Genomic DNA, 134,496 nt, shown 5'->3' on the forward strand with positions numbered 1-134,496 from the left:
TCTCGCCTGTCAACGACTATGGGCAGTCGTCGGTTCAGAAGGGTACTTGTTGTAGACCCGGGGTGCGAGAGAGGCAGAGCGACCAAGCTCTGTTCGGCATCGGACTACGGCCCCAGCCCAGCCACACGACGCCGGTTGACGAAGCAAGTGACGAGAGAAAGCGCTGCGGGCAGCGGCAACGCAGGCGTCCCCGGCGTCCCCACCGCGGGGCGAGGCGGCGGACACATCGGCCCCTATCACGTCGATGACGATGTCGATGACGGTGTCGTTGCAGAAACCATCCGATGAGAAAACTGCGGCCAGAATACCGCACTGCTGCAGCACTGCAGCCACGGCAGCCAACCACCGAACGGCACCACCAACGTTATGACACACCGCGCAAGTGTGGGCTAACTGTTCGAACCGGACGGCGTTCTATGGATGGGGTGTTTGGACGTGGGCAAGGGTGGGCGGGGCCGTTGGCCCGCAATGCCCTTTTCATTGGTGTTCGAAAAAACAAACAGACGCTGAAGCAGCCAGCAACCCCACGCGAGACACCGCCCCCGCAGCGCTTCTCCGTTTCGCAAACGCAGTGGCGGTTGATCTGTGCGCGTCGCGGCGCGTCGCGCGGGCAGAACACGCCACCCGCCAGGCCGCCGGGCCGCCAGGTAGGTGGTCTTCGTGCCGCGGAGTGATCGCTCGTCGACGAGGCTGATCGACGCAAGCAGCCCCCCGCCCCGCCCCGCGGCGACCCTTCGGCGCCCTGCGCGGCCGAGAGGACGAGACGACACGCTGCGAGTTGCAGACGGAAGAGCAAAGAGCAGCCCTGGCGGTAATGGTGTCGCAAAGGCGATCCGAGTGGATAGGATCACGACGCGCCAAACGCCCAGTGCTCTTAAGACCCTACTCTTTCATGCTCCACCTCGGAAACGACGTCTCTGCACCACAAGTAGTTTGGGAGCAACGGCCTCGCAATGCTGGTCTGTACGCCGACAGGGCTCTGAAAGTTTTGAACAGGAGACCATGCGTTGCGGTCCATTGCCAGCCTCCATTGTGTCCAAGCCTTCACTCCGCACCGCCTTTGTCGGCGACACTGCCATCCGATTCTCTTTTTCGTCCGCGAAGCGACGCGCGGGAAAGAGAGAGAAACTTTCGGAAAATGCACGGCGCCACGGCGCGCCACGGCGTCTTTGGCACGGCGGCATGCACCCTCCGCCTGGCCGACCCAGTAGACTGATTCCGAGGTTCCTCTGGTCGCTCTGTCTCTCTCGAACCTACACGGTACGCGCCCTTAAGTGCGAGAGAGACAGAGCGACGAAAGCGATTCTCTCGAATCAGTCTCAGCGACCCAGCCAAGCCAGCGTCACGACTCGATCATGTTGGGGATCCTACTCGCTGTTTTCAGGGGTTAGCGCTCGCTTCCCAGAAAGCCTGGCGGCCTGGCGGGCAGCCCGAGCAGCGGCCCGTGTTCCGGAAGTCAGATCGTGCAGGGCAGGCAGGGCAGCAGCCCTCCGCCGTGTTTTCGGATCGGTATCGGTATCGCCGTGCCCGTCGTGCCGCTTCCGCCGATCTTCGGTAAATCATTTGGTCACGCTCGTCCGTGCGGGGCCATATGGCCTGGCCATGGCGGTGCGCGGCCCACATCGCGGCGCCGCGGAGCACCCCGAGCAGGCCGTGCGGGCCGTGCGGGCCGTGCCTCGCTGGCCAGCCAGCCCCTCGGCCTCGATGAAGGGCGGCCGGCGGTACAGTGCGCGCGCCAAGGCGAGGGCATTCAAGCCTTTCAACGACTTACTTTCGTCGGCCGCATGAGAGGGAAAGGGAGCGAGCCGAGCGGCCGCCCGCCCATCCGTGGAGACGCGGCGCGACGCGGAGACTTGAATGCATGAGGCGGCCGAGAGTCCTTCTTTCTGGGTCATCGGTGACCGCCGTCGGCGACCCTAACCCCGCCACTTACGGCAGAGACTGCAGTCTGATTCCAAACTGAGCTCTGTCTCTCTCGCACCCTTAAGGAACGCCCAGTGAGAGCGAGAGAGGCAAAGCGACATGGCCCAGCCCTGCCTGGTGACCATCACGGCGTACTCGGCGTACTGCTGGACCCCGCCGCTGGAGACGGGGCCCCGGTGACGCGACGCACGCCGTCGTCCCCGCAGCAGGCCCTCTCCGTGGCCGTGGTGGCCGTGGCGGCCGTGGCGCCGATCAGAGCCTCCTCGGCCTCCTCGCCGCCAGTAGCCGGATCAGCTGTTTAATGCTACTACCGGTTGCCGCTGCCCCCGCCGCGCCCCGGGCCCCGGCCGCGCCCCCACCCAGGCCGCTAGCCTCCTTTCCACAGTTTCCCTTTCTCTCTCGTGCTCCCTCCCGCCCCCTCTCCTGTCCACGGCGCTACACCGCGCTACACGGCGCTACGGCTGTCGGAGGCCTTCCCCGCGTCTAGCAGCCAAGCAGCCCAGCAGGGCGGCGAGGGAGCGGTAAAGCGTCTTGGAAAACAGCGGCGACGCTTCTTGCACATAACCCTATAGGCGCCTGGCGAGGGGTGGATACGCACCCCTTTTTATTTGTTCGATTCGGCGCAGTGTTAGAGCGCGTGCCTGTGTGTGCGTTAGAAGGGCCCGCCGTGGCGCCGCAAGGACTTGGTCGACTTCGACAGCGCGGGCTGGCGGGGCTGGCGGGGCTGGCGCGGGCGCTACCCCCTCCCTCTCCCTTTCGCTGGCTCTCGCCGGCGACCTCCCCCGCCCCGCCGGCCGCGCCCCCCGCGCGTCTCTCCTCTCTCCTCTCTCTCCCAGCGGCCGGGGCCCCGCGGCCGCGCTCTGCCTCCCGCTCCCCCGGGCCCCTCCCACCACGGGCTGCATCCCCACTCTCCCAACAACAACAAGACGGCTCTCCGCGAGTGAGGGTTTCGGTTTTTGTGTCAATCTTCAGTTGTTGCCGGCTGCCAGTACGACTCGGTGCTCGAACGGGACAGAGAGACACGCGATAGCGCGATAGCCCAGCCAGGCCCTCAAGGCCCTATCCTTGAAGTCCACCGCGTCGAGTCGCGCAGCGTAGCGCCGTGTTCGCGCCGTGTAGCGCCGCGTGGCCTAGGTCTGTGCGTTTGTGGGTGCCTGCCTGCTTGCTTTGGATTTGTGCGGCGAGCAGCCGAGTCCCCGGGCGAAGGGTGTCGAGCGGCAGTTGACATGGTGAGTACCAGCCCGGCCTAGGGCCCCTGGGGCGCCGTGTTTTTCCAGTGTCGCAGCACGCCGCCGGGAAACTCTGCCACACCCCGCGTGCCTGCCTGGCCGTGTCTACGACGGTCTACGACAATCTCGCCTCGCCGTGCGGCCTTCGGGTGCCTCCGGCCGCGCTGCTCGACGCGCAGCTAATTGCAGAGGGAAGCCCAGCCCACTGCGTCCAGAGGATGAGAAATTAAGCGCGCTGCGGGGCTGCGGGGCTGCGGGGCTGCGGGGCTGCACGACGTCGGGCCACGGCGCGGTCAAGCCGCCAGGCGGTGGGCAGGCCGTCAAGTAGTTGAGGCAGTTACCCCGTCCAGGGCCTGGAAAAGGGGTCAGCGTATCAGCCCGGCCCTGCCCTGCCCTGCCCTGCCCTGCCCTGCCCGGCCCTGCCGCGCCACCGCGGGTCCATCCAGACGGCCACCAGACGCCCCGAACGGTTGGGAAACCGGTACTTGCACCGCCACCTCCGCGGAGGCACCGCGTGGTACCTGCTACTGCCAGGGCAAACGAGGCTGTAATAATGATTGGGCTATAATAAGGGGAGTGTGTGAGTGTGCGTGTCAGTGTGGTGGGGGGGGGAGGGGGGCACGCAGGCCGCGGCACCTTGTTGCGCCCGACGGAGAGTGCGCGTTTGACTTTTACATGTGTTGTGGTTTGTGTTCGAGTCGTTTCAAAGGTTTCGCCCCCCCTTGCAAGCAATGCGTGCGGGGTGGGGTGGGGTGGGGTGGGTGCGCTCTACATCGTGGTCCCGGCCGTGGCGTACTGCCCGCTTCCTGCATTTTACAACTTCCCTGCCCGCGCCGCCGCGCCGCCGCACTGCAGTGTGATGCGATGCCGTCCGTGGTGCGGTGCGGCCAAGCCAGGCCAAGCATCATCCATGCGGCCGTGCGTCGCGCCGGTCCGTCAGTCCGGGGAGTGGCCGCCCACAGTGTTAGCGGTCCTATAGTGTGTCGGCATGAAATATGTGATTCGATTCGCGCACTTTGACCCGCCCCGCCGTGCTAGGGTTTCAACAGGGGCTACACTGCACTGCAGCTGGAGCGCGCCCAGCCCCGCGCTCGAGTCTCCAGCCCGCTCCAGCCCGCTCCAGCCCGCTCCAGCCACACGATATGCACTCAAGGCCGGCCGGTCCACGCCGCTCCAGCCCGAGTCCCGGGCGGCTCCAGGCGACTCCAGGCGGCTCCAGGGGACCAGTACGGCCCCGGCCTGGCCGTAGGCTGCCGTAGGCTGGGCCCAGCCAATGGACACTTGGTCAGGGCAGGCCGGCGCGGCCAGCGGCCAATCAGATCACAATGGACTCGGTGGACGCCGTCAGCCCGCTGGAGGCGGGCAGGGGCGGCTGGAGGCTAGAAGCGTGCTGGAGAAACGTTCCAAATGGATAGATGGCTAGGCCGCCTCGCCTAGCCTCGCCGCGGGGCTGCTTGGCTGGGTGGATCAACGCGCGCGACTCACAACCCGTAAATCTGAGACCGTGCCAAGTGTCCGAGGTGCGTGCGGTCGCGCGTGGGCGAGCTCGTAAAACAGACGACGGAAGCTTTTCGATTCGCCCGCGGCAGTGGAGTGGAGTCAGAAGTTGGCTTCACCACGGTGACGGCATGACGGCCAGGTCCGATTGTTGCGAGCGTTGGAGCCAGGGCCAGACTACCTGCAGTACCTGCCGCATTCTTTATGATGTGGTCGCAATGTGCATGGGTACCAGCGTGGTGCCGCGTGGTACCAATACAGACCAATACAGACTGATTGGCTGAAACGGCGTGTTTGGCAACACTGCGGGCATGGAGAACGAGTGCAGTGTGTAGGCGGGACAGGGCGTGGCACAGACAACACACACACGCACGCTGGTGCGCACACTGGTGCGGCCGCGCGGCCGAGTTGCAAGGTCCGGTTATACTTTCAGCCGCCGACTACACGTCCAAAATTGAGGCATATCTCTCGTCTCTTTCGTTTTGAAATCCTCTTTCGCATCGCCATCTTGCCACCAAAATTTCCATACGGTATCAACCCTCATCTAAATGCGATTCCGGAGTCAATCCACGCCGTGTGTGCATGTCTGGTGGTCCGGTGGTCCGTCGCTGTTCATCTGTCTGCCTGCCTGTCTGTCTGTCTGTCTGTCTGTCTGTCTGTCTGTCTGTCTGTCTGTCTGTGTGCGTGTCTGCGCGTTGAACTTTGGCCGGGTTGCTGGGCGGGCGCGGCCCCACGCCTTTAAGATAAAGGGAACCACGCGAGCTTCATCTGGATTCAGGTTGAGCTGAGCTAGAGCCCCCCCCCCTTTCCCCCGCGCCAGGACGTGGACGTGACTGGCGAGCAGGGGGTGGCCGCGACGCGACGCCACTCCACTCCACGCCACTCCCGCTGGCAATACATTGGCTATTTTACCGAGTCAGAAAGTGTGACTGTGACAGGTGGTGGCATTTGAAATAAACGGCCGAGCTGACCGCGCCTGGAATCCGAATCGGTGCCGAGCGCGTGGGAGCGCGGTGCGCGGCTAGCAGCCACCACAACGGCCAGGACGGCGGGGTGCTCACCACTGGCCCCGAACTGTCCACTGTCCGCAGCCTCCACCCGATTCTGCGATCCTGCCACGTTTTCCGCCCCCGTTTTCCCATCCCCGGCCCTGTGCCCTGCCCCTGCATGCCCTGCATGCCCTGCACGTGAGCCGGGCGGCTAATCTCCGGCAGCCGGTCGACCGGCCTCTGGAGTGTGGTGTCCCGGCCGGCCCATGCTATAAGGTCCGGTCCGGTTCCAGAATCCAGGCTAGCACGTGCGTCCGCGATCGTCGGCTGTGAGTTCAGCAGCTTTCATGATTCAGGTAGCCCAGTTTTTTTTTTCGTTTTCGGTCTTCTAGGTTTGACTACTTTTGCCTCCGGTTTCTCTCACGAAACAATACCGTCACTGAGCCGCGTCTCTGCAGCGACCGCGGTTTGCCTGAAAACCACCGGTCCGGTCACCGAACAAGTCAAGCCGCAAAGGAGGGGGGGGGGCAGGTGTGTTAAGGTGTGGGCCATTTCTCTAGCTACCGTAGAATTAGATAATCCGTTACGCCACCGGATTGTTCAAACTTTTTCTGGTCACACCGCATGGCCCACATCAACCCGCAACGAGTCAGTTCGCCCTCTGTTCCAGGTAACTTTGCAAACAATTCCTCGCATAAAACGACATTGACGATTGCAGTCAATAGGCGCGATTTGCGGTGGGTCGGGTCGGGTCGGAGGTTGAGCAATTTATACCCAGAAGCGCATTGTGGTTCGCGAGGCGGGGCGGGGCGGGGCGGGGCGGGGCGGCCGCGAGGTCGCGCACGCCTCGGCCGCGGGTCGCGGCGGCACGGCCCGCGGCACGGCCCATGGCGTGGCGGCAGCGCGGTGGCGGTCATCGAGCCTGCCAGGAATACCAAACGAGGAGGTGAAACCATTTCGGAAACCGCGCAGGAGCGGCGCTGAGGGAGGGGGCTTGGATCGCCTCACAATATTATTACAGCCAACCTGTACCTATAGAAAATAGGATATTGTCTCTTGTTTCAGAAAGTTTGGACCGAAGTATTTTCCTGCATCCCGCCTGTTTATGTCGATATCGAGTCCTGACCAGCATAAAGGAGTGCCTGCTTCTAGTCTCCTGCCGATTTTTTGATTTGATTTGTTTTGTCACGGCTGCCGGATCCGCGTGGAGCCAGCCGCACCGCCATTTCCCGCAGTCACAATCGATATTCATACATTGTAATGTTTCGAAAGTGGCCGCCTTGCCGCGCGCGGCCGCGCGCCACTCGGCGGGGCTCGGCTCGCGGCATGCCACACTGCAAGCGCCGTGTTGTAATGCACGCCGATTGCCTGGAGGCGCGGCACGCGGCAGCACGCCAGTCTGTGCTGCGCGGTGCTGCGCCGCTCAAACACCCTCATTATCGCCGTGTTTTCGGCTGCTTGCCCACCGAGAGGGAAACGGACTCTGCAAACATTACCATCATTTCTTTTGGAAAGGAATAAAAATGAATCTTCGGCGCGAGAGTTGAACTTGGAGCCCTGAGCCCCGCGTGTGCGCCTCCGTTTAGTGCTGGGTCCTTGCCCCCGGTACACCGCCATGGCGGCGTGGGGCGTGGCACGAAAGAAAGCCAGCGTGTCGCATTGCCGTGTCACGTGACAAAAAGGTGGTCAGTGTTTCACCGGACACGCCGGCCTGGCCGAGGGCCCGACTGCAACGCGCACTGCAGCTCTCAAATGTCGCGAGTGAGAGGGATGCCTTTCTTCGGCCTGAACAGCGGCGACTCTGTGACTGAGCAGGGCCTGCGCCGCCTGCTTGGGGAGTGCTGAGCCATGGCGCCTGCGCGGTAGGCAGCCCGTCCGCAGCCCTGCTCGACGGGACAGTCAGAAGGACGGCGCTCGTCCTGGCGGTAACTTCCGACCCCATTTGGTCTTCTTCATCTACCAAACTTGTTTTTGTTGAAGTTTTTTTTTCATCTTTCTGGAGCTTACTACATGCCACGGCATGGGAGGTGTCCGTCGAGAACACGTTACGCAACGACGCAGCACGCCAGGACCCTTCGCCACCGTGGAAACTGTCCAGCGGACAGTAGTAAGGGCCTCCATTCGAACACGCCGCCATTTTATCCCCCACTACTGTAAACACTGTCTTGCGAGCACTGTCCAGTGCTTGGTCCAGCAGACAGTAGTAAGGGACCCCCATTCGAACGCGCAGCCATTTTAGCCCCTCACAACTGTAAACACCGCCTTCTCCTTGTGAACACTGTCCAATGCGTGGTCCGGTGGGCAGTAGTAAGGGTCGTTTATTCGAACACGCTGCCATATTGGCTGCTTACTACTGAAAACACCGCATCTCGGGCACAGTCCAGAAGACAGTAGTAGTAAGGAACCCCCATTCTTACAAGCCGCCATTTTGACCCCTCACCACTGTGGACAGCGCGTCCCAAGTCGCAGTGTCTCGGAGGATGGCGCTGCCGTGCTCGCGGAGAGGCCCTAGGCCAGTGGTTCTCAACCTTAGGGTCGCGACCCCCAGTGGGGTCGCGAAATTTTTTTAAGGGGTCGCGGCGATGCTGGGGTCGTGTTTTAGGCCGATTTTAAGCAGCCACTGCGTCTGATCCGAGGCGGGCATTTTGCTCCCTCAACGGGCAATCGGTCTTTGGACCTTCCTTTAGCATGCCTTTGTTACGGAGTGCGATTGTCAGTCTTAGTTTGGGAGCAGTATTGTCTCAAAGTTGGCCGAAACGCTCAGAAATGTCTTTGAAAAATCGTGTTTTGGGCCGATTTTAAGCAGCCACTGCGTCTGATCCGAGGCGGGCATTTTGCTCCCTCGACGGGCAGTTGGTCTTTGGACCTTCCTTTAGCATGCCTTTGTTACGGAGTGCAATTATCAGTCTTAGTTTGGGAGCAGTATTGTCTCAAAGTTGGCCGAAACGCTCAGAAATGTCTTTGAAAAATCGTGTTTTGGGCCGATTTTAAGCAGCCACTGCGTCTGATCCGAGGCGGGCATTTTGCTCCCTCGACGGGCAATTGGTCTTTGGACCTTCCTTTAGCATGCCTTTGTTACGGAGTGCGATTGTCAGTCTTAGTTTGGGAGCAGTATTGTCTCAAAGTCGATCAAAACGGTCGCAAGTGTCTTTGAAAAATCGTTGTGACTATTTTGGTCAACTTTGAGACAATACTGCTCCCAAACTAAGACTGATAATCGCACTCCGTAACAAATGCATGCTAAAGGAAGGTCCAAAGACCAATTGCCCGTTGAGGGAGCAAAATGCCCGCTTCGGATCAGACGCAGTGGCTGCTTAAAATCGGCCCAAAACACGATTTTTCAAAGACACTGCTGACCGTTTCGGCCAACTTTGAGACAATACTGCTCCCAAACTAAGACTGATAATTGCACTCCGTAACAAAGGCATGCTAAAGGAAGGTCCAAAGACCAACTGCCCGTTGAGGGAGCAAAATGCCCGCCTCGGATCAGACGCAGTGGCTGCTTAAAATCGGCCCAAAACACGATTTTTCAAAGACACTGCTGACCGTTTCGGCCAACTTTGAGACAATACTGCTCCCAAACTAAGACTGATAATTGCACTCCGTAACAAAGGCATGCTAAAGGAAGGTCCAAAGACCAGTTGCCCGTTGAGGGAGCAAACTGCCCGCCTCGGATCAGACGCCGTGGCATGTTAAAGGAGGGGTCCCGTGGGGTCGCGAAATTTTTCCTGGGGGTCGCGGAAATTTTTGGCTTCAAATTTGGGGTCGCGAGCCGAGAGAGGTTGAGAACCGCTGCCCTAGGCCGTCGCCTTGCCGTCGCCGCGGGCCGCACGCGGTTTTATTATGGAAATAACCAGATCCACCAGATCGGAAGGTCGCGTATCGGCTTCGGCCGCGGTGGCACTGGCCCAGGGCCCAGGTCGTCGCGCGGCCCGGCGGCCAGGCGGCGGCGCTTCGAGACACTTCGCCTCTCGCGGTCACCATCCAAAATAAAACACTAGGCGAAACTGGGCGCTGCTGGGCGCGCGGCGGGGACGCCGACACCGACGGCCCGGTTTCGAAGAGGACGCTCCTCTCGTCTGCGCTGGAACGGAGCCGATCGTTTTAATTGAGTGTGCCGTTGTCGTTTTCTGTTCAAAAGCGGACCGTCCTGTTTCACCCGCCCCACGTGGCAACGCGCACGGCCTGTGGGACCGTGGCATTCAGACACGCCACTCCCGAATAACTTTTAGTTTCTTTCTGTTTTAGAAATAGAAATTATGTCACCGCCGGTGTCGCGAGTGCGTATGGCGGTGGATCGGGAGCACGGTCGTGCGGCAGGCTGGTTCCGAGTTGTCCTGTCGCCGCTCAGTCTCTCTCGCACCCTTGCGGAACGCCCCGTGGCAGAGACAGCGCGACGGGAGCAGTGTCCGGAATGAGCCTGCAGGGCCTCGGCAAGGCCGGCCGCAGCCGCGCCCCGCCACCCCGCCATTACTCGACCACCGCCACCACCACTGTAACCTCCAGCGGGCTCAGCGGGCTCAGCAGGCTCAGCAGGCAGGCCTGACCTGTGACACTGAGTCCCACGGAAGTGCGGCACGCTCTGCAAGTCGCTCTGCAAGCAGCGCGGCAGGCGGGCCGACGCGGGCCGACGCGCATAACGTCGTGTCACACCTCACTCGCCCTGCCTGATGCCATGCGGCGATACGACCCAGCTGTCCCTCTCGCACCCACGGGGCGTCCCGTAGGGTAACGAGAGAGACGGGCCGACAAAGCACTGTCCGGAATCAGACCACAGTTGCTGCTGCTCCCGCGGACAAACACACTCCTCGCGCACCCGCCGTTGCCCGGCGTTGCCCGCTCATGGCGGTTCCCACGCGGCCGGCGGGCCGAGGCGGGCCGAAGCGGGCCGAAGCGGGCCCGGCCATGGGAAAGGGGAAACTAGGGGGAGCGAAACCGCAGAGATGTGTGCCCGGTGCAGCGCTGTGCAGCGCTGCTGCCGTCGTTTGCCTCTTTCAGCCCCTCTTCGACCTCCCCCTCCCCCGCCTTGCCCCCCTCCACCTCACCGCAATATCTGATGGCATCGCGACATGCAGCGGAGAAAGGGTGATAGGTTATCGGCGTGCCGCGCGGTGGGGCTGGCGGTGACTAAGCGACGTTGCCGGTAAATTGTTTTCGAAACAGCTACCTCCAGTAGTACTCTTCGGCTCCGCAACATACTTCATTCCAAATCGATCGTAGTAACGAAACGTTTGCACGTCTAGTCCGTTCCGCAACGACTTTCCTTCCTTTCTGTGCTTGTCGCAGGCCGGACGCGTTGTTGGTTGTTGTGTGGCCCTGGGAGGCCCAGTATGGCTGGCCTGCGGGCTGGCCGCCCCCCGCCGGCCGCGGTGCCGCCGTGCCGCAGCGCCAGGCGGGCAGGCCGGCAGCCAGGCGGCAGCAGGAAGTGAACCACGCAAACCAAGCAGGCGAAGAAAGCCGAGCGCTGCGCCGATCCGACCGCGCACCGCTCACCACCACAGCGCCGCGGCGGCCGCGCCAGCCGGCGCTAGCCCACCGGCGTGCCTCGGGGCGTGGTGGCGTGAGGCCTGCCCGTGGCGTGGCGTGCGCGGAGGACGGATTACAGCGCACAGGCACACGACAGTGTCGCGTCATGCGAGAGCGTCGCGAGGGCACCGACCAAGCTTGCTCCAACGAACAACCGCGTCGCGACGCTCGTCGTCGCTACTCCGGGCTGCTGACCGTGCTCCCAGCCCCAACGCGGCGGCGTGGAGTATTGACTGTCTCATTTTGCAACGCCGTTATGCGCACGACGCGAGGGAGGCCCTCGAGGCTGACGGCCGTTTCCCTCTCTCAGAACAAAAGCGCAATTCGGACTGGACTGCCGGCAATGCAGCCCGTCTGGGGCGGGCAGTGGCGGGCAGGGGCCTGCAGCAGTGGCAGCACTGCAGCCCGGACGTGCACTCCAAGTCTAGCCGGGCCGGGTCTGGCCGGGGGCCAGGCCGTGCGAATAGAGACGTGAGCGCGTGCGTGCTGTATTCCGGGCCTTACTTTGTGTGTGTATGTGTGTGTGTGTGTTACGTCTCGGCCGCATTCGTGTGTGTCATAATATAATCGCCGCGGTGCATTTCAGCGCCTTCCTATACAGCAGTACGACTGCGTGCGCGTTGCTGTGTTAGGTTGGTGAGCGTCCTACATAAAGACTGGGTTCAGCGGCGATGAATGAATGAATGAATGGCTTCAAAATACATCGAATTTCCTCTCACGCCGTCGGGCTTGCTTTCTCTGCATTTACGGGCCGCCTCATAACGAGGCCTGCAGAGACCCACAAAGACAAACGCAGCGTGACGTACCGATTTACAAAAGTGCTTTCTTTGCCCGTTAAGAACGTTGCGGAAAAAGCCGCGCGCAGGAAATTACTTCCCAGAAACCACCCAAGCAGAGTGTCTGTTCATCCGGGAAGGACGCCGCTCCAAATAGGTGCAAGGGCCACGGACCGCAGTCCAGAGAAACTCGCCGACACAGCGCACCTCCCGAAAAATGGGGAGGCGGGATTCTTTAAGTGTAGCTGTCACTTGATGAGGATTTTTAAAAAGTTGGCAACAGTTTCTTAAAAAGTTCGTTACCAGAAATTAAGCACTTTTTTACCTCCAAATCTTGCAAATCTTGAAATTTTTTTTCTCCCTGAGTTGTCAACCCTTGCCCCTACCACCGGCTTGACGGTCGTTCTGATTTGCATATCACTCGAGACAGACATGCATGCCTTATTGGTTGACGGCGTTGCGACGCTCCGCGACGCCATGCGGGGCATCAGCACGTCGTCCAATGGCACGTCTCGTCTCGCTGCGATGCCAGCCGTGCCAGCCGTGCCAGCCGGCTACTATATGGTTCCACGGATGACATGCCACGGCGCGTCTTACGCAAGTTACGCAAGGCCCGGCCGGCATCGCCCGGGGCTGTGCCTGGACTGCGCCGCCCCCTCCTTAATAAAATGTGTCCCATGCGTTACATAAATTACATTTCCAACGAGAGGCACGATATCCTGCCCCGAATCTTCGTGGCAGTCCGCTTGTCCCCTCTCTGAATCACTGAGACCGTTAGACCGAAGTCTTCGCCGCGGCCGTTCGGGAGCAGCCCTCTGCTGCCCCATCCTGCGCGGAGTGAAACTGGAGGCGCGAGTCAATGTTTGACGTGTTCCTGCTTCACCTTGTACTGCCTGCATGCCTTCTCGAGCACGGCGAGCTCGGCGAGGCTGAGGGCAGGGGAGGGGGCGCTGCGTTGCGTAAGGGAATCAGTCAGTCCAAAGTCAGGCAGCACCGCCATATACCCCGGGCACGGCATAGCGCTATGGCCGTCGTCCCTGTTTGCGCAGCAGCAAGCGCAGCAGGGCATTCAGAAAGGCGAAAGCACTAAAGTGCGGCGGCCCGTCGGCCCGTCCACGCACAGTGATTTCAAAGAGCCGCTAAAAGGCTGTGGTGTGCTGGACGCGCCATCATGCCAAGTTCTAAAGTGGGACTTGAAAGCCGCAGCTGGCCGAGAAAGACGGCGCATAGAGACGCACCCCAGCGCGCACGACGGCAGGACGGCGACGACGGCACGAAGCCCCTGGACACGCGTCTCGCCGCCAGCGCCGCGTCGCGCCCATGAAAGTGTCGTGGCGTGGAGTGTCGTGCACTTGTTGCTTTCACCGAAACGGCGCCGCGGCGCTCGTGTGCAGTGTGAGACACGGCGCGGCGATCAGGGCCATTGTGGGACGGGACCGACGGGACGCCTGGTGCACCGCTGGCTAGGCCTGCGCGTCGCCTGCGCGTCGCCTGCGCGGTTCCAAGGCCGTCGGCCCCTCGCAAGCCCGCTGCCCCGCGCCGCCCTGGCCGGCCGGTCGCTGGTCAGTACAGCAGGAGACCCAAGCCAAACCGGCGTCTTGCCTTTTCTGTCGCGTTCAACCTGGCAAGAAATCCTGCTGCGCTGTCTCTCTCACGCCCAACGGGACGACCCATGAGTGCGCGAGAGACAGAGCGACTACGGCGGCGTTCGGGACGACTGCTGACGCCGTCCCTAGAGCTGATGTCTTAAGTGGAGCGACATAACCTATCGGTGGTACGCACCAGAGCGCCGCGCGGGCTCGCTGTCCGTCGAGACTTGGAAGCCGATTCGGCCGGCCGGACCACATTGCCTCATCGCCCTTGACCTCCGCAGGTTTTTACTTTATTTCATTTACGTCCTGTACGGACGGCCTCGCCGCCGAACCGGAATCCTCGTTGCAACGCCGCCCTCTCTCTCGCACTGACCCGCAGGGCAGTGCTGTTAAAGTTAATTTTTTTTGTTAACGAGTTAAAGTTAAGCCGTTAACCTAACCGAATTAACGTACTCGTTAAAGTTAAGGCTCTTCAGCATTAGTTAACGAGTTAACGTTAAATTAACGCATTAACGAAGTTAAAGTTAGTTTTACTTCTTGATGAACCGAAGACGTTGTGTGATTTCTGATTTTGACAGATTTTCAGTCCTCAAGATGCCAAAAATGACTAACTTTCGAAACCTTTCACAAAATTGAGGTTTTGTTCATTTTCTTTCACCAGACATATTCTACATATTGTATGACCCAAAAGTCGGCAAAATATGCATACACAGATGAACAAAGTAAACGTTAACGGCGTTAAGAAGTTAACATTCCTACTTAACTTAACTCGTTAACGTTAAGACTTTCTGACTACTTTAACGAGTTAACGTTAATTCGTTAATTAACGTTAACGGCGTTAAATAACTTCGTTAATCGTTAAATTAACTTTAACAGCACTGCCGCAGGGGTGCGAGGGAGACAGAGCGTCGCCGTGCGAATCAGATCGGCTCGCCCTGCGCATAGCGGAGCGCTGCGATGCCGAAGGGTGGCGCTTGACCATTATTCGCAGTCAAAAGGCGGTGGAAGGACGGCGGGAGACGGTGCGCGGGTAAGGGCTCATTACCTTGCCGACGGTTTTGGAGGGAAAACGTCCACAGCGTCCGTAGTGCAGTGGCTGGCAATGGTCCTGGTGGTCCGCGTCGTGACGGAGGGGGCAATCAGAAAGGTGAGCAGGGTGGTCTGCTTCAACAGCCCCTCTCACCGGAAAGGAAAAGGAAAGTGGGGTTATGTTGACTGACTACGGTTTCAAAACAACGCGCCCACAAATCTAACCAACCTTCAACAATGTGCGATAGCCTGACAAACTTGAGATCACTGTCCAGATCCAGCTGAGCTAATCAATGAACGACCGTTCTCGCTGGGCCAGCTAATCTTTTGTTCGGCATCGCAGCGATCGCAGCCGCACCTCGCCGGCCTAGCTACGCCACTGTGTGGGCGTTATGGCACGGCTAGACACGGCGCGGTGAATTGCGGATATTGGTACAGCAGTGGCGGAGTAGGTCAGCGCGGTGCCCGCCTCAGTGCCACGCCGCGCCACGCCGCGCCACGCCGCGCCACGCCGCGCCACGCGCACGCGGGATGCACGGAGCGTGACAGCCACGCTCCCGAGCCATCATCGGCGATGTAATTGCCTCTAGAACCGCGTACAGAACGAAGTGTGTCAAATGGGGCTAACGCGTTTGTTTGTTTTCTGTTTGCAGGTAAGCACGCGTCAGGTGAAGCGCGTTCGCGAGCACGTCGGAGCCGCTTTGTTGCCACCAGTGAGTGACACGCCCCCACGGTAGGGCGTGGACTTTGGAAAGGCGAGGAAATTGATGGGAAAGAGCGTGGACGGATTCGATGCCGGGCGCGAGTGGGGCGGGATGATACCGGCCCCATTATACGCCCCGGCGTAATGGTTCCTCTGAGTCGGAACGACATCGGAACGACGCGACGTCGGCCTTGTTCCTGCTCCACTCATTTCCTCGTCCAGATTATGGTCCCCTGTCGCACACATTGTTCCAGAAGGCCGCCCGCGCGCGTGTGTGTGCGTGCGTATGAAAGCGTACGGTGCATGTGTGAGTGTGAATGTATTCCGAGTTGCATTACGAACGAAAGTGCTCTCTGACTCACCCAGGCAGACGTCATGCCGTCTGTCACGCCGTGTTCGAGTGAGCGTGTGTGAGTGTGTTGTGAGGACAGTGCACTCTTGGCGTGTCCTTGCGGCCTCGCCAGGCGTCGCTCTTTGACGCGGCCGGGCCGCGCTGCGCCGCCGGAACATGAGAAGGAGAGGTGACAGCGGAGAAGAGCCGTACTGGGCACGGCCGCCGTCGTGGAGCACGAAGTCGATTTGGTGTCCATTTCGCTCCATTTGCGCCGCGGCCGCGGAGCCTGGGCCAGCCGGTGCTGGTCTCCAACCAGTCCCTGGGGCCGAGCGACGAAAGTCTGCTGCCGCCGCAGCCAGCTGAGTGGAAAGGAGGAAGATGACGGCGTCGAGGAGGGCGATGCCAGGCGATGCGCTGCCGCGTCGGGGCCCATCCCATCCCGGAGCGGACGGGACGGGGCGGGTCGGCTGCCTATCGTTTCCGGATCGCTTCCGGGTTCCTCGAATCCTCGTGTGTCGAAGTCGATCGGCTGGCTGGCATGGCGTCTAGCAGGCAACCCGCTGCACCGCGGGGCCGTCGGCGCGGCTGCTCGGCGGCCGCGGTAGGGGGAGGGGGAGGGGTGGGGGAGGGGTCTCGCGCGCTCGCGGCGCGGCGGCTTGCCGCGGCCAGGTGAGGGGGGCGCGCGGGCGCGGCTCGCTGGCGGTGCTGGCGGAGAGCGGCGGGGCGTGGCGGGTGCAGCGCGGTGAGAGGGGCTAGTCGCGTCGCGGTCTTCGCTAGTCGCTCGGCCTGGCTTGGCGGCCTGGCTGGTCGCGCAGTGCTGCGCGTTGCTGCCTGCTGCTGCCGTTGGAAGGCTGGCGCGGCCGTCGGTCGGCCACCTCCTCGCTGGTGCTGGTCTCCCGACACCGGGCGGTGAACGCGCAGCTAGCTAGATTCGCGGCTAGACGGCGGACGGCCGCGCTAGACAGCTAGCGAACCAGCGGCGACAAGCCCGCCCCGCGTCCAGCACCGCCAGCACCGCGCGGCTTGCTGGTCCGGCCTCGACCTGTTGCAGGCCGCGGCTGCCGTGGGGCTCCACACTCGCTGCGCTGCGCCTGCTGAGCCTGCAGCGCCTCGCATGGCGTGCGAATACCAAGGACGACCACACCCTGACGGATATTGCGCTCATATTTCGAAATGGTCATGCGCGGCCAAATTAGCCCCAAGGCAGGAACGATCCTCCTTTTTTTGGCGTTTGCCTCGGTTTTGGCGTCGGATGGCGTCCTCGTCTCACTGGCGACGTGCATGGGAAATCGTTATTATGAGCAGAGTGGAGGGTTTGAACCGGGCACCATTGACTATTTAGAAGGGGGCGCTATTTTCGGCGGCCCTATTTTTGAGCGCGCGCCGTAGTCACTGTCCCGAGACTTCCCTCACGAGTGCTGCTCTGTAGCGCTGTAGCGGGGGAGGCCTTGCCAACCGTGGTGACTCGCGTCTCCCCCTTTCCCCTCTCTCCGAATCACTTGATAACAAGCAGGCGCTCTATAGCTGCGCTGGCGGTGCCCCTCCACCACGCGGCCCTAGTCCCCCCCCCCCTTTTCAATCTAGCGCGCTATCTCCGTCTCTGTCACTCTCACGCAGCGGAAGGCCCCCCCCCTCCCCTTCTCCATCCTGTCCGCTTCCACTCTCTGCCGCTCCCTGTCCAGCAGACGACCTTGTGGGCCTAGCCGCCAGGTGAGGTAGTTATCATGCATGAGTGCGAGCGAGACGGCGAGACTGTCGCCTTGTGCTCGCGGTCCACGGTGCCTGGGATTGGACGTGGGCGTGGCGGGGCGTGGCGAGGCGAGGCGAAGCGGGGTGATTTCAGAGCGCCGGCCGCCGAGTAAGAGAAACTTGGGACAACCCTCATTTTTATTCGCCATACCCGCGGGGCGTTCGGACTCTCCCTTCACTCTCTCGGCTCGCCTTCTACTTCTTCTTCTTCTTCTCCTCCTCCCCTCGAAGAAATAGTGCGAGCCTTTTCATCCGCGACGACGTGTCCAACCAAATTACTCCCGTTGTTGCTGCGCACAAAAGGCGGCATGATTGCGCTGTTGGCCACACTGTATGAAAAAGAGGCGAGTGCGTTGGTCCACCTGTGTGCCAATGCCCGCCAATGCCCCTGCTACTTCCTCCATCATTTCATCTCGTTTCCCTCTTGTTTTCGCCGTGCCACGCCCACCGCGCAGTCCCATTCCAGTTTGGTTTCTCTCTTCCGATCGGAAGTCGGAACGGTTTCCCATTACCATCTGCTAAACAAAGCTAGTCCGGACGGACGGAAGCGAACGGCCGCCTAAACGGGCATTGTGAGGCTCGAGTATTATCGAAGGCCGCGCGCTAACGAGAAGTGAGGTTAAAAAGCGCGCGGTCCTCGTCGTTGGGTTAAATAACCGTCGTGAGGGACTTCATAGAGCATAGACCAATCAACTGAGAAACTGGTGTGCAAACAATATTTGAAACACACTTCCAGTTGATCCCATTCATATTATCTATCTCGGGTTTTGCGAGTGACGACTGTTGCCGCCATTGGCAGCAAGATTTTAACTTCAAAGTATTTCGAACCGCGACAGTGTATGCAGAAATTGCGCTCCGAGGCGGGGCAGCTGCTCGCGGACAGGCTGCCGCCGTTATGCTAATACTTCTTTATTCCTGCTCACAGGGGAGGATGAATGGAACCGTCCTCGCGTCCTCGCGACCAGCGGCTGCAAGAGCTGCAGCGTTCTGCAGCACTGCAAAAGGGACGCTCGCGACGGGTCAAGCAGGGGAGGTCAATATAGTGGCTTCTGCAATCGCAACCTCAATATCCTATCTCAAAGGCCTAAACTGCTGCAATTGCGTCTCAAAGCTCCAGCCCCAAGAGCCTTAACAAGATCCACTGACCCATCATTATGAAACAACTGTGCCTTACCGTAAAGTAAAGTAGGCGGGCGGTAAGCATGACACGCGACCAACAATGCCCAGCCTCGCTCGACGCGGCCGTTGGTGGTTGGTCCGTAGGGCGTTGTGTTGAGAGGCCTGGCGCCGTGCTGCCCTTGCCGGCTGCCTGCCGGGCTGCCTGTCGGGCTGCCTGCCGGGCTGCCCGCCGGGCTCACGTTGCGCCGAGTGGCTGCGAGTGGCCGAGTGGGGCGACCTTCGCCCCGTTTTGGGCCGCTGTAGCGCGCGGGCCGTCCAAAAGTGGACACCGCTGGCGTGCGGTGCGCGCCGCCCGGAGGACACTATCGTGGGCACCCTGCCCGAAACAGCGGCGTCAACGCCAACACCACACAAGCAGTGGCGCGGCGGGGGTTGCCAAGACTCTCTGGAACGCAGGATCCACAGCGAGAAACTCAAATCTAGCTATTCAATCGTGGCTGCACTGGAAGTTGACACTCCACAGAAAAATAATTACAGGACACGCAACACCTTGGCGGCGCTTTTAATCCGGACGGCAGTCTAATGAGTTTGCGGCCGCACTGCGTTCTGTCTCTGTCGCACTCTTTAGCGCTCCGTGAGTGCGACAGAGACAGAGCGGGGTGCGCTGTGGGCGGTGAAGGGTGGAGGCGCCGCGCTCGCTACCGGTGGCGCCACGTAACACCGACACCTGCACTTGATGCGCTGCTCGCACTGCCCTGCACCGCCCCGCACCGCCCCGCACCGCCCCGCCTCCCTCGTCGAACACAATGAATGCCGCCACGCGACTCAAGAGCGCCGCCGTCCGCGCGTCCAGCACTTGCAGCGCGCGCCCCGCCGCCCCGCCCCTCCTCGCGGCTTTCATCGTGTAATTGCCAGGGTTCGCGGTTCGAGTCCCGCCGCCGGAAGATCCTCCACACGATTAGTTTTGCGGTGGAGGCTCCCACCGCACGCGCGCCGCCGCGCTGCGTTTCCGGTGGGATGCATTTTTCATGAACGGATCGCCGGCTTGCCGTTTGCGAAACGACAACAATTTCGATAAAGCGCTGTTTTCTGCCCCAGACTGCGAAGCACTCAATAAACGGCTGACGTACTTTCTTTAGATAGAAATGTTTCTATTCTTGAGTGGGTGGCGGTGGCGCGCGAGGTCCTGGTGGAGGTGCGCTTGACGGCGAGCCGATGGGAACTGGGTGGTGCCCCTGTGTGAGTGCGTGAGGGTTCGGAGGCACCGCGAGGCACCCGGGGCCTGCCCAGCGCGCCCCGTGCGAGCGGCGGAAAGTTCTTTGGCCGCTCGCGCCGCTCGCACCTCCACAAACAACAACATTCAGCATGCGGGGCGCGTCGCGGCGCTTTGGGCGCTTTTGGCGCGGCGAGGCGGCGGTGTCTCCGATGCCTCTTACTTTCTCGCTGGGTCGGCCGGGTCGGCCGGGTCGGCTCGAACCCTTCACAATGCGCCGGCCAGGCCAGGCCCGGCTCGTCACGGCCCGACGGAAGACGAAGACGCTCGCCCATACGCGCACTGAATCGCAATGCAGCGTGGCCGGCGCGGCCCTAGCCCAGCGCACCTCGGCCGTCGGCCTGGCGGCCGTCTGCGCCGGATGTTGACGGCCGGGGACGCACTGGCGGCAAGGTCGACCAAGTTCAACCCGAGGGGGCAACCACTAGAAGTCTTGTGTCCCCTTAGCGCTAGGAATCTCTGGGAAATCTGGAATCTTGCTCCCAAAAAGGCCAAAAACAAGCTAATTTTAGGTGGAATATCGGTAAAAGTCTTGTGAAATCCGACGAAATCTTCAGCCTTAAGAAATCTCGTGTCCCCCAAACATCCAATGTGGTTGCCCCCTCGGTTCAACCACCACTTCGGGGGAACAGCCCTCAAACTCAAAATACTCTTGAAAAATTAACTTCACCTAGGTTTTCCTTATTTTACATGAGATTCTCTTTTTCACTGAACGGACCGCATTGCCACTGTTAGTGTCTCACACACACACACACTCACAATTTGACTTTCTCCGCGCAGTGGCGGGGCAAGGGGTGGGGGCGCGGGACAGGGTGATGGACAGGGCGGCGGCCATTACATTCACGTACGCACACGCGTACGCGCGCGTACACAACACACCCACACACGACGGACACACCGACACACACGTGTCGTGCAAAAAGGAAAGCACCGACACAATGGCAACGGCGACCGGCGAGCAAGATCGGGGCAGCGCCGGGCAGCGCCGGGAACAGAACGGAACAGACCGATAGAAAACTGGCCGGAGATAAAGTCACTGGGAATAAGTGAAACTTGCGTTCCCGCTCCCGCCCCTTTTGGCGGAGCCACAACGTCCGAACGCAGTGCAGACGGCCGCCAAAGGAACCATAACAAAGGGTTGCCGAAACGGGATATTAAATTCTCGGAAGCTCAAATAAATTCCTCCATCTTCCATAATGTTTCAATTTTTCAAACCAGCGTAAAAACGACCCATTTTTTTCGCGTTGGAAGCTCTTTGCCCCAATCAGGCACAGAGACACTTATTTAGATTTCCATAAGGCGTCGTGTTAGTAATAATAAATAAACAACGAAGCGTCTCCCCTGACAACATAAAAAAAATCTGTCGCCGGCTGGCTGTCCCCGTTCCCACTGCTGGCCGCGGAGGGGGAGGAGGACACCTCGCTGTGGATTCTGCGATGCGCATCTTTTTTGTTGTTGTTGTCGGCTGTTGTTTTTGGGCGCCGGTTTTTGTCTTGGCCATGAATGAAATTGGTTTCCCTGTTATCTGCGCGGCTCGTGCAGGCTCGCGTGCGGCAGTGTGGCTCGCAGTGTGGGCGCCTCGCTGCCTCGGAATATTTAGGCGCGTCCGCCCCACCCGGCCCCACCTTTCTCCGCCGGGATGCATAGGCCGGCTCAAGGGCTGCTGCAGTACTGGAGCTGGAGGCGGCAAAATTTATTCGAGAAAGCCGCGGGCGCAGGTTCAAACCCCGGCGGGGGAATTTTTTTTCTTTCGAGATGTTTTGGCGGTAGCGCTAGTGAGTAGCAGCACGTAAAAGGCCAAACGGGAGGACGGGCCCCACAGTGTGGGCCCCTGTGGGGGTCGGCCGCGGGGTCGGCCGAGGTCGGGGGTCACAGCGCGGGGCCGGGGGGGTCGCCCTGGTCGCTGGGTGACGGTCTGGCTGTTGCGTCAACCAGCAGCTGCTGGTCGAACCGCCTGCAGGGCCTGCAGGTGCGCGGCAGAGTCGTTTATCGAAGAGTCGTCCCGTCGCTCTGTCTCTCTCGCGCCGCTCCGAGCGCCCCTTGTGTGCGACGGAGACCAGAGCGACTCTTTGAAATCGTCCGGCAGCCACGGGCACCTGTTTCTCAGTCCACCTTCCTCCGCGGCATTTTGTCCATCGGCTGAGCAGCGCGTTCGTCGCTGTGTCTCTCTCGCACCCCACGGGATGCTCCACGCCGAGAGACAGAGTGGGAGTCAGCAGCCCGCTGGTTTCCGCGCGGGCCTGGGTGGCTTGGACGGGCGGGCCGCTCCGTTTCCGCGTATTGGCAGAGCCAGCAGAGCGAGCCACTATCGGCAGGGCGGGCAGGGCGTTGCTGTTGGCAGTTACGTGCTAATGGCACCCCTTATTCGCAGATTGGGGAACGGAGAGGCCGCGCCGCAGTGGCTGCAGGGAAGGTGGAAGCGAAGCAGAGCGAGGCGGTGGGCGGGGCGAGGCGGCGCCAGCGCGCTCATCGCAAGCGGGAAAATGGAATCGGAGGAAAAAAATGGTGGCGTAACCCGAATTATATGCGACGTAACTTTTATTGAACGTGCGGCAGGCTTTCGATTGGGAAACATCACATCAGGGCGATGATGCACTGTGAGTCTTCTCGCAGTGCCCGTTGAGTAATACGGTGCACCCATGGCACCCATCTTGGCACCGCGCTGCTTTGCCCGCCTTTGCCGAGGGTCACGAAAGCAGGCGCCCCGGCAAAACAATGCTGCACCCTGATTGGTCAGCTTCCCCGTTTCCGGTGATGCAACACTGTCCTGTCTCTCTCTGTCGTCCCGGCCCGTCCCGGCCCGTCCCGGCGCGCTGCACGCCGTTGCATCGATGCACCCATTTGGCGCGCCCTGCCCGGCCCTGCCCCTTTGGGGCGCCTTCCTTCCGGCCTGGGTCCCTCCGCCGCTCCGCCGCCCGTCCAAACAACAACTATAGATTGATTTGTTTTTGCTTTGTTTGCCACTAAGCTTGGTCTCACGCCAAAGAAATTATAACTGCGCTCACAAATATTCTTTTCTAAGATGCGTTTTTCCTTTTTTTTCAAAAATTATTAATTTCCCTGTAGTTTAGGGTGTTGTTGAAATGCGCTTGGAACGCCACGGCCTGTCGGTCCTCGGCAGTCCTCGACTCGCCCGGAGAGATGATGCAGCGTCGCAAGCGGCTGCAGCGGGGGACCCATAATTCAAGATTAGCCGCCGAAAACGCGGGAAAGGGGAAGGGGGTGGGGGGGCGCCCGTGCGCACGCCACCGCGCCGCTCCAGGGCCATAGCCAGCCAGTAGTCCGCTGCCCGCACTTTGCGCTGAGTCTTTCTCGCACTCCAGTGAGTCGTTGGGGAGAGAGAGGCAGAGCGACGGGCCGGCCAGGCGCCGCGCGATTTGCTTGGCGATCCGAGTCCAAAGCGGCGCGTCTATCTTCCAATTAGACCCCGCCCACGCAGTGGCTCGCAGTGGCGAGGCAGCGTCGGGCGGCGGCGGGCAGCCGGATGGATTACCGGCCATGGCCGAGGCCGCCGAGGCCGACGCCGAGGCCAACGCCACGCCGCCAAGGCCCGCCAAGGCCTCGCTGTCTCCCGGGCGGCGCGTCGGGACCGTAGGGGTGATGCGAGAGAGCCAGTCGTCGGTGTGGGGATGACGGCATGACGCGTCGGAAATGCATCAGATTGGAGATGGAATATTGCCGGGCCGCCTCGCCGAGCTGCGCGCGCACACACAAGACTCTCTCACACACTGTGTTTCTCTTTTCAATTATTGACTCGCCCGGCGGCCCGGCCCGGCCTGAGGGTTACGCCCCGGAACCCGTCGCTGTTTGTCTACCTCCCGGTAATAGACCGGCGTTTGGGTCTCCGGCGCTCCGGCAACACACTCTAAAAATAATCAGTTTACTTTTAATTATTTTTTAGAGGAGTTTTGTTCCATTTCACTTCATAGAGCCCCCTGAACTGAAGGTCGATGGCGAAGATAGCGATTTCTTGGAGAGTGTCCACAGCGGGGTGGGGTGGGTGCCCTACGGCGGAGCGAATGACCCAGATCGGCTGCACCGCACCGCTGCAGCCCAGCCTGACGCTGGCGCGCGGGCTCTCCGTCTTCCTCGCACTCGCGGCCGCCTCGTAGGCACCAGAGCGAGACAGAGCGACCGCTCGGAATGGCTGGCGGCGTCCCCGCCGCGGCCCGTGGCGGCCCGTGGCTTCGATCTTAAACCCCATTCACGAGCGGCGGCATTAACAGTGCGTGTGCTTTTTGCTTGTTTCAGGTGAGTCCGACACCAGGCCGCTGCGCCCGCAGGGCCCGCAGCCAGCGGCGCGATCGTAAGCTGTGCAAAGAAGTCCCAAAAGCAGAGCGCCCTCCTCGAAATAACGCCGACTCCAGTCCTTCTTATGTAGACTTCCACATTCCGAACGCTTTCCGGTACACCTTGACACCGCAACGCCACCGGCTTGCTTTTCATGTGGCGTACACGACGCGCTGCTGGTGGTAGCCGTTTGGTCACTTTACGCGGAAGTGCGCCTAACGAGTGTGTGAGTGTGTGTGTGTGTGCGTGTGTGTGCGCGGAGCAGGGGGTGGGGGTGTCCTTGCGGCAGTTTGTCGAACGGGGCGTGGTCCGCGCGGTGCGGGGGTCCTGGCCGGTGTAAGCGGCGAAGTGTACCCCCCGGCCCAGGGAACCCTCGGGTACATCTCGCCTAGGACCAAGGTACCCGGGGGTACACAACGCCTAGGCTCAATGTACCCCGGGTACCTCAGGTCTGGGGGGTACACTGAGCCTAGGCGAGTTGTACCCCGGGTACAAAAAGCCTAGGCGAGTTGTACCCGGGGTACAAAAAGCCTAGGTGAATTGTATCCTCCCTCATCCGAGGGGAGGATACAACTAGCCTAGGCGAATTGTACCCCGGGGTACAAAAAGCCTAGGCGAATTGTATCCTCTCTCGCCGAGGGAGGATGCAACAAGACGAGGGGATTTATATTCTTCCCCGGCAGGATTGCGATGCGTCAATGGTTGGTTTTTAATTGAACCGACGGAAGGCTTCTAAAACTGAATTGTCCAACCAATCCTAACCAAACCTAACGGGCTCGTGACAGATCTTACTCTACTCGCGACAGATCTAATTCTCAAAAGAAATCGTACAACCTTTCCTAACCAAACCTAACGGGCTCCCCTCGGATGAAGGAGGATACAATTCGCCTAGGCTTTTTGTACCCCGGGGTACAATTCGCCTAGGCTAGTTGTATCCTCCCCTCGGATGAGGGAGGATACAATTCACCTAGGCTTTTTGTACCCCGGGTACAACTCGCCTAGGCTTTTTGTACCCGGGGTACAACTCGCCTAGGCTCAGTGTACCCCCCAGACCTGAGGTACCCGGGGTACATTGAGCCTAGGCCGAGGGGGTACTCACTCGGTTTTTTCGGGTACACAGAATATGAATATGCGTGAATACTTGTGAATACTTGTGAATACTGAGAATCATGAATCTCCGAATACAATAAATCTACACGAATATCAAAGAATATGAATGAATAGTTGGGAATATGTTCGAATACTTGAGAATATATGTGAATATGTCAGTTAAAGAATAGAGCTTTCCGGCAAGCCGAGAACCAGGATTCTTCCCGGATCGTCCAAATATGGACCCGAGAGTGATACCAGAAGCTCTCGCGCCGAATTTCGGGCAAAAGACCGACGAAATAATGTCAACAAGGACTAAAATACCTCTGATTACATGGGAATACCCGTGAATACTAAGAGAATACCCGTGAATACTTACGAATACTTCCAAATATTCTGAACATGTGTGAATATTGAGAATACTTGTGAATACATGAATATTTATGAATATTTAAGAATATGAATATGAATATCCTAGTGGGTACACAGAATACCTCGAGTGAATACCCCCTCGGCCTAGGCGTTGTGTACCCCCGGGTACCTTGGTCCTAGGCGAGATGTACCCGAGGGTTCCCTGGGCCGGGGGGTACACTTGTCCGCCGACACCGGCCTGGCGGAGGCGGAGCAGCCCCAGAGGACCGGGCCGGACTGACTCCGGACAGTGCCGCGCCGCGTCGCTCTGTATCGGAGTGCGAGAGAGACAGGGCGTGTGCGGAATGGGCCGGCTGCTTGTTTCGGCGTGCAGTGCCGGGCAGGGCAGTGCCGGGCAGGGCAGTGCCGGGCAGGGCAGTGCCGGGCCGGGCAGTGCCGCATCGCGTGCGGGCGCGGTGTGGCGCGGTGGCGGTGGCCCCACCCAGCGAGCGTGCAAATACAGCCACGTTTCCAAAAGTTTTATGCAACGGGCGAATCTTGGCATCGCGTGAAAGTCCCTTCTCCTCCTTTGCTGTCTCTCCAGGGACGCTTGTGTTAGGTTAGGTTAGGTCGAGTTTGGCGTGGAAATGACGCGAAATCGACGTGACTGCCCGCCCCGCCCGGGCCGCGGACAATGCTTGGCGCCTGTCTCTCTCACTCGTCCCCAGGGCCGTCGCGCTAGGGGTGCGAGAGGGACAGCAAGTCGGGGACGCAGATCGAGCGGCGAGTCACGAGCGGGCCCGGAGTTTGGAGTGCGGAGTCCGGAGTCGGGGCGCAGACCAAGAAGGGAAGCAAGCAAACTGCATGCATTGTCATCGCCCTCCTCTCGGTGTAGAAAGTCCCCCGCGTCGTGTCGCGCCGCCGGGCGGACGACGACGGTGCGATTAAAAACCCCGACGGAAAGAAAGAGTTTTCGCTATGGGAAGTTGCCAAAATTGTGGGTCCTTTTGTGTCTTTGGGCCACAGTTTCCTTATTTTTCAACGCATCGACCTGCGGTTTGATTCCCATGACTGGGCTTCATCTCCCCTGCTATCCCACACACTAACCGAGCATGCAGTTCAAGCATTTCCCTGTCAAAACAGGCTAAAACTGGGCCAAATGTAACTTCCGTGCTGTCCATTGTCCAAAAAGTCCGTGTTCCAAGGCGAAAATCTCTTGAACTATTTGTCGGAGAGCAAATCCGCGAACAGCCTTTTGTTCCGTTGGCAACCCTTTATGACACCCTTGGATAGCAATTTATTCCAGTGACTCTTACCTCCTGCTTTATTGGATGAAAAAATGTCCACCGTGTATTGGTTTTCAAACATCGTAGGCTTTAGTTTCGCGCCTCAGCGCCGAACCTGTAGCGGGAAAAGTTCGGCTCAACGCCCAGAATCAGCAGCGTGGTTTCCTCTTTCCAGCGCGCTAGGCGGATTTTCGCTGGAGGGCACCATTCTGGCTAGCTGGACCATCGAAGGTAAAAATCCGGCATGTGTCAGGTTTGTGTGTAACATTCCGTGTCATTAATAGCAAGCTTGCTACTCGGCCTATCGATTTCGGTCCACCAGGCCATTTTGCGCTTTCACGTCTTTTAAACTTTAGGCGAGACACCTGTTCGATTTGGTGAACGGGTTGGTCCGTTTTCACGGTTTGTTTGATGATGTAACTTCCGTGCCATGCACATTTTCGGTAACTTCCGTGCCATTCCCCCATGTAAAGTATAGGGGAAAAATCGAAGAGCGAGAAAATACTGGCCTCCTTCGGAAATGCGTTTAGAATGACCCCTAGAATACAGGAAAAATACTAAAAAAAATTTAGAACGAGATATTTTTTTCATTTTTTTCGGAGCCAAAAGGACCCACAATTTTGGCAACTGCCCAGAGAGACGGAGGGACACTGTTCGGAGTCGAACTGCGGAGAGGCCTCGGCCGCGATCGGTGTGCCCGATAGAGAGGAGGGGGCCTCCCCAAAGAGTGCGAGTGTGTGAGTGAGTGTGTGGTAGCCCGCTGTCCGGGTGCCGCGGTGCCGCGGGTGCAGAGCGGTGCAGAGAGCCCAGCAGCCCAGCCCCATGTCAAGGCCGCTGGCCGCCGCACCGCGCCACCATTGTCGGCAGCGAGGCAGCGAGAGGCTGTTTTGTACCATTGTTGGCCATCATTCTTGGCTTGGGGAATTGTTAGGCCCTATTGTCTCCTAACTTGTGAGAACCTCACTTACCCACGGAGGCCTCCACGCCAGCAGCCCCCCCCCCCCACACACACACACACGCACACGCACACACACAGGCGCGGCGGCGCGCGTTCTCCCGAAATAGTCGCTTTTCCCTTTTCCACCGGTTCGTCTTCACTCCACGCGATGCGCCATGGCGATGCGCGAGGTCGCCGAGGTGACCACCACGATGACGGCGAGGTGCAGTGCATGGCGCCCATGGCGGCGGGCTTGGCGGCGGGGCGGCCGAGTCCGGCAAAGGGCCAAGGACGGGCCCAGCAATTTGCACCAACGTGGAAATGCCCTTCTCGCCCTGGTCCGCGTGACCAGCGACCTCCCGCTCGGATTTCTTGTTGTTGTTTGTTTTTTTTTTAAGTCGTGCGCCTGCCCCCTGGCCCTGCCCGTCCGGCATGGCGCCTGTGGGGTAGGCATCCCGGTGGCGCCAAAGTTCGACGGGACTGCCTACGCTGCAGGCGCTCGGCCCGCCCGCCGTTCTTTTTCCTAGCCCAATTTTTTTCTGCGATTGTCTGAGCGATTTCTCTGTCGCCGCCACGCCCGCTCCTCCTGGATTCCTTGGCACGCGCCGCCGGCTGGGCGTCGCCTCTTCGTCACTGCGCGCTGCTTCGTTACGCCGGCATTGTAGTGCGCGGCGCTTGGCGTCCCCAGGAGGGCCGCGATGTTGGCACGGCGCGCGGGAAGCTGGTGCCGGACCCTTGTGAGGGCAGGCCGAGCGAAGGGAAGTCGGCGTCTCCCTGCTCGCGGCCTACTCCACCTGCACGGCGAGGCGGAGCGACGCGGGGCGAGCATGCGCGCGGGCCGCCGCAGGCATCGGCAACCATCACTGCGGACTGGATACGACCTTGCCGCCCCAAGGCCGCCTGCCGTCTCTCTCTCTCCTTTTATTTCTCCCTCTCTCCCTTTCCCTCCTTGTCCCCCTCGCTCTTTCCGGCACTCCCAATTACTCCGGTAGACTTGCTTTTATCCCCCGGACCACAGCAAAAAAAATATAGTAGAAAGGTACCCGCTGCATTTTATTTTTAATTTAAGGTGTGCCATTTAATGTAACTAACTGTGGATCGCCTTTCAGTTTGGATTAATGAATTGTATCACGGGCAGGTGGAGACCTTTCACAAAAACCGCGGCTGAAGTATCGCAGCGTTCGGCCGCGTTCGGCTGCTCGACTCGACACTTTTATGTCGGCCTTTACGAGCGGAGTTGCGTCGTTCTGCACCCATTAAACTGTCCGCATCGATGTCGCGCTTTTGGAGTGGAGTGTCGCCTCGTCTCCAGGCCGCCTCCCTAATTCGGGTCGGCCGCAAGGCACCCGAATGGCACCCGAATGGCACCCGAACGGCACCCGAACAGCACCCGAACGCTCCACCCTAGCCGAGACACAGCCACCGCCAAAAGTTGTGCCTCTCGTCAAGCCGACACTCCCTCTCCCTGGCCCTGAACGCCCTGAACGGCCTGAGCCGCGCGGCCCGGCCGGCGAGCGAAGCCAGCGAAGCAAGCGAAGCCAAGGGTGTTGTAATGAGCATTGTTCCTATTCCGATCCGAATCCGAGTGAGGTTGCGTTCGCGTGTATTGATTGTCGGATTGCGGATGGCTATCGCGGGATCAAGCCGATGGGGAAGTGAGGCGAGCCGGCCTCCAGGTCGCGACCCGGAGGACTAAAAAAAGGACCCGTTTAGGAGTCGAGGCGATGCCGCGAAGGGCACGCTTCCCCGAAGTGTCCACCGCCAAACCACGAATCGTGATTTTCGTCGCTGCCTCTCACTTTTTGGTCCGGTGCGGCATCGAAGTTCGCGGAGGAGTGAGCGTGCTGGAAGGCCAGCAGGAACCACAGCACGAAACACAGCGTCTCCTAGCGCCAGCGCGCCCGCCAGAGACAAGACCCGGGGAGACACACCGTTCGTTGTTTTCGGTCGTTTTGTTTGTTGTTTGTTTCTCAGTGGCGTTGACGCGCGTGTGTGGGTCCGTCCGTTTGGTTTGGTCCTCTTTCGGCCAGCTGCTGGCCTGGCCTGGCCTGGCCGTGCGCCCCACCCGGATTCGTCTATCTTCACCATCTCCGCGCTGCCCCGCGTCAGGCCGGCGTCAGGCCGGCGGCGCGCCGTTACAGAAGCCCAGTCCGAATCACGCTGGCCGGGCGGCGATTAATTGGCGTGTCGGTGGAATAAAGTGTGCAGTGGGCGAGCGGCCGGCCGGCCGGCCAGCGCGGCTGCAGGCCGGTGTCAAAAGGCAAGGCCACCGAGGACGACGACGACGGCGACGACCCGTCCGGGTGTCATCGTGTTGGTGTCTTCTTCTCGCTGCCGGCCCGGCCGAGGGCCCGGCCGCCGCGCCGCGCCGTTTCTGATCCAGCCGGCCTGGTTAGCCTTTGGCCGGCTGGACGATTCGGCTGCGCTTTCGTCGCTCCGTCTCCCTCGCACTCGTGGGCCGTTCATCCCGTTGCAGCGGTGCGAGAGAGACGGGGCGCCGCCGGGCTGAAACGCGGCCCCGCTGCGCGGAGGATGGCGACGACCCTGACAGCGGAAAGTGCCGCACCCGAAAATCCAACGGCCAAAGTGTTTGTGTGTGAGAGTATGAATGTGAGTGTGAGCTCACTAGTGTGAGTGCATGTGTGTGTGGTGTTGGCGCTTGCAGTGCGCGAGGCAGTGCGTCACTAGGCAACGCTTAGTTGACGGTAACGGGGCGCGTGGGCGTGAGTCACAGAACGCGTCGATGTGCCGCCACTGCCGGCAGCACCCCGAAGCACCACAACGAGGCGAGACTGCATCCGGGTGGCGCTTCCACTCCCCAGCACCGGAGCTCAAAAATGCCGTCGTTGTCGTCGTCAGTACGAAAGTGCGTGCGTCGATTCAAAAAAGAAACGGCTTGTTCGGAGGAATGTTGGCTATTTTCGCACGAGTCCCACCAGTGCCGCGGACATGCAGTGGCTCCACGAATAACCAATGCATCACGGGCAACGCCTCGCCGGAAAGGGGAGGGGGGCTCTGCCCTTAGCATGCCGTGCCGCATCCCGCGAGCAGGTCCCATTTCAAAGAGTTTCCGGACAGCAAGAAGAGAAAACAGACAGACGTGCATCGGCCTGGCCGCGGTCCATTAGACCAGCCGGCCGGGCGACAGCGAGTGTGGCTGCGACCATCGGACCGGCGCCTCGTTAAGGCAGCCGCCAATCCACCATCGATCATCGCCATCGTCATCATCGGAGTTCCGCCAAGTTCGGGGGCCGGAGAGCGGGCGGACAGCAGCGGGCACTGGACTCGCAAGGCCAGCGGCGCCGGGACGCCCCGCCCCGCCCCGCCCCGCCACACCACGCCCCGCCACACCACGCCACACCACGCCCCGCCACGCCCACCGCGGCGTCGCCGATAACGAAAAGTTTTTTTGGGACACCAACTGCGGAAGAGCGGCATCAGGCAGACGGGCAGTTTTCTCCAAAGAATGACGAATCGGATCGGTGCTTGAGTGAGTGTGTGCGTGTCTGATGACGCGGCGCACGCACACAAACACAGATACGACATGAACCGGCGTAAGCGATAGCCTACGGATACACACGTGGAGACTTCCCCAGATCCCCATGACGAGTGGGGACGTTGTGTCATCAGCGGCATGACGTTTTGTGGACACCGTGTGTGCCTGTGGTGGTGCCGGGGTGGTGGCCCGTCCGGGCGACAGGGCCGATGCTGCAGTCTCCGCTGCAGTCGGCGTGCCGCCACCCCAGCAGCCCCCAAGGCAGCCCCAGCCGCGAGCGGCGGTGCGACAGAGACAGGGTGCTGCCCACCGCGGAGCTAAAGACCCCCGTGCGCGTGACCGGGCGCCACACCGCGGCGTGGCGACGCCGAGCTTGGCAGTGTACAAGCGCGCGGCTCGGCTTTGCGTTCCGGTGCAGCAGCGTGCGGCAGGCAGTCTCGTCTAACCAGCGCGAGCCAGGCCCGGCGCGCCGGTCTCCGTCACAAGGTCGGTGTCCCCGCGCACCGTGCAACGCGTACTGCACAGTGCACCGCGCAGTGCACCGCGCAGTGCACCGCGCCGGGAAGAGGGCGAATTCTCTTCGTCGTTTTCTATGTTGTTGTTTTTCTTGTCACGCGGCGTGCAGCGCCGCGGTGCACTCCTCCGCGTCACGCCGCCGACCGCCGCGGCTGCGGGGGGCCGTGGCGGGGCCGTGGTGGGGCCTTTGGGGGTCCTTGACGCTCTCCGCGGCCCGGCCACTGCCCTCACAAAGGGTTGGCACCGCAACGCCGCGACTCCACTTTGAAACGGCGCGCTTTCAGCCGCTTTCAGTGCAGTGAGTCGGCAGCAAACCCGCTTGTGGTGCGTTACGGTCCCACTGTAGGACTCTAGTTACGGTGTCCCTGCAAGCAGTGCAAGCAGCGCGAGGGACTCCAGTGAGGCGGTTGTCTACTTGCAAGGCGCGTGTCCGCACTTCGCTAGTCAATAATTTACAACACTAAAAAGAAAAAATGTTTTAAAAATGTGATTTTGAATGTGTAGTTTTGTGAGTGTTTGCGGCGAGCGCTTTGCTTCCGTTTTGCCGCTCTGCCTGGCAGACTCCACTGCCGGCGAGAAGAGAAGCTCACCGCAGTCGTCGCGACACGTCCTGTCCCTGCCAGCGGCGCGTTGCGCATCCTTTGTCTCTCTCTCTCTCTCTCTCTCTCTCTCGCTCTGCCGGCGGATGGGTGCTCCAGAAACCTTCATCCTGGCGGCCACGCTCGTATAAGGGAACAAAAAAAGACAGACAGGCGACGTTGCGGGGAATCGAACCCTTGACCCCGGCCTCGCGTGCCGCCGCCCGGCCCGTGCCGCCGGAGACCTCAACGCGCGGCGCAGCTGGAGATCGGTGAGGGTCGTCGCAGACGCACCGCCAGCTCAAGTATTTTTCGAAACGTTTGAACCGTTTTAACCGTTTGAAAAAAGAACTCTTAGACACTGCTACGGCGTCGGGCGCTGCAATCCACTGCTCGTTGGCCTGCAGAGGCATTGGCCGCGGCCCGCAAAGGCCCGCACCCACAGGTGCACCCGCAAAGGGGCAGCCGCAAGGGGCAGCCGCGGTCAGCCAGACGTGTGCCCGTCGTGTGTGAAGCAATCCCTGTGTTTGCCTGCGCTGTGTGTGTGTGTGTGCGTGTGCCCTGTGCCCAACCAGACTGCCTGGCGCTCAGGAGCTTAAAGTTGGGGCAGCAGCTTAAGGAAGTCGGCGGCCTCGGACCTGCTTCTCAAACTGGGCGAGAGAGAAGTGGTTTAGCCTGGTCGGCCGGCCGCCGCGCGTCGCCGTGCTGGGGTCGCTTGGCGGCTTGGCGGCTTGGCGGCGGGGCGCCGTAAGATGGGTGTGAAACGAACTAACTCTCACCGCCTCTGTCATGCCGGCACGCCGTTCGCGTTTGTCAGTTTGTCGTCGCGCTGTCTGCTTGGCTGTCTGCTTGGCTGTCTGCCCCGGTCGCCCCCCGCGAGTCGCCCCGCAGTTCGAAACGAGTCTCGCGGGGCCCCGGCCCGACCGCTGAGGCTGACAAAGTCGACCGGACTGCAGTCGGGTCACCCTGGTGGCTCGTCGCCGCTCGTCGCCGCCGGTCGCTTACGACAGTGGAGGCTCTGGAGTCCCGAAAGGCAAACTACGGCGCATCGTTGCGACCGGGACGACCGTCCCGGATGCCTGTGCATCGTGCATCCTCGCTCCGAGTCTAGGGGACATTGTCATGTAACTGCCGCCGCTTCGCTGCTTCGCCGCTTGCCTGCCTGCCTGCCTAGCCAGCCATTGATCCCGAAAGCGTGTTGAGCCACCGCGATCCCGGTCATGCCCGGTTACGAGGCGTTACGTCCTAGAGGCACCCGAGTACAGGGCCGCCGGAAGTACTTTCTGGTGGGGGGGGCGAAATTTTTATGAAAAATTGATGGGTTGCCTACTTTTAAGGGGCAACACCCAATACGTTTGAGACTTCTTTAATAATGTTAAAAATCCAGCGAGCGAAGCGAGCTTAAAGCGAAAATTCACACAATTCTAGACTTAAACACAACTTTTGCCTTTTTCAGAGCATAATTTCACGCTTTATTGGCGAGCGAAGCGAGCCAAACGGTAAAATCACAGAGGAAAATGAAAGAAACTTGCGAGCGAAGCGAGCTAGAAGCCAAAAATCAAAGAACTTGCGACTTTGCTATAATTTTCTCTCTATTCCGAGCTCAAAATGGAACTTTTGTGTCTGAAAATGGGGGGGGCGATGCCCCCCCCACCAGATTTTGGGGGGGGCAAGTCGCCCCCCCCGCACCCCACTTCCGGCGCCCTTGCCCGAGTAGAGGGCGCCGAGCGTCCTCAGGGCGCCGCGAAGGGTCCCGGGGGATCGCACAATGACGCATTGTTTACACGGCGGCCTCCTCGTGGCCTCTGCCGACCCCGGCCGACCCAGGAAAGCCAGCGCGCTGCACCCGCGACACCCCGCGCGGTGACATGCAAATGCCACAGCGAGAGACATGCAAAACTTCTTCTTCCCCTCCTTTTTGCAGTGGCGTTGGGGTCATAATGGCAGCGCGCCCTTTCAAACGGCCCAAATTAACGCGCCCGTTATTTTAGCGGTGTAGCAACACACGGTGGGCCGAAAGGGTACCGGCCGACGGGGCACTGTAACGCGGCGGCGACGCGGCAACAGGCGAAATATCGTTGCGCCAGTGTACTTGCATGACGCCGGCGAAATTTCTCATCATGATCCAGTTTCGAGATTGCACGCACGCATGACTTACTCGTATTAGCTGTCACAGTTTTTTTCTTCTTCTTCTTCTTCTTCTTCTTCTTCTTCTTCTTCTTCTTCTTCGTGTCGGCGTATATGTCTCTTCGGGGACCCATTTGCTGCTCTGCAGACCGATTCCGAGAGTCGTTTGCGTCGCTGTCTCTCTTGCACTCGCGGGGTGGGAGAGGGACAGAGCGACGAAAACGCCTCTCGAATCAGAGTGCTGCTCGTGGTGGCGGCGGCGGGTAGTGCAGCGCGTCGAGGCGGTCGAGGCCCTGACCCGGGTCAACGCCGTGTCACGTGCCGCGAAACTCGTGCAGACTGAAAACGACCCGATATTTCGAAATTATGACGGATTGCCGCTCTTCGGCGCGAAGGAGAGAGAAAAGAAGACGAGCCCGCGCCTTCGCAGTGCTTCGCAACGGCGCCTACACTTTGGAATTTGAGACTCGTCGCCATTTTTTAGCAGATGATACCTTCACACTTGAAACACACTTAAAACTACTATACACATGAAGGTGTCAGCGTGCTTTTACTCTCGAGTGCAGAAACCAAGCGCGTATCCTAACAATATAATAGGGGCTGGCTGCCGGGGCGGGCTGGTGTGTCTGGCCGGCTGGCGGTGAGGCGCAGCCTGCGCGGAATTCGACAATCCCTCCGCGGTACAGCGCCAGCGGCACCGGGCGTCAACAATGGTACATTGACAATCCCTCCCCGCCTGACACGGCGCGGAATATCGCGCAACAATGCCACATGCCATAGCTCGGCATGGCTACCAACACCGGCTAGCTTGCTCGGGCCTGTGTATTCAATTGGTCTTGTTTCATACACAATTTTAAATACTATCTTTGGATTGAGCTTGCATACTACCCCCTATAAGAAAACCAGACGAGTATCATCTGCTTTCATTAACGTTCGTTGAATGAGATTTTTTCCCCCGTTCGGCACTAAATCAGCGATTCCGGGCGTCGCGACGCGTCGTCTGCATGGCTGATGGCTGCGTGCCGCAACCAGCCAGCAAGGCTGACCTCGCTCTGTCTCTCTCGCACTCATGGGGCGTCCTGCACGGGTGCGAGAGGGACAGAGCGACGAGGCACTGTTCAGTCGAACGGCGATCGTGTGACTGTGACAGACGGCCGCGCGCCGCAGGTTGGGGCGTTAGTTTTTAAGGTGTTTGAATTTGGCGCCGTTTCGCCGTGTTCCTCCCGGGCGGCGGCCTGCAGTCTGCAGCCCAGCCCGGCCGGCGAAGTGCATGCGCATGCGGGTTGGGAAACGCGCGGGGCGCGCCGCGCGGTGATGTAAGCGTTCGTTCGATTTCGGAGCGAACAGCGATCGAGAGTAGAAGAAAGGGGACAGGATGGCGACGGCGTGCGCGGGTCCGCGGAGATGGCCTGCACGGCCTGGCGGCGGGCCAGGGCGACGGCAGGGCGACACGTCGGCCGCCGTGCTCAATGAGCCGATGGCGGCGGATGGCGGCCGATGGCCGACCGGTGGTTTAGAAGTGTCGCATGTCAGCGCCGCGCTCACGCGTCGTGTGGAAGCGAGAAGGGCGCTGACTCTGCAGGCCGATCCAGAACCACGCTCTCGTCGCGCTGCCTCTCTCGCACTCGTGGCGCGTTGCGAACGCCCGGACGAGGTGCGGGAGAGACAGCGTACTGTTCGGAACCGCGCCGCGGCACGGCGGCGACAGACAATGGCGCTCTAGTTCGAGCCGTGGGCGTCGCGGCGCTGGCGGCGGACTGAGCCAGCCCGCAGCCAGCCTGCACACGACGGGGCGTAAAACAAAACTGCAATTATTGCAGCTAGTTGTCGTTAAAAAACGTGTTTCCCGGTGAGGAGCCGGGACCAGCTGATCCAGTTAGCAGGCTGCTGAACGCGGTCGCCGTGGGGTGCATGGGCGGCCTGTGGGCGGGGCGGGCGGGGCGGGGCGGGCTGCATTGCCCAAGCAGCACTGACCCGCTCCACGACAAGGGGGAGAGGAGAGGGAATGTGCGATCCGGGCTTTTCATTCATAAGGCAGCGGACGGTGGACGTCGTGGACGGCGTGGACGGCGTGGACGCGCGTCGTGCATTCCGTACCGTCGGCTGCAACTGCAGCAACTGGCCGGCCGGCCGCCGGACTGAATGCGCGATTGGTCCTCTCGGCGGGTCGGCCAGCCAGGAGGTTCTTTTTCTCAGAGTGCGCGGTGCGCGGTGCGGTGCCAGCGCGTTGGGCAACAGTGTCACAGTGGAGTATCGGGTCCCTGCCACGCCAGTCCCTGCAGCCTGCACGTCCCCGGCCGGGCCCTGGCTGCTACTCCTGCCGCTGGAGGCAGTGCTGGCGGTGCTAGTGTCGGTTACTTCGGCACAGAGTCACACCCCCAGGCCCGCCACCGTTGAGCAAGAGGGCCTTCTCCTCCTTCCTTTGTGCCTTTTCCCACACAGCGTGCCGGACGGCTGCATCTAGTCACGATCTGCCGTACGCCGTACGTACTGCACGAACGTGTTGTGTGTGTTTCCGAAACGCAGGACCGCCGCGCCGGTGTAAGCGGCGAAATGTACCCCCCGGCTCAGGGAACCCTCGGGTACATCTCGCCTAGGACCAAGGTACCCGGGGGTACACAACGCCTAGGCTCAATGTACCCGGTACCTCAGGCCTGGGGGTACACTGAGCCTAGGCGAGTTGTACCCAGGGTACAAAAAGCCTAGGCGAGTTGTACCCGGGGTACAAAAAGCCTAGGTGAATTGTATCCTCCCTCATCCGAGGGGAGGATACAACTAGCCTGGGCGAATTGTACCCCGGGGTACAAAAAGCCTGGGCGAATTGTATCCTCTCTCGCCGAGGGAGGATGCAACAAGACGAGGGGATTTATATTCTCCGGGCAGGATTGCGATGCGTCAATGGTTGGTTTTATTGAACCGACGGAGGGCTTCTAAAACTGAATTGTCCAACCAATCCTAACCAACCTAACGGGCTCGTGACAGATCTTACTCTACTCGCGACAGATCTAATTCTCAAAAGAAATCGTACAACCTTTCCTAACCAAACCCAACGGGCTCCCCTCGGATGAAGGAGGATACATTCGCCTGGCTTTTTTTACCCGGGTACAATTCGCCTAGGCTAGTTGTATCCTCCCCTCGGATGAGGGAGGATACAATTCACCTAGGCTTTTTGCACCCCGGGTACAACTCGCCTAGGCTTTTTGTCCCCGTGGTACAACTCGCCTAGGCTTTTTGTACCCGGGGTACAACTCGCCTAGGCTCAGTGTATCCCCTAGGCCTGAGGTACCCGGGTACATTGAGCCTAGGCGTGGTGTACCCCGGTACCTTGGTCCTAGGCGAGATGTACCCGAGGGTCCCTGGGCCGAGGGGGTACACTTATCCGCCGACACCGGCACGATGTCGCCGCCGGTGGCGGTGGCGGTGGCGGTGTGGTGGCGGTGGCGGTACAGTCTGCGCCACAAGTCGTGACCGGCGGCCTTCTTTCTTTGGTGCGGTACCCGCCGCGCTGCTTGCCGTGCGCTTTCTCCAAGAACACCCACTCCGCGGTGGGCGGCGTGGCGGTGCGCGGGTGCCCGTCGGAGGTGGCCGACGACGCCCCTCGCCGAAGGCCTCGAGGCCCCCGACGGCCGCCCTCGCGCGCCCTTTCGTCTGCATCGTGTCCATCACGACCAGCGGCCCGCCGCTCCGCCGTAAAACGGGGAAGAAATACTGTGATTGGACGTGCGGGCCTTTCGGATCGAATCAGGTAACTTACCGAGCGACGTGGCTCTCCCGGCCGAGAGACCCGAGAGACGTTCCCCGCGGCGCTCTTTCGGGTCGCTCGCACGGAGCGACAGCGCGACAGCGCGACAGCGCCCCGTTTTAATTACCCCACCCGACTAATGCCCAAGTTCACCTTCCTCGCCTCACACCCCACCGGGGCCCCGTGGCGTTATCGGCCCGAATAGGTGAAGGTCGCGGCCCGCTCGGATTCGGGTGTAGTGGCGACGCGTGACGAAACCGACACGCGCAGCGCGCAGCGCGCCCGAAAGGTTAGTGGCCACCGCCATGATTAATACGAGCGCCATGCAGATCTCACTGCAAGACAATCATTCTTTTCTTAGCGAGGACCTGGCGCGAGCGTTGCTGCAATCGTTATCAAGACTGCGTCGATGGGTTGGCCCTAAGGACACCATGAGCACGGCGTGTGTCGCCTCAGGAAGCACTGCAGCCGCGGCAGCGCGGCCACGAAGCCTCCGGGGATTCTGATCACGCGGCGCGGCGGCCCCGGGGCTCAGCCTGGGGCGCCACGTAACGCCAAGGGCCTAAGGACCCAACAAGGGACCCAAGGGTCGTGATTGTGAAAGGCAGCATGCGGCTGGACACACCGCGGCTGCGACCTTTAAGACGCGCTAATTCGTTACCAGCGGAGGGGGCCGGGCGGAGTTTGGTCAAACAAGACTCGAATTGAACCTACGAGGGTACCATTGGATTGCCCTCGGAACAAGGATTCCTTTGGTGCCCTCACACGACCGATTCGATGGTATTTAAGATCAACAGTCTCCCGCCCGCTGCACTGCCAGCCGGTTCAAACAGCAGCAAGCTTCGATTCCAACGAGGCGCCTCTCTGATTGGCGTGAGAGAGCCCCGCCGCCCTTGCCTGCCTGCCTGCCTGCCTTGCCTCACGCGCTGAATGGGCTCGTTTGCTTTATTATTTTCTTTGGGGCCGGGCCTGCTGCCTGCTGCCGGGCCGGTGGGCCTCGGCCGGACGCTGTTACGTCACCGCCGAACTGAGAGGAGCCGAGCGGCAGCAAGCCGAAGCCGGCCGAGTAAGTGCCCTAGAAAGCACACGCACACTCGGAGGGCGCGCACACACACAGACACACACACAGAGTCACACAGACACGCGCACACGGAGGGGGCGCGAGCACACATGTGTGTGTTGCGGCTCGGCACACGCGTGTCGCACTGTCATTAGATTAACTCGTCGCAGAGAAATCGTTGCTCTCCGCGCGCGGGTCGGCAACCTGGAGGCAGCCTGGAGGCAACTTGGAGGCAACCTGGAGGCAACCAGGAGGCAACTTGGAGGCAACCTGGAGGCAACCAGGAGGCAACCTGGAGGTAGGCTGGAGGCAACCAGGAGGCAACCTGGAGGTAGGCTGGAGGCAACCTGGAGGCGATCTGGCGCGATAGACGCTGCAGGACCTGCAGTGCAGGTGTCGTGGCGGTGCGCCGCTTTTGCAAGTTCCAAGTCACCTACCATATTTTTCACCGAAATCGTTTCATGCGATGAAGAAGGCGACGTTCTTTCTCTATTATTTTCCTTCGCGAACAGTGTCAAGTGCTTTTCTTGCTCAGCCCCGTCCACGCGGAACGCGGGGGCAACGCGGGGGCGTGAGGCCGCGTGCTAGACCGTTCCTTGACTCGTATTGGATTGGCACGCCTTGGCACGCCTTGCCAGGATGACATAACGGCGGCATCTGTCAACACATCATCGGGGGAGGGGGAGGGGGACGCGTGGCCGCGCCGTGCCAACGTCGAGGAGGGGGGGGTGCTTTGGCGAGGAGGAGGAGGAGGTAGAAGTCGCAGCCTGTCATAAGTGAAAGTGTCTAACGCCGCCTGCAGCCCGCCTGGCGTAGCCGTAGCCATGATAGAGCCCCGGTGGAGTGGCAACCTAACCTGACCTGCGCAGGCAGGCACCGCACCAGCAGGTGGAGTATGATTCCGAACAGTGCTCCTTCGTCGCTCTCTCTCACTCCCCCCAACGGACCGCCGCACGAGTAAGAGGGAGTCAGCGCTGTTCGGAACGAACCTGCCGGCCGGTCGAAGGTGAGTGAGTGCACTCAGTGCACTGGACGGTGCATTCGGCGTGCATTGACAAGTCGTTCACTTACTGACCTTCGGCGGGCAGGCTGAGCTGGCAGCGGCAGGCCGGGCTGGCAGGGCTGGCAGGCTGCGGTAGGTCAGTCACGGGTCGCGGGCCGGCCGGCGAGCCAGCTAGCCGAGCCGCGGCGGGGCGGCGGTCATCAGAGACTCGGGTACGGAAAATTGCGGTGCAGCGGCGCAGCGTTCGGTTATGGAGCGACTTTCTTTCTGCGACCAGTTTAAGTGCAGCGCGGGGAGACGCAGTTTAAGCGTTGCTTAAAAGCGAAAAAAGCGCCGCGGGGAGTCCCGAGTACTTAACGACGACGCCGAGCCCTGCGGCGCGGACTAGGCCTCGGACTAGGCGGGGATTGGGGCACTGGGGCTTGGCGGCCGGGCCAGGGCGGCATGTGAATGTGGCGGGGCGCAGGCAGCCAGGCGGCCAGCCAGCCGGCCAGCCAGGCCGGCAGACAATGGCGGGGACTAATTGCCGGTATCGACGACAACAAAGCGGCCGAGCGGCCGAGCGGCCGTGTCGCAAAAGTTACATCAGGATAAAATACAGGGCGGTGCAACAGCCACAGTGCGGCGACGCGGGCCTTTTTTCCGCCGGCGCCGTCGTCCTTTTTTTCGCGTTCTAGAGCGTGTGCAGCGGGAGGTGCTAACGGCGGCGGGGCGTGGCCGACGCCGTGGCCGACGCCGTGGCGTACCGTGGCGCCGCCGTGTAGGGGCGGTTGCGGTCTGCCACCGCGGGCCGTGCCAAATGGCAGGCGGTCGTTTGTCTCTGTCTGTATCATCCCGGGGCCCTGCCGGGGCGTGCGGCCCTGACGGTGGCCACCTCGCCCCGCCTCGCTGCACCGCGTCGTGTAAAAGCGTCGTGATTTCATTACGTGCCGACGGCTAATTTTATTGCATAATTATTGACGCGAGAGAACTGATGCGCTGCACCTCTCCCTCCCTGCCGAAGTGCGCCTTTCGGCTCTTTCGTCGCGCCTCGCGGCCATGATGGGGGAATCTCGCCGCGTGTATTGCGCGAGGTTCGATCGGGCCTACTTTACTGGTCTGGAAGCCGTACCGCGCGAAAAAGAAGGAAAGCAAGCGGATTATCGGGCGAGCTTCTCTCTGGCCGGCCGGCCGGCGAGGCAGCGCCGTGTCGTGTGCGGTGGCGGGGCGTAGCGCGGTGAGTGGTTGACATTTGCACCTGTTAGGTGGGCTGGCGGTGGTGGCACGCTTGCTGGGAACTTGTTGGCAGAATCGGAAAGGGGCGGGGGAGGGAGTTCGGCCGGCAGCGGCCGGCAGGGACGTGTTACACACTGCCACACTGCACCGACGACAGGTGTTCCCGTGTTCGACGGGTCGTTGGGATGAGACCGATGAGACACTCCTCCGGGACGGTGGAGGTGTAACGTTAGCGAAGCGAGGCCGCTGCTTCATTCCGCCCGACCGCCAACGCAGTATGAGAAATGCCAAGAAACTTACTCTCTCCGCGCTCCGCCGCGTTGCGTCCGATTTCCCATACCGGCCGCTCCATCCGGCGGCGTCCTGTGGCAGCCGATTCAGATTCGGCGCGGTGGACCGGGCAGCCTGGGCAGGCAGGCGCCCGACAGACGGCCGAACGGTTTTCGTTTTCGGAGTGGATTCCGAACTTTCCATCCGCTTTCCAAGCGCGGTGCCTTAATTCCGATTTGGTCGGCGCCGCGTCGCCGCGCGGCTGTAAATCCATCGGGAGGATCCTCTCCTCGTTTTGGAAGTGGAGACCGAAGCGACCCACGCCACGCAAGCCTCTGCCGTCTCCGCGGGACGCCGACGCACGCCGACACACGCCGCTCCGGGGCCGAAAGGACGGACTGCCAAGCGAGCCAAAGGACAGCTATGTCTCTCTCGCACCCCCACGGGACGCTCCGTGAGTGCGACAGAGACAGCGCGACGAATCGATCCTTCTGAAGCCGAGTTGTCTCGGGAAAGCGAAGCGCGAAGCGGGCACCACACCACCAGAAAAACGGAAACGAACTGTCCCGTCAAATGCATCACCAATAGACTACCAAAGTCTTTCCCCCACCACGACTCCCTGCTACTACCTCATCAGCCGCAACGCCACCGTTGCTAAGCAACCCTGCATCCAAACAAATTTAGCGCGTGCGAAACATAACCTCTATATCTGATCTTCTCTCGCATTTTGGGGTCCATTGTACCAGTTTCGATCAGAGGAGCGGTGCTGTCGTCTGCTTTTCCTCACGCGGAGGCAGGCAGCCCCAACCTCACATTCACACGACGAGAGGCCATCCCCGCGCCGTGCAGTGCCGCGACCAATCGCGTACCTCCGGTGTACGACGACATGGCCAACACTACAAGCCATTCTCCTCTCTTCGGTACTTTTCGCCCGCCGCTGGCGAGGCGAGGCTGGCGAAGGGAAGCGACACGCCGTTGTTGGGAAACAAAAGCCGCAGCAGCAAAAGCAGCAGCAGCACACGTGTTTCGGCCGTTTCTCAATTTGCTGCGGGACGACGATCGAGGCGCGGGATGCATGCGATGCGGACCGCGCGCCGCTCTGTCTCTCTCGCTCGCAACCCTCCGGGCGGGACGCACCGTGAGTGCGAGAGAGACAGCGATGCGCGGAATCGGCGGGCAGGCGGCTGCGACAGGAGCGTCAAGGGGTTTGTCCCGTTCTTGCCAAACAACAACAACAATCGTGATGACACTTTGGTGCGGTTAGGTTGGCCGGCCGGCCGTCCAGCGACGCGTGCCAGTTGCTCAACTCGCTGTGCTCCGCAGGATGCAGTGATGCCGACGCCTTTCTCGTCCGACGTGACGTAGGCTCGCCTGTCAACGGAGCCACAGGCACCCACAGGCATAACGGGGCCGTAACCAAGTAATGTGTTCCGAGCATCACACACACACACACACTCACAGCACATAAACAGACACGTGCGGTGTGCGCTATGAGCTGGGTGTCCTCCATGTCCGCCTGGCTGCACGTTGAACGCTGAGCCGATCCGAGTGGAGCGGGACAGTGAGTCGACTTGCTGCCTGCTGCGGCGGTTTGAAATGAAATGCATAACCTCACCGCGGTAATCCCGCGGAGCCTTGCCCCTCTCATGGGAAGCGGCGAGGCGTGCGCCGTGTGCAGGGAGGCTAGAGGTGCCCTGCCCCGAGGAAAATTGCACCGTGATGCATCTATCTATCTATCGGATGTCCGAGACGGCCCGTCGCGTCGTGAGGTGGCGCTTGGAGCCTGTTGGAGCTTGCCGAGCGTCATCATCAGCTTATTAGTGACGAGCCTCGCCTCGCTGCTTGGCGCTGCCGAGACCGCCTTTGTGAGCCCCGAGACACGGAGCCATCCTCTGTGGTTGAGGAGGAGAGGAGCTTTACGGGCATTTGTTTTATGTTTTCTGTAGAAAGTCCGGCGCGGCTATACTGCTCTAAAAAGAGTTTAATGTGGGTAAAAAATGGTGAATTGTGTTGCTTTGTATGTTCGTTCCTTCCCCGCGTGGCGTGCCGACGGGTTTCGCGCGAAAGTGATCGGAATGGTAGTTATTTCCTGACCCCCGCCGCCGCCGAGCACGGCACACCACCAGCTGACTGTTGCCGAGTGGGCGATGTGTCGCGTCGCAAGGTTGGCAGCATCGGCAGCGCGTCGGCCGTCGGCCCGGGCTGCCAGGGCTGCCAGTCGATAATAACCCGTGTGGAACGCGATCGCAGATTGGGGTCTGAACAGTGTCATAATGGCACTACCCCACGACGACGTCAGTACGACCTCAGTCTGACGCCTCTCGTACGCCAGTGTGGCGATCGGGGCTAGTCTCTGTGGTCAGAGTCGGCGTCCAACTGGCGTCGTAATGCCGTCGCGCTGCCGTCGTCTTTGGGTCGCAAAAAAGTTCGTTTTTCGGACGCTAGTCAGACACCAGTACGACGTCGCTTTTTCAGCGCGAAAAATGTCGCGCGACCGTCAAAACAACCGGCTGGGAGTGTGTCGAACACAGAACTCCCGCGTCGAATGTCGGTGCCCGAACCCGCTGGGCCAGAGCGACTTCGTTGAGGGCGGGGGGACCGCAGCTCTAGTCTTCTTGACTCGACCCACCATGGCACGGGCCACAGAGTATTGACGCCAGAGTACTATTTCTTTCCGGCCATCGGATGCGGTACGCACGAGTTGAACCGATATCAAATACACATTTAACCTAGTTGTCATGCTCTGTAAATCTGTTGGCCGTAGGCTATCTGTAGTTGCTCGCTGCGAAAGAAACATAGCAAAAGAGATGCTGTACTCGTGGCCCGTGCCATGGTGGGTCGAGTCAAGAAGACTAGAGCTGCGGTCCCCCCGCCCTCAACGAAGTCGCTCTGGCCCAGCGGGTTCGGGCACCGACATTCGACGCGGGAGTTCTGTGTTCGACACACTCCCAGCCGGTTGTTTTGACGGTCGCGCGACATTTTTCGCGCTGAAAAAGCGACGTCGTACTGGTGTCTGACTAGCGTCCGAAAAACGAACTTTTTTGCGACCCAAAGACGACGGCAGCGCGACGGCATTACGACGCCAGTTGGACGCCGACTCTGACCACAGAGACTAGCCCCGATCGCCACACTGGCGTACGAGAGGCGTCAGACTGAGGTCGTACTGACGTCGTCGTGGGGTAGTGCCATTATGACACTGTTCAGACCCCAATCTGCGATCGCGTTCCACACGGGAAGTTGTTTGAATGTGTTGGAGGTGGCTGGAGGGTGCCGAGGGCGAAGCGTGGGGGGGGGGGGGGGATGGTCCTCGAGGGCCTCCAATGAAGCCATTCTGATGCGCGGAGGCCGCGTCACCGGCCCGAGAGCCGGCAGCACCTCGGGGAGGGGGGGGGGGGGGGAATCTGCAGAAACGGGACGACGCACAGCCCGACACCTGCCGCCGAGGCAACAAAATCGAAAGTGGTCGCAGAGGCGGGGCGGGGCGGGGCGGCAGGCGTACCCTGCTCAGCTGGCTCGGCGGGGTGGACCGCCGCGCCACGCGCCGTCCTGCAGGGAGGGACCGGCTGCCTGTCGATATGTCCCCTGTTGGCAGTCTTTCAGCTCGTTGTTGTTATTGTTGCCTGCGTGTCTGACAACCCGTTGTTGTTGTTGTTGCAGATGGTGTCGCGGGGCGCGCGCTGGCCGCGGGCCCTACTGCTGGCGGCGCTGGCGCTGCTGTTGATGGCACAGCTCACAGATTCAGCTACCGGTAAGTACACCGCAAGAAAAACGACAAAAAATACTATTATTAAAGGCAAAGAAAACCGACGCAATAATCCAGTTCGCTCGTTCTTGACACTCGGCGAGTCCACCGGCGTCCTTTACGCGCGCGGCAAAACTTGAATGACAAGAGCACTTGCCTCCATTGCCGGTCGCCCCGCCCTGCCCCGCCCTGCCTTCTTGGCCGTCCGGTTTGTAGGCTGACTGACCGCCGCGCCGCCCCGCCTCACTGACCAGCGGCACCAGCAGGGTGACCGTCGCTTTCACTTGTCCCGCACTCATTTTATACAATATCGCCGTACGTATACATTTTGTTCGGGCCGCGCTCCTCGTCTACCGCACGACCCGGACGTGTGGCGGGGTGGGGCGGGCCGGGGCGGGGCGGTGGATTTCAGAGAAGAGCAGCGAGCACGCTGGGCAAGCGTGACCACGGCGTGACCGCGGCGTGACGCACGGCCTGCAGCCGGTCCCGGGTCAGCCTCAGCAGACTGATTCTGAGAGTCGTTTTCGTCGCTCTGTCTCTCTCGCACTCATGGGGTGATCCGCACGGGTGCGAGAGAGACAGAGCGACGAAACGACTCCCAGTCTGCAGCATCACGCACGCGGCCACGCGGCGCGGACGTGCCGTTGGGTGTAACACGGCGTGCGTCATCGCCGAGGGGAGTGGAGGGGGAGGGGAGGCTGAAAAAACGGTGGCAACAGAAGAATTAATATGAAACTCGCTTTTTTTACGCGCGGCGCCTTCAAAGTGAGCCGTGAAATGCAGCGGCCGCGATAAGGCGGCTGAGGCTTGCGACGGGCCGCCATGCCGCGGTGGCGCGATCAGCATCTCCGCTCCACCGGTGGAGTGGCGGCTTGGGCGGTGGCGGCGGTGGCGTCACGCCCGTTTTCGATGTTTCTTTGTTTTTTTGGCCGCGGTCACGTTTTGAAGGGCGTCGCAGCGGCGCTGGGAGCGCCTGCGGGCCCGAAAGCCAGACGATCACTTGTGGTCCAGGCATTAATCGCAATCGCAATCGCCTGCGGGGTAGGCAAGCCCGTCGCACAGCGGAGCGCTGCATCGTCTGGGTTGCCTGCCTGCCGGGCGCTAGTCAGGACAGCCCGAAATGGCATACGATCATGTGTGGTCTAGCCCTTAATGGTAATGGTAATGCGGGGTAGGCAAGCCCGTCGCACGGCGGAGCGCTGCATCGTCTGGGTTGCCTACCTGCCGGGCGCTGACGCGCTGACGCGCTGACCCGCCGCCTTGGTGTTGCAGGCGTGCGCCGGAGGCTGCGAAGGCCCACCAATCACAAGACGTCCTCGCCGAGCACCAGCGCCGACCAGGAGCCGTCCGCCTCGGTGAACCGCTTCAAGGTGCGCAGCCGCCTCAACGCCGCCGCCGCTGGGGCCGGGGCCGCCGCGGCCACCGGCGCCGTCGTGGCCGCCTCCAGGAAGTCCGCCACCGTGACCAGCGTCGCGGCGCCAGACAGCTCCGGCTACAAGGTGAGGGGGCTTCAAGCGGCTGCAAGCCACCGCGCCGCAAGTTTATTTATTTACTGTTTATTCATTCGCCTTTGTACTCACCCCGTGCTGCCGTGCTGCCCCTCTAGGTGGTGTGCTACTACACCAACTGGTCGCAGTACCGGCCCAAGGTGGGCAAGTTCACGCCCGAGGACATCGGCGCCGACCTCTGCACGCACGTCATCTTCGCCTTCGGCTGGCTCAAGAAGGGCAAGCTGTCCTCGTTCGAGTCCAACGACGAGACCAAGGACGGCAAGGTGGGCCTGTACGAGCGCATCATGACCCTCAAGAAGGCCAACCCCAAGCTCAAGGTGCTCCTGGCCATCGGTGAGTCCTCTCTTCTCTTTCTCCTGGGCCGTGCCGCGCGCAGCCGCGCGACCGCAGAACAGGTCCATTCCGGATTGTGCTTTCGTCGCTCCTTCTCTCTCGCACTCGGGGTTCGTTCCGTAGGGGTGCGAGAGAGACCGCGACGACGCACCGTTCGGAATGACCCTGCTGCGGAAGTAAATAAAGCCATCGGGAGAAGACCCCGCCCCGCCGTGGGGTCGTCGACGGGTCGTCGTCGGGGCTGCGGAGCGGCGTTTCCTCTTTCTTGTCGGGGTTTCGGGTTTCGGGTTTCGGTTACATCAACGTGATCGGCCCGACCCAGCCGCGGCTGCTTCCGCCGGCAGCCCAATCACCGCGAAGCACAGCCTGCTGCAGGTGAGAGGCCTCGCGGCACGCAGTACGCAGTGCATGTGTTTCATTTTCTCATTTCCCCGCAATGCTGTGTCGAGTTGACACTTTCTCCGCCCACTTCATCAGCTGCGTGCCGTGGCGTGCCGTGCCGCGCGTGCACGCGCCACGCCGGGGTTCGACGCGCCGCGCCATCTGCATTTCATTTGGCGCGAGTGAGGCGTGCCCCGATGACGTCACTGGACACGACGCCGTCGAGAAAGCATTCGGCTGCGTGCGTGCCGCCGTGCCGCCTTCTTGTCCTTCTTGTTGTTGCTCCTGACGCGCGATGTCCCTTCGCAGGTGGCTGGTCCTTCGGCACACAGAAGTTCAAGGACATGTCCAAGTCGCGCTACGCCCGCCAGACCTTCATCTACAGCGCCATCCCCTTCCTCCGCGCCAGGGACTTCGACGGCCTGGACATGGACTGGGAGTACCCCAAGGGCACCGACGACAAGAAGAACTTCGTGCTGTTGCTCAAGGGTGAGTTTCATTTCGTCCCCAACATTGCCACTCGCAGTCTAAAGGGCTGAAACATGTCGTGCAGTTTGCGCTCTATCTCCCGCGCCCCCACGAGTACGAGAAAGACAGACGCCTTAAACATTCCCCGTGGCCCGCGGCGCTGGAAGCTGAAACGCGCGCCCGAAAAATAGGTCGTTGATTTCGTCCGGCCGGCTGGTCCGGGCCGAGCTCGCCCCGCGGCCCGCGGTGTCCGTGTCCCCGACGTCTCGCTTACCGTGCCCTCGGCACTCGGCAGCCACGGCAGCCCACGGCCATCGCGGTGGTGGTAGGGCCCGGCCGGCCCGGCGGCCTGGCGGCGTGGAGGCGTGGAGCCCCGCCGGCGGGCTTTGGGCGTGGCCCCATTGTTTTGGAGGCCACGTCGTGTCGCTGGACGCCGCCATGCCGCGCCGCCCCGCCGCCCCGCAGGCCGTGGCCGACGTGGTCGACCACCAGCACCACGTCACCGCACCGCGCCGCGTTGTAATTGTGGCGATAGCCCGGTCTGCGGACTCATTCCGAGTGTCCCGTCTCTCTCGCACTCATGGCGCGTCCCGTATGGGTGCGAGAGAGGCAGGGCGACGAAAACGGCTCTCGGAATCAGCCTGGTGTCGGGCGGTGCGGCTCGCCGCGGCGCGGTGACATTTATTTGCCGGCGAGAAAGTGAGGAACACTCGGAACACTCGCGGCGCGCTATTACAGTGATGCGGCATGCCGCCAAGCGCCAGGCGCCAGCCCGCCAGCCCGCCAGCCCGCCGGGCCGCGTCGCGTGGATGCCGCGCGTTCCCCCGCGGCCGTCCACCCCAAGCCTAGTCTCCATTACTCTTTTGTTTGTTTGCCGTCTCTGTCCCTCCATTTTCTGCGCCGCCTGCTCCCAAACTTCCGCATTGATGCAACCGGCTCTTTCAGCGCGCTGCCTCCGTCTCTGTCGCACACGCGGCCCTCCGCACCGCCCGGCACCGCCCCCTTTCGGCTGATGGCGGTTCGAAGCAGGCGCGGGTGGAGCCGCAGCCCGCGGCGCTCAAATTGCTGCGGCAGAGCCAATCTGAACAGTCGTCGCTCTGTCTCTCTCGCGCCAACGGGGCTCGCCGCACGCGCGCGAGCGAGACAGAGCGACGAAAGCGTTGTTCGGAACCCGCCTGCAGCGCAAGAATTCTAGAACTGCAGGTCTGACTCAACCGAACGGTTGCCCCTCGCGGCTCGCCCTAAGGTTAGCCGGCATGGCTGCGCAGTCGGTGCAGGCAGTTCGTTTTCCGGGAGCCCATCCCGTACAGTGCAGCGTCGGGGGAAGTCCCGCCGCCTGGAGCAAGCCAGCGAGTGCCTTCGACGCTCTGTCCCCCTCGCACCCCTTCAGGACGCCCCACGAGTGCGAGAGAGACAGAGCGCTGTTCGGTGGCGAGCAGGGGGCGGCGTGCTTCGCTTTGCTTCGCTTTGCCTGCCTCTGGTGGCGCCACACTGCATTTGAATCGAAAAGCGATTCTCCGCCGGTCCGCTCGCCTCGGCCGCCTCGGCACGCTTCCGCGAGGCGGGCCGTGCCGGCCAGTGTGACGAGTTGTGACGGGCCGCTGCTGTGACGGCGTGGCGCGCTGTGGCGGTGTGACGGGACAATGGGGGCCGTGGTGCCGTGGGGCAGGACGCGAAGGCCCTGCCCGCCGTGCAGCGCATGGCCTGGCATTGCCCAGCGCGAGAACAGAATCGCAGAGAAGACTGCCGATGGACACGCGCGCCGTGTACCGTTGGTACCGTGTAGCGCCACACACCTCGCTGCGGGCACACCACGCTCTGTCTCTCTCGCGGTCATGGGGCGTCCCGCACAGGTGCGAGAGAGACAGAGCGACGAGGGACTCCCAGCCTGCTGGTAATTGGCTGCCTTCGCGCCTCGATCGCGGATCGCCTCCAAGCGGCGGCAAAACGACGACGGTGGCGGGCTACGGAGAGAGAGATAAGCAGATAATTAACGCAAACTTGAAATTCTACCGAAAGAAACAGAAAATAATATTGAAAACTCTCCATGGGGCGACCGGAGGAAAACAACAGGAAATATGAAACGCCGAAAGAAAAAGAAAGTTTGCCTTTGTTCGAGTGCCGCACCACTCTGCACCGCTCTGCACAGCTCTGCACTCGGCGGCTGCCGCTGGCCGCAAACGACGCCCCGCCGGCCGCAGACTGATTCGAACAACAGCGCTCTCGTCGCTCTGTCTCCCTCGCGCCCTCGCGGTGTCCCGCACGGTGCGAGAGAGACAGCAGGGCCTGGCCAATCCGATTGGGCGGTGCATGGCCGAGTCCCACTTCCTCGGCGTCCTAGTTATCCCCGACGGCCGGCGGGGCCGCCAGCCTCCGGTCTGCCCCCGGGCCGCCCCGGGCCTTCTTGGTGGCGGTGAGGCAAGCGCCGGCCCGCGCCGCCCCGCAGTGCTTTCCTTGCCTCCCACTCATGAGGCGTCCTCAGGGGTGCGAGAGAGACAGCGACAGTAAAGAACTTCTCGTATTCGGACCGCAACAGTCCGTCCCCCGCGGACCGCCCGCGGACTCGCGGTGCGTGGCCAAAGTCCGCCAAAACGGCGGCCAAACGTTCCACGACGGCGACCTTGGGCGGTGGACTCCAACAAGCGGCGGACGCGCCCCGCGACGCGGACGACAACGCGGCCGTGGTGGTGGCGACACGCGTGCGAGGATTGAGGGTGGGGTTGTGACGGTTGCTTGCTGATTACAGAATTGCGTGAAGCTTTCGAGGCGGAGGCCCAGGAAGTGAAGAAGCCCCGACTCCTGCTCACCGCCGCCGTCCCCGTCGGCCCGGACAACGTCAAGGGAGGATACGACGTGCCCGCCGTCGCCAGGTGAGTGGGGGAGGGAGGGGGAGGCCGCGGCGGCGCGGGGTCACCCTGCTCCGCTGGACCGCGGCCGCACCGCGGCGGCGTCTTCGTCTTCCATAAGAAGGGCGACGTAACGCGGCGATGGTGGCGCTGCGTTAATTAACGGAGGAAAGGCGAACTAAAAACAGAAAAAGAAGAGGAGTACATTAGGGAGAGGAAGCCGCTGGGAGTCGAACCCGCAGCCCGCGCTGACCCAGTCTGCCTTCTCTTCCCGCAGCTACCTGGACTTCATCAACCTGATGGCGTACGACTTCCACGGCAAGTGGGAGCGCGAGACCGGCCACAACGCGCCGCTGTACGCGCCGTCCTCGGACTCCGAGTGGCGCAAGCAGCTGAGCGTGGACTACGCCGCCAACCTGTGGGTCAAGCTGGGCGCCCCCAAGGACAAGCTGGTCATCGGCATGCCCACCTACGGACGCTCCTTCACGCTCACCAACACCAAGCAGTGGAAGGTGAGAGCCTCGCCGGCGTCCTGGACTGGGCCCCGGACCGCAGCGTGTCTGACGGCGTGCTCCCTGCCCGCAGGTCAACAACCCGGCGTCCGGCGGCGGCAAGGCCGGCGAGTACACCAAGGAGGCGGGCTTCCTGGCCTACTACGAGGTGTGCGAGATGCTCAAGACGGGCGCCAGCTACGTGTGGGACGACGAGATGAAGGTGCCGTACGCCGTGCAGGGTGACCAGTGGGTCGGCTTCGACGACGAGCGCTCCATCCGCAACAAAATGACCTGGATCAAGGACAACGGGTGAGTGGTCGCGAGAAGGATTCGCGCGCGTTTCGGATGGCGTCGAGACTGACCGTCGTTCCCGCCCCGCAGCTTTGCCGGCGCCATGGTGTGGACCGTGGACATGGACGACTTCACCGGCACCGTGTGCGGCGGCGGCGTCAAGTACCCCCTGATCGGCGCCATCCGCGAGGAGCTGCGCGGCGTGTCCAGAGGCCCCAACGCCAAGGACGTGGACTGGAGCAAGGTCGCCAACACCATCGTCGAGGAGAAGCCCCCCGCGGCCGTGGCCATCCCCGTGTCCGAGGTCATCGCCAAGGTGCGCAAGCCCACCAAGCAGCAGACGGCCACCGCCACCCAGACCGAAGTCGTCGACCCCAACGGTGAGTGAGAAGCGTCCGCGAGGAAAGCTTGCCGCCACGCCGCCACGGCGCTTGTCTGTGTTTGTGTGTGTATGTGTTTGTGTGTGTGACGTGACGCGTTTGAACCCCGCCGTTTCAGTGCGCGCGCCCCAGGTGTTCTGCTACATGACCAGCTGGTCCCAGAAGCGCCCCGGCGCCGGCAAGTTCACGCCGGAGAACATCGACGCCACGCTCTGCACGCACGTCATCTACGCCTTCGCGACGCTCAAGGAGCACAAGCTGGCCCTGGCCGAGGAGAAGGACGGCGACATGTACGAGCGCGTGGTCGCCCTCCGCGAGAAGAACCCCAACCTGCAGGTAGGACGCGGTGCACGCCGGCTTCGACGGCAACAGGTTTTCTGACTCCGGCACCCCCGACTCACTGAGCGCCTTCTTCTCCCCTGCAGATCCTGCTGGCCATCGGAGGCTGGGCGTTCGGCTCCACCCCCTTCAAGGAACTCACCAACAACGTGTTCCGCATGAACCAGTTCGTCTACGAGGCCATCGAGTTCTTGCGCGAGTACAAGTTCAACGGTCTGGACGTCGACTGGGAGTACCCCAGGTGAGCGTCGAGTGCCGTCCACGGCACTGCAGGTCTGATTCGGTGGGTTTGACGTTCGGAGCCTTGACTGGTTGCGCGCCGTGCGCACGCTGTGCAGGGGCGCTGACGACCGCGCCGCCTACGTGAACCTGCTCCGCGAGTTGCGCCTGGCGTTCGAGGGCGAGGCCAAGAGCGCCAACCTGCCCCGCCTGCTCCTCACCGCCGCCGTCCCCGCCTCCTTCGAGGCCATCGCCGCCGGGTAAGGACGAGGAGTCGAGTTTATCTCGATTACCGGGTCCCTTTCCGACTGACCACCCTCTGTCTGCAGCTACGACGTGCCCGAGATCTCCAAGTACCTGGACTTCATCAACGTGATGACCTACGACTTCCACGGCCAGTGGGAGCGCCAGGTCGGCCACAACAGCCCCCTGTTCCCGCTGGAGAGCGCCACCAGCTACCAGAAGAAGCTCACCGTCGTAAGTGTGCCCCGCCGGCCTCTCTGTCCGCGCCCCCGTCGCTCGCGTGCCCGTTAGCCTGACGAGTTAGTTCCGAACTTGTGCTTGCCCCTGCAGGACTTCAGCGCGCGCGAGTGGGTGAAGCAGGGCGCCCCCAAGGAGAAGCTCATGATCGGCATGCCCACGTACGGACGCTCCTTCACGCTCGTGGACCCCACCAAGTTCGACATCGGCGCGCCCGCGTCCGGCGGCGGCACCCCCGGCAAGTACACTGGCGAGGCCGGCTTCATGTCCTACTACGAGGTGTGCGACTTCCTGCACGGCGACAACACCACGCTGGTGTGGGACAACGAGCAGCAGGTGCCGTTCGCCTACCGCGACGACCAGTGGGTTGGCTTCGACGACGAGCGCAGCTTGAAGACTAAGGTAAAGAGCTTCAAAACACAATCAAAGTAATGGCCATAGTTGAACCCGCGACTCAAACCCCACCCCTCTCGCAGATGACGTGGCTCAAGGACGAGGGCTTCGGCGGCATCATGATCTGGTCCGTCGACATGGACGACTTCCGGGGCTCTTGCGGCACCGGCAAGTACCCGCTCATGACGGCCATGCGCCAGGAGCTGGACGGCTACAAGGTCAAGCTGGAGTACGAGGGCCCCTTCGAGGGCACGGGCACCGGGCCCGGCGCCTACACCACCAAGGACCGTAAGTACACGCCAAGCCTCGCCGAGCCCCCTGGCATGACGGCCAGCCGCGCGGCACGCGTGTCGGGGGGTTGCCGACGCCCGGACGGCAGGCGCCATGCTCACGCTCTCTCCCTCTTTCTCGTGTCCGCAGCCAACGTGGTGACCTGCGAGGAGGAGGACGGGCACATCTCGTACCACCCCGACAAGGCGGACTGCACGCGCTACTACATGTGCGAGGGCGAGCGCAAGCACCACATGCCCTGCCCGGCCAACCTCGTGTTCAACCCCAACGAGAACGTGTGCGACTGGCCCGAGAACGTGGAGGGCTGCATGCACCACACCCAGGCGCCGCCCACCAGAAGGAGATAGGCGGCGCGCCACCTAGCGCCACGCAGCGCCGCGCAGCCCAGCGCAGTCCAGGGAACTCCAACGGGAACGGGTCACTGAGGCGACGGCGGGGCCGCCCCCGCCCCGTCGGGACTTGCACTGAGAGGGATCTGTCAGTGACTCGGCTCGGCCTCCCCCAAGGGGCAGGTGAGAAGCTGGGAAGCTCTCGCCCCGTGGGGAGGAAAGAAAAATTCGGAAGAAAATATGAAAAAAAAGGGAGAACCGTGTGTGCTGTGCACACATAAAAGACGTCCTCTGTGAGAACTGTTTCTTGTGATTTGTTCGGGGGCGCACGCCACTTTAAAAGTATAATGACTGCGTACCTTGTGCCACACCATATGCCGGTGATGGACGTGTCCAGTGTGATGGGAGGAAAGTTGCTTTGGAATTTTGGGTTGTTTTCTAAAAACATAGAAAATACGTTTTGGATCATCTGTGATTAATTTCCATTTACTCACTTAAATTATTTCACGCACTATGATAAGGAGGAAAGATAAATGTTTACACTAAGAATTTCTAAATGTTATGACTGGATATAACACATGTCAAAGGATGAAGGATTCTACTCCACTGCCTAGTTTGTTTCCATTCAAAAGAGGGAGCGTCCTACAATCCTCCTTGCGCACAAATGCAGATATTTATTGAGAATGTGTGAAGTTGATAAACTAAAATTGTTTCTGAAGAAATGTTTTTAGTTTTTCATGTATAATTCAATAAGCCCTGAACAAGTACATGTACAAATAATTGCTGACTGGTAGAAAAGGTACGAAGCCCGCCATGGTTTTTGGTGTATTTAGATTCTATGCATTGTTTCTCGAAGAATGATAGGATGTACAAGTACTAAATCTTTCAACAAATATTTCTGCTGTTATTTCATTCAAGTTACCAATTATTGTGAAGACTTTTCCTAAACTTTATGGAACTGGGTGAGATGATTTAAAATTTATTAGATGAATAATCTAATTCATCGATACAATATGTTTGGTTGAGTCAGAGAATGTCCAGTTTCATTGTGTTTTCACAAGATCAAGTAACAAATGTATTGTGATCTGTTCAGAAAATTGTATGAGGAACGATGACGTGAGGAATGCCACTTATTAGAATGATATTTTAATCTATGGTCATGTCTTTACACATATTTATTTGAGGTGAAATCTAATCTTCCAAAATGTATTATACATTAATTTGCTAACAGACTATGTATCGGCAAGGATGTTTCTTGGCCTTGCAAGTAGTCTGGAGTTTGGCTCTTGGGAAAAGAAAAAGCTCTGTGATTCACAGCAGAATTTTTATATTTGTATTAATTTGTTTGCAATCGTCTCATTGGCTTATGACAGATAAAAGTATTGATCTGATATTTTGTTGCTATAATAGGATATTTTTTTACTGATTTTTTTTAAGGAATAGGAGATGATGCTTGAGTTTGCTAAGCTATTACATGCCTTATGTAGACACTGAGCAAAACATTGAGGAAAATTGAAAAACATTAGCTGGATTAGTTGTAAAATTTCTTAAGTGTAAGAAACTGTATATAATGTGTATTTTACACAATAAGAATAAACAAAGAAAAACAAAATGCGTTTCATTTGAGTACAATCTCGTGGGCATTCCCTCACTTTATATCCCAGCCACTGTAATGCGGGATGTCCCCATGCGTGCGCGTTTGGGTGCCGTTTGGATTCGATCGCAAACCGAGGCTCGTTCGAGCTGCGGGCGGACGATATGTCCACATTCCTGTTCCTTCCAAGTGCGATGCTTCGAAAACTACTGATGCTGTGCAAGCGGCGGCACCGCTACCGCTTCACGGTGACGATTGGAGGTGTCGGTTGGGTGGCCTACCTAGCCGGCGTTCATCACAGTGTCCAGAAATTTTTCATAAAAATTTCTCATACCCGCCGCCAGCGCTGTCGTTCATGTAAACATTTTCCCATGTAGAGGTTATAAAAGTGTCCACAGTGTCACCTAGTTCCTTATTTTATTGATTTAAATTAAGAAACTGAAAATGGCTTCCAAGAAAAAGGTTTCACAAGAAGAGCTTCGTCGCTTAATGAACAAGCACAAAGACAAGTTTAGCGAAAAAGTGAAGAAGATCGACTCTCCATTAGCAAAATATCCTTTACATTCAATGGTTTTAATTTTACGAAATGTTTTTTCGTATCGTGACCACACTATCTATGATTCTTACCCGCTCATTTTTCAAATAGGACTAGATTCAATACATTTCATCTCAGTATGTCAAGCGAATACTGGTCCTCCTATCAATGATTTCCTAACCATCCATAAAACTTTGTGTTTTTCATTCAGGGTGCATTTGACATTCTACTGCTGCAGAAAATGCACCCTTCCTTGCCTCATTGGTTTAGTTTTGTCCTTAACTCCATTTTACGTACACTAGCGATGGCGCATTAATGTGTGTTCTGTGTAACACCGTTGTACGAAGCGAGTCAGTATGGAACGTTCATTTAAATTCAAAGGCTCATAAGGACAACATTCATCTAGTTAAACAGAGGAAAGCTGCCGCCGAATTCAAGGCACCATCAAATGTAGCAGCACCAGCACCTTTAAAACGACCTAGTGAATCTTTTAACAAGGATCCAATTCCAGCAAAGAAAATCAAGGGTATGTGATTTTTACTTTATCTTTCATTGTCTTTGATCTTTTTCCCTGTTTTGAACTCACCTTTTTTACACTGTCTTAATTTCTAGGAATTTTGAAAAATGCTCCCCCAAAGCCTGTGTCATCAAATTTACCGGGTGACTTTTTTGACTTAAATGGAGGAACATCCCATACTCAAAATGCCGTCAGCAACAATATATCTGTAGTACCCGTTCAGGAAAATAATGTTACTGAAACTGTCGATATGGAAGTAAATGATGATCAAGAAGTTTCCCCTCAAGCTCAGAACAGATCAGAAACCCTACCTGAGGGTTTCTTCGATGACCCTATAATGGATGCTAAGGTAAATGCTTTTTTAAAAATTTTCTATCAGAACTAAGTGGTTTTTAATGTTATTTTAAACATTGTTTCCTGTAATTGGGAGTTTTTTCTTTTTTAATTATGTGGCCTGAATTTCTTTTCTAGGCTAGACATGTTGAGTACAAAGACCCCATTGAGGAAGAATGGGAGAAATTCCAGAAAGAAATTAAAGAAGAAGTAACTGTTTCCTCTCAAATAATTGAAGAGGATCATGAAGAAGCGACAGCTGAAAGGCAAATTGAGGAAATTGATGAACAGCTACGCAATTGGAATAGGTAAGTGTGTTTTGTCCTATTTCATTGCTGCACCCGACATCATTGAATTAAATCATCATACTTGCTGCTTCTTCCTTCAGGGTACTTGAATTAGAACGTAAAAAAGAAGCAGTTAAGGCTGCTGAGCGTATTAGTATGGAAGTAGATGCAGATATCAGCAGTGGTGAGGAAGACTTTGATGAGTTCCTTGACTGGAGAGCCAAGAAGTCTTACAGATAGTTCAAAGTATTTAAAGTCCCTCATTTTCGGAAAATCAACTATATCCACAATTTTTATCAATAAATTTTTTGGAATTTACCAAGTTGTTCTTTATTGAAGTGTTTTTCAACAGTTTTAGGATACATTTATTAAATGAAAGGTATCACCATCACACAAATTTTTCTAGTCTATGTTTTATTTATTATTATTGCTTCACCTGACAAACAGACAGCACTTTTTTCACATTTAATAAGCAGCATGATCTTCATATGGAAGGAATGTTTAGGTGAAAGCACTTCTAGAGAAGTGCTGTTACAATAATGTATTTACATGGCGAACACAATAATGCAGTTTACATGAAGTTATGTTATGGAAAAACAAGTACGTACACACAAATTCAAAATAATTGAGTACCATAAGGCCCTTACTGAAATTCACCATTCTGAGAACTATACACACAATACCGACCTGTTTTCAGAACACAATGAACTTTCCCTTAGGTCTGATCCAGAAAAGATAATTTCTATCCAATTGAACACAGTATGTATGGCAATTCAATGTAATAATTTTAAAATAGCCGTAATGTTATGAAGTTGTAAAAGGCATTGATAAAATTAATTCTTCAACAATGTTGAAAAATCACCAACAACAATAAAGCTGTACAAATTTAACATATCATATTATAATAACTCCCTGGAGTAAAAACAACTAAACGAAGGAAGCAGCACATGTATTTACATAATTCAGGTTTTTTCTTCTTCTTTTCACAACTACCAGTTTTGATATTGTATAGCAATACTGACTTTTACTAAAGATAATCGAAAACATGAACAGCTTCCGGCCATATATTGGCAACGTAAGTGTGGATGGCAAAAGAAAGAGAAGAAAACAAAAAATAGTGCCAAGCACTGTTTAGTCAAGGAATTTACGGTTGGGATTGCGTCCGAAGAGAGCCACACGGACTTCTGGTACAAGCTGCTGTGCAATCAAGTCAAGACGAGCTTCAAGTGTGTTACTGATCTTTATGCGGCCTCGGTTGGAAATCAATTCAACACCACCAACAGAATCAACAGGCAAAAAAGTGTCAGAATCCAACTTTAGAGCAAGATCCTTGCCAGTGTTGTTCTTGTATTCCGCGATGCAGTTGTCCAGAACGGCCTTCACCAGACCCTGATCAACTTCACGAGTACGAATAGTTACAGTAGGCTCCAAAAGCTGAAATTGAATGTTAAGTTTGTGTTCAGTACACTGTCGGTTTACAAAAGACAAACCTCAAGCACTTTATTATAAAACCCTTACTGACCTGGTAAACACCCTGAATAATCAATTGTTGAAGAACATTGCTGTACTTTTGTTGATTGCGAGTGACCTCTCCCAAGCGTTTCCTAGCTTCATCCAACACACCACGAATGTGATCTTCACGTACTTTCAGGGCCTTCAAACGAGCTTGGTTCAACATGTTAGAGGATTGGCTAGATTGAACAGAAAAAAGGTTTATCAAACCACCATAAGAAGACAGAACAGGAGAAAATTCTATGGCATCAGCATCATACACTTTCTCAGACTACTTACATCTTCTTCTGCAGCTCAACTTGCTTCTCTTTCTTTTCAAAATACTCCATGATCTTAAGACGCTGCTGCTGAACCAGACGTCCCTTCTCAATGTTGAACTCCTCCTCTGCTTTAGCATCAATTTCCTCTGCTTTTTCATTGGCTTCTTGTTCAATGAAAGCCATCATGTGCTTGATCTGATGGAGAAAGCACACAAACCGATTGGCATTATCAGATTGTTTTAATATTAAAAGTTAGATAGAGAAACGTAGAAAAGTTGAAATGGCCCGATAACAGTGCCACCAGAAATCCAAACTTATTTGGGGACAAAGAGTTTGAAAAGTACAATCGTACTGACATTCATCAAGTTAAAAGATTTTAGGGAGTGCAATGTTCCATCAAAAAACATAAATCTGGTGCTTCATAGGTGGCAAAAGCAACATTTTGTGTTAAATTATTCTACAAAATAGTGTGATATGAACAAGATTTAGAGACAATGATTCACATTAAATGTCCATTGATTTGATAGCATCGAGATGACACGATAGAGAGAGGCACAGAGGAGCTCTGTCATGTGACTGGCACACAGAGGGAATGATCACCAAGGCAGGGTTATAATGTGTTCTTTTCAAGTGTATAATTTTGTGTGTGTTGAGCAAAATCTTAAGATGCAAATGGCAAAGCCCCTTCACATCACTTTCAAATATGGCAGAAAATTTTATAGCCTCCATCGAATGTTACAGTTAGAAAAAGTTAAATATGGCATAGACAGAATTAAGATAATGACATGGGCATAATGAAATTCCCCAAACAACAAATTTAAAAGAGAAAACCATGAGTTAAACAGTATATTGTTTATAATGAAAACTTTGGGTGTGAATTGATACCAAACAAACACGAGTTTATGATTTAATTCGAAGGTCAACTGTTCTAAGGAAGGAAATAGAGTGAAGCCGTAGTTTGGCTTTCGCCGATTCTCGGAGAGGAGTACATTAAATGTCAGTTTGTGGAAAAGCAAGATTTTTAATCACGTGAAGTGCCAAACTCGATGTGCCACAACCTCCACCACATACTTTACCTGTTTTTGGACGTCTGCGTCGGAGAGCGCCATTTTGAGGTAGTTTGTAAGCTTCTTTGGGGCAGAAAGGTTCCAAAAATGACACTGAGAAGCAGACTTCTCGACTTAAAAGCAGAAAAATCCTAAAGGAGTGACGGCCAGTCGATTTCTGTGGACGGCTGGCCCACAAAGATCATATGACTGTCTGCTGACGTCGTTAGTCAAATGTCACCTGCTATTTTTCTGTCAGTGGCGATATTATGGACGGGCATCTAAAAACTCTCTTCTTGACTTAAATTCGATGAAAAATACTCATTAAGATTTATAGTGCGCCGCACAAGCCAGCAAAATGGAAAAACTTATTTCTGTCAGTTGACTTTAGTTGTGCTTTAGGGTAGTTCGGCAAGGCATCTTCACTCCAGGCTCCAGCACTGAGTTTTCGGAATGACGTTGAGTTATTTAGTGATTGAAATACATGGCACTAGTCTAAGCTTGTGTTAGTGTTGGATGTGCACGGACTTTCGTCAGTTAAATTTGTTCATTCCCTATGAATATCAAGGGAATCAAAGCTCCTATTGGAAAGTGTCCGTGCAAAAATAATGGCTTCGTATCGCAAGCGCAAAGAAGAAAACAACTTTGAGCGTACCTTGACTTGGAAGGTCGAGCCTTGAAAATCAACCGAACATTTTTCTCCCATTGTGAACGATTCGTTGTTTCGCCCTTGTTTTTTATGAGCTACTTCTATCCTGGACTTAGCTGTGAGTATAATTTACTGCAATCGTCAAAGCCAACTTGGTCGGTGTGCCGCTTCCAGCCAAGCTTCTGTCTGGTTAGAATTGGCCTTTGTCGTCAAGTTATGGAGTAGTTGTTGTCACCCATGCCCTGAATGTGCCTCCCTTCATCTGCCCCTTTGGCCCTCAGTAATTTCCACCGACCAGAACGCAATGCCCTCGCCTTACGTGGATCTATTGTTTACTTGAGAGGTGCCCATAACCCTAGATCAGTGTTCACAAGTTGTCAAACATAACCAAAGGCTTAGTACCCCACTATTTGTTTGAGCTTACAACTCGTCATTTTCATCCCCATTCGCATTTAACATGTGAAGATGGTTTGGTTCGCCCCAAACCCCGAATCCCTTGCTTTGCACAATGAATGGATTAGTGCTTGGTATGCTAACATAGACTGTCCACTTCTTTCTTGAACCCCTACCTATACCTCATAATCTTTGGTCTTCTAACATATTTTGATGTTTATAGAGTTTGACTAAGTAACTTAGTAAACTGCAACATGATTTAATTATTCTTAAATGCAACACATCATGCTCTATTTTTTTCTTTTCCTAGTCTTCCAAGCTATTTCTCTTCAATGTTGTTTCTGGGAGCTTGGCGAGGTTTACCATATTTGATTCACTTGTATGTCAGCCTTCAAATATGAAATTTTGTGCATATGCTAATTTATCTTTTTGAATATTAACAGTATTGCATTTTTCCTGGATTTCTCAGGGGGTAGCTGTCCCTTTTTTCTTTTCTTTTTTCACACTTCTTGAAGTATAACATCCCACATCCTTCCTGAAAGGACTGTTGGTGCCATTCATTGTTGATACAGAGACTATTTGTGTCCAAGCAACCAGCTGTCAACCCTCCCACAGTCACATTATAAGAATTTTTTTTTCATATTTTCACCCTTTACCCTATTAGGGCTATGACTTTTAGAACTAATGTCTTCTTAATAGAGAGAACTATTTTTCATTCTCTTATGTCTTGTCTCCAAAATAATTGGAAGCCAAATAATGGCTATTGAATGCTATGGGATGAAGTGGTTTCATTGAGGTGGCAGCCCTTAAATCCCCCTCCTGACATTTTTCTGAGAACTTATGTTTCAAATTATGTCATCTTTTTCTTTGTTTTTTAGAATTTGACTGCTCCCTGTTACATACTGAAGTTCCCTAGACAGAAGTATATTTCAAGTGGAAGTGGCCAGTAGTCTATGACTTGCATTCGGAGGTGGGTTTTTTAAGTTTTCATGTTTTTACAAGAAATCAGTTTTTCTAGTATTAAGTTCCATAATAAGGTGTAATTCATCACATAAGATTCATGCTTAGGTTTTTGTTTGTATTTCCTCTCAAGAATTCATTTTGAAGTGCCTCTTTTATTCCTTCAGGTTAGCAGGACATGTCCAACAGTTTTCAGCAGCTGCAGCCAGCATCGCAGCCTCCACGTAGCACCAACCCTGGCTTGTCTCGTGGAGGATTTGGCATGAACTCTCTCTCCGGCCATGTTACGCCCACATCGGGTATGTTTCCCTCCTCCTTCACCCCTCAACAACTGTCACCCAATCGGTCCCTCAATATGGGGAGCCGAATGTTTGGGCAGCGGAATTTCGCGGATCGACGGACTATGCCGGGTCTGAGGTAATCTCAAAGCACTCTGGAAGATAGCTTTTTCTGGCCCAAAACGGTTGTAACATTTATTATATTTTTTTGTCCTGTTTATTTTTTTTCAGTAATTCAAATTCCATGGGAAGTATGGGTAGTTTTGGTATTCCTCCAAACCGAACATACAGCTCACAAGGGACAATTAACAGCTTCCATTCAGTATTTGGTGGTAGTGGAGGTGGTGGAGACACAAGCACTCCACCTTTACTAGACTTATCAGAGTTCCCATCATTGAATAGAGGGCAAGGAGATACGATGCCTCAACCTAATCCATCTATGCCTGGCAAGCAACCTTATGGTGAGTGCATTCCAACATTTTGCTCAAGGAAATATCTTCATTCCCTTTACTATCTCTTCTATTTATGAACAAATTTCTTTAACCTCTTCTGTGTTTGTTTATGTTTTATTTAATTTTAAACTTACTTACTGAGCTTATGTTTATTATTTTTATTTGTTCCTCACAGCATCCCTCACACACCTGCATCAACGAAATTTAGAAAAAGTCCAAGGTTAGTCAATAGAGCTCCCTTAAGAAGTAAAATATTTTTTTCTGAGACCTAAACCTAAACAAATAGGATTCATTCATGCTTATTAGATCAGATGAGTTACAGTATTTACAAAACTTCACTTCAACATGTTGCAACCCTCTTAAGCAGTTTAAAAGAATTCCCTCGTTGCGACTAAACTGTTCGTAGTAGTGGCTCCTATTTACACAATTCACCTTGTGGTTGTTAAGTAGCTTTATCAAAAGTGTTGTTAAATAACTGCAAATCTCATTCAAATCCAAACATTAATTTTATTTCTACATCAGTTTTGTTCCTTTTATACTTCAACTGGTTGAATCTCTTCTTTTCAGTTTTGCTTGATAAAGAAGTACTATTTGGTTCTTTGTTAGTTTGTTGGTAACTGTCTTTATACCTATCCGTTCTTTGGATTCAAAAACCTTTGCATTTCAGGTCTTGATGAAATACCTGTGTATGGACTTCTGCCATCTTATGTTACTGAAACACACAGTAATTTTTTTGTGTCCTTTTTTATTTTATAATTGCAGTTGGAATGGTGAAGCAACCAACTAATGAATCAAGTGAATTTACAATGAGTTCAGAAGATTTTCCAGCCTTACCTGGCACCCAAAACCAAGAAGGCCCTTCACCAGGTGGAAGTTTGTCGGGGGAGAAAGGGTTACCGGGTGTAATAGGCAGTGAATTAAGTGGCCTTGATTCCTCAATTGGTCGAGGAACAGCTGTGGAGAAAGCAACTAAAAGAGGGATTCAAACATCTCCTGATGGTAAGCTTTATCAATGCTTGTTTGTTGTCCAGTTTATTTATTTTAATTGATATTGATGGCATAATTTGTGTTAAAGGTAAAGTGACGAATGTTCCTGCTAGTATGGTGAAAGACCAGTTTGGTATGGTGGGACTTTTAACATTTATCCGAGCAGCTGAAACAGATCCCAATTTGGTATCATTAGCGTTAGGGCAGGATCTGACTGCATTAGGGCTTAACCTAAATTCTCCTGATAATCTTTATCCCACATTTGGGGGACCATGGGCTGATACTCCATGCAGACCACAGGACATAGACTTTCATGTTCCACCTGAGTACCTTGTCAATGCAAGCATCAGGTATGGTTAAAAGTTCCCTATGTTTTCTTCATTTGTAAGCACTTCAAATCTCTGTATTGATTTTCTGATTGAATCCCTCAGAGAAAAGTTACCTCCCATAAGACTAAGGCGCTACAAGGATGATCTTCTATTCTACTTGTTCTACACAAATCCAGGGGATGTCTTACAAATTGCAGCAGCTGAAGAATTGTGAGCTAAATTCTTTCCTTTATTTATTTTTGCAATTTTCTCAGAAATTATGATTTGGCTTTTAATACTTTCAGATACAATCGGGAGTGGCGGTATCACATGGAAGAAAAAGTATGGATTACTCAAGCTCCTGGCATGCAAGTTCAAGAAAAAACCTCAACTTATGAACGCGGCACATATTACTACTTTGACCCTCAAAACTGGAGAAGGGTTGCAAAGGAATTCCATTTGGATTACAGTAAGCTTGAAGGCCGACCTCATGCGCCACCATCACTTCCTCCTATGCATCAAGCGCCCGGGGTGTCTGGTGGAAGCATCTAGTCGAGACATTCTAATGCCAAGCAACTGTAAGCACATTTTCCTGCTAGGTAGGAAGGAATTTATACAGGGATTTCTTCTTCTTGTTTCATTTAGAACTCCGTGATACATCATCTTGTTCACTTGGCAAGAAATATGTGCGGGCAATCACACTTGATAATAGAATCGGTGCATTTTTCTCTTGTAAATATTACTTTTGACTGTTGAAAGAAACAAATTTTTCTTCTTTTTCCAGACTTGTCACTTCGAATTTTATTTTTATACATAGCATTCAATACTTTTAAAGAAATTATTGTATATGATGCAAGGTGGCTTTGGAATAAAGAGGTGTCATCATTGTTATGTTTTTCTCTGAAGTGAGAATTGTTATTTAACATAATGTGGAACATTGACTGCATGTACTTCAGATTGTAGCACTTTCAATTCCTTTTTCAGGTGTGCCTAAACCTTTCAGGTCTTTGTTTTATTTAACAATTTTTTAAATTGTTACTTTATAAACAGGCACCAATGATAAGTAGGACTATTATTGGCACCTGTTTCATTCATGAAATGGTGTTAATGCTTCTAAGCACAGATTAATGAGCTGGCCCCATTGACAGTTATATTAAGAATACAAACTTGAAACCCCACATACCATACTTCTTGGATTATCTTGTCTCTACCGCTACATGAAGAGTTGCTATCAAACCTTAGAAATCAAGTTCTTTCCCTAATGTTGTACATGCAGTCAGATGACCTGAAGCACATATATCACTTGAACAAATGCTGAAGAATTTCCTTCTTTTGCTAAAGAACCGTAAGAGAACCATCTTTCTGTTTCACTTTTAATTATCCACCTATCTGAACGTTATTCTTTTGTGAGACTTTGAAAAGTATCATGTGATAGTTGCTGATCATTTCCAATCTGCAGATCACCTACACACATTATCAATGGTTTTTGAATGTGATTAGAGCTTTGCATGATTTTATTAATTTATGAAGTGATTGCATGAAACTTATTTGTGCAGATTGCCTGGGCTCTCCACAGTATCCTTAAGGACAAGATTTGGACATTTTTCCTTGTGCAGGAATTGGTTTTCTGTTCGTGCCAAATGGCTGCTTTTGTACCTTATACCATCTGATGTTGAAATGAATTTTTCAATGAATGTTAAATGCTCTTGTTCATTGTACATCTGTTGCCAATCTGACTATGTTCCACGCTTAAGAGGATATCATTTTCGTTTTTGCGTCATTGATGGTGCTAAAATGAAGAGCATACTGACTGGTGTGTGGGACATAAAAATTTGATTTATAGTGATTTTTTTCTCTATCTGTTATTGATCTGGTCCAAACTGTCTCCCAAATTTTTCCCCCTTTTTTAAAAACTTTTTTTTTTGCATCAAATCTGTACACTTGCTTCTAAATGCAAGTTGGGAAAGGGGGGGTCATTTTTGTTACAAACATGTGATATATTTATATAAAGTAACTGTTGATGCATACATTTTGTTATTTTATATTGTGGTTGTAAACGTGTGGTGTTCTGTATTTGAGAGTTCAGTTTTGTACTTACGCTCTGAATTTAGAAGGAAATTTCTCTGAATGAAATATCAGTATGTATCTGTCTACAGAATTATGGAGTATTGTTAACCATAGATCCAAACCTAAATCAACTCAGAGCATTTAATACAAGTGCTGCCTTCGTGTGACAATATGTGTTTATTTTCTGCCAAGATCTTCAAAAGTTATTATCATTCGTCTACGACATGTTGACCATGTCCTGAAATCATGGAGGGTTCTTTATTGCTCAAATTCGTTGAAGCCTTTGAATTACTTGTGGGTTTAAAATGTGTCTTAAAGAATTTCTAGAGGTAATGAACCTTTATTCCTTTGGTGATATTTTTTTGATTATCATCAAGAAAAATTTCACATTCCCTATTAGTATTTTTTAAAATTTTCTAAATTTTGAGAATGTTTGAATTTTTTAGTTAGGCTGCAGTTTTGTCACTAAGGGTATGCCATTTTCAGCACTGTGACCCATAATTTTGATAGCTTAGCAGCCACAAGGTCCAAGGATTATTATGCAGTTCTACTAACAAATTCCATCCACTTTTTTTTTTTTTAAATTAAGAAGGGAGTGGGAAGATCCATTCTTCAAAAGACATGGAAATTCAGAGAATCTTTTTGATTGCATCTCAAAGTTTTTTCTAATTTTTTGCTTGAGAGAACATGCTATGCAATGCTTTCTACTTTTCTCTAATTTATTGTTAAGACAGAAGACCATTGATGTGTGTGGGCTTGTTTCTACACAATGTTACCATAACAAGTCCACTGGTTTCCGATTTCAAGAGTAATGAATAGTTCAATCTTGACCCTTCAAGTTACCAGCATTACAAACAATCTTTTCTTTGATGTTTGGCATGTGCATCCTTCTTATTATCAGTTGAACCCTCTGGAGCATAGGTGCCTACTTCCTGCACTATGAAGCTGCACAATTAAAGGTTCATATTTTGGGAAAAGCTAGATAAGTGTTATTGGAAATATGAAGAAAGAATTGACCCTGTATTTATCTCTCTATTTTGTACAGAAGATAATCTATGAATACTGTACATTTCTCAGTGATATAGATCAGGTATGTGGCAACGCGTTATATTCAGACACGCACTCACCGTAGAATAAAATGTACCTGCCCAACTCTTGTCTCACACTTTCATTTTGATTACAAACTTCAATTCATGATTTTCGCAGGTCTACATGTTTTCGTAGTCTGGCAATAGCTGGAGAAATGCATATACTGTGGAAACTAAATCTACATTTCTTTATCTTCATCTAAATGTCCAGAGGCTTTTGTTTTTCTTTGTCAAATACCCATTGTAGAACTCAAGAGCAGTCATTGGTTTTCGTTTGAATGGTGCTAAACGCTTTATGATCAAGTGAGTGTTTTGAGAACAGGTCACCACCAAATGCCTGCCTCTTTTGTCATACCGCACTTGACCTTCTAAAACTGTTCGGGTACCACTGCTTGCATCGTCAACTGATACATCAAGTAGGTTGATTTTCATTTCCATCCATGTGGCAACCAATGGAACAATGGTATGCAGCGCTCGGAAGTGGTTAAAAATGCATTGGGCTGTCATTGTTTTGAAACTTACAATGCCTGAATCGTCAGTAAGTTTTGGAGCTGAAAACAGAAGTTCAACAGGGTTAAACACTATTTAAGACCACTTTACATTTAAAAAAACCAACACAACTCCTACAGTATGGTAAAAATAATAATAAAATATTATGGTCAGCGACACACACGCTTCCTCCAAAATATGTCTACAATTTCACAAGTAATGGACTGTAATCACCATAAGTAACGCCTTCCTTCGGTTGAGGACGAGCATCCTCAAGACACTGCGGCAATCTTTGTATGCATGATAATAATACATCTCCACCAATATCGCTCATCCGTTTTCGTAAGTTGACGGCAGTCTCATTAGGAGCTATTTCAACTTCTCTTTGCTTCAATACTTCTCCCTTATCAAACCTACACAACATGAACAAAAAAATTTATCCCAAGGTTCGGAAAAACAGTGATAGAAAAGATGATCGAAAGCTTACTCGTGGGGCTGAATGCGCATGATAGAAATACCAGTGACTGAATCGCCATGCATTACAGCATAATTGACTGGAGCAGCACCTCGCCATCTGGGAAGCAAGCTCCCATGAACGTTTAAAATGCCCCTGGAAGAAAAAGAATAACTGTCAATGACAGGATGATTATAATGATATTGTAAAAGTAGGGTTTGATACCTACAGTGGAAAGGCATCAATAACACTTTTGGGAATGAGATGACCAAAGGAAGCTACTAGACCAATATCAAAGTCATTTAAGGCTCTTAAATCTACTGGCCATTCATGAGCCACCAGGTTCTTTTCTTGACAGAATAATCTGACTGGGTTTAAACGGTACTTAGAAGATACCACTTCTAATCTAGAAATAACAGTCCCTGACGAGCTGTAAATGAAAAATGAAGGATTATATTTTAAGACTCCTTCTTTTTAGGGAATTAGTGTTTTTTTAACAGACAAACTTACAATGCCTCATTCAGCTTAGTTAAACTTCCTAAAGAAAAATCATCAGTACCGAAGAACATAACCTTCCATGGTCGTATATGCAAGTGATTAGTAATAATGTTAGTTTCCTTTGAATTTTGATGAATACAGCTAAACAATAATCTTTCGGGGACACTATATTTTATCGACCTCAAAGTCTTTAATGCCATCGCTGTATTGTGTTACCCCGTTCCGACAAACGGGATTTGTTTTCGTAGCTGAGAAGCCGTCTGCTACAGCAGACTAAAAACAGAAGCAGGCGTGCGGCGAGCGTACCAGCAACCGAAACCAAACATTAACCGAAAGCTAGTGCTACTTTTCGTCTTTAAAAATTCATCATAATAGAAAGTTCATGAAAGAAAGTTGCGTGGTGTTTGTCTTACTGGAAGTGAACAAAAGTATTTTCCGAAGATTAATTCATTTGTATCAAAATGTACCCCGGCCTGGGTTGGCAGAACTGTCCGTGGGGCATGCGCGGAACAATTAAATGAAGTCGCCGTGACAGACACCAGTGTTACGTTGAATGTTGAGTTCGTTGCGGTGCTAACTGACGAAAATAATAGACTTGCCTGGACTCAACTCCATTCGGACAGACAGTGTTCGCACATTTTAGCTCTCTAACGGGCGATGTCCGCCCTTTTGAGATCTCAAGGCCCAGAGTCCCGAACTCCGGAGGTTGCGCCACCGTGGTGCCTAGAGTCCTGGAGGGGGCGGGGCGGGGCGGGGCGGGTATCGCGCCGACCCACCTCACCGACCTCACCTACCTGATCAGCCACAGCCACAGCCAGCCAGTCCAGCCGTGCGCGTCGGTGGCGTCGTTAGGCGAGGAGCGAGGCGAACTGCAGTCCAGCCGCCCGAACTGGGACAAGACGAGTCTCTGACGAAATCGACGAACGGGCTGCGTTTGAGAATCTGTAGGACTGGGGAGAAATTGGATTTTGAACCACAACGGCGTGCGAGGGAACCTCGCTTTAAATTTTCAAAATGTGTACCAGGTAAGGCGCTGGCGCTTTTGTCCATTTGCCGTCCTAACCGTCCATATTCACGTGCGTTCTGTACTTCATCGCTAGCCCAGCAATCTTTTTCCGCCCATCTCTGGAAATTCCAACACTTGTCCTGGACGGTCCTGTGTGAGCAGTGCGTTGGCGCCACAACAAACTGGCCAGGGGAATGACCGAGTGGGGGTCGTCGCGTACGTTCGCGGCGACTCGTGGTGCTTCGCTAAACGACTCGTCACGCAGACCCAAAACAAAGCGGCGCCTTGTCGCCCTGCTCCCGCCCCTTCGCGCCACTTCGTCGCTCTGTCTCTGTCGCACTCATGGGACAGTCGTCCCGGAGGAGAGCGAGAGAGACAGAGCGACGAAACGACCCCGCGGCGGGTGGTGTCAAGTGGGACTAAACGCCGAACTGCGCTGAACTGGTGGCCGGTGCCGGGGCCTCGGGAAGCACATCCAGGAGGCCGGTGTCCATGAGGAAGGCCCCGCGTTTTCCAGTCCCGGATACGGAGCGAGGGAGCTGACACGCCCCGTGCGTGCCCCGTGCCGTGCGGCGTGCCAGTGAGCCAGCCGACAGCCCTCGTGCATGCAGGTGATAACTCAGGGCTGCATCTCGACAGCGTGTTGCAGCGCCTCTGTCAGTCTGTCTCCGTCGCACTGCAGAGCCGGGCCCGCCCCGCCCGCAGCCCGCCACCGTTTGCACTGGCGTTGCGGACGCTGCGGACGCGCCCCGTCCTCGGGTCCCTCGGGTCCTTGGCAGTGCCCTGCCCGGCAGTCCCCGGTGGCTGGCGTGCGGAACGTGCGGGTCGGGCTTATAGTTTTCGCTGGGGACAGCTCGCTGGTCGCGACCGCGAGTCGCCCCGCGCCTCGCCCCGCCCATCCCCCCCGGGACTTCCCTCTCCGTTGCTCCTCCGCGCTGCCCCCGGCCCGCCGCGTGGGAGTGACCGTGAAAGATGGGAACCCGCGGCAACCATTTGCGCAGAATTTCAAGCTTTTTCGGTAAGATAATCGACCCGTCCATGCGCCATGTGCGTGCGCTGATACCAGCATCGGACATTGGGCACGAATCGCGAGTGGCGACGTGATAACCCGAAACTCTGGAACAGCCTTATCGGTCGCCTCCAGTCACGCAGTGGCGCTGCCGTGGGATGTCGCACCGATGACCGCCAAGAGGCCGATTCCGAACAGCCCTTTCCTTTCGCGTCGCTCTGTCTCTCTCGCACTCATGGGGCGCCTTGTATGGGTGCGAGAGAGACAGAGCGGCCTGTTCGGAGCCAGCCCGCAGACGACAGCGGGGAGGCGGTCGTGTATCGCGTGCCTAGTTCTCGCGGCCGCGAACTGGGCCCCAGCGTTTTGGCGGGGCGCGCGCGCGCGCGCGGTCTTCCCTTCGCTGGTAACCGGCCTTTCGTCTGGGCCGAGGGAGCTGAATGAGCTGAACCAACTCCGCGGTATCTCATACCTGTTGACACGGTGAGTCACCTTGCGGAGAAAAGAGGGAACCCATGCCAGGCCTCCATGCGGCCGGCCGGGCGGCCCGGCCGTTGGTTGAACAATCACGTGTGACCGCGCCACTGTAAGTACGTCATGCCTTCGCCATCCTGGGGGCCGAAATGAGCATGTGGCGCCGCGCGGACGCCAATCTTTTGAAGCCGTGAGAGAATTATGTATCATCTTTGCCCCGCCGTGCCGCCGAGCCTCGGCCCGCTCTTTCCCTACCGCCCTCCTATCGCTTTTGAAGGCCTGCTGGCTTCCTGGAGGAGGACTGGAACGAACGAACCTCTGGAACCGGGTCCAGTCCAGCTGTTCGCTTCCGCCTGCCCCCTCCCCCTCCTCCCCCTCTCTCTCTCCCCTCCCCTCCTCCTTGCCCTTCCCTCGCCGCCGGCAGTAAATTGGGAAATTCAAGAGGGCCGTGCCCTACGACAACAAAAAAATGGTTTTCGTTTGCCTGGAGACATGATAACAGTTTCGCAAGTTCATCCGTCCTGGTGTGTAAGATTTGTCTCGCACAATATTGCTTTCAAGGCCACTTAGATTAAGGTATGACGAGACACGGTGTATATTTGGAGTGTGATCTTATTCTCTGGAGGAAAATGTTGCAGTGCTGTACCTGTTGACATGACCAGAAATATTAATGGTTTTCGTCTTGATATCATTGTTCAACCTGTAGTTACCCGATAAGACGTGTCGTTTCATAAACACTAGTCATGCGGCGTATTTGCATAGCATTGCATATAGTGCACTTAGTACCCAGTTGAGGTTAGAATCGTGTGGGAAATTACAAGAGAATATCTCATATTTGCCTGTATTTCTAAGGGTTGGGTGGCTTTGAAGGAATTTCTGTCATGACCAACTACATCATACATTCTCTTCCTTCTTTTTCAGATTGCTCACCTTCCAGATTATCAAGAAGCGTAGCAACCATGGAGGAGGACGAGACATTATTCCACGATACTAGCTGCTTAACTCCAATTAATGTTGACAGCGGCCCAAACATTGCCACAAATAGTGTGTATGCTAGTGCTCAAGAGCTGAATGGAGAAGCGTGGCGACTCAATGGACCTCGAACAAACCCCATTTATGACTTTCAGCAGAGAGTCCTCCAGGTCGAAGAAGAATTAAAAAAGAATGGTACAGAGCTATTAAATATGGCACCTTTAGAAGCAGATGAACCAGTAAGCTCCTCCTTCTTTTATCAAACATGCAATTTTTCTAAAAAATTGTTTACTTATCTCCTGATATTTTTGCACTAGGAATGTGTGCATGAGCATTCCTCCTCACTGTATTTCAACGATGGAGAAAGAACAATTGACTTTGTTCTTGTCTGGGATTCTCACAATGAATCTGCTAATGAAGAATCATCTGTCAGGAAGAGAAGAGTAAGCCCCAACATAATTTTTTCAACATTTTTTACTTGCACTTACTTTGTAGTAATTTTTTCTGTGCTTTTGCGTTGTTAGATTTTTGAAGATAATCTGTTGAAAGAAGGACTTTTACTTGAACATGAGGAGGCCCAATCAAATGGACTGGTATTTGTCAAAATCCATGCGCCTTTTAAACTGCTCAGAACGTATGCAGAAATCTTGAAACTTCGGATGCCTATGAAAGATGTAAGTTACTTTTATTTTTATCTTTCAGAAGTGAAGTTTATTTTCTTTTTAACATCATTTCTGAACAGAGGAAATGTTTAGATAGGAGTAGCATGACAGCTCGTGAGCATGATTGGAAGTAGATATGTAGTGTCGTGATTGTGATTAATATCTAGAGTTATTCTCACTTTTTCCATGCCCTGTTGTTCCCTTTGATCGCATGGTTTTATTCTGTCAATTTTCATTACCTTACACCTGAAAACTATGTTTTACATCCTCTCCAATGTTTTTTAAAACTCTGCACCCACATTTTGCAATATTTTTCTTTAAAATGATGACCACAGTTGGTTTTGGTTTTGTTTTTGTTCTATTCTGCCACTTAGTACACACTAAGTACTGGCTTTGCATGCTCGAATTTCGCACTGTATCTGGCACCCTTTTACTTTTTATTGTAAGGAAGGTGCATTGTTACTGGAGATGGTGCAAAGCAATTAGTACAAAAGTCAATTTTATGTGGTTTTAACTCTCTTTATCTTGGTTAATCTTTTTGCCCTATGACAGGAATTGTGCCACCTCCCAAAAGATGCTAAAATGGGTGCCATTTCATACGCCACATGGTACTTAGCACAGAAGGTATATGATCATCAATGTGTGGGATTTGGTCTTTGGAAGCACGAGCTGAGAACTTGCTTTATGATCCATAAACGCACTTAAACCTATCCTTTCACTAATTGAGAGGGATTCCCGGATAAATTAATTTACTATGGCAAGTTTTTAAAGAATAGTGAACTATGTCCATTGTAAAAAGTTGTCCTTTTTGTTTTTGTTTTTTATTGTCCCTGTGGATGTCCCTTTTTTTTGTTCCCTTTGCATCTTAATTTTGACATTACACTTACACTATTTACTGACATATTGCTAGAGTAAAGTTGGCTTCAGGAAAATTATTGAGATGTAAGGTGTGACATTGTGATTTGTTAGCATGTGTTCGTGCTTTATTTTTGTAAGCTTGCTGGGCTGGGCAACCATTTCATATAGGAATGTTATTGCTATGACTTCTGACAACATTTAATGTTTATGGTTTTGTGCATTTTCTACGGTGTGTTTGCCCATATGCTATCTGTGGCATCTATTAGCACTTATTTTTAATAGCATTGTACAAAGATCTCAAAAGCCGCCTATGCATGAACTTACTGGTACACATTAACATCTAATTATTTTCACCAAGTAAAAATGTTGTGAAAAAAAAATTATGAATGAAATGAAGGGGCTTATTTTAATTTTAGATCTGTTCCTACAGTTTTTTCTGTTGTCTCTCTTGTGTTACTGAAATCTTTCCCTGCATAGAATTTTTCTCGTTGTTTTGCAGATACCTGCCTTAACAGAAGTGCATGCTAAAACAAACAGCCTGCTGGAAAACTTCAACTCTTTATTTCATCGCATCATGTCCCGTTTTTACGTGGATGAGAAAATTTTCCCTCCTAAAGGACATAGATATACTGCTGTATATAGTCGAGACAAAGAATATTTGTGTGTATTAACATAAAAATATTTTGTCAATATGTGATCCTGCAATGTTTATTTCAATTTATTTTTCTGCTTTTTTTATTCTTGTCTGTAGGTTTGACATCAACGCCACCAGCTTTTTTACTCCAGCAATTCGCTCAAGAATTATACACTTTATATTGGACCGTAAGAGCTTCTCATCGAAAGCTGATGATGACTTTGCATTTGGCATCGAAAGACTGATTGCTGATGATGTTTATACTGCTGCATACCCTCTGCATGATGTGAGTCACAAAACTAATTCGGGATGCCTTGAATAATTCATACCCCACAACAAGCTAAGTTGTTCTCTTTTTAATTTTTTCCTCCTTTCGGATACAGGGTGAATTGCATCGTCCTGGATCCATGCGCCATCGTTTGTATACAGAGTGGTCTGCTGTTCGGAAAATGCTCCAATATCAACCTTTGGATTATGTTAAAGAGTACTTTGGTGTTAAAATAGGACTATACTTTGCTTGGTTGGGATTCTACACCCACATGCTTTTACCTGCAGCCATTGTAGGGTTGTTGTGTTTTGTATACAGCTGCCTGACTCTTTATACAAATCAACCAAGGTACGTTCCTATTTTAGATTAACTGCAGATTGAGGTAGAAGCCTTGCCTCCAACTTTGTCTCAACTTTTTCATCTTTTTTTTTTTCAGTGAAGACATCTGCAACAAGCAACTTGACATCAAGATGTGCCCCCTCTGTGATCATTTTTGTGACTCATGGTCTTTGGATGAAACTTGCCTTCATGCTCGTGTTACTTACCTTTTTGACAATGGAACAACTGTTTTCTTTGCAATTTTCATGTCTTTCTGGGGTAAGTTAAAATATGTTTGAAAATGTTTCAGTTTACCATTGTCAACAGCAGCAAATTATGGTGTGTGTTTTGTTACAGCTGCCATGTTTCTGGAGCTCTGGAAGAGATACTCTGCTGAAATTACACATAGGTGGGATCTTACTGGCTTCGATGTTCAGGAGGAGCACCCACGACCACAGTATCTTGCCCGTCTTGCGCATGTGAAGCGTAAACATGTTAATGTGGTAACCAATACTATGGAGCCTCATGTACCATTCTGGTCCATGCGCTTTCCTGCAACTATGCTCTCTTTTTCTGTGGTGTTACTACTTGTAGCAATGGCTGTTGTGGCAGTCCTAGCTGTTGTCCTTTATAGGATGTCTATATTAGCAGCACTTAGTGTTTATGGTGATTCTGTTATCACATCTTATGCATTATTGTTTACTACTGCCACTGCTGCATCAATTAACTTGTGCTGCATCATGGTGTTCAATTTGGTAAGTCCTCTTTGTTTCCTGTGCTCTATAATAGTTACATATTTGTTAATGTTTTACTGATACTACTCTTGTCGTCTGCCTACTTTTAGATATACACATGGCTTGCTGAAAGACTAACTGAAGTTGAACTACTTCGAACTCAGACTGAATTTGATGACAGTCTAACCCTTAAAATCTACTTGCTGCAGTTTGTGAACTACTATGCTTCAATATTTTACATTGCATTCTTTAAGGGAAAGTTTATTGGGTATCCAGGAGAATACAAGCGGCTCTTTGGTTACAGGAAAGAGGAGGTTTGTCAAATCTGTTTTTTAATAATACTTGCATGTAATATATTTTTTGATTAATTTTCTTGGACATCACCTTATTCATTGTACCTTCTGTAATAGTGTGGCCCAGGAGGATGTCTAATGGAATTGTGTATTCAACTGGCTATAATCATGGTAGGCAAACAGGCCATGAATACTTTGCTGGAAATGGCTTACCCGTAAGTGTGTCAATTCTACTATTTCAGTTTAAATGATTACGCATGAATCCTGTTCATAAAGCCCTTCTGCTCTTTTTATTTATAGCTTATTCTACAAGTGGTTAAATACATTGAAAGTTAAAACAGGCCTTGAACCGGGCTCTCCTGCTACCAAAGGTCGTTCAAAACAATGGATGAAAGATTTCAAGCTAGTAGAGTGGGGTCCCCGTGGCCTCTTTCCTGAATATCTTGAAATGGGTATGTGGCCTTGCCATAAATTGTTATCTAAGAGATAGTCTAACTAAACTGATTTTATATGTGAAATTATTGTCTTGCAGTGTTGCAGTATGGATTCGTCACAATATTTGTGGCTGCATTCCCTTTGGCTCCGTTTTTTGCTCTCTTAAATAATGTTTTAGAGATGCGCCTTGATGCCAAGAAACTTCTTACTTTTTACCGCCGTCCTGTTAGTCAAAGAGTCAGGGATATTGGGGTCTGGTATCGCATTCTGGATTCCATCGGAAAACTTTCAGTTATTACAAATGTAAGTTGTTAATCATGTCACTGGATAATATTGCAGGGTCTGACCCTGAGCAAAGTTGTTTGTTCTTTCAACTTGACTGCTTTGTTCCAGGGTTGTATTATTGCATTCACCTCAAATTTCATTCCTCGTTTGGTGTATGCCTTTGCTGTTAGTGAAAACAACAGCTTAGATGGTTTTCTAAATCATTCACTTGCATACTTCAACATGAGTGATCTTGAAAAGAAAGCTGCTCCATCCAGAACGGAGTTCAACATTACAGTTTGTCGGTCAGTATTTACAGTCAGCTTTTCTTTAGTCTTACTTTGCCGTTAGCTGTCTATTATTGTTCTTTTCAATTACCAAAAAATCGTTTTGAAATTTAAAAATCTTAACTTTTATTGCAGTTACCCAGATTACAGGGAGCCTCCATGGAGCCCCAATAAGTACGCGCAGACATCAATGTTTTGGCATGTATTGGCTGCACGCTTGGCGTTCATTGTCATCTTTGAAGTGAGTTATTATTTTGTCTAAAAGCTTTAACAACTGAAGGTCCTAATTTTCTATTTAAATAATTTTTTATGTTTCTTCTCTTTTTAGAATGTTGTAGTGTTTGTGATGATTCTTGTAAGATGGTGCATCCCAGATATGTCATCAAGCCTCCGAGATCAGATAAGACGTGAAACGTACATAACAAATGAGATAATCATCAGACAAGAAACTGCCCGAGCAAGGCAATTGTGCAGGAGCTGTTCTCCTGATGGTGGACCTGACTTACAACAAAATCTCAGTGAAGAAACAGAAGCAGATGAACACTATAGAAGAGCGCTTCTCACTCCTTTGACTGGTGCTGACCTTGACTTGGTTGTGATGCTTAGAGGGAAGGAGGAGGAAGAGCGACGCTTGAAAGCAGAGGAGGAAGAAAAGATGAGGCTGTCAGAAGCAGGAACAAGTGAATATGACCCTACAAAGTTGTAATTCTTATTATCTTTTCTTTACAATGTGTGTTTGGATATTAATTAGTGTAATCTCAACTTTTGTAACTTAATTTTCTCATGCATTGCAACTCATGCTAAATTTGAAAGTTTGATGACCTGCTATGAGCAATGCTTTGAGGTTCTCTTTGATTTTACTGAGTCCTACCTCATTGTGTAAAATTAGGTAAAGCATATTTTTTGAATGAAGTTTGACTACACATACTGTATTCCCAAGTAACGGTGTAACTGATAGTTTAGGCCTAGGAGTTGACTGATGACTCTACACATATCCTTGTGCCTTCTTTCAGTTAGTCCTTTACTTTTGACTGGTGCAGCCTTTTTCTGTGATAAATATATTTTCAATCAGCTTTTTAAGTCTACCTCCTCATAGTTAACTCAAATCTCGAATCAGAAAAATACTGTAGTCAGTCACTTTTAGGAGTCACTGCACCACTTAAGCGTAATTTTCTCACCCATCTCTAGTGTTCAATCACTGTTAAAAATCTAGTTCTTCTTGGACCAATTTTATCTTGAGCTGTGACCAATCTGTATATTATTCAGTTTGAAAACTTGGGTTCAACACTAGTCAAATTTCTTTCTTATTCTCTCTTTAGTGTGATAACAAGGTTAAAAACAAAATTAGTTTTTTGATATGTTTCAATCCATGATCATTAGTGAGGAGTTCTTCAATAATAAATGTATCCACACAAAATCATCTTTTTAAAAACATGTTTCAGAATGTTGCAAAGTATGCCTCATAAAAGGTTTTTGTTGGTGTGAATTTCACAGGGTTACTGCAATCATCTAGTCAAGCAATTGAAGAGGAGAATTTATAACCAGAAACCTCTCTCTTTTTGCTGTTATGTTGACAAGTTTCAGCTTCTCGTGTAGGTAGATCACATTATTGCTGTAGCCAATTTTGTATCAGTGGGAAATGTAATCCTCTAGAACTTAATTTTAGGTAAATTTATACATGTCACAAACACACAAAGAATGACGTCTTCTTATGTATAGCAACTTGTTCTAGCTGTCGAGGAGGATTGGAACTCCGAGTCTGAGACTCAATTGAGTTATTTGTGCTGTGAGTCAGTGACAGCTTATCTAATTTCCTCTTTTTTTCCCCAATTAATGCTTCCTTTGCCCAATTTCTCATAAGAGTTACTACTGCCCAGCGTCTTCTATAACTGTTACATTGTTACCTTTCTCCACGAATCAAGTTTTAAATATGTTGGTGTTTTTCAAAGTCTAACCTAAGTTTTGTGGCTTGATTTTTCATTTTAATTAGGAATCCAGTACTTAATGACATAAGGTGTCAGCTGGCTTATGAGTAATGTATTTAAATTATATGAAGTGGCTTTTGTCACTCTGCTTTTGTAAAGATCTGTAGACATCCTTATCTCTTACATAGATTTACTAGATTGGATCTTGCCTTTTCCAAAGACAATTGATAATGAGCGGCAGTCTGTAATATTTACTAATTTTATTGTTATTCTGGTGTCACTTATACATCATTTTGCATTTCTTTTTGTGAAGATTTACAGCAATTTCTATTGCTGAACTTTTGCTGTTGTCTCTTCTTAGTTTTTACCTTGCTTTGGGTTAGTGGCATTTTAATTTAATTTTGTTTTTACTACTGCTATTTGTTAGGAAAATATTTGATGACCCTGTACAGACAGACTTTTAAATCTGGCTGTAGGAGTCATTATGTTCCTATTGCTACCTAATTGTTCTGTTAGACCCGAAGTTGGGTACTGAGAGGACTGAGAGTGTGTCCAAGTGGCTTTGCCTATTGTACCTGTTTGTTAGAGCAGGATCTGAGTTTTGAAACGTTTTGTCCCCTTGTTGATTTATTTTGACACCGTTACATTTTTTGAAATGTGTTTTGTGAAGTTTGAAAATTTTCCTGCACTTTAGTAAAAGAAGTACTTGATACATGGGGTCTATAGAAAGAATCTCATGACTGATTATTAAATAAATATTGTTGTGTTAATAATTTAAAGTTATGTGTGAAGTTCATAATTGCAGAACAAGTCCATAACTCAATTAATGTTATTCGTTTACAAATTATGTGCTTTGATTGATATGTGATTGGCAACTTTGTGCCATTTCTGCTTTCATGTGTGATGTAAACAAAGTCTTTGTGATTAAATATAGTGAACCAATCGCATGGTCTTATTTGCCCCCTCCCTTTAAACAAGGTAGGTGTACGCCAGACCGTGTCTTGTCGTAACAGGCTTCGCGATGCTGCGCCAGTTATGACAATCCACGCCTGGCGTTACACCTACCTTGGCCTGCGGCGCTTGCCTGCCTTCGGCAGGCTAGGTTTCTTTTCCAGGCATCCGCATACCAATTTGCGTGATTGAAGGTCAAAACAGCATTTGATTTCGTGCCTAGGGCTGCATTGGCCTGACTTTTAAACTTGACGAGGCTGGGGGGCTCCGCCCCCCAGACCCCCCTTTCCTCAAGACAGAAGTGATCTGCCTGCAGAAAACTCGATTTTTCGCCGTTTTTTAGGTGTTTTTCGGCTATAAAAACCGAACCAGTTGAGCTAGGATTGTGAAATTTCGCGTGTGCTGAGCCAAGGACATACCCAAAAAATGTGCAAAATCTCACCGAGATCGGCCGAGCCGTTCAGGAGGAGTAGCGCGGACACACACACACACACACACGCACGCACGCACGCAGACAGGAAAAATTTTTCAACCCCACCTGAGTAACAGGCTTCGCTATCGCTCAGCCAAAAATCTCTTGCAACTACGAGAGGGTTGATAGAACCGGTGCTTTTCAGCAAGATTTTGACATAACCAATCATATGTGAGGAATTCAAGGTAAACAAGTAGAAACCATTTGGCGTCCTTGATGATTTTTTTTAAAAGCGTATGAAAGTTTTAAGAAAAGTGACAAAACAAAAATAAATACTAAACATTACAGTATCCGCCACATAGCAATTATAATTAAAATAATTAATCAACGTCATGCAGTATCACAGAAAATGAAAGGCACCAAGCCACAGCTTCCTGGAGCTGCTCCGCGAGTGCGCGAGGGTTCCCCTCCTACTTGGGCGGGTCGCGCGCCACGAACGTGGTAATCTTGCCGTTGTCGTTGACGCCGGAGATGGCCTCCTTGTAGCTGGTGGTCTTGCCGTTGACGGTGCTGCTGCCCGATGACACGGCGCTGAAGGTGCCGAAGGAGCCGCCGCCGGGGGCTGCGATGGGGCCGCCTTGCCGCTGGCCCAGCTCGGGGTGGTCCGCGTCACCGACCTGCAAGTCACACCACACCGCCGTCAAAGACGTCGCCACGGCCTTCGTTTGGCACAGCAGCACAGCAGGCGATGGCGCTACTCACGGATGCCTCTCCAAAGCCACCCTGCGGCCCGATGGAGGCGGAGGCCATGGCGTTGGCGGGCCCCGCCCCGGCGCCGCCGAACGCTCCGCCGCCGTAGAGCCCCATGCCGGGGGCGGGCGCGCTGAACGGGGTGCCGTACATCCCGAAGGCCGGCATGCCGTAGGGCGCCTGCTGCGGGAAGCCGGGGAAGCCAGGGAAGGCGCCCGCGCCGCTGGGCCCCGCGTACGAGCTGGCCCCCGAGGACGCCCCCGAGGACGCCATGCCGAAGGCCGACGCGCCGCCCAGGGGTCCCATGGGCACGCCGAAGCCGGGGGCGGACGGCGCTGAGGGCCCCGTGACGCCGGGGCCGCCGCACACGGAGCATGGCCCGCTGCCCGCGCCAGCGCTGTCCGGCTCAATAGCGTTACTGCCCGTGTAGCTGGGGCTGGGGCCGCTACGGCAACACGCCAACACAAACCGTCAGCATCGCGACGGAGTCACGGCGCCATGCTCGGCGCCATGCGGGCGTGGCGCCGTGGCCGTCGGGATGCTGCCCAGGGAAACACCGATGCGGCACTTAGCAGCGATGCCCTGCCGGAGACTCACCTCGGGGCGTACTGCGGCTGCGCCTGCTGCTGCGGCGGCTGTTGCTGCTGTTGTTGTTGTTGCTGCTGCACCTGCTGGGCGAACTGCTGCAGGTAGTTGATGTACTGCTGGAGGAACGAGTAGAAGTCCATGGGCTGCTGCGGCGCCTGGGGGCCCATGCCGGCGAAGGGCATGGCGGGCATGGGGGGCATGAGGGGCATGCCGCCCATCGGCCCCGGCCCCGCGAAGGAGCCCGCGAAGCTGTTGCCGCCGTAGCCGCCGGCGCCTGCTCCGGGGAAGCCCGGGAAGCCTCCGGCGCCTCCAGCAGCCGGGAAAGGAGCTGCGGAGAGGGAACGAAACGGAGTGAGTCGCTGGGGAGGCACTCGCCGCCAGCAAGTCCTTGACTCGTGCCTTACCTGGGCCGTAGGTGCCACCGGAGCAGCTACCCCCGCTGCAGCCGCCGTAAGCGCCGACGGCGACGCCGCCTCCAGGAGCGCCGCCCCCAACAGGACCACCTTCAGAGGCACCGCCTCCAAGAGCTGCAGGCGGCGCACCTCCACGTGACCCGGTGAGCGGGCCGGCGACGCCCCAGCTGGGCTGCGACGGCGCGTTGCCGGGCAGGGGAGGCGACTGGGATGCAGGGGCGGGGGAGGGGGCAGGGTTGGGTTTGGGGGATGACGCTGGGGCCGCTGCGGGGGGCAGCGGGCTGGGGCCGGAGGCCTGCGCACCCGCCCCACCGGCGGCCGGGTATCCTGGGGACGACGACGAGCTCGACGACGACACGTGTCCTGCGGGGAAACAGACGCCGTTGAGTCGACGCGCCTCGGCAACAACACGTGCACTCGAGTGCTGCAGCTGCAGTGGACTCACCCGGGCCCTGCGAGGACACTGTGTGCGACGTGCCGGCTGGGTAGGAGTTGCTGGTGGAGAAGGCCGTCTGGTGGCTGGAGCCTCCGGGACCGCCCGAGGAGGACGACGACGAGGACGACGACGACGAGGAGGAGGTGGCTCGCGTCAGCCGCACGTGCACCGAACCTGCGGAAACGGGTGTCGGTCAGGTCAGGGAATGCCTAGCAAGGGGACGCTGTGCAGCGGGCGGCAGGGCGGCAGCGGGTCGGGGGAGCTGCGCAAGGACAAGGTCAAGACAAGGGCGCGTTGGCGGTGGCGGCCGTGGCCATGCGTGGAGGAAGCAGTGCCGCAGAAGCTGGTACCACGGCCTCGCGCCTCGATCGCGCGGGCCCCGCCGACTCACACTTGAGGGCGCGGCGGTTGGCGGTGGACGGGCGACTAGCGTCGGGCTCACAGTTGCCGGCCTGGGCTTTGGCCTGGGCCTGGTCCGCCTTGGTGACGACGCGGCCTGCAACACGACCACCATCGCCCTGCCGCTGGAAAATGCCCTGCCGATCGACCCGCGTCTCGTCTCGTGCCGTCGCTCTGAAATTGCCCCGCCGCGGGTGAAGAACCCCAAGTTCCTCGACACGACGCGTCGCGGCGCGGTGGCGGTGGCCAGGCGCCAATGTCGCCGTCGTCGCCAAGCCTTTTTGTCTTTTTGCCTTTTTGTCGGGCATGGGAGTCACTGTTCCGCTGCTCCGCTTTCTTCTGTGTCGAGGACTCCCTCAGCCCCCTCTTTCCTCCTCCCCCTTCCTTCCTTCCTTCCTCTAGCCCTCCGGGTGGATTGACACTTCACGCGTCGTCAACCCCGCCGTGCTGGGTGCCGCGCGACCGCACAGCCCGAATTATTACCCGATCACGATTTGCTTTGTCGCTCTGTCTCTCTCGCACGCCTTTGGGACGCCCCACGAGAGGGAGAGAGACCGACGACGCAAGCCCGAGCCGCCCGCGCATCGCACACGGCTCCTCCACGTGTTCAAGAAGTGATGCACCTCGTTGCAGCGCGGTGCTTTCACTGAAGCGACGTCGGTGGCATGCGACTCGTTGTCTGTGACGTGCCTGTGACGCGTCTGTGACGTCTGTGACGTGTCACACGCGGAGCGTCTTTGCTTTCACCAGGCGCTGTTCATTGTGTCACACAAGTGTTTTTTCCCGTTGTGCCGCGCAGGCAGGAAACAAAAACCACGCACGCTCAGAGCTAGATGCAGAGCGGGTCTGACATCGAATCCCACACTTTGTTTCTCTGTCCCTCTCTTCCACTGCCGTGCGTGGCGTCCGCGCCGGAGGCGCCTCACGCCGCTTCTGCTTTTAATTATTGCGATATTTGCATCGGGATCGGCGAGGAGGCCGCGCGGCAGGCGGTGCCGTGGCGTCCTTGCCGCGAGGGGCCGCCGGGGGGCCGTCCAGGAGTCCGATCCCGAGCTGCTCTTTGTCACTCTGCCTCTCTCTCACCCCTTTGGCCGCGGGACCCCGCCGGGGAGCAGAATCAGGATCATCATCCTGCTGGGGCTTGGCTGGAGTTGGACTGCAAAAGGCGTCATCCGACGGAGAGCCCCTGAGCTGCTGCTCTAACGGACACCTTCAGCGCGGTGCAGTACAGTGCGAGTTGGTCGCGGTGCGCCGCGGTGCGCGAGGATTCTGCGGCCGGTTGCCGGATGGCGCGAGGGGCCGACCGCAGGGCGGGGCGGGGCGGGCCGCCGAAATGCGTCCCATTCAGACGCCGAGGCGCTTGAGGTTGAGGCTCGAGGTTACTCCCGGGCAATGTCAAGAGCGGCGCGAGGCAGGCAGCAAGCGGCAGGTGAGTCCCAGTCACGCGGCGCCCGAAAACGTGACGGCAGGCACGACGCGGCTCACTTTGGGCTTGGGCCTCCAGCAGGCCGTCAGCGCGCCGCCTCTCTCGCACTCGTGGGGCGTCCCGCAGGGGCGCGAGAGAGACAGAGCGACCAAGCGCTGTTCGGAATCTGCGAACGGGGAGGCGTCGTGCGGGTGTTCGACGGTTTGCCGCCCTCTCTCCAGCAGGCACAGCCCTGCGCCGGGGCGGCCTGGTCTACCGGTTCGCGGACGTGTTGTTTTGGAGCGCGTGTTTGACAGGTCGGCGGTGCCATAATGACGCCTCCCCGCGAGTCAAGTTCGCCGCGCACGTTTCCGAGTGACTCACGCTGCGAATCGATTCCGAGTCCGGGGCCGGGGCCGGGCGGGCCGACGCCGACGTCGGCGGGTACGTGTACCCAAGGCGGCACTTTGGAGGGCCGGGAAAGCATCGCGTCTAACGGCGTCGCGACGTCGCGGCCCGCTCTCTGTCTCTCTCCCACTCGCAGGGCGCCACGGAGGGCCGGCAGACGTGGGCGGCGGACTCGCGCCTGGAATACCAACAAGGCCCGCGAAAACAGAACGGAGTCGGCGAGACGCGCTGGACATCCGTCTGCCGAGTGCACGAGGCGGTTCGCACGGCGTGTGACTGTGACGCGGACGCGGACGCGCGACGTGCACTCAGGACCAGCAACCAGCACAGTCATACGCGGAGTGCTCTGGCTTTAACGCCGCCCGGCCCGGGCCCACTGGGTTTTCCCCGGACAGCGTGGCGCGGCTACAGCACGGCGCGCAGATCTTTATCACTGAAAAGAAGAGGAGGCGAAGAAGAGCCGCGACTTGCTCGGCGGCCGTCCGCGGGTCAGACGGACGCCGCGATACGGACGATGCGGGAAAAACAATGAAACACCGTCGCGGAAAAGTTAGAATAAGGCGCAGGTCGGGGAGCTGCCGTGGAGGCTGGGAGAAGGGCGGCCGCAGGGCGATTAAACCCTGGAAGAAACCTGAAAGGAACCCACCCCGGACGCCGGGCCGACGAGCACTTACCGACGTCCACGGGCTTGGCGGCGAGGGCGACCGACAGCGCCAGGCTGACGCCCACTAGAACGGCGGCGTACTTCATGGTCACGGACACACGCACACACTCACTCACGCTCGGACTCACACGCGCACGCACTCGCGGACTGACCCGCGGACTGACGGGGACAGGGTTCAGGTGCGAGGCTGAGGCTGCCTGTCTTGGCGGGCGTCCGGGCGACAGTGGCGCCGCTGGTGGCCGCCGGCCGCGATCTCGCGTCGGGTGGGGCCCGGGGGCCCGGGGACCCGGGGGCCTCCGCGGCGGTCCCGGGGCACGCCGGCAACGACCCGGAGCGGGAGGAGGGGGCGGGGCGGGGCGGTAACTGAACACTGCAAAAGCCCCTCCACTCCGGTCCACCACACTACACCGGCACCGGCCCACTGCCGGCGGCGCCTTGCCAAGGTCGGGGCCCGGGGCACCAGGATCAGGACCTGCACGGGCGGCGCAGGCTGCGCGAACCGCCAGGAGGAGCGACTTCGGCGTTGACACTTGGAGATGACCACGACCGGGACTGCCACTCGAGCTGCGAACGTTAAAACCGAACCGACGTCCCAGGGCGAGGCGTCCCGACGCGGACTTTGCTCCAGGATGCCCGCCCGCACTGGGAAACAGGATACGCGGCTTCCTTAGGACGGCGCGCCAATTATCGCCGGGATTGTTTTGATCACGCCCACGCCCGCAGTGGAGTGGTCCTGGAGGAGTGGGGGAGCGCTTACACTGTACACCTGTCCGACACGACGGCCATAAGTCTGGCCCGGCCGCGCCCGGCCCGGCTCTATGCATCTCATTGCTCCAACTCGCGATGGCCTGGTCCTGGTGCCTTTGGGGCAGCCTCAGTGGCTTTATTCCGGGGAAGCCGGGGCGGCGACGTCGGCGACGTCGGCGTCAACGGCGCGGCGGGAATCCTCCACGGCGAGGAGTAGCGAGGCGGACGCGGGCACCTCCAGGGAAGAGGCGTCGGCCCCAAACAACCACGGTGGGCACGCCGTGACGTACGCAACAGCAAACTCCGATTCATCCCAAAGCCCGTCTTTCGGAGAAAGATGCTCGCTCGCTTCGACGCGATAATGGAATAATTGCGAACCGTGCGCGGCGTGGCGTGGCGCGGCACGGCACGGCACGGCGCGGCCGCCAAGGCTGAGGCTGGCGTTGGACCACGTCGCCGCGCCGGGGCCACCAAAGCGATAAGTCATCGCAGTGCAAAGCAGTGCAGAGCAGTGCAGTGTGGTGGGCGTTGACGAGGGCTTGCACTGCCTCGCCGGGCGGTAGCGCCTGCCGGCCCGGGGGTAGGCAGCCCGTCGGCTCGCCGGTCGGACGGGCGGGCCTACGCTGCAGGCGTTAGGCTGGCCGTCGAGGCTGCCGGCAAGTACCCGCGCAAGGCGTGGCCGCCAGTGCCAGTGGCCGCGGTGATCTCTGCTCCGCGGCTGGCATTTAGGTCTCCGAGTCCCTTCGGTCCCTTGGCGGGCGGTACCCGCACTGAGTAACGTGGCCTGCCGCGCGCATCGGAAGGATATCGGCTTGCCGCCCTCGCCTCGCCGCGGACACCGAGCCGCGCCACGGTCCGGCGCTTCGGCGTGGAAGGCCATTTCGGAGGCTCTTCCTCTGCGACGTCCGCGACCACCATCACGACGCCGGGGTCCTTGTGCTTGTCCGCCACACCGCGCCACGTCGCGCCGCACCGCGCCACACCGCGGCGCCGCGAAAGTGACACTCCACTCGACATCGGCCAGATTGTTGGCGCCCGTAGACCCGCAGATAACCGGCGGCGTGCTCTGGCGAGCCCCTTGGAGTGCCATGTGCCAAAGTGTGCGTCACCGGCACCGGCACCGTCACCGGCAGCACCGATTAGCTTCTCGCGCCGCATTGGCGGTGTGGGCCGCACCTGCCGAACCTGCCGGATGACGCATCTGTCTCTCTCGCACCTGTAGAGCCGGACGCTTGGGCGGACGTCGCTGGAGCGAGAGAGAAACACCGCGCGTCCGAAATCAGTCAGATGAGGCGGGTCAGAGTCCTGCCCAAGTGGAGTGCGGGGCGGCCCATGCGGACCACCAGATTTACTCGGCACAGCGTTTTTTCGCTCTGGCTTTTTCGCACCTCTACGGAACTTTCCACGAGTGCGAGAGAGACACAACAACGAAAGTACTGCTGCGAAGTGCCCTGCAGGCGCGCCACTTGTTGGTGTTTGTCTGAGCCGGGCCGCCAGGCCTAGCAAAGAAAGCCTTGTCATTGTCATAGACCAGGTCTGCCCTCGTGGCGTGTTTGCAACCTTTCTGCGTAGTGAGTGGCGTAGATCTTGCTCAATCTATCGCAGTGATTTGAGGACCTCACACGGAACTTCCCCAGCGCCCTTTCAGAGATAGATGATTCGCAAGTTATTGGATCCATTATTTTATTTTTTACTCTACAGTTAATCATTATAAAACTTACATACGACAAGAATCATTAAATTAAATATTTACAACAGTCTTTCCACTGCCGCGCCAGCGCAGCAGCCACCCAGACATCTGTCTAGCCAACTCATCTTAGTCTCTTCAGTGACTAGAAGGTACTTTATACGACTTTATACAAGAGACATGAGACATCTAGGCAGCAATGGGGTTCCTGGGCAGCAGGTTCATCCTGAGCTCGCGCTTGGGCAGGGGCACGAAGGAGCGGGGGGCGAACTCGACCTCCTCGGGGGTGTCCTCGCTGGGCTCGATGCGGAAGCGAGACAGCAGCATGGCCACGGAGGTCTTGACCTGCACCAAGCCCAGGCGCTGGGCCACGCAGACGCGGGGGCCGTCGCCGAAGGGCAGGTACACCTGCGAGGGCCGGCTGGCCTTGGCCTCGTCGCTGAAGCGCTCGGGGTCGAACTTGTCGGGCTCGGGGTAGTACTGGGGGTCGTGGTGCAGCGCGCGCACGGGCACGATGATGCGGGTGCCCTTCTCCACGTGGATCTTGGTGCCGGGGATCTCGCGGGCCTTCATCACCTCGCGGTTCAGGAACGGCAGAGGAGGGTACTTGCGCAGGGTCTCTGTGGGCACAAGAGGAACAACGTCAGCACGCCTGCAGCAGACAGAGAGGAAACGAAAGGAAAGGAAGCGCCAACTTACCGCTCACGACCTTGTCCAGGTAGGTCATCTCGCTGACGGCGTCGAAGGTGAGCTCGCCGTTGTGGCGCTTGAGCACCTCCTGCACCTCCTCGACGATCTTGTCCTGGATCTCGGGGTGCTTGGTGAGCTCGAACATGGTGAGGGAGGTGGTGGCGGAGGTGGTGTCGAAGCCGGCGATGAAGAAGATGTAGACCTGGGCGATCATCTCGTTCATGGTGAGCTTGCCGCGGGGCTGGCCGTCCTCAGGCTCGGTCTCGTCGCCCTCCTTGGCGTCCTTGGAGATGAAGCCCTTGTTCTTGAGCTGCATCAGCATGTTGAGCATGTCGGCGCGCTCGATGCCGTTCTGCTCGCGGTAGGCCACGGTGTCGGTCACCAGCTTGGTGAAGAAGGACTCGATCTCGTTGACGGTGATGGAGAACTTGAACTTCTGGGCGGCCTCGCGCAGGAAGAACAGGACCATGAGGCGCACGCTGTTGAAGACGGTAGGCTCCACCACCTTGGTGCCGATGCGGCGGAACTCGGACTCGGGGGTCTTGAGGCTGTTGCTCTGGATGCCGAAGGCCACGGAGGAGATGACGTCGGTGGACACGCGGGCCTGCATCTCACGGATGTCGGCGTTGTAGCGGCCGCCGTTGGCGGCGATCTTCTCGTCCACGAAGTCCTGCAGCTGGCTGCAGCACTCCTTCATGGTCTCGAACATGTACTTGACCTTGCTGGGCGAGAAGGTGGGCGCGATCTTGGCGCGCAGCTCCTTCCAGCGCTGGCCCGACAGGTTGAACAGGTGGGCGGTCAGGGGGTCGCGCTCCGTCTCCACGTAGATGCCGCGGCCGTGGAAGTCCTGGAAGTCCTTGATGAGCACCTGCTTGATGATCTCGGGGTCGTGCAGGTGCAGCAGGGGCTGCATCATGACGAAGGTGCCCGCCACCGGCTCGTTGGGGTAGTCCTTGTACACCTTGTCGGCGATGTCGCCGATGCTGTTCTGGCCCATCAGGTTGGAGCCGAAGTTGCCCGTGAGCAGGGTTGGCGCGGGGCCCGGCACCTTGCGCTTGGTCCAGTACGAGAAGACCTTGGCCAGGTAGGCGTACAGGGCCACGCCCACGCCGGCCAGCAGGGCAGCGATCGTCCAGCCGATCATGTTTGTAGTTGCAGTGGTTGCTGAAGACGGGGAAGTCTTGCTTGTTGATCTGGCCGCTGGGGACTGATGCTCTGTGATTGGCCCCCGGGCTTTTTATTGGCTAGATCCTGCAGCGGTGAATTGTCACTTCTCTCTATCAGGCTTTCTATCTGTCGCGTCGCATTTCGCGAAAAACACACCGCCAAACTTTTGCTGAGTCAGGCAATCGGTTTGTCATTCTGACGCGTAAATGTTGGAGTGTGCGCTATCGGAGGCGGAGGGTGCGCCTGGACCCCGGCACCTGCGGTGGCCAATCATGCACTCAGGCAATCTCCACTTTTTGTCGCATCTGTTCTCGCGATCTACTCGTAGTGCCGCGTGCTGCGTGGAACGAGTCATCAAGACGCTCCTGCTCTTAACGGAGACTAGACACCCGCTCAATTTTCCCGTGTTTCGCTATCTTCCAAATGATTTCTTGATCGAAGCCAGTGTGGCGAGTTGACCTCTCCGATCCTTGTACTTACATTCCCGCAGGACCGCAACCAACGGTAAATTCAGAAGAAATACGCACCTGAAAATCATGCTTCCCCAAAGTGCCCACGTTATCAGAAACCTCAATTGCTGATGCAACCAGACAATTTGCCCGCCAGTTAGTACCGTGCATGTCATTGCCTGTCGATTTTTTCTACACTGATGAAAGGTGTACACGTTTCGTCAGCGAAAATTGCTAATGAAATCTTTGAACAATTTATGTTTTGTGTAGAGCTCTTATAAACCGGACCGCGAGAAACCGGGTAAGACCCGGTTTGTTACGGAGTGCGATTAGCCGCCTTAGTTTGGGAGCGGTATTGCAGCGAAGTTTGTCGAAACTGTAACAAATGTGTAGAAATCATCATTTGGGCTGACTTTAGACAGCCACTGCATCTAATCTAAGGCGGCCAATCGTTCTCCCTCAACGGGTGGGCACTCTTTGGGCCTTCCTTTAGAACACCTTTGTTACGGAGTGCGATTCGCCGCCTTAGTTTGGGAGCGGTATTGCAGCAAAGTATGTCGAAACATTCCCGGACGATTCCGGATGGTTCCCGGACATGGCATACACATGATTCGCTGAGTGGCGGACCCCGCTCCGTATCACCATGCTTCATGCTCTTGTAACCGTGTACGCACGTGCCAATCATCATATGTTATTGTTTACCTAGTAGACTGTTGGGTCTGGAGTGTTTTAAGAGATAACCTTTCGCTTAACTCATTGTTTGGCGAGCTAACAAAAACAACTGTTAATTTTGCCAAAAATTTCGATTTTGTGGAAAAAAAAAATTGCGAGTCATCGTTGTCATACGTCCTAATTTTACAAGGTTTTTGTTTCGAAAGTGCGTCGACTTGCCCTTTGAGGCGGTGTGCGGAGCGGTCGCGGTTCTGGGTACGGCGCGGGGATTCCCTGCCGGGTCGCTCCACACCACGCCCACGCCCGACCACGCCCACAGGCAGACACTCGCGCCACGCCCACAATCACAAACTCAAACAAGGAGGAGGTGGGAATGTCTGGGTGTTTGTCGGCCCAACAAACGCTCTCGTTGAAAGAGGGCTTATTTGGCGGAAACGCGGACGTTGACTGAATATCTCTGTTTCCCTGAACACCTGCCCTGCAACACCTGCTCTTTCACCCTCGTCGGGAAACCGTGGCGGGCCGTGGCATGGCGCGGCTGCCGAGAGTGGCGACCCAAGCGCGGCCACTCGAGATAACAGGACGCCGCCAGGCCCTTGCATAAAGCACGAGCGGTGCGCCACCGCGGCAGTTCTTCTCGTTGAGTCAACAGAAAAGCTCCAGGTAAGCGACGGGGGCTGCACCCTGAGAATGCCTCGTGAACGATCATTCTAAATTCAAAAGTCAATTATGTATGTTATCCATGAATTATGCTAGTTATAATTACAGCATTTAAACTGTCATGCGGGATCTTTCCCCTGGCTTTGTAAAAAAAAATTAGGCAAGTAAGAAATCAAATTCTTACCTGCTGACTCCATCTTATATTCGCGCCTCAACTCTCTCAATTACTTTAGCACCTAATTGACATCTAGGTACATTCATTTTAAAAAATGACGCTGTGCGTATTCTAAATTGACGACTCCTGTGTACTTCGTTAGAAGTAAAAAGCTGCATAAACATCGGTTTTTGACAAAATCGAATGACCGAACGATCGGATTGAATCACGTGTTCCCTTCGATTTGTACAGCAGTTTACACGCGGTGCAAAAATCAAAGTCGCGAGATAGAGCAATCGCTCCAACATTAAGAGCCCATCACCGAACACTCTGAATCTTTATCGATAACAAGCATACAAGTCAGATCGAGAGGCTACCGGCTTCAGAGAACCCAATACCCTAATGCGTATTCGATGAAGGTGTGACGAAATGGCTGACTTTTGCGAATTTTGTTTCCAGAATGATCGGCTGGACGATCGCTGCCCTGCTGGCCGGCGTGGGCGTGGCCCTGTACGCCTACCTGGCCAAGGTCTTCTCGTACTGGACCAAGCGCAAGGTGCCGGGCCCCGCGCCAACCTTGCTCACGGGCAACTTCGGCTCCAACCTGATGGGCCAGAACAGCATCGGCGACATCGCCGACAAGGTGTACAAGGACTACCCCAACGAGCCGGTGGCGGGCACCTTCGTCATGATGCAGCCCCTGCTGCACCTGCACGACCCCGAGATCATCAAGCAGGTGCTCATCAAGGACTTCCAGGACTTCCACGGCCGCGGCATCTACGTGGAGACGGAGCGCGACCCCCTGACCGCCCACCTGTTCAACCTGTCGGGCCAGCGCTGGAAGGAGCTGCGCGCCAAGATCGCGCCCACCTTCTCGCCCAGCAAGGTCAAGTACATGTTCGAGACCATGAAGGAGTGCTGCAGCCAGCTGCAGGACTTCGTGGACGAGAAGATCGCCGCCAACGGCGGCCGCTACAACGCCGACATCCGTGAGATGCAGGCCCGCGTGTCCACCGACGTCATCTCCTCCGTGGCCTTCGGCATCCAGAGCAACAGCCTCAAGACCCCCGAGTCCGAGTTCCGCCGCATCGGCACCAAGGTGGTGGAGCCCACCGTCTTCAACAGCGTGCGCCTCATGGTCCTGTTCTTCCTGCGCGAGGCCGCCCAGAAGTTCAAGTTCTCCATCACCGTCAACGAGATCGAGTCCTTCTTCACCAAGCTGGTGACCGACACCGTGGCCTACCGCGAGCAGAACGGCATCGAGCGCGCCGACATGCTCAACATGCTGATGCAGCTCAAGAACAAGGGCTTCATCTCCAAGGACGCCAAGGAGGGCGACGAGACCGAGCCCGAGGACGGCCAGCCCCGCGGCAAGCTCACCATGAACGAGATGATCGCCCAGGTCTACATCTTCTTCATCGCCGGCTTCGACACCACCTCCGCCACCACCTCCCTCACCATGTTCGAGCTCACCAAGCACCCCGAGATCCAGGACAAGATTGTCGAGGAGGTGCAGGAGGTGCTCAAGCGCCACAACGGCGAGCTCACCTTCGACGCCGTCAGCGAGATGACCTACCTGGACAAGGTCGTGAGCGGTAAGTTGGCGCTTCCTTTCCTTTCGTTTCCTCTCTGTCTGCTGCAGGCGTGCTGACGTTGTTCCTCTTGTGCCCACAGAGACCCTGCGCAAGTACCCTCCTCTGCCGTTCCTGAACCGCGAGGTGATGAAGGCCCGCGAGATCCCCGGCACCAAGATCCACGTGGAGAAGGGCACCCGCATCATCGTGCCCGTGCGCGCGCTGCACCACGACCCCCAGTACTACCCCGAGCCCGACAAGTTCGACCCCGAGCGCTTCAGCGACGAGGCCAAGGCCAGCCGGCCCTCGCAGGTGTACCTGCCCTTCGGCGACGGCCCCCGCGTCTGCGTGGCCCAGCGCCTGGGCTTGGTGCAGGTCAAGACCTCCGTGGCCATGCTGCTGTCTCGCTTCCGCATCGAGCCCAGCGAGGACACCCCCGAGGAGGTCGAGTTCGCCCCCCGCTCCTTCGTGCCCCTGCCCAAGCGCGAGCTCAGGATGAACCTGCTGCCCAGGAACCCCATTGCTGCCTGAACATCTCAACGAGATTGATTGCCATCGGCAGCCACTGATGAAAATTAAAACCGTCATCCACTGCTATCTGTCGTTTTATCTGTCTTCCCCGCCCCGAGCGCTATCATCGCCTGGATGCAGGCTGCGGCCGGCACCGCGGTGTGCGATGAGTTGCCTATCCCTCGGACTGCAGGCGCACAGAGCCCGTCCTAGGCGACCACACATCTCATTTACTAGAGTTTGGACATGTAACTTAAGGGAATTGGTAAACAAAACATCACTAAGCTTTGTAAAATGTCTAAAAAAGTGTTTGAATGTCTATATTCATAAATGCCATGCACACGAATTTATACAAAAAATATCTACAAAGTAAGATCTCACACAATGGCTTTCGTTCATCGCGTTTACAAATCACAGTGACAGGGATAACAGGGCACAGTCCTGGGCCGTTGACGGTGACAGTTCAACAGAAGAAGCCGCTCTCGCCAACGCTGTGGCTACCGAGCTCCTCCCAGGGCGTCCGTCTAGCCTGTTATTTTTTTAGGAATATCACAGTCGCAGCTTCCCGGAGCAAACGTCTTTGTACATCTGGGCGGTGAGAGGCACGAAGGTGGCGCCCTGCCTGAGGAAGAGGGGGTCGCTCACGACGGCCGGGTCGTAGCCCTTGAAGCACGAAGGGCCAATTCAATTAATACACAACGCACAAATATTTGTAAAGTAAAACGGACGGTGTGTCCAGTTTCATGTGGAGTGGAACGGTTCTTTTCTTGGTTTGTGCCACACAAGAACCGGACTCAAAGTAAATCACCTGCTTCTGCATGGCAACCTTGACGATCTTGTACGTGCTGGTCTTCTCCAGCTTGGCCGGCGTGCGCAGGAACAGGGGCCTGGCGTACGAGGGCAGGTGGCTGTCCAGCACCTTGGCCAGGGCCTCCAGGTCCAGGTCGCCGTCGCTGACCGCCACCGCCGCCATGCCCGCGCGGCCCTCGGAGCCCGCCACCTGTGAGGCAGTGTGTTGGATCAGGTGGTGTCGGCACGCCAGACTTGACTCGGATACTCGAAACCGTTTTATATTCAACTGCAGTTTTTGTGATGGACTGCATCGCCTCACCTCCACGCCGTACACGGCGATGTCCCGCTGCCCCACGGCGGCCATGACGGCGGCCTCGACCTCCGCCGTCGACACGTTCTCGCCTTTCCACCTGAGCGGTCAATAACAGTTGCTTGACATTGCAAACGGCAACAGAGAAGAAGAAGAGATTTTTTCCGTGAAATCAGTTGTTACCTGAATGTGTCGCCGGTCCTGTCCCTGAAGTAAATGTAGCCCAGCTCGTCCATCACGAGGATGTCGCCTGCGGACAGAAAGCAGGTCAGTGCCGATGCCGCGGCGTGGCGGCGGGGCAGCAAACCATTACGCACCCGTCATGAACCACTTGTCGCCCTTGGCGTACACGTCGCGGAGGATCTTCTTCTCGGAGGACGCCGTGTCCACGTAGCCGTGGAACTCCCTGGACGGGTCCGAGTCCGAGATGTAGCCCACGAGCATGCCCGGCTCGCCGATGTCGCAGCGCTGGCACAGGCCGTCGCCGCCGCGCACGATGTCGCCCGTCTCGTCCACGCGCACGAAGCCGATGGGCAGCACGCTGAGCGGCAGGATGCGCGGCATGAAGCCCACGGCGCCGACCGTGTTGTCGAAGTTGACTGCCAAACGTTACAAGGCTTCATTCAAGCTTCAGATTCGCCACAATGAAATGTAGCAGTCTCGCACAGTGGGCCAGACGACCGGCGGAGGCAGCCGAAATTCCAGACGTGTTTTGAACTCCAGTCACTAAATGGGACCCAAACCGAACGTGTGACCCCACCGACGGATTCCTCCCCGAACGAGGAATCCATTCGTGAGGTCACACGCTTGGTTCGAGTCCTGTTCAGCGACTCATGGCGCTCGATACGTGTCTAGAATTTTGGCCCCTCCACCGGTCGTCTGGCCCACTGCCTCGGTGCGCCGCACTCCGCACTCACAGAACGTGACGTTGCCCTCGGTGGAGCCGTACAGCTCGACGACGTTGGGCACCTGGAAGCGGTCCACGAAGCGCCGCCACACGGCCGTGCGCATGCCGTTGCCGATCATGTAGCGGAGGCGGTGCTGCTTGTCCGAGGCCTGCTCGGGGGTGGCCAACACGTAGCGACAGATCTCACCGATGTACTGCACGAGCTGCAAGCCGAAACACCGTTAGCACCACGCGTCGCGCCCTGGGGGGCGGGCAGCTGGCGGACTGGACTACGCACCGTGCACTTGTACTTGATGCAGTCGGGGATGAAGGCGGATGCAGAGAACTTGGCCCGGATCACGACCGTCATGCCGTAGAACAGGCCGTAGCCCACGGCGCACATGCCGCCCGCCGAGTGGTACAGCGGCAGCGGGCAGTACACCACCTCGTCGCGCGACGTGCCCAGCAGCATGGGGATGCCCGTGCCGGCCGCGATGTACCTGCCAACAGCGGTTAGTTAGCACTAACTAGCCCGGGTTCGAATCCCGTCGCTTTTAAGCCGCTTCCTTTACCTGGAGTGGTTGATCTTGGCGGCCTTGGGCAGCCCCGTCGTGCCGGAGGTGTAGATGTACACGAGAATGTCCCGGTAGCCCGGCCGGGGCACCTTGGGCTCGGAGGTCGGTGCGTCGTCGATCAAGGCGTTCAAGTCCTTGACGGCGGGCGGGGTGGCCGCCGACTCACCCGTCGCCAGCAGCTGCAGCATCTCCAGGGAGTCATCCAGCTCGCCCCTCACGTCCTGCACCGCTGCAAACGGACAAGTTGGTCAGGCCGGCCGGTTCTCTTCGGCGCACAGTGGGCCAGAGGACCGATTGGTGAAGGCGGCCAAACTTCCAGGCGCGTTTTGCGCTCCAGAGTCGCTAAACAGGACTCGCACCAAGCATGTGACCGCACAAATCGATTCCTCGTTGGGAGAGCAATCCATTGGTGGGGTCGCACCTTCGGTTTGAGTCCCACTCAGCGACTCTGAAGCTAAAACGCGTCCGGGATTTTGACCGCGGTCTTCTGGCCCAGTGTGCAGCGTGCGTCTGGTCGCGCGCACTCACCCTGGTAGAGGTCGGCGCCGAAGATGATGGCGCGGCTCTTGGCGATGGTGAGGCTGTGCACCAGGGCCTTGCCGCGCTGGTTGTGGTTGATGAGCGCCGCGACGACGCCCAGCTTGGACAGGCCCAGCCACACGGCCACGTACTCGGCGCAGTTGCTCATCAGCAGCGCCACCACGTCGCCCTTCTTGTAGCCGAGGCGCGCGAAGGCGTTGGCCACGCGGTTGCTGTAGTCCGCCACCTGGAGCACATCGCCGTGGTCAACGACAGCGGAGTCCAGGCCCGCGCCCACACTCTACCCCGCCTCACCTGCTGGAACGTCCAGTCGCGGTCGTTGAACTTGAACAGCACCTTCTGCGGGTGCGCGCGGAGGCGCTCGTCGAACACGTCGGCGACGCACGCGTTCCTCCGCTGCATCCGCTTGATGTAGAGGTACGCCGAGACGCCCTTGATGAGGAAGCTGCAAACGACGCCGTCAGTGAGGAACTCGGTTCAAACTTGCCGCCATCGCGGGGCTAGCTGCGTGGCTGGAGGGGCGGGAGGGGAGGGGAGGGGAGGAGGGGGTCAAAGGGCGCCCCACATGGACGACACCACGCTGCGCGCTGCGCCACTCGTTTTTATTGTCAAAAGCTGCCTTATAATTTTATCGTCGCCGCAGGCTTATCGGCCACCCGAAACACAACGTGACGGCAACGTGACCGCGTGACAGGCCGCCGCTCTGCCGCCGCCGAGGCTGGCTGGACTCGCTTCACCGCAGGTCCCTAGAGCAGACACGAGAAGGGGGTGAGGACCAGGAGCAGGAGCGAGGGATTGCGTCGGAGTGCGTGCAGGGGGAGGTGGGGCGGGGGGAGTGACCGACCGGACCGACCACCACGTGCAAGCGTGCGGGTAAACAAAGACGAAAGTGCTTACTCGACGTCGCGAGGCAGTGTGCGGACGATGGACAGGACGCGGCGCCAGTGCCGCACCCCCAGGATGACGACGGACACGACCAGGGGCATCACCTGGCCCTGCCACAGCCCCAGCGCCGCCGAGGCCACCCCGACCAGGGCCCACCCCAGCGCCATCCTGCCGACAAAGTAACACCTCGTTAGACATTCAGACAGAACCCCATTCACAGTCACCTCCAGCGGTAGCAGGCCATCCAGGACACGGCCTGACACGGCGCAGCCGGCTGTCTCTCTCGCACCTATACGGGACGCGAGTGCGAGAAAGACACAGCGACGGAACAAACCTCGGAATCAATCTACTACTGTTACGTCTTGGTTGGAAGCGAGGCGCCGCGCCGCACCCACCTGTGTTCTGAAACTGTACGACTACGTCAAGCCGGCGGCAGCAGCTCGGAGAAGCGCGAGAGTGGTATGAATATGAATCGAGGCGCTTGCAGTGCTGTGCCCGGACCGGCGGGCCGCATATGCAATGTGCACCCCGCGCCGAAAGAACAGAGTAAATGTGCACGCCTTACGTGTCGTTTCCCATTGTACGGCGTGCGGACCGGGTGGCGGGGAGGACCCGGCCCAGTGATAACCTGATACTGTTATCAGTACTTACTTGAACCTCGACGAGACGCGGGCCGTGGTGGGCCGTGGCCGCACTGTTTGTGGCCGCTAATAATCCCCTAATCAGCCCGCCGGCCCGGATGCCAGTGTTTTGATCCGATGCCTTCTGGAACGCGCGCGGCGCAGACGCGAGCGAGAGCGGCGTGCGGCGTCGTGGCCGACTGCATCGAGGGCCTCGCCGAGGCGCGCCGAGGCCAGTACCGCTACGCCGCTACGCCGGCCCAGTCCGCAGAGCCTGGCAGAGCCCGCCAACGCGCCGCCCGGGCCGAGCAGGGGCCGAGCCGAACGAGACCGAACGCACGGCCGAACTTTACCGAACTAAACGAGCCGGCCTTTCGGCTTGCTTTCGGCGCGGCCACGGCGCTCGGTCGGTGCGTTGCGGGCCTCGGTGTGCGTTGCTGCTGGTTTCGCGTCGTCGTCGTCGTCGGGCCGGCCGGGCCGGGGCCGGGCGGGGCGGCCCACACCACACATTCAAATGGTCTCCGCTCCGAGACGAACCGGTTACGCCCCGCAGGAACGAAGACACAAACACAAACAACGCGTAACGCGAGGACCGTCTACCGGGCGGGGGGCGCCGCGCCGCTCCACTGTGTCACCGGATTGTTGAGTGCAAAACAAAGGGAACGCACCAACCTTTCGAAGGTAGATCTGTCTTTGGAATGGCAATCGGGTTCGCACGTGGCCGCGAGATGAGCGGGAAGGTCACGGTAACACGGGCATGGAAGGTTGTTTGGTCCGCAACCCCGGCGACGAACCACCCGAACGCAGCAAATCTCTCTCGTCGGCCCACCGCCCACCGATAGCCAAAATGGATGACCGATTGGATGAATGGGCGTACCTCCTATCTGTCCTGTCCTGTCCGCGGTGCTCGGTGCGCTCGGTGGCCCTGCCTGGCCTGCCTGGCCTGCCCCAACCCGAGGCCGCAGCGACAAGTCCGGCGAGAGCCTTCTCTGCTCCTCGCTGGCCAGCTGGACGAACTGGCCAGGAACTGAACTGGCACGCCGCGCGCCGCAGACCTCGCAGACCTCGCAGCCGTCCACAGCCGTCGCGGTGGCGGATTGCCGACTCGTCCCGTCTCGGCTCGACCCGGCACACGGACTACGCGTGCTTCACTGGGTCGCCCCGCCCTGCCCCGCCTCAGCCTTACCCTTCCCCGCGCCCCGCCGCCCCGCCGCCCCGCCTACAGTGTGCCGCGCACTCTAGCAGCGTTTTGATAAGCCGGTCTCGGTTACAAATCAGTGCATAGTGTCAAGGACGGGCGCGTCGGCGCGGACGTGAACCTTCTTGGCGGCGGGCGAGCGTTGTCCTCCCTGCTTCGCCACGCCGATTTCCCCCTCCCCCTCCCTTTTGCCCTTTCCGCCCTCTCCCCTTCCACCGACCATCGGCGATGGTCCGCATTCCCCAAAGCGCTGCTAGAGGGCGCAGTGTGCCGCGTGCGGGTCACGCACTGCCACGCCTCGCCGCGCCACGCCACGCCACGCCGCCAGTGCACGCTGCAGGTGCGCGCTTGGCGCCACTTCGATAAGCCTCGACAGGGAGTAAGGAGTTACGACTTGCATTCAACCAGCCTGCCTTCTGTTTCGACAATCTTTCATACCGCCATTGACTGGAAGGCGCTACTGCCAGCTGACTTGCAGTTTCCGGGCCGGTTCGCGCAAAGCAACGGCGCCACACTGCAATTATCGAGAAATCGAGGTGGGAGAGGATGTCAACATTTCAATAGGAACGAAGCGTTTTATTCTAGACCGCTAAAGTAACACACAGGCACACGTATATACATTCACTCATATACATACAGACACACAAAAAAAATAAAGAACAGTATGACATTTGGTATCACGCACAGCATTCCGTACAAATAATAAAAATACGACACACATCATCACAGTATAAAAATACACATCTGACTAACATAGAATCAGAGCTATGAAAAAAAAAATAAACTAATGAACTTTAGTGTTTAGTGCCCTCGTCTGATGTGTGATTTGTCTTTTCGTTGTGCTGGTTGCTCAAGTGGTTCAGGATGTTGTTCTGCATCTCGCACTCGTCCTCCTTCTCGTTGTGGTCCAGGTTGAGCCGCGAGCCGTAGAGCTGCTCCTCGGGCTGCACGGCCGTCACCACGGCCTTGACGTCGTCGTCGAAGATCTGCACGTTCTTGACGAAGTACCAGACCCCGGCGTCGAACATGGTCCCGACCAGCACGAACCCTGCGTTCAGTTCAGGCGCCGCAAGAAGGCGGTTCAGTCTGCCGTCCGGAAGTGAGGCAGTTTTTTTACGGCGGTAAAAAGGAGGCGCCCTTACCTGCCGAAGTCAAGTTAAGTAGGTACCGCAGCGACTCCCCGTTGTACAGCCAGCAGTTGCCGTTCCCCGTGCACGTCTTACCCCACACCAGGCACGTGGCGTCTGCAACAACAACGCGCCGCTCTAGTATCGCTTTGGTGGACTCGACTCGGCCCGGCCGGGCGCCCGGCGGTTATGCAGTCCCGTTGCGCACGCGTGCGGCCGGTGCGATGGGCTGCCTACCCGCCGGGCGTCCCGCGTCCCGCGCGCCGCGCGACCCGTTCGCCTTGCCCACACGTACCCATAAGGTAGCCGAAGAAGATCGGGGACGGCATGAAGGCGAAGAGGCTCATGAGGGTGATGCCCAGCCCCATGGCCACGGGCTTGTCCTTCTCCTCGACGCACCTGCGGACAGCATTGTCATGAACGCGCTCCCTGCGAGTCAGAGGCGGTGCGTCCGGCCCGGCAAGCCTACCTGACGGACACCAGGAAGTTGGTGGCCCTGCCCGTGGCGCCGCTGAACTTGAGCAGACAGACGACGGCCAGGAACATGTAGAAGGTGTGCGAGCAGTCGACGGGGCAGGCCCCCGGCGTGGCGATGCCGCCCTCCGGGTACGTCGCCGAGCCGAACGTGGCCGTGGGGGCTGGCGTCGTCCCCAGCAGGGTGCCGTTGCGCATCAGCGGCGCGATGCAGCTGCAGTTCTTGTACGTCGCGACCTGCGGACCGGGAGCGCGGAGCGCGCGGTGAGAAGGAAAGCCGCGCCGCGCTACCCCGTGCGCCAGGGCGCCAGCGCGCCAGGGCGGCGGCCCCGCGCCGCGTGGAGTGTTTCCGCGGCCGCGGCGCGGGGTATCGCCGCCAAGTGCGGCTCGCACTAGGGATGTAAGAGCAAGTAATATTACCGGTAAAGAATGGTAAATTACGGTAAAATACGGTATGTTACGCAGGCCCCGGTAAAATTGGTATTTTTAGTAATTTTGAAACTATTGTTAATTTTGAAAAAAGCGGTGTCAAATGTGTAGAAATCGTCGTTTGGGCTGACTTTGGGCAGCCACTGCGTCTAATCTAAGGCGGCTAATCGCTCTCCCTCAACGGGTGACTGGTCTTTGGGCCTTCCTTTAGAACACCTTTGTTACGGAGTGCGATTAGCCGCCTTAGTTTGGGAGCGGTATTGCAGCAAAGTTTGTCGAAACAGTATCAAATGTGTAGAAATCGTCGTTTGGGCTGACTTTGGGCAGCCACTGTGTCTGATCTAAGGCGGCTAATCGCTCTCCCTTAACGGGTGGGGGTCTTTGGGCCTTCCTTTAGAACACTTTGTTACGGAGTGCGATTAGCCGCCTTAGTTTGGGCCGGTATTGCAGCAAAGTTTGTCGAAACAGTATCAAATGTGTAGAAATCGTCGTTTGGGCTGACGGCACCCGGGCGATCAAGGCGGTAACGTCCCCCCAAGCCTTCCTTTCTTAAAACACCAGGAAAGTTTGGCCGCCTTGTGGGCCGCGGATTGAGCAAAGTTCAAAACGGCAGGAACATGTAGAAAGTTTTTGGGCTGACTTGGGCGGGCCACTGCATCCTGATCTAAGGCGGAAACGTCGCCGCCAACGGGGCCCTGGGGTTTTGGGCCTTTCTTCCCATGTTAGGGTCCCGTTCCCGCATCAGTTGGGAGGGGTTTTGCGAAAAGTCTAAAAAGGTTCTTGTAGTCGCGACCTGGGGACTTGGGCAGCCACGCGCTAATCTAAAGCCGGCCGCGCTCCCCCGGGGTGCGCCCCAGGCACCTTGCTACGGAGTGTGGCCGCCGGAGCGCCGCGGGGAAAAAGTAATTTTCCCGCAAACCGCGGCGCCGTTTTTTCGTACGCCAACATGCCTGCTCGCACTCGGAATCGGAATAAGAGAAGCGCTGCGAACGCGAACCTTGCCGCCGCTGGGCCCGAGGTCGTAGTCGCGGCAGCCCGCGTGGCACGCCGAGATGTACGTGGTGTAGCCGTCGGACGCGCACACCGGGGAGTACTTGACGTACTCGCAGAGGCAGTCCGTGTTGCACTGGAAGGACGTCTCCAGCCTGCGGGGCAGCAGAGGCAGTGTCAGTGGCGCACTGGCCGTGCAGGGGAACGCTAGCGAGCGGCGAGAGGACGTACTCTCCGCTCGGCTTGAGCAGGCCGCCGTAGCTGTCGTTGTCCGGGCAGCCCAGGAAGATGTAGGAGATGATGCCGGCAGCCGAGACGAGCCCCACGAGCGTGTTCCACAGCGCCATGTGGCGCGCGTTGGGCCGGAACTTGGTGATGACGATGCCGGACAGCAGGATGCCGATGCCGGAGAACACGATGCCCACCGTGCCTGCGGAGGGGGCGAGTTGAGTCCTTATTCGTGCACGGCGCCAAGCCAGGCGGGGACAACGACTCACCAGTGACGAGGCTAGAGCTGGACGCGGACTGGCGGTACTGCGTCTCGATGTACTTGGGCATGTAGATCCAGTAGGGCATGTAGCCGAAGAAGTAGAAGACGGAGGCCGCGTTGTTGCACATGAGCGTGGGGTTCTGCAGCAGCCGCTTGAACGTGGTCAGCATGTCTGCGCGCGACAGTGGAGGCACAGAGTCAGAGCGGGGCGCGGGCCAGAGGTCACGCTGGCCAGGACTTGCGCGGTCGCGGCGTTTCGTCGTTCTGTCTCTCTCTACAAGGCGCCCACAAGTGCGAGAGAGACAGCGGCGCACTGCCGCTCCGCCTACTTGCCTTTGATGGAGGCGGCGGGCTGCTCTTCGCCGTCCTCGCCCTTGGCGTCCTTGTCCTGCTGCGCGTGCAGGCGGCGCGCGGCGGCGCGGGGCAGCGTGCGCGGGAACAGGCCCAGCACCGAGGCGAACAGGAACAGCAGCACGGCCAGGATGATCCAGCCCAGCCACCAGGCGCCCAGCCAGCGGGGGTCCTTGTTGTCGATCGTGGGGCTCAGCGTGGGCGAGATGTACAGCTTGAGGCAGAAGGACGCCAGCGCGTAGCCGATGCATGGGCCCAGCATCCGCAGGAAGTACGAGAAGCCTGTGGATTGGAAGGTGGCGTCAGCTCTCGCGCGGTGCGATGGGGCCGCGGATGGGGCGGCCGACCCACCGCACCAGTGCACCTACTGATGAGCGCGGGGGTCTTGTCCTTCTTGATGTTGTCGTCCATGTAGGACACGCCGATGGTGTAGTACAGCGAGCCGCCGATGCCGGACACGAGCTGCGCCAGGAACAGGATGACGATGGGCGCCATGTTGCCCTCCTCGGAGTCGCACTTGATGCCCGGGGTGCCGTCCAGCGCGCACATCGCCTTGCGCTCCATCTTGTCTGCAAGGCGGGGAAAGATAGCAATTTAAATAGAAGTTAATGCAAGTGCATGAAGAACTGGGTGGCCCTTCAGGCCGCTATGTCTTGCCTCTCTCCTCGTGCGACGCGTTGCGGTCGTACACGGCGCCGTGCTCCACGGTGAGGGCGAGCGAGTCCTCGCCCGGCCCGTACATGAGGTGCGGCAGCGCGGTGAGCAGGCAGTACAGCACCACGGTGTAGATGCCGAAGGCGATCCAGCGCGGCCGGTGCCCCTTGCCCGCGTAGTAGCTGAGGAACACCGACACGAACAGCTGCGTGAAGTCATTGCCCACCGTGATGATTCCTGTGCGGCAGACGAGGGGCAACTCTAGCAATCATGGCGTGGCTCCGCTAGGGTCCGCTAGGGTTGCCAACGGCGCCCCGGCCGAAGACGACCGGCCGGGGGCCCCGCGGCCCGCGGACGACGCCGTGGTCGAGGACGTCCCCGAAGTGACCGATTAAGGCGTGACGCACCACGTCGAGTCCGCGTGCGCGACCGCGTCCACGTCGTGGTGAGACGGCGCGGCCCTCTAGCGCGTCTTGTTGGTGTAATCGGTCAGCTAGGACCCTGCCGAGCGATTCCGCACAGAGTGTGGTCGCTCCGTCTCCCTCGCACGCCGCGACGCCCGCGAGTGCGAGAGAGACAGAGCGACGAAACCTCTGCTGCCCTGGGCGGCTTTCGAGCGGCGGGCGAGCAAGAGTAGATACGCGACGGGCCGTCTGCAGCGGCACCCGTTCAAAGCGCCATTTCGCACAGCATCGACCGGGCATTCCTTCTAGCCGCCTGGAGGCCGCCACTGTTACTATGAGAAATTATCTAGCGCGAGAGCTCGTTGAGCCATCGAGGTCGCGCAGGGCTCAGGGCTCGGGGCTCGGGCAGGCCGGCGACGGTGCGGCGGTACGGTAGTGGGTGAATGCGCGGGGACATGGCGGTGATGTGTCCAGTCCACCTGACCGATAAGCTGACCAGAGAAAGCGGGCAGCACTATCTCCACTGCCACTTTGGACCCTGCCTGCCCTGTCTGCGCCCTGCCGCGGCCGCACCGGTCGAGACGAGACGAAGCCTGTTGATTGACTCATAAAAACATTCGTTTATTTTAAATTTGAAACCGCTTGCCATCCGCCGGACACTTACCGATGGTCTTGCTGGGTATCTTGAACCTCTTTTCTAGGGTGGTGATGATGCCGTTTGAGTAGGCGTAGCTGGCGGAGAAGATGCAGCCCAGCAGGCCGTAGATCAAGACGTAGACGTTCTTGGTGGCAAACCTGCGCAAGGCTCATGGAGTGAAGGGAAGGGAAAGACTCGTACAGTGGTGGCACTGCCTGCCCACCAGGCGCTCCGCCTCCAGACCGTGAAGACCACAAAGTACGCGGCGTGCCTCACTCACCTCTGCAGCCAGGGTCCGCGTATGAAGGAGATGCCGCAGGTGGTGTCCTCCGTGAGGGGCAGGTCGCGGTACAGGTCCTCCAGGTCGACGGGGGTCTTGGGGGACTGGGGGCTCTTGCCCCCCTTGGCGACGCCATCCTCGGTCACTGGCGGCGGCACCAGCAGCGGCGACAACACTTTACTGTCCTTCTCGTGGGCGGGCACGTTGGTGGCGGGCATGATGGCGGTGAGGGGCTTAGCCCGTCATAGCGCACTCAGGCACTCGGGCGCGCTGCACCAGGTCGCGTCGTCCTGGCCGTCGTCCTGGAGGGCTGCAGTCGAAGTCGCCGGCGCGCGGGTGTCCGTGCTGGGACCGTCGGCGTGGGTCGCTGTTTGGCGAGGCTGTCCGCCGAGCACAGCGAGCACGGCGCGGGCCCAGGCCCCAGGCGAGGCGCCCAGCGCGGCGGGCACGGCGCGGCACAGCGCGGCACAGCAGGGCGTGCGGAGCGGTGCGGACCCAGATAACACCCAGCATGCTTTCTTCTATTTGCGCCCCATCCCTCTCGCCTGGCAGACAGAACATCGCCACCAATCAGCATCGGGCCCGATGACGGAACGATGACGGAACGATGACGGAACGCCACCGCACGTCACACACGCACCCCGGGCCCACAACGGGGTGAACCGGGGGCGGCCGGGGGAAGAGGGAGTGGCTATGCACATGGGAATGGGCTTCAAGTCTCGACAGATAACGAGCAAGTATTTGTTTGCCGAAAATAAAAGTAGCTTCTGCCTGGTGAGCGTAATCTCATTACATGGAAGTCTGTAGCCGTCGCGTGGTGGAGCTGCGGCTATCAGGGACTCGGGTTCAACACCACCCTCCGGCACGCATTTTGTTCCGGCAAAAAAAAATTCTTACCACGTTACCAATCCTTTCGAGTGCATGGCAGCCTACACTGTTCGCGGCGGCGACAAGGAACAAGGGCGGGACGGTAGGCGTGCACGCGTAATCTGTGTTTAAATAGTGACTGCGGCGATTTCGTAACGCGTTCGACGCGCCGGGCCGTGCCGAGCCGAGCCGAGCCGAGCCGCCGCGACGCGGGGGACACGAGTGCGACGGCCACCACGGCCTCGACGCCGACGTAACAGAAATAAAAATGGCGATTTTGCGACGCCGTCCTCGTCGACGTCCACGTGCAGAGTGGAGGCCGGAGGGCGTCCAGCTCGACAAGGGGTTGCGCCTCGCGCCTCGCGTCGGGCAGAATAAAAAACAATGAACTGGAACAAAAGGGAGCGCCGGCTTTTCCAGTGCCACGGCACGGCCACGGTCAGAGCCGCCACCAGCAAGACGAGCTTCTTCTTCTGGCCGCGCGGCCGTAAAGTGCGGCTCCATTGTGCAGCTAATCCCCGGGCCAATTGCGGGAGGGGGGTGGGGAGGGGGGGAGCGGGGGCCACGCGAACGGGGCAACGGGGCGCGCGCACTAGTAGCGCTAGTAGCGCACGCCGTCCGTCCGACGGGCCGCGCCGGCCGCGGTGAGGGAGAATGACTGCCTTCTGGACGCGCGTCCACGCGTTGCAGCAGACCGTCGATCTCTCTCGCACTCATGGGGACGTCCCGCAGGACAGCGAGAGAGAGGCAGGGCGACGAAGTGGACTGCAGCATTGGAAACGGGAGGGAGAGGGGAAGACGCTTTATCTGACCCGCCACTCTTTATGAGGTGAAGAACACACCGACACACTGACACACTACTCACACACATGGCAGCGAGCACTGCCGCCGTCGTCCTAAGCCCGTGTGCAAATCCTTCAACGCCGTTGGGTCCATTATCAAGACCGACAGAAGGCAGCAGTTTTTGAGGAGAGCTAGCTCAACCTCACGCCGAGTCGTAAGGCACCTGCCTCTCGCCTCGCGCACCTCCCCGCGCCCAGAGCCCCCGCCAGGAACTCGCTGGCTACCCACCTTAGGGTTCGCGAGCGCGCAGTGACCGCGTGTTGTCTCCGGCCGGCCGGGCAGCAGTGCGGAGCGCGGCACGGTTCAAAAATAAATTCAATTTCCAGATATATTTTGAGACGCGACTTTTCGGGAAGTTGTCGCGGTGGTTGCCGAACGCGCCGCCAGGAGTCGCTGCTGCTGCGAGTCCTTATCAAGCCCGGCTAGGATCCACTCGGCGTGGCGCGCCAGTCGACGTCAAATAAGAAACAATCTTTGGCACACAAGCAGGCGCCCCTCCCCCTCCCCTTCCCGTTTCGGTATCCCTTATTCCGGCCTGCACTGGCTGCCGCAGGCTGTCGTTGGTTTTCTGGAAAGCCTTCCGAAAACATACCACGGTCTCGGTCTCTGGTCTCTGGACCAGCGGCAGCAAGCCAGCGGGCCAAAGTCATTGTCACTGTCCGAGGTTAGGTGCGAGCGGAGCCAGGAAGCCGCGGCACCCCGCGGCGTGTCTGAGCCTCAGCTTGCCGCGGCTTGCCGGCGGGCTGGCGTGCATTGGGTTGCATCAACGTGCGCGGCACACAGTGGGCCTTGCGGCGGATTAGGCGGGGGTGTCTAGGCCGCGAGGCTCGGCGTCGTGGCCTTGGCAGCCTCGGCGGAGGCAGTGCGGCGGCAGGGCACAGCCTGCTAAAACGTGCTCTAGTGAACCAGTCGACGGGTTCGCCGGATACCGGTGTACTCACCCACGCGGACATTATGTAATCCCACGAGGGGTGCCGGGAGTGCGGGTCGACGGCGACGGCTAGAGTCCGGCCAGCCCTCGGGGCAGCCCTTGGGGCAGCGCGGACGCGCGGCGTGGCGGCGTGGCGGTCGCTGCGGCAGCGCCACAGCATGGGGGTCGCGGACAGGGAGCTACTCGTCGTCCAGCAGCAGGGCCAGGATGTCGTGCGCGGCGACGCGGCGACGCGGCGACCACTACGGGCTGCGCGCTGCGCGGCTCGCGGCCTTCCTGGACCTCCACCGCGACACGCCACTTTGGCCGGGCAGGGGAAGGGGGTCCAGATTATCTCATCTCTGGCCACGGCCGCGGACCTCTCGGCGAGGACCGAGGGCCGGCGAGGTCCTTGTATGTGCCGTGCTCGGCCGTGCTCGGGGCAGCCTCACTTTCCATTCGAACCCCGCGCCGCGGAGACGGCGGTCCGAACCGTGTTTGCGAAAACAAACTGATTCGCTGGAACGGGCCTGCAGGGTGTGGCCGTGACGCACCCGGTGCGCATCAAGACTGATAAGAATGAAAAGACAGTACGCAAACAATTCGCAATAATCAGCTTTCTCATCCATGATATGTTTTTGAGAGTTTCGTGGCGCTCTTCACCTCTCTTCGTTTCTCTCTTGCAAAAGCGGAGAAAAAACATGCGAGAAAATCAACCCGTTCATCTTACTTTGCCCTTAGCCCCGGATTCCCTGCCCGGCCTTCGAGGGGTCTTTCGCGGCCCCGGCCGCCTTTACCTGCGTCTCTGTAATTTTTCATTAGACGTGCTCGGATCAACTCCCAGCGAGGCGGAACTGTCCGCCGACGCGCCACGCCGTGCCCCACGCCTGCCATGGCAGCCTCGCGACGGTGAGAAAGGGAGAAAGAAATAAGAAGGCTGCCTCTCGGAGTTCCGGAAACCACCTTCGGGACATTGGACAACGCCGGCGAGACGGCTCTGAATTATCTTCCTGCCAAAGAAAAAAAATAAAATCTCTTTTTCTTCTTCGGCCCAAGACTATATCTACTGCACTTGCCGCCGCACCCTCCACAAATTTTCTCGATGAACCTTTTGGTATGAGAGCCGCGGCCGAGCCGCACGCCGAACGGCGGGGGTGGGGGGTGGAGGAGGGGGGCTGCCCAGGGGCCGCCCCCGACACCCCGTTTCTTCATCTTCCCCATCATACTTTTTAAGCCCCAGAAGCTTAAACCGTCTCCTCCTCGTAATTTTTATGCATATAAAGAAGGCGAAGGTCGGAGGCGGGGCGGGGCGGGGCGGCCCTTCGGAAGCGCGTGAGTTCGGGATTGAGCCAGAGGAGGAGAGGAGGAGAGGGAGAGAGAGGGAGAGAGGGGGAGCAGAAGGCTGCCGGGGGTTAAATTCCCTTCGATAGCGGCATTTTTACATCAATGCCACAACGCCCCCCCCCCCGGTCTTTTCCAGGTCGCTCCTCGGTCTTCATTTGACATCCCCCTTCCCCGCCGCACCCTCCGTGCCGGCGTCGCGACGCGCTCCTCCCACGTTACAAGCACTAAGAAAAAGTGTAAAATTATCAAAGAAGGTATTAAAATGTAATTGGAATGGTATAAAAAAATTAGCGGGCCCGGAGCGAGAGAGAGATATATACATTCGAGGCGGTAATGTTAAGCCCTTTTTAACGATGTTCGTGCTAGTTTTATAATGCCCGTGCTTTGGGAGTGTGACCGCCTGGCGGCCTGGCCGCGCCGATGACGGGGAATCGGAGGCGACACGGCACGGCACGGCACGGCTCGGCACGGCCAGGGCACGGCCCGCCCCGTGGAGGGGATGCTCCGCCTTCTAAATAGCGGGTTTAAAAAGGAGAAAAAGGGAAAAAAGGGGGTGGGGCAAGAAAAATGGAGAGCACGGTGAAATGACGGAGCGGTGGGGAGGAGCCCGCGTGACGCGCGTCTATCGAGCTTCGAGCGGCGGAGGGTTATTATCGCGGGGGGACCTTTTGCCGAGGTGATTTGCGCTCCTTAGTGCCCGCGCGTGTCTGTGTGTGTGTCTGTGTGTGCGCGTAGCCGGCAGCGGTTCCTCCAGCACGGCAGCGACTTTGAGTTCGTTTCTGAGGTGGTTCCGACTGGACGAGTCGTGAACCCCGTCGCTTCGGCGGATACTGTCCCGCTGGGCACCGCTGCGGCCGGGCCTGCCTGCTCGCCAGGCGCCTCGCCGCACCGCTGGGAAAAGAGAGAGAGAGACAGAGGCACGCCTTACGTCCTCCGGGACGGCGTATGGGGAAGGCGACTGCAGACGTTCGCCGCTAGGGGCGCCACTGGGATATACGCCACTAGCAGCCAGGCGGCAGCCGGCACGGATGCTGTTTTTGACTTATAGCTCTCACTGCAATTATCGCACATGTATGGAAACTAGCTTATTGGGAAGCTAGCAGCGTTGCCTACAATCGGCTCGCTTACACTACGGGTCTATCTTGCATGACAAAGAAGTTATGGGCGAAATTGGCAGACTCCTAGGGGCTCCCCTGGCTAAATCGTGGCGCGTATCCCGGTGCTGCCCTCTACCCTGAGCTTGCCGTGTCGCCTTCCTCATAACCGTAGCTGCAGCCCGGGCGGCGGTTGTCTCTGCGAGGATGTATGCGGGATGGTGGTACAGGCTGAGCCCCGGCCCAGGCCAGGCACAGGCCAGGGCGTGCGACCCGCGATGCCGAACAGCGCCTCGTCGCTCTGTCTCTCTCGCACCTTCACGGAACGCCCCACGGGTGCGAGAGAGACATAGCGACGAATCTTCGGAATCCTGCTGCTGAAGGCCTGTCGGCCTGGCGGACCGCTTCATCTCATCAGCGAATCGAATCGACCGTCCGACTGGCCCAGGCAGGCCCAGGCCGACTCGCGGCTCAAGTGCGCAGTGCCGGCCAGTGCCGGCCAGTGCCACCCAGTGGAGCAGCCTGGAGCCGGACCTGGCCGGCAAGCGCTGCCCTTTGAAGCCCCCGAGCCCCGCCGGGTCAGCCCCGGTCAGCCCTAAGCACGCAAAGTAAATAGAGCAGCAGGACGGACGCCGCTCTCGCCCTCCCTCTCTCTCTCTCTCTCTCTCTCTCTCTCTCTTCTCTCTTCTCTCTCTCTCTCTCTCCCTCCCTCCCCCTCTCTCTCTCCCTCCCCCCCCCCCTCCCCTTTTCCCCCTCTTTCCCTCCTCCCCTCTCCTCTTCCCCCCCCCCCCCCCCCCTCTCCCTTCCCCCCTCCCTCTCCTCCCTTCCTCCCCCCCCACCGAAACAGCGCACAGGAGACGGCCGTCGGCGTAGTTGCGCCCGGAAGGCAGAGGAAAATACGGGAAAATATAGTTAAACGGCGACATGGGGCGGCTCGGCGCGGCGTCCGGGATGGCCCTGGCGGTGGTCAACGCGGCCACGCCAAGGGAACCCCCAAGCCAACCAACTAGCTTGGCGACAACGGGGTTCAGCAGCAACGGCAGCAATCAGGGACGCGGTGAGGCGTCAAAAAAGGCAAAAGTCCCTATCCTGGGCCGAGCCACCGCAGCACCGCCAGCACCGCACTGCGCAGTCTTATCTTGTCTTACAGTGCGGGGAGGCAGCGCCGCGCGTGTGGGCGTGAGCTGCCGTGCTGGTGTGGGCGAGGGATTCAATTCCTGCACCGCGTAGGTGTACCAAGCACACGGGGTGTAGGGAGTAAATCTCGGAACCGAATTCGACTACGCGCCGCTGCTGCTGGGGTAGTAAAAAGGCGAGGCACAAGCTCTTTAAGTCTCCCTGTGCGTGTGTGTGTGAGAGAGAGGAGAATCGTCGCGAGACACACACGCGGCCCACCCCCGCCCTGCATTATTGGCAGTGGCCATAACGAGAAATAAATACAAACACGCGGTGCGCGGCGGAGACGCGGGGTGGGGCGGGCAGCGCGGCGAGGCGGCGTGGCGCGCCGTGCCAAAGCAAAAGAAGGAGAAGTAGACGCGGCCACACGCACGCACGCACGCACGCGCCCACAAATCAAAGGGAGAGCCACACCGTCTCCTTGAGTCTAATCATGTAATGGCCGAGCGCCCAGCCAGTGTGCCAGTGTCATTAGGGGCCGGGCCGCGGAGCCCAAACACACTCGGTGTTGACACGGCCGGGGGACGCTGCCCGTCTCCCTCGCACTCGGTGGCGTGGCGGTGGCCGTAACGGGAGCGACAAGGACGGCGCTGCTGCGTCACGTAACTCGTGGATGCGAATGGATCGTAATGGGACGTATCGGCGTGGGCGCACCGCGGTGTTTCGGTGCGACACACACACTCGGGAGGGCGGCGAAGGAAACGTCCGCGCTGCAAAAGACGCGGCAAGTCATCAACCCATTTCCTAATTACGCCCAGGGCGAGGCACGGCGAGGCTCCAGGCCTTTTCCGCCCTTTGACTTTTGACGCTCGACGTGCTAGCTGGTCAGCGCGCCTTGAAAGGCGCGGACGCGGACGGACGACGGCGATGTCGCCGTGGCGGCGTTGTCCTGCATTCCCCGTCGCCGTGCGGGACTGGCTGGCTGCCTGCCTGGCCTGCCTGGCCGCGGCGGCCCGAACGGACGAAGCCCCGCTCCTCCAACCTGGCCGTGGCTGATGAGGGCCGGGCCGAAGATTGCGGGAAAGCCCGGGCGGTAATCGGCGGGGCGGGGCGGGGCGGGGTGGGGCGGCCGTAGAGTAACCACATAAATCAATTTACTGCGCGATCCGCAGGGATTAACTCATTCCTCTGGAGCTCAGTGGCGGCCCGTTCCACGGCGATCTATCTGTCTCTCTCGCACTCGCCGGCCGCCCCGCAGAGCCCCGCAGAGGTGCGCGGGAGATCGGGGGCGGAAGCGCCGCGCCGAATGAGCCTGCAGTGGCCGGCCTAGCCGGGCAGGGGCGGCCTCCACCGCCTGCGAGCCCCCGCAGCCCCCGCAGCCCCCGCAGCCCTGTCCTCCCTGAGACGCACACGCGCACACTGTATGGGGCCGATCCCGAGTCCGAATGCAATCCCCTCCAGACGCAGCCAGCGGTGAGGCCCGCTCCACGCAGTGCTCCGAGGGCAGGCGGCGCTGAAAGCGCGAAAGAGTTGCCACTTTAGTCGGGGAATGAGATTAATTGAACGCTCGTAATCGAGTCAAAACGCCCATTCTATTTCGCTAATATCATTTTTCACCCCTTTCTGCGCGAGAGGCGTCGCGCCGTGCCGTGCCTTGCCGCGCCAGCGCCTCCAAGAAGGGGTGGAGGGTGGCGGCGACCCCGGCGCGGCGGGTGGGGGCACGCCGGAGCGTCGCCCCGCCACGGTCATCTCCTCTATTTTTATGATCACCTTGGATTTGGCGGTTTAATTCGGAGTTATTTATCTCCGGCTGGTCGGGCCGGGGTATGGAGCGGCAGCGGCAGGCCCTGGAGGGCGGGCTCATTGCTCTCATTCCCCTGATCCCTTCTTTCCTCCGGGAACGGCTAGGAAGGCTCCCCGCTCCTCCCCTTCGGGCCGTCGGGCCGTCGGGCGCCCTCGCCGCCACGTAGTCGCTGCCTTCTAATTGTCCAACTTAGTCCTCGCCGAGTTTTACTCCTTTTTCTCTTTGCCCCGAGCAGCGAACGGCGAACGTCTCCGAGACCGTCGGGCCTTGCCGCCTTGCGTCGGGCCGTCCGCCAGAAGGACGGCAATGGCGTCGAGCGCAACGACCTCGCGTGGGCGCCGTTAAACCGTGCGGCGGCGGCGTCGACGGTGACCTGGACGGTGACCTGGACGCCGACGTGGACGCCGACCTGGGCGGGAAAAGATACGACGGCGTGGTCGGCCCCGTGAGTTGGGTTGCCTGCCTCGCCGGCCTATGCTCTGCTCTGCACTGTGCACCCTCCTCTCCGCCACCAGCTCCGCCAGCACCAGAAGAAGCGCCCCGGCGTGTCTCTCTCTGTCTCTCTCCCTCCACGTGTCGCGGATGCTGCGGATGCTGCGGATGCTGTCATCCCTTGTCTCGGCTCACACGCGACGCGGCGCCGCTTCCGCCCCAACTCCAGGGTCTCGCCCGGCCTCCCTCATCGAGTCCCTCATCCTGCTGCACGACAAGCGAACTGATAACAAGCACCCGGCGCATTCAGCGCCAACTCGGATGCAAAGACACACTGACCATATCGGCGCCGCTCCTGCGTCTCCCTCGCACTCACGGCCCGGCCCGGCCCGGGGGGCGTGCGGCGTGCGGGAGAGACAGAGCGGCGCCACACTGCGCGGCGTCGCGGCGTCGCGGCAACGGAATTACGATAATGAACAAGCAGAGCCGCTGGAGTGCTGGAGCAAGTGCTATGGAGCCGCAGCGCGTCACGCCGCCACGTCACGCCACGTCACGCCACGTCACGCCACGTCACGCCACGTCACGCCACGTCACGAGCTTCCGACACGCCTTTGATAGCAAACTTGTGGCAGCGGGCTGAGCGGCGCTCATCGCAACAACACGTTTTCGAGAAATTTGAAAATGACAATGAAATGGAACTCCTCTCCTCAGGCGATTGCAGGTCGAGGCCGTTGGTTGCGGTGCGGCGTAGCCGAGCGTAGCCGAGGCCGAGGTGGCCGCTTCTTTGCCTTTCTCGGTAATCGCGGCCTTTTAATTCTGTTTACCATATTCAGCACGAATTGAGCTTGGCAGCTTAAGAGGCGCGCCGGTTCGGCTGCTCGTCTCGGCCGGGCCTCTGCCACGGCCTCTGCCTCTGCCCCTCCCCGGCCCCGGCCTCGGCCGCGCTCGCTCCACTTCCCGGCGGGCCTGGCGGGGATGCAGAACAGGGATCAGTAGGGATTACGACAAGAAAAGAAGGCCCCGGAAAATGCACGGGGCAAAAATCTAAACATCTCGAGAAAAGGGTTGAGGACTTGAGCAGGGCTTAGCAAAGCGGGCCGGAAGCGGCCAAGGAGGGGAGGGGAGGGGAGGGGAGGGGGTGGTTGGAGGGCTGGCTGCGGCTTGGACGGGGGATGCGGGGCTAGATTTGCGTGGCAGAGTGTCTCAAGTGCCGGGGGCTGGTGCTTTCAAGCAAGGAGCACGAAGCACGCTGGACGTCTCAAGGCGCCAAAATGACTTGGCTGACTTTCCTTTCCACAGTGTCGCAAGAATGCCAACCTTCCTCAACATTTTTGCGTCTCCACATCGAGTCGCGGCCCTACGCCCTTCGCGCTGCGACCTCCACGGCGGCGACCAGGACGACCAGGCCGACTCAACCCCTTCGCCGCTGCGGCAGCCCGGCAGCTCGGCCACCAATTTATTCCCCAGCAGATCCATTTATTTTCTCCTCTGTTGGGTTTTTGTGGACCGTGGCTTAGGCAGCAGAAAGGATTACGCCGGGCGATGTAAGTGCCGTGCTGCCTCGCCTTGGCGACCGCCTTGGCGTTCGACTCCCGCCCCCGCCCCCGCCGAGCCCTCAGACCGCCCCGGCCCGGCCTCGGACCCGCCCTTCGCGTCCAACTCCAATTTTAGACATTTCGCGCGAAATTTGTCCCTTTTTTTCGCCGTGCCGACGCCCTGCCCTCCCCCGACTCACCATTGGCGGCGGCGTCCCTGGCGGCCAGCTCCAGCGCGCCCATTGGCCAGGTCACGCGGGACACGCTTTTTTGTCCCTTTTCCCTCTTTCGGGGTGAAGGGTTGAGCCCGGCGGTTGGTCCAGGCGCCAAGCTCGGCTTAGCGGGGGTTGCGGGGGCCACCGAGGAGAGGGTGGGGAGGGGCGGCGCCACAGAGCACCTGTCGAAACCATCATCATACATCATTGCCGCCGCACCCGTTGGGGGGGGGGGGAGCAGGGGGCTTCCTCTTGGCATGATAGAGAGGACTTGGCTTTAAGCGGACTACCCTTCCATTAATTTTGTCTCCACTTTGAGATTCTCCAAGATCCCCCTCCTTTTTTCAGTCTAAAACGTGCGGACCAGGGTAACATCGCCCCCTCCCCCTCATCGGCGCCCGTGAGGTAGGCAACCCACCGCGCCGCCGAGAGGGAAGCCCCGCGTCTTGCTGGGCTTCGTTCAAAGCGGACACTTTTAAGAGAAAAACTTCGGCCGGGTCCCTTCCATACACTCGGCAGGACAAGCAGAAGGAAACAGCGGTCCGACGCCGTGGCGGGGCGGGGCGGGGCGGGGCGGGGTGTGGCGTGGCCTTCTGGGAGTGGTGCGGGTGTGCAATGGTACAGTACAGCCACCCAAGGATCGGCCCGGAGCGTGGGAGCAGCCCGGAGCAGCCCGGAGCAGCCTCGAGGAGAAGGAGAAAGAGTTTAATTAAAGAGAAGCTGGGCTTATGGTTTTTCTTTTCAGTGTCGCGGCCAGGGCTCGGCTCGCGGCAGTGGCGGTCGGCGGTCGCGTCGGCCCAGTGGCGCGGGATTTGAACAGCCAGGAGCCCGCGCCGGGCCGGGCCGGGTCGCACCGTCCAGACGGCCACGGCCTGGCCCCGGCCAGGACGGCCCGAAACCTCATTTTTCGCTTTTACTTCCCTCATTTTGGGGGTTCGTTTCCGGACGTTTCAGGGCAGCGCGGCACCGCGGCACAGCGCGGCCAGAACAGCGGGGGATCTGCCCTGCCACGCCGCGCCACGCCATGCCGACTGTAATTAAACGCGAAAGGGAAAAAAGAAGGAGAGAAAAAGAGAAAGAAAAACACGACGCGGGGAATTAATTCACAATTTAAAGTGACGCGGACTTAGGGTCTAATACGGGTATTTTCTCGGACAAAGCGAAAGAAACGGCGAGGGCGCCGCCGAGCGCCGAGCCATGGCCGAGCGCGCTGCGGTTTCGGCACTAAGCTCGCCGGCACGTCTTCTAAGCGAAAATAAAAATAAAATCAAACTCCAAACCAAACTTGGAGCCTTGTGAGCGCGTTGGGTTGCCTACCGGCGGGCGCGCTGCACGCCGTCACCTCGAGCAGGAAGGGTGGCCTACCTCGCCGCTGGCAGGCTGCCGCGCTGCCGCCATGCGCCTCGTCTTGCCGGGACACCAGGCAATCAGGCGCGGTAGGCAACGCCACACACGTGAGGCCTGGCGAGCGATTCGAAGTGCCGTCCCGTCGCTGTCTCTCACCCCTACGGGCCTACGGGCCTACGGGCCGGCCCGCGAGTGCGACGGAGACAGCGACGGAATCGCTTTGCCTGCTGTTTACCGTCTCATTAGGCCGGGCCGGGCTGCCTCTTCATTCGATACTTTGCTCTCCGCACACAACCGTCTCCGAGTCTCACAGCGCCGCGCCGCCACTCGCAGCGCCACGGCGGAGTCTTTTGATCTGGGGAATGTATTCCCGATGATAACGGGGCAGCCGGGGCTGGCAGCCAGCGCAGGGCGGCAGGGCGGCAGCCACACAAGGCAGACGTAACAAGGCGCCGCCACACCGCGAGTAAGGTCTTTCACATCAACATTGAATCCGGCGTGGCGCCTTTTCCTTCCTTTCATTGGCGTCGCGGCATCGCCGTGTGGCGTCGCCCCTTCGCCCCGTCGCCCATACAGCCTACAGTGTACATACCCACCTTATTTGGACCTGCCCGGCGTGCTCGCGGCGCCGCGCCGCTCGCCAGAGTCGCCTGGTCGCTCTGTCTCTCCTCACGCCTCTGCCGCACACGAGTGCCACGGAGAGGGTCTACTCTACCCTCTCCACGAGGGTAGGCAACAGTGGTGACAAGGCAGCAGCACCAAGGGCAGCACCCTCGCAGGCTGCCCCCGGGTCCGTTCCAGAGTGACAAGGTTGCCTCTGCCCGCTTCGGTGGAACCCTCTCGCCCCCGTCGTCGACTGGCTGACCACTCCGCCACACCGCCCCAGGAGAGCCGGCCCGGCCACCGGCCCGGCCACCGGCCCGGCCCGGTCGACGAGTTCCGAAATTAATCCTGCTCTAAATCGTGTGAGAGACGTAGCTTGTATGTGTATAGGTGTGCGTGGGGGTAGGTGCGTGTGGCCCGGGCCCAGTCCATCCCGCCGTGTTCGGTTCAATTCCCAAACACACTCACACACACTCACACAGACGCGCGGGTTGTGTCGATAACGGTGGGTCGCATATACAGCACGTTTATTGCTCTGGAAATGGAGAGCTTTGCGGCGATCCGCGTGCATGCGGAGTGGGTCTGGGGCTCCGCTGCCCGCGCCGCGCACGTAGTGCTCGGGATAGCCTCTCGGGCCTTTGTCTGCGCGTTCGCAGTCTTCGTCCGAACACATCGCTCTTTCTCCCTCGCACTCACAGGACTTCCCGCGGGGGTGCGAGAGAGACAGAGCGACGAATACGCGGCCCGGAATCGGCCTGGCGGGGCGGTGAGCGCGGTGAGCGCCGTCCGAGAGGCAGCACAGCGCGCCGGGCTGTAGGATGGGTGGCCTACCCCACGGAGCGCGGGCGCACGGGTCACGGGGCTTTGGGCCATTCGAAAGCCTTTCCATTCCACGAACGCTGGGATTCGAACGCCGGCCCTCGCAGTTGGAGGTCGACGCCTGTCCTCTCTCGACCGGTCGTCCGTCCGACTGTGCGGTGGCAGCAGAAAGTAAGATTGGCGCGAGCGCGTGTAACAAACTGCAAAGAAATGGCGCGGGGGGTCGAAATCCAAATCGACCGCCAGGCTTTTGGGTTCGGTCGCGCATTCTGCAGGAGGCCCGGGCGAATGTGGAACAAGTGGGCAGTGTCGCGTCGCACGCCGCACGCCACTCTGGAATTTGGCCGAAAGATGGACGGCATCGCCGCGGCGGAAAGACAGAAACACTGCGGCCGTGAGGCCACGCCGCTACACCTCGCCCCGGCCAGCCTCGGCGGAATGGCGAGGACTGCAAGTAGTCCAGGAAATGCAGGTTTTGACCCGGAACAAAAATGTGTAAAGCTGGATTTGGGCTTAATCGGTGAAGTTTGATGTGCTGAATACGAATCTGAAAAATCCGCTGTTCTAACTCATCGGCGTTAACCGGAATTTGAACAAAAGGGCCTAAATGCAGGGGTTTGCGGTATTCGCTCTAGCGCTGAAACTATTCGAGCGATTTCGACCGGACTAGCGCTGAAATGTTCGGAAAAGAGTGAGGAACAACTCCTTCGCTGAACATAGGCCGCTAAAGTTTCAAATTTAGTCACTACATTGGTTTTACTGAAAATATTTTATTTTCGCAACATGGTTTTAAAACATATCACATCATAACTATTTATCGAGGCGGCGGATTTACAAAATGGTCCAAGTAAACGCTGTGCGCGCATTCTTCAGCTACGCGTCGGTATCTTTGGTTTTCGAATCCATCGCACCGTTTGAATTCTAACGGCCTTCAACTGAGGTGGTGCAGACGTCCTCCGCTGCGCGCCGCAGCCGGGGTGCGCGCGGCCCCGCTGCTCCCCCCACCACTCTCGGCCTCGGCCGCGTCTGGAGGCAGGGTGTTGTCTCTCTCGCTCCCTTTGTAAACGCATTAGTGCGAGAAAGGTCGTGCATGCCTGCTGTTTCGGAGCCCGGCAGAGCGGCCGGCTCGGATGTTTACGACGCGCAATTCTTACTTCGAAGTTTTAGTAATCAAAACAATTCATTTTTGAAGGAATGGTTTGCTGAGCTTGGTAGAATGCGACGCGCTCTACAACCTGGTTTTTGGTCCACAGTTCTCGGATGATTTCTTCCCGCTCTGTAGTGCAAAAGGGCCTAAGCGCGTTCAAAGCCCTACGCCGAAAACGGCGGCACCTAAAAATGCCGGACTGAAGGGAAAATGGCCGAAATGCAAGAAGAAATCGACTAAGCATCCACCGATTTAGTAAATATTAACAATCCGACGGTAATCTTTATTTTATTATTTCGTTTCACTGTTTTCTTCCTAACTTTTGGCGCGCTATTGCCAGTAAATGAAGCTAAAATCGCAAAATAGGTCCCGAGGGATCATCAAGCGCTGGTGTTTCAGCTGCATGTACGTGTTTTCAGAATTTCGCTGAGTGCAACGGTTGCCGAGTAAAGTTAGTCGAGGCAACGCCGCGGCCGCGCGCCGCCGTGCGAAGCCAGGCCGAGCGGCAGTCGGGCGCCTGAGAGCCGAGCCATCGCTACGTCGCAACGGGGAGGAAATCGGAAAATTGGCCCCGAGCAAACGTCAAGCACTGGTCTTTCACCTACACGTACGTACTTTCGGATTTGAGCTAGGGCGAACGGTTATGGTGGAAACCTCTCCTAGCCCGGAACAGACAATGCCGCGCCTCCATTCTGCGCCGCCGCCCCGCTGAGCTTCGCCGTCATCCTTTGCATTAAGTTTCCACCATAACCGTTCGCCCTAGCTCAAATCCGAAAGTACGTACGTGTAGGTGAAAGACCAGTGCTTGACGTTTGCTCGGGGCCAATTTTCCGATTTCCTCCCCGTTGCGACGTAGCGATGGCTCGGCTCTCAGGCGCCCGACTGCCGCTCGGCCTGGCTTCGCACGGCGGCGCGCGGCCGCGGCGTTGCCTCGACTAACTTTACTCGGCAACCGTTGCACTCAGCGAAATTCTGAAAACACGTACATGCAGCTGAAACACCAGCGCTTGAGGATCCCTCGGGACCTATTTTGCGATTTCAGCTCCATTTACTGGCAATAGCGCGCCAAAAGTTAGGAAGAAAACAGTGAAACGAAATAATAAAATAAAGATTACCGTCGAATTGTTAATATTTACTAAATCGGTGGATGCTTAGTCGATTTCTTCTTGCATTTCGGCCATTTTCCCTTCAGTCCGGCATTTTTAGGTGCCGCCGTTTTCGGCGTAGGGCTTTGAACGCGCTTAGGCCCTTTTGCACTACAGAGCGGGAAGAAATCATCCGAGAACTGTGGACCAAAAACCAGGTTGTAGAGCGCGTCGCATTCTACCAAGCTCAGCAAACCATTCCTTCAAAAAGAATTGTTTTGATTACTAAAACTTCGAAGTAAGAATTGCGCGTCGTAAACATCCGAGCCGGCCGCTCTGCCGGGCTCCGAAACAGCAGGCATGCACGACCTTTCTCGCACTAATGCGTTTACAAAGGGAGCGAGAGAGACAACACCCTGCCTCCAGACGCGGCCGAGGCCGAGAGTGGTGGGGGGAGCAGCGGGGCCGCGCGCACCCCGGCTGCGGCGCGCAGCGGAGGACGTCTGCACCACCTCAGTTGAAGGCCGTTAGAATTCAAACGGTGCGATGGATTCAAAAACCAAAGATACCGACGCGTAGCTGAAGAATGCGCGCACAGCGTTTACTTGGACCATTTTGTAAATCCGCCGCCTCGATAAATAGTTATGATGTGATATGTTTTAAAACCATGTTGCGAAAATAAAATATTTTCAGTAAAACCAATGTAGTGACTAAATTTGAAACTTTAGCGGCCTATGTTCAGCGAAGGAGTTGTTCCTCACTCTTTTCCGAACATTTCAGCGCTAGTCCGGTCGAAATCGCTCGAATAGTTTCAGCGCTAGAGCGAATACCGCAAACCCCTGCATTTAGGCCCTTTTGTTCAAATTCCGGTTAACGCCGATGAGTTAGAACAGCGGATTTTTCAGATTCGTATTCAGCACATCAAACTTCACCGATTAAGCCCAAATCCAGCTTTACACATTTTTGTTCCGGGTTGGTACGGATTTTTGACTCGGTTTCCTGGACTAAAGGACGAGCAGAGTGGAAGAAAAGCAAGAAAAGGGAGAACGGCGTGGCGGACCAACAAAAGCGACAATGCCAATTTTTTTAGCCGGACCTTGTCTCCGGACGGAGAGAAAGACAATACGTCACACTTCTGGAGCTTCCCCGTCATTTTATCTGCAACAATCTCATTGACTCCGCTGCTGCTCCGTTTTCTTTCTTGCCAGTATTAATCTTATTTCCGAAGCTCCGCCAGTCGACTTGTATCATCGCTTTATTTCAAAGCGGTCAGTTGGCAGCACTGCAGTTGAGCGTTCCGAGCTTCAAAGTGGACAGACTGGGACAGACTGGGACAGACTCAGCACCAAAGCCGTTTTTCTCTCTACACGCCCGTCCTGCCCTTTTTTTCCCCGCTCTCATCCTTGCCCTTTTTTTCCTCCGCTTCATTTTCGCCTGCAGCTCACACACAACCAGTCGGATCACGGCCTGAATTTTCTCCGGAATCGATTATCGCCCCAATCCCTGGAGTTCGTTCGGTATAGGGAAGCCGGCTGCCTGCCACGCACACACGCGCACACACACACACACACACACACACACACACACAACAGGTACTTCGCTAATTGCCGCGTCGATTTCGATTCTCGCCAATCAAAATATCGAGTAGCTTACGGGAAATCGGTCCGCCTCGGCCGGAATGCGACTCCGGGGCTCCGCAGCAAAGGGTCCGGTCCATCATTCCGGAGTCGACAGTCTCCTTGCGGCAGTCGCGGCATTTTTGGGCGTTTTCGTGGCCGCGGCGGGACGGCGGTGGCGGGACGCGGAGTGATTATTTATAAGTACGTACGGCGAAGGAAGCCGAGGAGCGCGTAATCGGCGCGGAATGGAGGCAGGGAGATTAGCGGCGGTCGCGAGAGAGGTTATGGACGGCCAGCGGACGGCCAGCGGACGCCCAGACGGAATCAGTGCGCCGGACTTGGGGTGATACCGCCGTCGGCTCGGCCAGCCACAGCACAGGCCAGCCACAGGCCAGCCGGGCCGCTCGAGTGCCGGCAGATTAAATCCCACTTACGGACGGATTATCACTTTATCGGGGGCCGCTGGTGGTCACTCCACTCTGTGCGTGTGTGTGACAGAGAGTGTCGCTCTGTCTGCGGACTCCTCTCGGTAACGACCGTCTGTTTTCGAACGGACAAAATTATTTTCTTTTTCTTACAACCAGGATTGTGCTGCTCAAGTGTTTCAAATGAGCCCGATATCTAACAACTTGCGTTGATCCCAACTCGATTTCTGTTTTGTTTCGGGTACAGTGTGAAGGCAAAAGAAGAAAAACAAACAACTATATGGCGAAGAAAAAACAATGCCCAGCGCTGTGTCGTTCGTTCCGTCCGTCCGTCCGTCCGTCCGCCCGTCCTTCCGTCCGACGTGTACCTGTTTTAAACCTTTCTGCACCATACCGGAGAAAAGGAGCACACGGATTGATTTATTGATTCTGCCGACGTCCTTGCCTTCTCAAGACAAACACACACACACAGACGCACAGACACGCACACCTACACGCACACCAACACACTGGAGGGAGGGTCAGCGGGCGTGTTCGTGAGGATTACAATGGGCGTCGAGGTATTATCTGCGCGGGGGTGTGGAACGAAAGCTATTAGCAGAAGAAAGTGCGAGTGCTGAGAAATCTCTATTCGGCCCAAAGAGATGATCCTGCATGCTTGTCGCATCAAACAAGTATATGGCGGCCATTCAGCGTCCACGAGCGTTACTTTTGACCCAATTTGACCACTGCCAACCGATGCGACTCGTGACGCCCCATTTGACTCACGGCTTCCAAAATAGGTTCCTGTCTCGTGCGGTCGAGGCAATGCAACAGAGTAGCGCGAGCATGCGGGCCACTGCAGGCCCGATTGGGTTTTCTTGGGACCAACAGTGAGCACAGCCAAGGCACAGCAGTGCCCGGGGACAACTCTTTTTCCCTTTACTTTTTACTTCTGCAGAAGAGCGCCAGCGCAGCACAGCCAGGACAGGACAGTTGACGGCGAACACAATGGATCAGGCTGGCGTGCCTCGAGGAGGCGATGAGGAGGCGGGGGACAGGGCCACGATTGCATGGATATACCCCGGTAAAAATAAGAAAAAGACAGGCTGCCACAGAAAGGCGAGTTGAAATGAACCGGAACGACGCCTATGATTCATCCGCTAAATCACGTTTGCAAGGCCCAGCAGCTTGCTATTTGACTGGCAGAGACAGTGGCTTGATTCGGTCCGGCAGGACAGCCACTCGGATTCAAATCAAAAGGCTTGGGGATTCTAATTAAAAGGCTCGGTCCCAAGACTTCTTGAGCTCTAGGTTGCAGGGTGCTAGGTGGGCTGGGTCAGGTGAATGAGGCAACTTGAATCTCTGCGCCACCTGCCTGCCTGCCTGCCGCTTCGGACGCAGCCCTGCCCAACGTCAACAACCAGTGTGTCTTTTGACACCTTTTGTGGGACAGGCTGCCATTCTGGTGACGAGATTCAGTCTGGCCCCACTTACTCTTGAAACGTGTTTATTTAATTTATCCCGAATTACACTGCTAAAACTTTGACACGGGCGAGAATCTCAATTGGAAATAGGAATCCGTCGAGAAGCGATTCCTCGCTGAGTACTTACACCTGGACATCCGGGTGACTGGCTTAGTTCCATTTCTCTCCAGCTTCTCGATTTAATGATTTTCAGATGCTGGCTGTACTGTAATAAGTTTGGTTTATCTCATCCAGAGAATCACGAAAGCGTTCTATCTAAAGAAGAGAAATCCCCCCCCTTCCCCCTTTACCCTAAACTCCTCTACTATAAGCACACACACACACACACACACACACACACACACACACACACGAGGAGATACCTCATCTAATCCGATTAAAGCGCGCGAGCGGCGCTGCCATTCGGAAGCCCCGGCGGTGCGAGAGAGACACCTGACGGCGGCGCGGCGGCGGCGGCCCGCGAGGCAGGCTCGGCGTCGTCGGCCGTCGGACCGCGGCCAGACATTGTTGGCCCGCGCGGAGACATCCGGATCAGACGCCAATAATTATTGTACTTTGGGCCGTTTTATATCTCCTCGGACTCGTTAAACTGCTATTACTTCGAATTAAATCGTCCTTTGGACGCGTGCGGGCTCAGGCCGGTGATCTTGCGGTTCCACGGCTAGCTACCGGGCAGCTAAATCCGTGCACACACACAGGCGTTGAGTTTTTCTGTGTGTGTGTGTGTGTGTGTGTGTGTGTGTGTGTGTAGGTGTGTCTGTGTAAAAAAAGGGGGGGTCGGCTGATGTGCTGTGTGCAGAGCGCCATTCCGCGGTTGCAAAAAAAACAACAGATCATCTGAAGTTGCTGAAGTGCTGTGAATACGAGGAATGATTGCGTGCCCGTCGATGATGAGGCTATTAGCCGATTGATTTTTGCTGGATTGCGCAGTAATCGCTTTGATCCGACTAAGATAAGATTAACGCCTCGGCAGCTGCGAGACGCGCGCGCGCGCGCGCGCGTGTGTGTGTGTGTGTGTCTGTGTGCTCGAAGCCAACACGTCCTGACTGACACTGTCGGTGCCGTTTCCTTGAACGCAGAGCATCCCGAAGGGGGCAGGAACGAGAAAACAAACCTCAAAGCCCAAATGGCCCAAATCGGGACGCAGTTTGCTGCAGTTTTCCCCGGGCTGCTACACAGAAAATCAGATGTTGATCGCGCGGCGAAAGAATGCAGTGACATCGTCGAGTGGCGACGGGGCCTAAGTGACAGCGGCGCTGGGCTGCCCCCACCGGGCTGCCGTGGAGCCGCGGTGCCGCGGTGCCGCGGTGCGGCGGGGACCTGGGGAGGAGCCGGGGCCGCCCCCACCTCCGCGCCGCCCCTCCCCGACGCCCCGAAGGCCCCAAGGCCCCGCCCAGCGCCGGGGCCCCGAGTGGGGCGCGCGCACGCCAGCCACGCCCCCGGCCCCCTCCACCCCATGACTCCATGACAGGGCCGGGGGGCGCATGCGCTAGCATGCGCTGAGCGGCCCGGCGCAGGGAGACCAGCTAGGCGCAGCTAGGCGCAGCGACCCCCGTTGAGGCGCCACCAGGGCGCCGCCAGGGCACCGCCTGGGCGCCACCGTCGTCGGCGAGGTGCGCGGCCCGCGATGAGGATTGTGGGTTCGAATCCCGCCGAGGCCCGCGTTCCGCCGCTCCGTTTAACCTTCCCCTCGGCTTGTTGACCCCTTCGGTCTGGTGCCGCCCGCAGACCGCGAGCGTCGCGGACCGCGCCACAGACCCCCATCCCGTCGGAATCTGTTTTACGAACCGTTTTTAAAACGATTAGCGGTCTTTTTTTTCGGGCGCGGTTTCAACGCGCTTGGTTGTCCCCGCATGCAGGCGGAAGCCACCAGCAGTGTTAATTTATGAATCCCAATCAGTGCTCGGGGCCCTGCCTGATGAGCGTTTAATTTTTGTGGTTTTTCATCAACCCCGCAATGAGAAATGATTGTTGTCCTGAAGTCCCAGAGTTCTCACGGAGAGCCTCACAGAGTCTAATGTGATGTCGATAAATGAGACAGAACACATTTGTGACGCGCTCGCCACACTCACTGCCTCACCTTGCCAATTTGACCTCTGTCATCCTTGTCACCTGCACGCCACGATTATTTACAGCCACATTGTCCACCGGTCGCCACAGCTCAGACAGATGTTTCAGCAGCGAAAAACAAATAAAGAAATGAAATCGGGCTCGCTGAATTCCGTTCCCATACAATCTCTCCAGTAAGATGCGAAAACCAGACGAATCTGTAATTTGAAAAAGTTCCGTCGAGAAGTTCCTGGCTGCGATCTCCAACCTCCAAGGCCGAAGCCGGTGCGGTGTCTTCGCCGAGGTCTTCGCCGAAGTCTCCGCTCTTCCGCTGCAGCGAGTGTAGCGAGTGCACCGTTGCTCCGTGGGACTGGCTGGCTGGCTTTTCGTCGGACACGCTTTGTTTTGTTTGACGTGGATCGACAAGTGGACGGCCTGGCCTGCCACGGCCTGCCTTGCCTGGAGGTGTGTCCAGCTAAGCAGCGTGCCCTCTGCTTAGGCAACCCTTCCGGTGTTGTGTCAGTCCAGCCCCATTTGACCGTAGGCGGTCATAGGGAGAGGGCAGCGTCGGTCCGAGGTTCAAACTCGCCCAATTTCACTTTTCTCGGAATGGGAGACACTGGGATGTCAACGTCAACAACCGTGCTGGCCGATTACATTGGTTTCGTGATTCTGGGCCACGATGGGCACGTCACAAAAACAAAGCCCATGTTGTCCCTCGCCTTCCCCACCCCATGAAAAGGCCGGAGAAAAAAAAACACAACTCCGCAGAGGCGAACGTCCTTACTCCACATCCCCTGCTGCACCTGACATTCCTTCAACTCTTCCGAAATTTACAGCAGTCCGGTGTTTATCGGCCGTTTACAACGGTTTTCCTCGAACGTGGCTACGTGGCTACGGGGCAGCGGGGCCATTCTCGGCATTTACTTCTTTTTTTTTTAGGGTAACGTTGATCCCTGAGGGATCGGGGCGTGCTAATGCAGCAAGGCGCTGGCTTCGAAAACGCAGGACCGGGCTTTGTTGCATTAATAAATCTTTCTGAGGCAACCGACGTCAGAAAATAAAGGTTTTCGACCGGCCCGGGCAAGACCATATAGCCCGTGCTATGTGGTCAGGTCAGGTCCGATCCGGAGTGGGCAGGAATGCAGGTGCAGCGCAGTGCAGCAGTGTAGCAGCGCGGAGCACAACAAATGCATCAGTGCTACCGCGGCTTCGACTTGTTCCGCGAGTCAAAATAAAGTCAACAAAAGACGTTATGTTCTTATTGGTTCTTATGAACATCGTTTGCTCTTGGGCCGCAGACCTCGACAAAACTGATTGACGTTGGGTATCTGCAGATGGAAAGGGGACACTCTTGTGCACGATGACTTGCGACCTGGAACAGTGAGACCCGTCTCCCTTTCCGAATGGAACGTCCAGGCCGTTTCTAATCAATCTCGGGCAGCTCCTCAAGGCGGGCAAACAGAAGCCGGCAGTCCAGCGCAAAGCGCGAATCAACCCACATTGGTGATCGGGGAAGGGGCCGAGAGGCCGAGGCCCGAGGGGCCGCCACTAGAGCCGCCACGGCACGGCGACACAGCCCCCGCGAGCGGCGCTGGGCTGCGGCGGCCAGTCGCGACCACCCCCTCCCCTCCCACGGCCCAGCCGCACAGTCCCACGGCCACGGCCGCTGGACTCGGCTTGGCTCACGCCCGGACCCATTTGACTCCACTCGGCTCGGCTCGGCTCGGCTCAGCCCGGCTCGGCTCAGGCGGGGTCCGCGCTCCGCTTGGCTCCGCGCTGGGGCTGCGCGCTGCGCTGGGCGGCCGCTCCGCGCTCCGCTCCCCCACCACCGCCAGTACCGTCTCGGCTGCCGGCGAGAGCACACCCGAGGGCCGACCACGCCGCCGCCTCCTCCCGGTCCACGCAACGAGACCAACACGCGACGCCGCGACGCCGCGCCGCGATCGCGCGACAGTGACAGGCGTGACAACACGTGACGGGGTGACTGGTGTGTCCGGCAGGCGTCACGGCGATACCGCGGCACCGCGCGCAGGCAGTGACAGTGTCGCGGCAATGACTTGAAAGTGTCAATAATGTCGCAAGTGAAGTACAAAGTGTTTCCATTATTACCGTGTTGTCGTGGCAGCGCGGGGCCGCGCGCCGGCAGCCGGCTGTGAGTGATTAGTGATCTCGGGGTGCACGTCGTGCTACGCCGTGCCGTGCTGTGCGCTGGACGTCCACTGCCCTGGACTCGCACCCCACGATGGCGCTGTCGCCGAGGTGAAGGACAGCCGGTCCGCCCCCTTGGAGCTAGGCCCCGCCAGCGCCGGGCGCAGCGGGCAGAGCGGGCAGAGCGGGCGCAGCAGCGAGGAGAACATGGATTTCGACACCGCCATGGAGACGTTCCGCGAGGCATGGGTCGCCGCCAACACTAAGGGAGGAAGCGGAACCCTGGACGCCGCGCCACAGGTAAGACTGCCAGGGGCTGTAGGCTGCCGCCAGCAGGCCGCCGCCAGCAGGCCGCCGCCGGGGTAATCCCTAAGCCGGGCCGAGCCGAGCCGGCCCTAACCTAGCCTGGCCGTAGGCCTCGAAGGCCCCTAAGGCTGAAGGCCGAACCCTCACGAGCCGTATAAACTGTTTTTATTTTTTGTCGTTTTGGGGGATTGGCCGTGCTCTGTCTCTCTCGCTGGCCCTCCCTCTCCGTCTCTCTCCGTGCTGCCCCGACCTGCTTTGTGATTTATCGTGCCAACCTTTTCTGAAAGTCAGAGAATTAGCACCCCCACTGTAGCAGGGTCATTATACTCTGTACGGCCGGCCGGCGGCCTCGCCTGCCTCCTCGCCTCCTCCCGGATTGTCTGAGACTTTCTTCGGTGACGTCTCGTCGTCACCGAGCGACCAGCGTCCGTCGGGTGTTTTATGGCCACCGTGACGGACTGTCTCGCCCTGTCTCTCTCGCACCTCGTGAGGGCCGCCCCGTGAGAGCGACGGAGACAGAGGAGAGGGTCTCTTTGGAGTCAGCCTCCTGTCGCACACTGTCGCGACGTGTCGCCGTCGGCCGTCGGGGTCGCTGGGTCGTTCTCGGTAACCCGACTGCAGCCCGCAAACCCTTAGCATCGGCACTGCCTTTGACCTCGGATTAACGGTGTCCTCGGCCATCGCGTCGCCGGCGTGGCGTGTCGTGCCTTGGCGCGCCGTGTCGCGCCGTGCCGCGCCGTGCCCGCACTATAAATCCAGGGCGAATTTTGTGGCGCCGCCCACCTGGCCGTGCCGGCCGTGCCGCCGCTCCCCCGGACGACGGCGAGGTTCCGGTGCGCGACACTGCGCGACGACGGGGCGACACAATGCGTGACCTATCATCATCCCGGGGCGCATTATGTGGATAAGGGTTGCCGCGCGCCGGAGCGCTGCGGGGGGAGGGCGGCGTCCTGGACGCCTCCCGAAAGAATCATAGGGGTGCCCCTCTCCTCTTGCGCCCGGTGGCAACCCCCTGCCGGCCCTGCCGGCGTGTCGGGTTGCGTCGCCTGTCTTTATCACGCCCGTCTTAAGACTGGGATCTTTGATCGTATCAGTGTGGATCACGGGGTTATCGCCGAGTCCGGCTCCCGTTGCTCCGCAGGCGGAAGGGGGGGGGGGGGGTTCAGGATCCAGGCTGCGACCCCTTCCCTCCCCGCCGGATAACATTCTCATACTCCTTTCTGGCCGCACTGCAACCGACGCAAATTAGCCCGGGAGTGGGCTTTCCCCTTCCCCTGCCCCCGCGAGCCACTCCGGCAGCAGCGGCTGTTTAAATGACCAGCGCTGTCTTTTCCCCCCCTCGAGGGAGGGATTATTTGCATATCAACAGGTGGCGAAGTGCGTGCGAACCATAACGCTAATCTGGCGGCGTATATCGCTGCCGGCCCGGCTCGCCCGGCTCGGCTCACGCGCGCCGGCTCGGCCGTGCTCGCGCCGCTCGTCTCGTCCTCGCGAGGTTCCGCGGAAGGCGCAGGGCGAGGCGCGCACCGGGGGTGGCTTGCGGCTTTCGGCATTTGATACTGTACCAGCCGGATGAAAAACGCCGACCTCGGCCGGTCCGGTTCGGTCCGGCCAGGTCGGGGGCTTTCCGTCGGCGACGCACAAACGCCCCGACGGCGGCCTCCGCTTCTGTCCGCCGGCCACCTTCCCCCCGGGGGAGGCTGACGACGCCCTCCTGGGGGTCGCGGCCACCAAAGCGGAGCGGACCCCGCGCCGTCTCGCTCGCACCCGTACGCGACGCGGCGACGCCCGGCGAGTGCGAGCGAGACAGACAGACACGGTGGACGGACACCTTGCCCGGCAAATCCCCCAATCCCCCGCCTGCATTCAGGGACGCGCGCGTGCCCCCGCGGCGACACAGCGGCGACTCGCCGGCGAGGCGAACCGAAGGCCGAGCGGCCGAGCGGCCCGGCCCTTGGCAAGGGAATAAAAACAAGAACAAAAAGACAGGTGTAACCTAACCTGTCGGATTTGCGAGCCGGTCCGTGATTTTAATTAGTGCGGTGGGAAAGGCGGCCGGGCCCTTCGCCGGTCCCGATTCCGAGAGTCGCTCTGTCTCTCTCGCACTCGCAGGGCGCCCCGCACAGGTGCGAGCGAGACGGAGCGACCAGTGTGCCGCGGCCGAGGACGAGCCCTTCTGGCCGCCGTGTGCAGACGAGTGTGGCGAGCTTCTTATCTCCATCGATTTTATATTACAGTGCGGGGATGAGCGTCTTGTTGTTGTTGTTTGCCGCGACCGGAAGTGCGAGACAAGTGCGCGTCGCATTGATCGCAACAACAACAACAACTAAAACGCATCGGGAGGAAAAGACCTGGCCGTGCGGTCGTTATAAAAAAATAAATAAAAAGAATGAAGGCGCGAAACGAGGATGGGGTTTTATGGGGCCTTCGGCTTTCATATCGCGGGTTACTTTTTAATATGTCTGTTTTTTGGTGCATTTGGCCGTCTGTCTGTGGCACTGCGACGAGCGTGTGCGAGAGTGAGAGAGAGGGAATGTGAGAGAGTGCGTGGAAGGTGGGGGGATTAGTACCCAGCATTCCCCGACGGCTCCGCGGCCGAACTGCGGACGCTGATGGACACACGATGGCGATGAAACACGCCCGTTAGTTGGCAACACTAATGTGCCGAAAAACGGGTCGATTTTGTGATTTTGTGTTTCCCACACTGCGTGGCCGGAAGTGGATGTGCAGCGTGCGTGGTGCCGGGAGAGCAATTAGAAGGGGGCGTGCGATACCCTGGACGGTCCTGGGCGCAGGCCTGGGCGCAGTCCTGGACACCCGCGTGAAGCACAGTGGGCCAGAAGACCGGCGCTGGTGGCAGATGCATAGGACGCGTTTTGAGCTCCAGAGTCGCTAAATGGAACTCGAATCAAACGTGTGACCCCACCAATGGATTCCTCGCTCGGAGAGCAATCCGTTGGTGGGGTCACACGTTCAGTTCGAATCCTATTTAGCGACTTTGGGGTTCGAAACGCGTCCGGGGCTGTGACCCCCTCCACCGGTCTTCTGGCCCACTGTGTGACGCTTGACTTGGCCGGCGAAGAGGGTACGTGGGTCCCTGTGCGTTGCAGCCAAGGCAGCCACCTGCGAAGACTGTGTCCACCGCGTGCGTCGCCGCTCCAGCTCGTCCACCGCGTCCACCGCGCCCGGCCCGGCCACTTCCGGTTGCTAGGCGACTCGGCAGACGGCTCGCCGGGGGATTTGGATGTTGTCGCGTCTGAAGGCGAGCGCGGCGAGCGGCGCGAAAGCCGTTGTGGCGCTCGCTGGCACGGCGGGGCGCGACGCGGAGGCTTGCCGCCAACACAGGGAAGGAAGGGAAGATTTGCGCGCGAAAAAAAAATAAGGCAGGGCGCTTATTTTTTTCTGCCAGGTGGGCGGGTGTGTGTGTGTGTGTGTGAATGTCTGCATGTGTGGGTGAGTGTGTGAGGCGTGGCGAGACTTTTGGCTTTGTATCCAGTGGAGTGCGGCGGCCGCATAGTGTTATCACGACGCCCGTCACGCCGGCCGCCAGTTATGGCTTTCTTATCAATTCAATCCTCGGGTACTCGCGGGGCGTACTCTCGCGGGGCGTACTCTTGCGGGGCGTACTCTTGCGGGAGGCAGCAAGGTGCACCTTTCTCATGAGAAATTGGGGTGGGCGGTCCCCCTCGTTCTCCTTTCGGACGTCCCCGTCGTCACGTCATGCCCCCTTCCCCTCCCCCTTGATCTGATCCTCATCGTGAGTGAGGCTACCACTGCTGCGATTACCATGCGTGAAATGATAGTTGTTGGCGTTTTAACCGGAATCGGGGAGGAAGGGGGGGGGGGACCTCGGCGGTGGAAGGAGTTGAGGCGTGGGCTGCGGGGGCCGCGTGGGCCGCAGGGGGCGGTGCGTAAACGGGGTGGTCCCCTCAGAGGGCGCGCTCTCGAGGCGATTTGGCCGGCATCAGGGTGTTCGCGAGCTGTGCCTCGCTGTGCACGCAAAAAAATATTTTTCAGATCAGTGCTAAGCGATTTAGTGGGGATTCGGAGCAGCAGAGCTAAAAAATTAGCACAGGTGCTAAATGATGTAGCTGGAGGCCAATATGATTTAGTTGGGGAGTTCGCGATTAGCAACAGAGTTAAAATGTTAGCACTACGATTAAAATTTTAGTTGGGCCTACACAGCTAACAGTTTTAGCACCCGAGCTAATTTTTTAGGTGACCCTCGAATTATTTTTTTGCGTGTGCCTCTGCCGCGGTCCCGGTCGGCTTGGCGCACTTGGCAGCGTGCTGGCAGGACCTTTTGTTTCGCGAGCGACCTCCCCGCAGGGGCTGTAGTACTCGTTGAGCTTGCGCGCGCGTGTGTGTGTGAAGAGGACGGACCCGCTCCGGGCGTGTTCGAGCCGCCTCCGCCGCGTGGGTGCCTGTTGGTCTGTCGGCCTGTTCACACGTGGAGCGGGCTCCACCGCTGTGCCGCTGTGCCGGACGGAGAGGCCAGCTGGATATTTCACGTGGCAGTGCCGAGCGGGCAGACGCTGCCCTTCCATCGAGACATGCTGGCAGGCGGCGGGCAGGCAGCCAGGCTGGCAGGCAGGCTGGCTAGAGGTTCAAGTAATCGAATAATCCGCCGGTGACCTGCTTCGATTTACACGCTGTCGCGCATTAATGCCTTATTGGGTAATGTATTGGCGGCCACGCGTCTCCATCGACTTCCCCCTCCCCCTCCCTCTCCCCCCTCCCCTCCCCGCCGCGCCCCGCGTTCAAGTCCCCCTCCCCCGCCGCGGCTATGCGACCGCGCGCTGTGATTGGCCCTCAAAGATGTTTGAACGGGTCGTTGCACCAGACTCCCTCTGTGTGCACTCTGTGCACGCCACTGTAACGAGACCGCCGCGTCGATCGTTCCTTTCTTCGTGGGGTCTAGAAAAAGGTGAGAAAAAGGAGCGAGAGAGACAGGCGCGGCGGAGGGAAGTCTTTCTCGCGCGGATGTTCTTGAAGTACGATGATGGCGGGTAGTGTCGTCGTGTGTGTGTTTGTGTGTGTGTTGGTTCCCATCGACCTGCTCCGCGGCTGGTATGTGCGATAGTGTTTTTTTTTTAAAGTGAACTTCTATAACAAGGTGGTATGCCCGATGATTTGATGTGATGTGACTCCCGTAATGCGGCTCCCACTGTCTGGCGCCGGCCGCCCCGCCCCGCCCCGCCCCGCCCCGCCCCGCCCCGCCCCGCCGCCGCGGTTCGCATTTCTATGAAGCGCCCCCGCGACCGGCGGACCGGCCACGAGGCTCTGAGGCCCGCGGGCTGCTGCTGCAATTATTCATGAAAGTTATGGGAACAGAAACTGGACGCGATCCTCGAACGCTACCGTAACGCGAGTACACCACGCGGGGGAGGGGGCTACCGGCTACTGGCTGGCTACTGCTGGCGCTCCCGCCGGCCGGCCCGGCCCGGCTCGGCTCGCTCGCTCGCACTTATACTAACAGATGTAATTTAGATGGTATCTGACGTCTACGATCTCTTTGTGATTCTCGTTTAGGGCGTTCGAAAAGTTGATGAAAATCCGCTCTCTGACCCTCGTCTGCTCGTCTCCTCGTCCCGGCCTTAATTATTGTCGGCCCTCGCCGCCCCCTCCCCCCCCCCTCGTCGGGGCGTCACTGTCCAGCGACGTCCAGCGGAGGAAAGGGAGGCGGTTTGTTGTCTTTGCGGCCGCGGAATGATTTATACCCTGCTTTAGTGTTTCTCCGCGGCACGCTTGACCTCTGGAAACCACGAGATGCGCTGCTGGTCCCCAACAGGTGTTGTTTTCTCGGTGTTTCACATTTGAACCGAACCCATGGATTGAGGGGTCACTTGTTCGGTTCGAGTCCTGCTCAGCGACTCTGGGGCTCAAAACGCGCTTAGAGCTT

At 57.1% G+C, this 134,496-nt stretch overlaps 11 protein-coding genes across 20 annotated transcripts; 5 read left to right on the top strand and 6 right to left on the bottom strand.

Annotated features, from left to right (window-relative positions):
- The first annotated feature begins 2,909 nt into the window (after positions 1–2,909).
- Positions 2,910–55,802, top strand: LOC117649509 (probable chitinase 10). The gene is made up of 16 exons (XM_034392379.1): positions 2,910–3,152; positions 45,357–45,447; positions 46,714–46,940; positions 47,048–47,285; positions 47,976–48,155; positions 50,881–51,004; positions 51,258–51,492; positions 51,566–51,783; positions 51,856–52,145; positions 52,264–52,481; positions 52,571–52,725; positions 52,823–52,963; positions 53,033–53,180; positions 53,277–53,585; positions 53,660–53,864; positions 53,997–55,802. Exons 1-16 carry the CDS (start codon positions 3,150–3,152, stop codon positions 54,212–54,214), a joined length of 3,000 nt encoding a protein of 999 aa, XP_034248270.1. The 5' UTR covers positions 2,910–3,149; the 3' UTR covers positions 54,215–55,802.
- Positions 55,803–56,118: 316 nt separating this feature from the next.
- LOC117649044 (zinc finger protein 830) lies at positions 56,119–57,780 on the top strand. The gene is made up of 5 exons (XM_034391416.1): positions 56,119–56,341; positions 56,619–56,851; positions 56,938–57,191; positions 57,314–57,483; positions 57,564–57,780. The coding sequence occupies exons 1-5, from the start codon at positions 56,235–56,237 to the stop codon at positions 57,700–57,702; spliced, it is 903 nt and encodes a 300-aa protein (XP_034247307.1). The 5' UTR covers positions 56,119–56,234; the 3' UTR covers positions 57,703–57,780.
- A 79-nt stretch (positions 57,781–57,859) lies between these two features.
- Positions 57,860–60,497, bottom strand: LOC117649045 (V-type proton ATPase subunit E). The gene is made up of 4 exons (XM_034391417.1): positions 60,311–60,497; positions 59,254–59,429; positions 58,985–59,153; positions 57,860–58,896 (listed from the first exon to the last, which is right to left on the bottom strand). The coding sequence occupies exons 1-4, from the start codon at positions 60,341–60,343 to the stop codon at positions 58,594–58,596; spliced, it is 681 nt and encodes a 226-aa protein (XP_034247308.1). The 5' UTR covers positions 60,344–60,497; the 3' UTR covers positions 57,860–58,593.
- Positions 60,498–60,654: 157 nt separating this feature from the next.
- Positions 60,655–65,212, top strand: LOC117649041 (regulator of gene activity). Its single transcript, XM_034391414.1, has 9 exons — positions 60,655–61,047; positions 62,201–62,292; positions 62,450–62,699; positions 62,792–63,021; positions 63,188–63,232; positions 63,775–64,011; positions 64,088–64,349; positions 64,431–64,538; positions 64,613–65,212. The coding sequence occupies exons 3-9, from the start codon at positions 62,461–62,463 to the stop codon at positions 64,857–64,859; spliced, it is 1,368 nt and encodes a 455-aa protein (XP_034247305.1). The 5' UTR covers positions 60,655–61,047; positions 62,201–62,292; positions 62,450–62,460; the 3' UTR covers positions 64,860–65,212.
- Positions 65,213–67,386: 2,174 nt separating this feature from the next.
- On the bottom strand, positions 67,387–69,188 carry LOC117649043 (methionyl-tRNA formyltransferase, mitochondrial). The gene is made up of 5 exons (XM_034391415.1): positions 68,916–69,188; positions 68,635–68,835; positions 68,439–68,561; positions 68,186–68,364; positions 67,387–68,013 (listed from the first exon to the last, which is right to left on the bottom strand). Exons 1-5 carry the CDS (start codon positions 69,101–69,103, stop codon positions 67,658–67,660), a joined length of 1,047 nt encoding a protein of 348 aa, XP_034247306.1. The 5' UTR covers positions 69,104–69,188; the 3' UTR covers positions 67,387–67,657.
- A 524-nt stretch (positions 69,189–69,712) lies between these two features.
- LOC117649807 (anoctamin-1-like) lies at positions 69,713–79,981 on the top strand. Of its 6 annotated transcripts, none has more exons than XM_034392879.1 (17): positions 69,713–69,928; positions 72,311–72,600; positions 72,679–72,804; positions 72,886–73,035; positions 73,576–73,647; positions 74,381–74,541; positions 74,633–74,801; positions 74,899–75,131; positions 75,220–75,380; positions 75,459–75,856; positions 75,946–76,149; positions 76,246–76,343; positions 76,429–76,580; positions 76,661–76,866; positions 76,957–77,132; positions 77,250–77,355; positions 77,443–79,981. In XM_034392879.1, the coding sequence occupies exons 2-17, from the start codon at positions 72,349–72,351 to the stop codon at positions 77,818–77,820; spliced, it is 3,042 nt and encodes a 1,013-aa protein (XP_034248770.1). In that variant the 5' UTR covers positions 69,713–69,928; positions 72,311–72,348; the 3' UTR covers positions 77,821–79,981. The 6 variants fall into 6 exon arrangements, with proteins under 6 accessions (XP_034248770.1, XP_034248769.1, XP_034248768.1 ...); XM_034392878.1 differs by lacking the exon at positions 69,713–69,928 and adding an exon at positions 71,757–71,913; XM_034392877.1 differs by lacking the exon at positions 69,713–69,928 and adding an exon at positions 71,782–71,965.
- Positions 79,982–80,665: 684 nt separating this feature from the next.
- On the bottom strand, positions 80,666–85,708 carry LOC117649808 (spidroin-2-like). Of its 3 annotated transcripts, XM_034392885.1 has the most exons (7): positions 84,778–85,459; positions 82,981–83,085; positions 82,599–82,763; positions 82,145–82,516; positions 81,750–82,068; positions 81,165–81,597; positions 80,666–81,079 (listed from the first exon to the last, which is right to left on the bottom strand). In XM_034392885.1, the coding sequence occupies exons 1-7, from the start codon at positions 85,133–85,135 to the stop codon at positions 80,873–80,875; spliced, it is 1,959 nt and encodes a 652-aa protein (XP_034248776.1). In that variant the 5' UTR covers positions 85,136–85,459; the 3' UTR covers positions 80,666–80,872. The 3 variants fall into 3 exon arrangements, with proteins under 3 accessions (XP_034248776.1, XP_034248778.1, XP_034248777.1); XM_034392887.1 differs by lacking the exons at positions 82,981–83,085; positions 84,778–85,459 and adding an exon at positions 85,476–85,708; XM_034392886.1 differs by lacking the exon at positions 84,778–85,459 and having other exon boundaries at positions 82,981–84,284.
- A 2,261-nt stretch (positions 85,709–87,969) lies between these two features.
- On the bottom strand, positions 87,970–89,814 carry LOC117649812 (cytochrome P450 6k1-like). The gene is made up of 2 exons (XM_034392892.1): positions 88,599–89,814; positions 87,970–88,519 (listed from the first exon to the last, which is right to left on the bottom strand). The coding sequence occupies exons 1-2, from the start codon at positions 89,731–89,733 to the stop codon at positions 88,089–88,091; spliced, it is 1,566 nt and encodes a 521-aa protein (XP_034248783.1). The 5' UTR covers positions 89,734–89,814; the 3' UTR covers positions 87,970–88,088.
- Positions 89,815–91,383: 1,569 nt separating this feature from the next.
- Positions 91,384–93,862, top strand: LOC117649810 (cytochrome P450 6k1-like). Its single transcript, XM_034392891.1, has 3 exons — positions 91,384–91,540; positions 92,151–93,286; positions 93,366–93,862. The coding sequence occupies exons 2-3, from the start codon at positions 92,152–92,154 to the stop codon at positions 93,794–93,796; spliced, it is 1,566 nt and encodes a 521-aa protein (XP_034248782.1). The 5' UTR covers positions 91,384–91,540; position 92,151; the 3' UTR covers positions 93,797–93,862.
- Positions 93,863–94,065: 203 nt separating this feature from the next.
- On the bottom strand, positions 94,066–99,512 carry LOC117649809 (long-chain fatty acid transport protein 4-like). Of its 3 annotated transcripts, none has more exons than XM_034392888.1 (12): positions 99,261–99,512; positions 97,776–97,931; positions 97,173–97,323; positions 96,867–97,104; positions 96,336–96,567; positions 96,062–96,263; positions 95,795–95,987; positions 95,195–95,476; positions 95,061–95,127; positions 94,887–94,977; positions 94,584–94,775; positions 94,066–94,438 (listed from the first exon to the last, which is right to left on the bottom strand). In XM_034392888.1, the coding sequence occupies exons 2-12, from the start codon at positions 97,928–97,930 to the stop codon at positions 94,325–94,327; spliced, it is 1,917 nt and encodes a 638-aa protein (XP_034248779.1). In that variant the 5' UTR covers position 97,931; positions 99,261–99,512; the 3' UTR covers positions 94,066–94,324. The 3 variants fall into 3 exon arrangements, with proteins under 3 accessions (XP_034248779.1, XP_034248781.1, XP_034248780.1); XM_034392890.1 differs by lacking the exon at positions 99,261–99,512 and adding an exon at positions 98,415–98,577; XM_034392889.1 differs by lacking the exon at positions 99,261–99,512 and adding an exon at positions 98,159–98,313.
- A 624-nt stretch (positions 99,513–100,136) lies between these two features.
- Positions 100,137–105,807, bottom strand: LOC117649662 (solute carrier organic anion transporter family member 74D). Its single transcript, XM_034392605.1, has 12 exons — positions 105,418–105,807; positions 105,165–105,295; positions 104,100–104,333; positions 103,811–104,011; positions 103,425–103,724; positions 103,099–103,263; positions 102,833–103,031; positions 102,609–102,756; positions 101,178–101,419; positions 101,004–101,107; positions 100,724–100,825; positions 100,137–100,629 (listed from the first exon to the last, which is right to left on the bottom strand). Exons 1-12 carry the CDS (start codon positions 105,633–105,635, stop codon positions 100,376–100,378), a joined length of 2,298 nt encoding a protein of 765 aa, XP_034248496.1. The 5' UTR covers positions 105,636–105,807; the 3' UTR covers positions 100,137–100,375.
- Positions 105,808–134,496: the final 28,689 nt, after the last annotated feature.

This window comes from Thrips palmi, unplaced genomic scaffold (assembly GCF_012932325.1).
Source record: "Thrips palmi isolate BJ-2018 unplaced genomic scaffold, TpBJ-2018v1 HiC_scaffold_4, whole genome shotgun sequence".
Lineage (NCBI taxonomy): Eukaryota > Metazoa > Arthropoda > Insecta > Thysanoptera > Thripidae > Thrips > Thrips palmi.

Excerpts from the sequence above, each read along its gene's own strand:
- LOC117649808 (XM_034392885.1), bottom strand. The coding sequence starts at position 85,135 with ATGACTGTGCTGGTTGCTGGTCCTGAGTGCACGTCGCGCGTCCGCGTC. Across the intron at positions 82,764-82,980 it reads CAACCGCCGCGCCCTCAAGT|GTTCGGTGCACGTGCGGCTG; the intron begins GTGAGTCGGCGG and ends CCGTTTCCGCAG. Across the intron at positions 82,517-82,598 it reads AGTGTCCTCGCAGGGCCCGG|GACACGTGTCGTCGTCGAGC; the intron begins GTGAGTCCACTG and ends GTTTCCCCGCAG.
- LOC117649807 (XM_034392879.1), top strand. The coding sequence starts at position 72,349 with ATGGAGGAGGACGAGACATTATTCCACGATACTAGCTGCTTAACTCCA. Across the intron at positions 72,601-72,678 it reads CTTTAGAAGCAGATGAACCA|GAATGTGTGCATGAGCATTC; the intron begins GTAAGCTCCTCC and ends TTTTTGCACTAG. Across the intron at positions 76,581-76,660 it reads TCCTGAATATCTTGAAATGG|TGTTGCAGTATGGATTCGTC; the intron begins GTATGTGGCCTT and ends ATTGTCTTGCAG.
- LOC117649509 (XM_034392379.1), top strand. Across the intron at positions 51,005-51,257 it reads GACGTGCCCGCCGTCGCCAG|CTACCTGGACTTCATCAACC; the intron begins GTGAGTGGGGGA and ends CTCTTCCCGCAG. Across the intron at positions 52,726-52,822 it reads GTCGACTGGGAGTACCCCAG|GGGCGCTGACGACCGCGCCG; the intron begins GTGAGCGTCGAG and ends CACGCTGTGCAG.
- LOC117649809 (XM_034392888.1), bottom strand. The coding sequence starts at position 97,930 with ATGGCGCTGGGGTGGGCCCTGGTCGGGGTGGCCTCGGCGGCGCTGGGG. Across the intron at positions 95,128-95,194 it reads CGACAAGTGGTTCATGACGG|GCGACATCCTCGTGATGGAC; the intron begins GTGCGTAATGGT and ends TTCTGTCCGCAG. Across the intron at positions 94,439-94,583 it reads AGGTTGCCATGCAGAAGCAG|GGCTACGACCCGGCCGTCGT; the intron begins GTGATTTACTTT and ends TCGTGCTTCAAG.
- LOC117649662 (XM_034392605.1), bottom strand. The coding sequence starts at position 105,635 with ATGCCCGCCACCAACGTGCCCGCCCACGAGAAGGACAGTAAAGTGTTG. Across the intron at positions 103,725-103,810 it reads CAAGACCCCCGCGCTCATCA|GCTTCTCGTACTTCCTGCGG; the intron begins GTAGGTGCACTG and ends TCCAATCCACAG. Across the intron at positions 101,420-102,608 it reads TCGGGCCCAGCGGCGGCAAG|GTCGCGACGTACAAGAACTG; the intron begins GTTCGCGTTCGC and ends CCCGGTCCGCAG.
- LOC117649045 (XM_034391417.1), bottom strand. The coding sequence starts at position 60,343 with ATGGCGCTCTCCGACGCAGACGTCCAAAAACAG. Across the intron at positions 59,430-60,310 it reads ACGCAGACGTCCAAAAACAG|ATCAAGCACATGATGGCTTT; the intron begins GTAAAGTATGTG and ends TTTCTCCATCAG. Across the intron at positions 59,154-59,253 it reads GTTGAGCTGCAGAAGAAGAT|CCAATCCTCTAACATGTTGA; the intron begins GTAAGTAGTCTG and ends TGTTCAATCTAG.
- LOC117649044 (XM_034391416.1), top strand. The coding sequence starts at position 56,235 with ATGGCTTCCAAGAAAAAGGTTTCACAAGAAGAGCTTCGTCGCTTAATG. Across the intron at positions 57,192-57,313 it reads ACCCTATAATGGATGCTAAG|GCTAGACATGTTGAGTACAA; the intron begins GTAAATGCTTTT and ends TTTCTTTTCTAG. Across the intron at positions 57,484-57,563 it reads CAGCTACGCAATTGGAATAG|GGTACTTGAATTAGAACGTA; the intron begins GTAAGTGTGTTT and ends TTCTTCCTTCAG.
- LOC117649041 (XM_034391414.1), top strand. The coding sequence starts at position 62,461 with ATGTCCAACAGTTTTCAGCAGCTGCAGCCAGCATCGCAGCCTCCACGT. Across the intron at positions 63,233-63,774 it reads AAATTTAGAAAAAGTCCAAG|TTGGAATGGTGAAGCAACCA; the intron begins GTTAGTCAATAG and ends TTATAATTGCAG. Across the intron at positions 64,350-64,430 it reads CTTGTCAATGCAAGCATCAG|AGAAAAGTTACCTCCCATAA; the intron begins GTATGGTTAAAA and ends TGAATCCCTCAG.
- LOC117649043 (XM_034391415.1), bottom strand. The coding sequence starts at position 69,103 with ATGGCATTAAAGACTTTGAGGTCGATAAAATATAGTGTCCCCGAAAGA. Across the intron at positions 68,562-68,634 it reads GTTATTGATGCCTTTCCACT|GGGCATTTTAAACGTTCATG; the intron begins GTAGGTATCAAA and ends TTTTTCTTCCAG. Across the intron at positions 68,014-68,185 it reads GAAGGAAGGCGTTACTTATG|CTCCAAAACTTACTGACGAT; the intron begins GTGATTACAGTC and ends TTCTGTTTTCAG.
- LOC117649812 (XM_034392892.1), bottom strand. The coding sequence starts at position 89,733 with ATGATCGGCTGGACGATCGCTGCCCTGCTGGCCGGCGTGGGCGTGGCC. Across the intron at positions 88,520-88,598 it reads CCTGGACAAGGTCGTGAGCG|AGACCCTGCGCAAGTACCCT; the intron begins GTAAGTTGGCGC and ends TTGTGCCCACAG.
- LOC117649810 (XM_034392891.1), top strand. The coding sequence starts at position 92,152 with ATGATCGGCTGGACGATCGCTGCCCTGCTGGCCGGCGTGGGCGTGGCC. Across the intron at positions 93,287-93,365 it reads CCTGGACAAGGTCGTGAGCG|AGACCCTGCGCAAGTACCCT; the intron begins GTAAGTTGGCGC and ends TTGTGCCCACAG.